The following is a 144,179-nucleotide window of genomic DNA, read 5'->3' as shown; positions in this document are numbered from 1 at the left end:
CTACCCAAAGAGAGATTGATGAGCTTTTGTTTTTCTAAATCTGAGAGTGAAGTTCTACACTAGTGCACTCCCTCAGCTGGGTAGCCCCACAGTCTTGGCAAGAGAGAATCCTAGCATTTTTGAGCTGGGAATGCTAGTAAGCTTAGAAAATGGTACTTGAATTTTTGAACAATGAGCATTGGAGTTGGAGTTGAAAGATCCATATTTATGTTTACTTCTGCCTCTTAATAGTCAAGTGGTTTGAGCCAGCCATTGAAAAATAAAATGTAGGAGTTGGGAGATTTCTCAAAGACCAACCAGTCTAACAACTCCCATTTTAGAGATGGGAAACTTGGGACCCACGGGGGAAAGTGGGCACACACTTTGTAACTCCTTCCCCACTGGGCCTCATACAGAGTGGATGCTCTTAAATATTCTTGTTAATTTTGAGAGTACACTCCGAGCAGAGGATGCCTACACTCTCCCCTTGCATTATTTGATAGAAATTCACCAAACATCTTCTCTGAATCAGGCCCTTGCTTAGAATTTCTGAGAGGGGGCCTATCATAGATGCCCTCTAATTGTTCAGTTTTGCAGGGGAGAGTGTCCAGAAAACAGACAACTGCAGTATTAATGAAAAGTAGAATAAGGAAGAAAGGCTCAGGTTTCAACAGGAGCACCGAGAATAGGGGCCTAACCCAAAGCGCAACCATCCTGGGCGCATTGGAGGAGTTCGTATCTGACTTGCACGTCAGAGAACTAGGTGGCACTTCATCAGGGAAAGAGGAAAGGAGGGGAGGAAAGCAGAGCAGGGACAAAGGAGCAGATCTGAGCAACATGGTGGGGTGAGAATCCAGGAAGGGAGGAGCTAGAATCGAATCCCCAGAAGTAGATAGGGACCAGAAAGCCCCTGAATGCAGATGTACTTCATCCTGGAGGCCAAGGGAGCCACTGAGGGACTGCACCTCCCCAATGGGACTAAACATCCCCTGCAGTCTTCTCTTGCTCTGATGTCCTGGGACTGCAGGACTTTCTCAAGGTCTTATGTGGCTTAGGTTTGACAGCGCTTAGTCTAGAACCTGGGTTCTACATGCCTGTGAGACCACTTAGCAAGCCCTCAAGAACAATTTCAGGGTTTTTTCCTGAATACTCTGATTTAAAAAAAAAATTATTGAAGTATAGTCGATTTATAACGTTGTGTTAGTTTCTGCTGTACAGCAAAGTGATTCAGTTATACATATATCCACTTTTTTAAAGATTCTTTTCCCATATAGGCCATTACAGAGTATTGAGTAGAGTTCCCTGTGCTATACAGTAGGTCCTTATTAGTTATTTATTTTATATATAGTAGTGTGTGTATGTCAGTCCCAGTCTCCCAATTTATCCCTCCCCATGCCTTATCCCCTGGTAATCATAAGTTTGTTTTCTACATCTATAACTCTATTTCTGTTGTGTAGATAAGTTCATTTGTACCCTTTTTTAAGATTCCACATATAAGCGGTATCATATGATATTTATCTTTCTCTGATCTTTAATAAAGAGGTCATGAGACAGGGTAACATCTGAAAAGGGGGATGGGCCTGCTGAGAAGGATGCAGCCGTAAAAATGGTCTGTTGTTAACGAGCTTGTTCTTGGGAGAGCGGAGTTCACTGGGGATTCAGATCAGATCGTCGGGGTGAGGCTTCTTGGGAGTTCCAAGAGAATATCTGAGAAGGGGACAAGGGAAGATCACCCAATTATTCACGATTCCTAAAGACTGGCCACCTCACCACTGTCTTTGCAGAGAAAATGTGCTGCAGGGGCCTCTTGAACTGTGTTGCTTTGTCCTTGACCGTGAAAGTGCCCTGCACAGCTGCAGGGTGATGTCCGGTCTTAACCAGCAGCTTGCACCCCGGATTTACCCAGTGTTACCTTGACATTGAGTCAAGCTTTCCCTTCCCCAAACTATGCACCTACATTTCTCCACTGGACAGGTGGTTCTAATAGGCTAATCTGTTCATGTCACACCCCTGCTGAATCCCCTTCAGTTGTCCCGTTGCCTGTGCAGGTAGAGCCCAAGCCCCTTCACCTGGCTGACAAGGCCAAGGTGCTCCCACCCCAGCCTCCTGGCCCTGCACCCCTTGTACTCCAGCCTGTTCTACCCCATGCACACTCCTCTCTCCAGAATCCTGGTTGTCATTTCATTAATACTCAGCTCAGGTATCACCTCCCTGAGAAGGCTTCCCTAGCCCCTGGGTCACAATTGGTCTTTCTCCACCTTGCAAGACCCCAGCCCTTTGAACAGCCCCAGGTCTGGACTGTGAGATCCCAGAGGCAGCACAGCCTGGCACTTAAAAACACAGACTCTGGGGCAGCCCAGCTGGTTTCAATTTCTGGCTCCACGATTTACTAGCTGTTCAGCTTTGAGCAAGTTACCTAATCTCTCTGTGCCCAGTTCTCATTTGTAAATGGGATAATATTAGCTACCTCTCAGCAGTCAACTGAGTTTTATATAAAGTGCTTAGGACAGCTCAATGAGCTCAAAGGGCAGGTAATTCTACAAACTAAAATAGCAATACGGTAGAGTAATAATAAATGGACCATTATGGGTTGAACTGTGTCCCCTCCCTGCAAATCCATATGTTGAGGTCTTAACCCCCACTGCCTCAGAAGGTGACCTTGTTTGGAAATAGGGTCTTTACAAAGGTCACGAAGTTAAAGTGAGGTCATTAGGGCAGGTCTAATCCAATATGACTGGTGTCCTCATAAAAAGGAGGGATGTGGACATGGAGATACACACAGAGGGAGGACAACATGAAGATAAAAGGAGAACATCTTGTGAACATGAAGACGGCCATCTACAGGCCAGGGAGAAAGGCCTGGAACAGATCCTTCCCTCATAGCCCTCAGAAGGAACCAACCCTGATGACACCTTGATCTTGGACTCCCAACCTCCAGAACTGTTGTTTGAGTCACACAGTCTGGGGTACCGTTTTTATGGCAGGCCTAGCAAACTCTTACATGGACCTGACCAGGAAATTAAGAGAATTTATGTGAATACCCAATGCAGTGCCCTTCCTCCATCAACCAGGGAAGGATTTTGTACCATGTTGTTGTTTTGACTTCTCAAAAAAAGACAGCTGTGCTTAGCTCTTCAGAGAAGGAATCTGAGAAGTATTTATTAGTACCCCGCTTTGGAAATGGAGTGACATGCTCTCAGGGCCAGTGGTCAGTGTTCCTTTCTGATCACTGACTCTTGGGTTTGGTTTTCCTTGTCTGTGAAACTCTAAAATAGCAAGCTCTTGGGGTGATTTTTAAAAATTAATACTAGGGGCTTCCCTGGTGACGCAGTGGTTGGGAGTCCGCCTGATGGTGCAGGGGACACAGGTTCGTGCCCCGGTCTGGGAAGATCCCACATGCCGCGGAGCGGCTGAGCTGGTGAGCCATGGCTGCTGAGCCTGCACGTCCAGAGCCTGTGCTCCGCAATGGGAGAGGCCACAACAGTGAGAGGCCCCGCGTACCGCAAAAAAAAAAAAAAAAAAAAAATTAATACTAATATTTTGTTAGGACATACTAAATACAGGCAAGTTACAGATAACATGATTCAGCAATAATGAACAGTTTTGAATCATAATACTGGAAAAAGTTAAAGTTTTACTCCTTACTCTTCACTCTATTACTGTTTTCATCTTACCCATTTTACAGATAAGGCAGAATCAGGACTCAAACTCAGACATATTTGACTCAGGGTCCCTATTCTTGATCCCTGGTTTGGTTCCTTTTTAGAACAATCACAGTGAGTGGTTTATTGGACAGAGGTGTTTAGAAATGTTTCAAACAGAACACCTGAATTTGAGTCTAGGTCTGCCATCCCAACCACTTGTTATGTGGCCTTGAACGAACCACTTAACATCTCTGAGACTCAGTGTTCTTATCTCTGTGTGTCTAATGATACCTATTTGATAGTTTGTCCGTGAGGATTACATAGGATAATGTATCTGAAGGTACTGTTGTAAATAATAAAATTCCATACAAATATTCAGAATTGTTGATATCATTACAATCCCCCAACCAAAATTTGAGCAGAGAGGACAGTAGAATTCAAAGCACTTAACGAGCCCTGCACTCTCCACTTTCTGTGAGCCAGCCAAGAGCTCATCTCAGAGATCAGTGTGTGATCTCAGGTAAGAAAAAGGAAATCATAAGAAGGAAATCATACTTGGGAAAGGTGTTTAACCATTTGAAGTTGATATGCAAAAACAAAGCAGCATTGTCATTTAAACGTTTAAAGGATCAGGACAGAAGTGCCATCTTCCACACCCTTAAAAATATCATCCCAAAGTCTCCTGTGTTTTGTTTTTCACCCAGTGCTGTCCCTGAGTACATGCTCTAGAGCTTTTCCCCAAGCTGTGGTACCCAGGAAAGGACACTGAATTGAGAGTCTGGGGACTGCTTTCTGAATTTAGTCTCTGCCACTCCTGCCTGTGTGCGCTGAGACAAATGTTTCACCTCAGGGAGGCCTCAGTTTCCTCACTGACTAACAAGGATTAAAGGACTGAGGTGACATATCGAAAAAAAGCATCTAGCATCAAATATATCCATGCACTCTTAGTCTAACCTGCTAGTCCTTTTAAGCTGGAGGGCAAGACCTTAGGAAGAATTTAAGATGATTCTGCCTCATTCTGATCTACATGTCATGGGCAAGGGACCCTAATGCCTGGCTCTGTGATTCTCAGAAACAAATGAATTAACAGTAGATGTGCTCTAACCAGCTCTGTGCTCTTAATTCCGCCCATGTGCGCCCACCCATGTGCCTTGCTTAGTGACTGTTGTGTTGAACTATATTGCAGGAAGGAAGGAAGACAGTATTGATGGAGGACCCACTCTGTGCCAATCCCTGCACTAAGTGCATTATTTCATTCAAGCTCACAAATCACCTGAGATAACTATTATCCCCATTTTACAGACGAGGAAACAAAAGTTCTTTGGTGTTACATGGTTTTGCTATTGTCATTATTAACAATAGCAGCTAACAGTGAGCACATCTGTACATCAGTCATGAATCTGAGTGATAGATATGTATCAACTCACAGCCACTCTAAGATAGGCACTGTCATTAGGGAGGTAGGCACTCCCTTTGAGAGACCGGGAGAGGTTGAACAGTTTGCCGAAGGTCACACAACCAGTTGGTGGTGGCAATGGGATTCAAACCCAGAAGCTGCAGTTTTAAAAAACATGTTCTGTAAGAGTTCTCTCCCAGAAACTCTAGGATAGTGGTATCAGGCTGTCAGAAGTACAGAGCTAGCTGAAAAGGGGGAGGTATCCCAGCACACCAATGCCATGAAACCCAAGGACACAAATAGCTTCAGTCTCTGCTTGGAAAACCAAAAGCAGTTTTGACCATATACTACCCCCAGGGAAAATGGCATAGTCAAAACATTCTTACCATTCCTCAAGCCTCTCTTTCAGAAGACATCTCTTCATAGCATGCCTTCACAATGAAAAATCTCCCAGCAGAAAAACAGAACCTGGTAAACGCCCTTCATCTGAAAAGTTGTTCCCAAATGTATTTGTAACTGTTTTGAGTGCTTTCCAATTAACTCCTTCAACAGGCAAGGCATTCATCTTTGCCTCACGGGCTATAAATCTCCCATATCTTTACTAGTGCTGAAGAGAGATTTCTATTGACTTTCAGCTTCACAAGACTGATTTAGGAGAGAATATTCAACTTTCAGACTCACTGTTGGGATGCTTCCTGTTTTCTCCTCCAACCCAGGAGTGCAGTGTGGACCTGGGGGTGGTAAGGGATGAGAAGGAATCCCATTATTGCCTGTCCATGCTACCAGCACTGATGGAGAGGGGGCCGCGTCCACCCAGATGAGGCAGCATGGTACAGGTTAGGAGCCTGGGCAGGGTTCCAGAGGCTGAAGGTTAAGCTGTACCCCTTGGGACATTAACTCCATGGACCTCAGTTTTTAAAACCTGAAATGTTGGAATACTATCTGAATCTACCTTATTAAAATGGTACAAAGATTTACATGGAATGTCTTTCTCTGCTTCAATTCTCCCACCCAAAATGTTAAGAAAAGTGTTGTTTTGAGAAACAGTCTTGGCCTTGGCAGGAAATCTATGTGACTTTGGGCAAGTCCTCAGAATCTTCATCTATAAAACAATAGGTTGAATCAGAATCTTCAGTTACCACTTTGAGTGCTGACATTCAAAGATTTTATACCTAACATCAAGGGAAATTTTCTGGTTTGTGGGGAGGTTAGGAGGATTAGTGATGGTTATTTTATTCATTGGTAAACCCATTGTTTTACCAAGTAGAATATGAAACAACAACTCACACATTAATGTCTCCACATTTCTTTTTGCTTCTTTGGCTAATGATCTCCAACTGTAGGATCGTAGTCAATACTGAGCATCTAATAGCTTCAAGTCAAACATTTGGTTCAAATTGTAGCTCCATGACTTTCAAGCCATGTGTTGAGAGGGTGACATCACTAGATGGTAGGTCCCTCAGTGAGGATGAGGAGCAGAGACATTTCCAACTCATAGCAGACATATAATGTGTGTGTCTGTATGTGTGTGTGTCTGTGTGTGTACGTGTCTGTGTGTGTGTAGTGTGTGTGTGTCTCTGTGTGTGTCTGTGTGTGTGGTGTGTGTCTGTGTGTGTAGTGTGTGTGTCTGTGTGTGTCTCTGTGTGCGTCTGTGTGCAGTGTGTGTGTCTGTGTCTGTGTGTGTAGTGTATGTCTGTGTGTGTGTTTCTGTGTGTGTGTGAGAGAGAGAAAGAGAGAGAACGAGAGAGAGCGAGTGAGCCTGACCTTTAGGTTAAGCCACTGAGATTGAGCAGTTGCTCGGTTACAATAAAACCTCTCCTATCCTAACCACTATTTGCCCCAAAGTTTTATTTCAGAGCATGTATACTAGTTTCCTAGTCCTAATATAACAAATTACCATAAACTTGGTGGCTTAAAGTACCGCAAATTCATTCTCTTACCGTTCTGGAGGTCATAGGTTTAAAGTGGGTCTGGGGGGCTGCGTTTCTTCTGGAGGCTCTCGGGAAGAGTCTGTTTCCTTGCCTTTTTCAGCCTAGAAACTACCCACATGCCTTGGTCTATGGGCCCTTCCTCCAGCTTCAAACCGGCAGCAGAGTATCTTCTCTATGACCTCTGCTTCCATCTTCATATCTTCTATGACTTTCCTCCCTTCCTCTTATAAAGGCCCTTATAATTATATTAAGCCCACCTGGATAATCCAGGATAATTTCCCCATCTCAAGATCTTTAACTCAATCACATTTCTAAATCCTCTTTTACCATGTAAGATGACATATTCACAGGTTCTGAGGATTAGGGCATGGATATCTTTGGGAGGGGACATTATTCAGCCTACCACAGTCCTAGCCTATCCTGACCATATTCACCCCAAAGTTGTTGTGATTTCTTTTTCAGAGCATGTGTCACAGCTTTTTTTTTTAAGTGTAAATATCTATTTAATTTCTCCCATTCTAGATTGTAAATTCCATTAGGAAGAGGCAGTGCCTACTTCTTGTTCACTGTTCTCTCTCCTGATGGTTTAAATGATTAAATAACAACAATAATGACAATAGATAACATTTTGGAGTCTAAGCACTGTGTCTAGCTCTTCCTTTGAATAATATAATTTAATCTGCCCAGCGATCTGGCAGGGAGGAGTAACATTACTGTTCCTGTTTTCAGGTGGGGAGACTGAGCCTCAGTGAGTTTAAGCAGCTAGACCCCGAAGCCACACAACTGTTAAGCTGATCCAGGAGTTGAACCCAAATCTGTCCCAGAGATCTTTCATTTAACAGACAAGGTGCTGAGGGACCACAAAATCAAACATAATGTATACCTTCCTCAAATTGCTCAGAGTTTAATAGGGAAGATGTATAAAAATAACAATTATAATACAGTGTGACACTTATAACAATGTGAACAATGACACTGTGTTCAAGTAACTGAGGGAGCAGAGAGAAAGAATCTTTTAACTAGACCTGGGTAAGGTAGAAAAGGCTTTCCCAAGGGAGGTAATTTCTGATTTGGGTTTTAAAAGATGAAAAGCGTTCACCAGGCAATGGGGGATGGGAAAGGGAAAGGCATTCCAGGCCTAGGGAATAGCATATATGCAGGAACTGAGGCAGAAAATGGCATGGCGTGTTTGGGTACAAAGGGACAGTGGCATAAGGAAAACTTGGGGACTTGTGTGCCTCTGCTGAGGACTGCATCCTCTACACAGCAATGGACAAGTACTAGGGTGAAGGGTGTGTGTATGGGCCGACAGCAAGGATAGAACAGATTCTGAATTAACTAAGTCCTTTCCCCCTTCCCTTATGAGCCAGCGGGTATGTGGTTAGGGAACTGCTTAGTTTCAAAGTTTCAGATAGAGCTTCATAGAATCATTATATGGAGTCCTGCTTTAAGCCATTCTCCCTCTTTTTACCCCAGCCCCCTATGAGGTTTATTCATCTATTCATTAATTTAGTATGTATTTTTGAGTATCTACCACGTGGTAGCTGCCTTGTTGAACACTGAAATCCCAAGCTAATTGCCTCTCCCCTTTGGTAAGCCAATTCCAAGGGTTAACTGCTCTTTCTATCTGGAAAATCCTTTTGTGTCAGATCTATGGCATTTATACATGTTTAAAGATAATGTCTTAAATCTGTGTTGCATTCCATTTATTTTTTATTTTATTCAAGGTGTCCTCATAATTCATTGTATTTGATATTTATAAGGACTTTGTGAGGTAGACAGGACAAATACAATTATTTACATTTTAAGTATTACAAAAAAAGAATGAGCTTTTATATCTTCAATTGGTCAATATGTGTTTTAGCTAACTACCTCAAGCCATGGTAAGTGCTGTGAGAAATAATTTCTATATGGTTCAATAAGGGTGTGGTTAATAATGTTCTTATATGCATGTTCCTTTAGTCAACATAAATTCATTAACTGTTTACTGTGTGATCAGCATCAAGTTAGGCTCAGGGATTTCTTTTTTTTTTTTACATCTTTATTGGAGTATAATTACTTTACAATGGTGTGTTAGTTTCTGCTGTATAACAAAGTGAATCAGTTATACATATACATATGTTCCCATATCTCCTCCCTCTTGCATCTCCCTCCCTCCCACCCTCCCTATACCACCCATCCACGTGGTCACAAAGCACCAAGACTCAGGGATTTCTAATCCTTACCACGAACTTTCAAAAGCAAGGTATCCTATTCTATAGATGAACAAACTGAGGCTCTGAGAAACTAAATGACTTCTCAAAGATCACAGAGTGGCATAGATATTCACCCCTGGGCTGATTCCAATATTATTTCTATATTCAATTTGGCCTCAGTGAGTCAAAAGCTTACACATTCTTCACAAGGACCCAAGGAGATACACCTTAAAAATCAGCTAGATCACTTCTCTCCTAGTTCTCATATTTCTCCTCTCGAAGTTAGGCAATTTTCAATGGTTATTTTTTGTTTGCCAGCATCATCTGTTATTAAAGCCTTATTATTTCCTCTGGTCACTTAACACAAAGAAAAATCTCAGTTAATGTACTAAACCATACATTCTCCTCATTTTGCCCTTCAATTACTCTGCCTGTTTACCTCAAGCTAGTATCTCTGAGCTAAGTGACAAAGTCTGACCCAGCACCCATGAGATCAGTACAAGGCCATCTCCATCTAGTTGCCTTGTCATTTTTTTTTCTTGCTTGGGGCCCCTTTGGTATTTCTAGATTTAGCTGCCAATAAACAAGAGAAGCCTTCAGGAGGGAGTGCAAATGTAGATTGAGCCTAAGTAAAGCCAAACTGAATGTTTGAACGGCGGGTCCCATGTTGCCATCCATTATTCTGAACTAGCTTTGTTGGCTGGGTTGGGGCACAGGTGGGGAATGGGGAAGGATACAGAGATTTCACAAAATGAGTAGAACCAAAGGGTAAAATCCATGGATACTTCAGGTCCGTGAATGCAGAAGAAAAGGGGGGTCAAAATGGAAGCATTTCTGTTCTTGGAAACCAAAATGCCATCAATTAGAATGGATACAATTTTTCCATCTGAAATCATCAGGCCAATTAATTCTGTACATAAGCATGTGTTCTTTGACACAGATAATCATTTCATCATTGTCAAAATCACCATGATAATCATGATCATCAACATCATTGTCCTCCTCCTCCTCCTGTTCCTAATCATCATTCTTTCTATCCATATTACAACTCTTCTCATCAAAATGTCATTACTGGAGGCCTCCTTTGTGCCAGGCCCTGGGCCAGTGTTGATGTCCATGGCAGTTCTATGATGTGAATAGTTGAATCTCCAACTTACTAATCTGGAAATAGGGAACAGAGAACAGAGACCGTTTTTTCAAGGTGACAGAGCCAGAATTCATACAGATAGGGTTTTTTTTTTTGTTTTGTTTGTTTGTTTTTTGTGGTACGTGGGCTTCCCACTGTTGTGGCCTTTTCCGTTGCGGAGCACAGGCTCCGGACGTGCAGGCTCAGCGGCCATGGCTCACGGGCCCAGCCGCTCCGCGGCATGTGGGATCTTCCCGGACCGGGGCACGAACCCGCATCCCCTGCATCGGCAGGCGGACTCTCAACCACTGTGCCACCAGGGAAGCCCCCAGATAGGGCTTTAACCTAAGACTTTCAACTCCAAACAAAGTCCACATGCTTAATCCTATTGCTGCACTTACAGTAGCTCTTAGTCTAGGAAGGAAGGAGAAATGTAAAAGACAATAACTGTGTAATCAACACTGCAACTGAGAAAAGCACAGGGTTTCTGGGAGCAGAGAGGAGTCAGTACCTCTCACTGCATACTTGATGGACGGCTTCCTCAGGGAGTTACAACTGAGCCGAGTCAAGCAGTGCACACATTTCAGACAAGAAAAAAGGAGCAGAATATTCTAGGCAGAGGGTGAAGTGTGTGTGTAAGTATGGAGGCATTCATTCCTTCAGTAAATATTTACTGTCTTCACTGCTCCAGGCACTATGTTAGGAAACCCAAGGGTGAGTAAGAAAGAGAGAAATATATCCAGTGCAATGGATGCCCTAGAGAAGATAAGTCTGGAAGCTTCAAGAACAATACGAATTTAGAGGGGGAAATGAGAGGAAAACAAGCTGTTGATAATATCCTGTATTATGATTTAGCGTGCCTTTTCACATGCCTAGAACACAACCTAGTACATAATAGGCATTTGACTAGTTAATGAACGACTGAATGAATTATGTCTCTTGACCTTTAACACAATCCATTTGCTTATAATTAGTCCCACGAGGACAGAGAACATTTGTTCACCACGATCACCACTTGTATCTGCAGGGGAGCCACTGAGTTGCAGGTCTCCAGAGGACACCGTCTACAGGGTAGTCTATGTGAATGGTTTGTGTGATCACAATGTGACAAGTGCCCCTGGGGATGTGCAGCTTGAAAACTTGGGTTGACATCTGCTCCAGGGGATTCATATTTGTTGATTGAATAAGCTAACGAATGAAGAAGGCAGGAAGGAATGCTCAACAGAGATTAGTGTTATTCAGCCTCTTAGTCATGAAAGAGGCATTAGTTAACTCTCATGCTGTAAATCAGCATGTCTGTTTCACAGATGGGGAGGAGATATAAAGGGCCTCCCTCAAAACACACATCTAGGGAGAAGAGCCAAAAGAGGAACCCAGGCCTCCTCTAGTCAATGCTTTTCTGCTATAGTGTGCCATTTCTCTGTAAATCCATCAGTTCATGGTTTCTTCCAAGGGGCCAAGGTTGCCTCTTTCCTAGGAAATGGCTGGGTTGCAGAGTTTGTCCCTGGTCCCACACAGCTGGCACCCTCCCAAGGTGAAGGAAATTGGGAGCTGGTGCCGGGAGCCTGTGTCAGGGATCAGTGTGTAAGCAAAATTGCTGCTGCAAACCTCTCACAAGAGGCTTTGACTTCACTAGTTCTTTGAGTAAAGATCCTGAGGTTCAGTGAGTGGATTAGCAGGGTATGTATTCAGAAAGTACAAAGACTGCTGAGCATCAGTTTTGGATGAAGAAATCTTGTCCCAGATAAAGGGCCTGGCAGACACTCTTCTGTTGCATTTCTTGACTGTTTTCAGACAAAAATTGAGGCTGCAGTAATGTCTTAGAAAGAACTGGGGATGGAGGTCCCAAGGCCTAGGGTCAGCCATTTCTTAGCTCTTTGATTTTAGGCAAGTAACTTGGTCCCTCCAGTTTAGCCTCTTCATCTGTAAAAAGGAAGTTAACCACTTCTCCATGGCAGTGTTGAGTAAACAAAACAGTGTATGAAAAGGGTCTAACCCAATGCAGTAGAATGAAAGAGCTTGAGTTTTGGAATCAGACTTGAGTTTTAAATTCAAATTTACCTCTAAATAACGATGCAAACTTCGACAACACCAGTAATAATAAAAACAATAATAATAATAGCTAGAATTTATAGAAAACATGCTATGCACCAGGCCTCATGCTAAACACTTAACAAGGATTGTCTAAATTAATAGGCAACAGTAGAGTAAACACTATTATTGTTTCCATTTTATTCATGAGAACTGAGGTGATAAAGGTAAAGTGGGACATCACCTTGCTGAGAGTGAAAGGGCAAGATCCAAACACACGAAGTCCACAAGGTGTTTTTTTTTTAATTGAAGTATAGTTGATTTACAATATTATGTTAGTTTCAGGTATACAGCATAGTGATTCTCTTTTTTATGCAAATTATATTCCATGATAGGTTATTATAAGATATTGGGTATAATTCCCTGTGCTATACAGTAAATCCTTGTTGCTTGTATATTTTAAGTACGGTACTTTGTATCTATTAATCCCATACTCCTAACTTATCCCTCACTCCTCTCTCTCCTCTTTGGTAATCATAAGTGTATTTTCTATGTCTGTGAATTTGTTTATGTTTTGAATATGGATTCATTTGTATTATTTTTTAGATTCCACATGTAAGTGATATACTATTTGTTGTTCTCTGTCTGACTTACTTCACTTAGTATGATAATCTCTAGGTCCATCCATGTTGCTGCAAATGGCAATATCTCATTCTTTTTTGTGGCTGAGTAATATTCCATTGTATATACATACCACATCTTAAGCCAATCGTATGTTGATGGACACTTGGGTAGTTTCTATGTCTTGACCATTATAAATAGTGCTGCTATGAACACTGAGGTGCATGTATCTTTTCAAAATAGAGTTTTCATCTATTCCAGATATATTCCCAGGAGTGGGACTGCAGGATCATATGGCAACTCTATTTTTAGTTTCTTAAGGAAACTCCATACTGTTCTCCATAGTGGCTGCACCAATTTACTTTCCCACCACCAGTGTACGAGGGTTCCCTTTTCTTCACACACTCTCCAGCATTTATTTGTAGACTTTCTGGTGATGGCCATTCTGACTGGTGTGAGGTGAGACCTCACTGTGGTTTTGATTTGCATCTCTCTAATAATTAGTGATCACAGCATGGTTTTTAATCTCTAAGCTAAACTGTTCTCTCCAAACCTCAGTTTTCTTATCTTTAAAATGGGGATAATAACACCTGCCCAGCCTGGTTGGTAGGAGGTTATATCTGGAAATCACCTGTTGCAGGGGTCCACACAGCTTAGTGTGTGGTATGGTGGTGGGGCCATGGTGGTAGAGGTGGTGGAGGGGATGGTGAAACCCATGGGGATTATTGGCACTGCAAATCTTCAAGGTGACTTCTATGGCTATTATTGGAGAGAGAAGATACTGAATAGACAGAAAAGGAGATAGGAGCTGCTTTCTCTTCTTTAGAAAACAAAACAAAAACATCAAACACCTGTAAAATCTGTTCCCTGTTGCATTTAGAATGATGTATTTGATTTCTTTTACTGTTTCTTCATGCAGCTGGGACTCTAATATGAAAAGCAAACCTAAGAAATTAAAATGGCCACATTGGCTAAGGAGTTTATATCACACGCTGTAGGGTCAAGGCAATAAAGTGGCTCAAAGGAGTTATTCAGCCCTTCTCTTTTCCGTGTTCAATAAATTGCGCTTTAAATAAAACTGTCACAAACCCAGTGGATGCTGAATGACTGTTCTGTCTGGGGCACGAGAGGGCCGTACAGAGAGCAGTAAGCATTTTCAAATAAGGACACTCTGTGGTCGATTTTTCCAACTTGCTGGCAGCCAGTCTAGGGAAAATTCCCTGTTCTTGCCCCAAGTTTCAGTGCCAAACAAGCACAGAGAATGTAATGAAGAGGCCGGTAATGGGGTAGTTTAAGGACTGGCCTGCCGTCAGAGATCATAAATTCTGACTTCAGGCCCTTATCCCCAGACTATTAACTCAGTCATACTTGAGCCCCTCTGCTGGGAGCTACATTTTGAATTAGGCATCTAAGGATGTATGGCCCAATATTTCCTCTGAGACCTTCACCCCACCACAAAATGCCCGTAAAAAGCAACATTTTGGTATCTTAAAGCAACCTCTAGACCACTGTGGTTTTTCTGTTTTGGTTTAGGTTGTTTTGGGTTTGTTTTTTTTTTCTGATTTCCTAAAAGGCATCATAAACCTCATTTGTTTGAAATGAATAGCTCTCTCCATTTTCTTCATCTTGAGGGTTTCTATATTGCCGTGACTTGAATGAGGGTAAGTTGCAAAATATTGATTTCTAATTTACCATTTCCCTGTATAGCCTGTGAAGGTATTTAGAACCATAAAAATGCAAACATGTAAACATGTGTTGAGAAGTTTGTTTTTAATGGCTTGCAGGGCCTTTCAGGTTGCAGACTTGGCCCAATTTCTTACCATTCCCCATCTCACATTTCAGCCACACTCTCCACTTTGGAAACCCACACATACCAGACTTAGGTCTTATAAATGTCTCAGGTCTTACAAATGTCTCCTCTACCTAGAATGTCTCCCACCCTTCTTATGGTCAAGCTCTGGTTTGTTCTTCACATCTGGTTTTCTCCAGGAAGGACTTTGCACTCCCCAAACCTGGTTAGGTTTTCCCTCTGCTAGCCCTGATGCTGCCTGGTCACAGTGACCATTGGGTGCTGTTATCATCTGTTTACTTGTCTGTCTTTTCCATAAGACTGTGAACACCATGAGGGCAAGGCCTGTGTGTGTTTTAATCATTTATGTTACCCATAGTAGGAATGCAATACACAATTGCTGAATGAATTTGGGGAAAGACAAATGAAAGCCTGTCACAGAGAAAAGGCATGCTATAGCATAGAGTTCATTTTAAAACATCACAGGCTTTAACTGTTTACAATAGCCAAGACATGGATACAACTTAAATGTCTATTGACAGATGAATGGATAAAGAAGATATAGTATATATATACAATGGAATGTTACTCAGCCGTAAAAAAGAATGAAATAATGACATTTGCAGCAACATGGACGGACCCAGAGATTATCATACTTAGTGAAATAGGTCAGACAGAGAAACACAAATATTATATGATATTGCTTATACGTGGAATCTAAAATATGACACAAATGAATGTATCTATGAAACAGAAACAGACTCACAGACATAGAGAGAAGACTTGTGATTGTCAAGGCCAGGACGGGGGGAGGGATGGAGTAGGAGTTTGGGGTTAGCAGATGCAAACTAGTATATATAGGATGGATAAACAAGGTCCTACTGTATAGCACAAGGAACTATATTCAATATCCTATGATAAACCATAACGGAAAAGAATATGAAAAAGAATATGTATATATGTATAACTGAATCACTTTGCTGTACAGCAGAAATTAACACAACATTGTAAATCAACTATACTTCAATAAAATTGAAAATAATAATAATAAAACATCACAGGCTTTAATGTCAGGACTGGATTCCACCCTTGGCTAGGCACTCATTAGCTATGTGACCTGAGCAAGGCACAGAAAACTTTGATCCTTGGTTTGTCCTCACCTTCAGGGGTACAGCTCAGAAGCCCATTATAAGGATTAAAGTAATTGAGAGGAAATACATGTTGTGTGCACAGTGCCTGGAAGCCTAATAACATAATAAGGATTCAATGCACCTTTCTTTTTTTTTTTTTTTTTGCCGTACGCGGGCCTCTTACTGTTGTGGCCTCTCCCATTGCGGAGCACAGGCTCCGGATGCGCAGGCTCAGCGGCCATGGCTCACGGGCCCAGCCGCTCCGCGGCATGTGGGATCTTCCCAGACCGGGGCACAAACCCGTGTTCCCTGCATCGGCAGGTGGACTCTCAACCACTGTGCCACCAGGGAAGCCCTTTCATATTCTTTTATTTGGAATTATTCCTAAATTTCCCTCAGTTTCCTCCATCTATAAATACATCCAAATGCTTTCTAATCAGCTCAGTTCAATTCAAAAGAACATATACTGTCCATCTAAGTTCAGTGTGCCCAGGCATATTGACAGAAGCACAAGTAGAAAAGAATGTAGTCTGGTCCATGACCCTGAGGACCTCACAGTGTGAGTGGGATGTGAGTAAGCAGACATAAATATAGAAGATTTTAATAAAATTAAACAAATGGGAAGGTAGAGGTAAGCCAAAGGTGCTACAAAATATGGATCAGGTACTCCTAGCCCAACCTAAGAGCTGGAAGGTGCTTCTGTGAGAGATTGATAACTCGGCTAAATCTCATAAGATGAATACGTTTAGCCAAGTGAATAGGTATGGGAAAGGCATTCCAGGCAGAGGGAACAGCATGAACAAACGCACTGGGGCAAGTTCAGTTTTGCTGGAGGGGTGAGTTAGAGGCAGGAGTTGGGAAACAAAGCTGGTGATAGAGGCAGGAAAATATCAGAGGTTCTTATATGTATGGCTGAGGAAGGTATGATTTATCATCAGGGTAATGGGGAACCACTGAAGAGTTTTAACAGGGAGTGACATAATCAGAACTGCATTTTAGATGCATCATTGGCATGAACTTGATTTGTAAGTCTCTAAGAAAGTCTTTTTAAAGAGCATCCTGGGACTTCCCTGGTGGTCCACTGGCTAAGGCTCCATGCTCCCGATGCAGGCGGCCCAGGTTCAATCCCTGGTCAAGGAACTAGATCCCACATGCCCCCACTAAAAAGATCCTGCACACCACATGCCACAACTAATACCTGGCGCAGCCAAACAGAAAAAAAAAAAAAAAAAGAGCATCCCCTCTAGGTCATTACCCCAGAAACCCATTTATTTGTTTCATTCAATATTCATTTGGCAAATACTTATTGAGTACTACTAAGAGTAAAGCATCATGCTTGAGCCTGTGGGCTCTACAGAGGTACATATTATTTTTCTACCTGCTGCCAAGGAGTTCACAGACTATTGGGGAAGACGAGGCATGTATTTGAGTAATAGTAGTAGGACATGGAAAGTGATAAGAGTCGTGAGACCAAAAGAGATGCAGATAAAACTCTATAGACATGTTTCTCAATCTATTCCTTGGACCAGATGTAGGCTACATAATAAGGCCTCAAGATGATTCATAATACATGGGCTGTCCAGAAATTCTGTTTTAGTGGGGCAGGTTTAGGATTCCCCAGGACTTTCCAGTGCACAGCCAGATTTGAGAACCATTGCCAGAGAGCTCTGAGGAAGGAGAGGTTATATTTTTAAAGGGGCCGGTGATGAAGGGCTTCATGGAGTAGGAAGCATTTGAGCTGTGTCTAGACAGATGAGTAGAATTTGGACAGCAGATGTCTGGCAAGGCCATTCCAGGTGGCAGGTGCATAGGCTATGGTGGGATGCAGGAAAAGAAACCACACATTGGGAGAACCCCAAGAGTTGTACATGACTGAAACATAAAGAGGTGTAATGGTGGTTTGGGACCAGATCAAGGATGCAAAGGAGTTAATACTTTAATTGCTAGATAATTATTAAACATTACTAATTTTTCAAAAAATGGAATGACATCACCAGAACTGTATTTTAGAGCCATTGGGTCACTGAAGAAATGTCTGAATGAGGCTAGATCACCTGTTAGAAAATGATTGAAAAAATCTTAGTGTAAGATGACCAGCTGAACAAGGGATAATTATAGTAACAGCTACTATTTACTATGCTTGGAGTTAAGATAATTGTTTTGCTTTATTCTCCTTCTTTAAGCCTTGAAAGAACCCTAGGAAATGAATAGGAACAAGTCCATGATTTCTTACCCATAATTCCAAAATCCAATAAGCTCTAAAAACCACAAGTTTTTCATAAAAGGTAGGCTTTTTCAGAAGCCTACCTGAACCAACATGAGCCATGTTATAGTCTTTATTTTTGCTACATTAGATGAACGTTAATATGTCTTACTACAGAAATAGTACCACATTTGATCACAGCATGCCGCCTTAGACTGCATATATAGAATTTGTAATCTGTAACCTTTCAAAAATTGAAAAATTTTTGAATTCCGAAGTACGTCTGGCCCAAGGGTTTTGTAAAGGGATTATAGACCTAAATTAGCATTATTTTGTAAAGGCTGAAACTAAATCTTAGAGAACCCAAGTAATTTTCCAAGGAAAGAGGAAGAAATGGGGCCTGAGCTCCTATGAAGGGGAAGACATGGATGGAAGAGGCTTTACAGAGGTCGCACTAACAGGATTTCATGTTGAATGTAAGGGAGGTGATTATGTATGTTGGTGTCAAAATACGATTGGGATTCTTGAATGACAGTTCTAATGGCTCTGTAGTTAGAGATGTGTGGGCAGAAAGGCCCTCATGAAGAGAAGGGTGTAGGTAGATATAGATAAGAAAGTAGCAAAGTGATAGGATATTAAATCTTCCAAAAGGCTCTCTGCACCAAAACATCTTTTCTCTCTTATTATCCATCAAAGGCAACTAAAATTTCTTATTACTTCTTTTTTTAAAAAATATTTCTTATTACTTTAAAAAAATATCTTATTACTTCTTTTTTAAATACAGTTGTGTAATTCCAGAAAGTTTCTTATATATATATATATATATATATATATATATATATTTAAATTTATTTATTTTGGCTGCGTTGGGTCTTTGCTGCTGCTTACGGGTTTTTCTCTAGTTGTGGTGAGTGGGGGCTACTCTTTGTTGAGGTGCGCAGGCTTCTCATCGCGGTGGCTTCTCTTGTTGTGGAGCACGGGCTCTAGGTGCACAGGCTTCAGTAGTTGCAACACGCAGGCTCAGTAGTTGTGGTGAATGGGCTTAGTTGCACCACAGCCTGTGGGATCTTCCCAGACCAGGGCTCAAACCCATGTCCCCTGCATTGGCCAACGCATTCTTAACCACTGCGCCACCAGGGAAGTCCTCTTATTACTTCTTTGAGTGAAAGCTTTGAAGGCCCTAAGTGAGAAGGGCTTCAGGGAAGAATAATGCCTTTCTCCTTCCACCTCACTCACTTTATCTACTCACCTGAAAATACAGTGGACCCGCATGCCTCCTGCCTTTGCCTATGCTGTTCCTTTAGCCTCGAATTCAGAGCCCCTGCCTCTCTCCAATGAAAACCCACTTATCCTTCAATCTTACCTCCTTTGGGAAAGACTCCTTGAATGCACCAGGCAAACTAATTTTTCACCTCACTGTATTTTCATGGATCCCATGCACAGACTTTGTTAGGTAATTGTTTACATAAGTGCCTTCACTAAACAGGGATCAAAAGTTTTGAATTGGTCTGTTTAGCTAGCCTAGCAGTCAACTGAATTTACAGTGATGGAATGACATCGTCTTTGCCCTGGAGGAAGATCCCACAGGTCAGTAAACCATTATGATAAGCTGGAGTGTGATAAGCACTGAGACAGAAGTCAGCAGAGGGAGGCACTTAGCCTAGAACTGAGAGAGGACAGGAGGCTTGGGAAACAATGCCTTGAATGAGACTTGAGTGTGTAGGGGTTACCTACTGTGTCTCTTTCCTGCTTACAATCTTTAGAGGCCTTCCAGTACCTACAGAATAAAGTCCTAAATCCTTAACGCAGACTCCGAGTTTCTGCATGCTCCTACTCCAATAGATAATTCCAGCTTTTTGTACACTGCAAGGTAGGAGCTACCCTGGGTATACTACAGGTACAGATAAAGAGTAGGAAGAGTGTTTAAACAGGGATAGAATTCTAGGCACATTTTATGCCTTCATCTAGGCACAAGTAATGTGAAGTGGGAGGGAGGCAAGAGAATCGATATACACGAGAGTGGTTATAGTGCCCATCCATGGGATCTAATCTGGGTATATGGGGAAATGAAGACAGCGGGGGAGACTAGACAGGAAAGAAGTATTGGGGCCTGAGGATTCATGTGATGGGGCCAAAAAATTGCTGGAGTTGAGGTACCAGAATAGGCAGGCTGAAATAGGAGGTGGTGATGCAGGAGTAAGATACTTGAAATTGATGTGTTGAAGATGGTCCAGTTATTGGTAAAGACAAAGTCTAAGGTGTATCCATGGAAACCAGTGGCTGAGGTCGGGGTGAAGACAAGGTCATCAGAAATGAAGTCAGGGTGTTGGAAGGATTATCTATATGGATTCTGAATTTACTTGTTGTTATGGGTGTCGTAGGGAAGGGAGAGGAATGAGCCAGGTGCTAAAATCGTCATTAAAGAAGAGGACTGGCCAGGGATGTTGTAGATGACTTCCATAGGAGCAGTGGGTCTAGTTTGGTATCCTGTTAGTAGCAGTTGGTATCTCTAAGGAAGAAGAAGTTATTTGGAAGCAACAGTGAAGAGCTAAGAGAACCCTTTACCCACCTCCTGGCCCAGGAGTAGAGGAATGTGGCCGAAAAAAAGCCACACTTGGGAGAGCATCAGGGGAAGCTGTGTCTTCAGGGGAGACAGCACTTTGAGTTACAGTAAAGAGGCAGAGGGCATGTTCCTAAACGACTGAAGATCTGAGGAATTTTTCTGACCACTGACTGTGATTTCCAGATTGCTCAGTGGAAGGGTTGGGGAGGTGAGGGAAGGGTGAGAAATGGGATTCAACTGCGGATGTTATAAAGGTCTGTGGGAGGTAAAGCCCTGTGTTAATGGGCTAGCTTGGCTTTCCAACAATGACCAAGGTAAACAGGGATATAAGGCATGATGGCCTGTTGTTTTAGGGGATGCTGAGTCATTGGCTAACTATTGCCCACTACAGCTTTCATGGTGATGCAGGGGATATGGTCATGAGGGAGAGACACGGTAGTCTTATTAGGACCATGTGGGACTCTGTGGGCTGGTTTTAAAGGCAGCAGTGGGAAGTGTCATGGCTGGGGCAGGAGGGGTTTTACAAGTAGCATGGGGAGCTCTAGATGCCTCCTATTTAGCATGCAGCATATGTGGTTGCAACCACAGGAGGGGCAGTCTTACCAAGAGCACTGGCCTGGGGCTGGACACTTACCAGGCTTTGTACCCATTTGACTGAAACCTTACAATAACTCCATGTCTCGGGCATTATTAGCCCCATTTTATACATGCAGAGAATTTAGTAGCTTACTCAAGATCACGCATCTGGCAGAGCTGGGCTTCTTGCCCATATCTAGCATGAAGGCTGAAAAGTACTGACTTGACTTGATGGGTGATGGAGAGATGGTATGTGCAGTTATTGGTTCTTGCACGTTGATGATGGAAGCTTTTAACCTTTCTATCCTAGGTCTGTTCAGAGAGCAGGTGGGAGGATTTTACACAGCACTTCTATGCTCTGTTGTTCCTACCCTTTCCTTGGGGGCTTTGGAATCAATCATTGGTACCAAGAACACAGACCACTTTCCCCTTGTTACAGCTCTTGTAGTATTGAGGAATGAATCAAAGCCCTTTTATTCATAAAGGCTGACTCAGATGCTAATATTAATCAACTTTTATTTCTTTACATCTTAGATAGGATTTGACAGCTCTTTTCTTGGGCTTGTAATTTTTTGACTTCTACTGCCTTCCCCAAGCCTTGGATTTTGAGTTTGCATTCTCCTTAAGGGTCTTGCATTTGCTTACCAGAAGAATGTTCAACATTATAAACTGTTGCCATTTGATGCTGGTCATTGTTTCTCCCTGTGGAAGGCACTATTCAGTGATTTGCAGAAATTCAGGAATGAGTTCACTTTTCTTTTTAAATCAGCATCAAAACAGTGTCTTCTCCTTTGGGAACTTATTTTATGTATATTTTGATGGCGACTTTCATTTCCTGAGTCACTGCGAATCCACTGAGCACCCGTAGTCCTCGTTCACTGTGCTGGGATATATGTCATTGTAGATATAAACTCAGGGAGCTGTGACGCAGGAGTGGGTTTCCAAGCAGCCTGCCACAGCAGGGCAAACTCCAGAGAAGGTGGAGCAGTCCAGGCAAACTCCAGAGAAGGTGGAGCAGCTCCCTGTACAATATTTTATAAACCAGAAGTCAGGACATGTGATTTGACACAGAATTTATTCTCATTTGCAGGTCTATTTTGAAAGGGTATAACAACACTAACTTGTATTTTGTTATCTGGTTCTGCATTTTTTTTAATCACCTTTTAAATTACGTTAAACCACTGCCTTGAAAATACAAGATACATGGTCATGGTGTAATATAGTTGTGTTTTTTAAAAATTTTATTGAAATATAGTTGATGTTTTTTTAATTTTATTGAAATATAGTTGAAATATAGTTGATTTACAATGTTGTGTTAATTTCTTCTGTACAGCAAAGTGACTCAGATATATATATATGTATGTGTGTGTATATACATATATATGTATTTTTTCTTTTTCATATTCTTTTCCATTATGGTTGTCACAGGATATTGAATATCCAGTTCCTTGTGCTATATATACAGTAGGACCTTATTGTTTATCCATACTACATATAATAGTTTGCCTCTGCTAATCCCAATTCCCATTCCTTCCCTCCCCTACCCACCCTTCCCCTTGGCAACCACAAGTCTGCTCTCTATATTTTTGAGTCTGTTTTGCTTCTTAGATATGTAGATTTGTATTGTATTTTAGATTCCACATATAAGTGATATCATATGGTATTTGTCTTTCTGACTTACTTCTCTTAGTATGATAATCTCTAAGTCCATCCATGTTGCTGCGAATGGCATTATTTCATTATTTTTTATGGCTAATATTCCATTGTATAAATATACCACATCTTTTTTATCCATTCATCTGTTGATGGACATAGGTTGTTTCCATGTCTTGGCTATTGTGAATAGTGCTGCTATGAAAATAGGGGTGCATGTATCTTTTTGAATTATAGTTTTGTCTTGGTATAGTCCCAGCAGTGGGATTGCTGGATCATATGTCAACTCGATTTTTAGTTTTTTGAGGAACCTCCATATTGTTTTCCATAGTGGCTGCACCAGTTTACATTCCCACCAAAAGTATATGAGGGTTCCCTTTTCTTCACACCCTCTCCAGTATTTGTTACTTGTAGACTTTTTTTTTTTTTTTTTTTTTTTTTTTTGCTGTACGCGGGCCTCTCACTGCTGTGGCCTCTCCCATTGCGGAGCACAGGCTCCGGACACACAGGCTCCGCGGCCATGGCTCGCGGGCCCAGCCACTCCGCGGCACGTGGGAACCTCCGGGATCGGGGCACGAACCCGCGTCCCCTGCATCGGCAGGCGGACTCTCAACCACTGCGCCACCAGGGAGGCCCTTACTTGTAGACTTTTTAATGATGGCCACTGTGACTGGTGTGAGGTAATACCTCATTGTAGTTTTTTTTTTCTCATTGTAGTTTTGATTTGAATTTTTCTGATAATTAGTGATGTTGAGCATCTTTTCATGTGCCTATTGGCCATTTGTATGTCTTCTCTGGAGAAATGTCTATTTAAGTGTTCTGCCTATTTGTTGATTAGGTTGCTTTTTTGTTGTTTAGTTAAGTGTTTAAACAGTGCCCACAGTGATGTCATGTAAGGCATGTGTATGTCAAATAGGCATGTAATGCCTGTCTTGGTTATTATTATTATCATCATCATTATCATTCCTTAGTTTCCTGAAAAAGAAATACTGAATGAGAGATGTCTGTTTGATAGAGTCTTTTCCCCCTAGTTTGACTATACTTATTCATGTAGATATAATAATACCACATTTAGAGAATGGGAGTTCAGACTTGTAACCTTCTCACACTGGACTCCCTATTCTTCTAGAATAGCAGTGTCTTTGTTTTTCTTGGCTGATTGCTACCTCTTTGGTTAATTTCCATATCAAAGAGATAAATCCCTTCTGTTAAGAGGACACCACTGTCTTTTATCTTAGGTTGTTCCTGCAGTATCTGGAATTGTTTTGGTCTTTGCTTCCCTGATGAGGTATTTGAGTCTTGTTCCATCCAGATCAGAAGCATGTAGATAACTTGTTTCTATGTGCATCCTAAGGTGTCCGTGGGGAAAAAAAAAGTTTTAAATTCTGTACAGTTACAGTGCATGCCTTATATGAACCAGCTAATTTTTCTAAATGTTCATTCACTGATTCATTCATTCAACAAACATTTGGTGCTCCCCAGGGCTCTAGTACTGGGGGTACCAAAATAAATGAGACACTATCCTTGCCTTGAAAGGATGTTGAAAGACTTGTAAATCAAGGATTCATTCATTCACCTCATTTTTATTGAGCACCTGCTATGGGCCAAATATGCTTTTGGGCACTGGTGCTATAGTGGTGAACACATACTGACAAAGTACCTGTCCTCAAGGAGTTTACATTCTGACGGAGGGATATAGATGGTATATTGGGCATTGATAGATGCTACAAAGAAGTGTAAACTAAGATGTACTGGTCAATGGGTTTTGTTGTAGACAACCAAATCTGTAGTTGCCAGCTTGAGCAGAAAGGATTTTTAATAGATTATGTTAGGGACCTCCAGAAAGGCTGGGGATGAGCTTGTATGCTACAACTAAGGGAAACCTCCAATGTGGGACCATTCCAGTGGGAACTCATCGATGCTACTGCCCAGTGCACAGCATGGGAACATCTGTCACAGCTGCTCCACAGGGGATCCCCTCTCCCCCTGAGTGGCTACAGCCTCATGTGCTCATTTCCCACACCCGACAGACACCTGTGCTTGGCAGGATTCTAGCTGAAAGACTGCCTGGGAAATATAGTTCTGAGCTTTCCAGGATCTGTGTTAGGGGAAGGCTCACTGGGAAGAAAAACTAATTAAAAACCTTTGGTGGATGTTGAATCCCCTTCTAATTACTCCCCTCTCCTTCCTTTGCCATGCCAGCTTCCTAAAAGAAAAGTTACAGTCAATTTTTTACTCCCTCACCTCCCATTCACTCTGGAAGCCACTGCAGCTTTGCTTCTGCCATGACATTCTTTTGCAGTGTCCATGAAATGGTTTCCATCCTGACAGATTCCACCAGACGCTTTTCCATCTTTATTTTACAAAACTTCTTTGCTGCACTTGCCACTGTGGGCACTCGTTCCTCATGAATACTGCACACTCCTTCTCTTTCTCTCCTAACTTCATACCTCTCTGCTTCTTCTTAGACTTTCTTCTTGGCCTCTGCTATTGTCCTATGACTCTGATCTTACCGCACATTCCCTTCCATGATCCCATCCAGTCTCATGGCCTCAACAACCATTTCTAATAATAACAGCAAGCATTAAAATTTAATAAGCACTTATCATGCCTTCTAAATGCTTTATGTGTACTTATTAATTTAATCCTCATAACAGCTGTGTTAGTTTTCTAGTGAGGCCTTAACAAATTACCACTAGTTTAGTAGTTTACAATAGCATTAAAAAATTATTATCTTACAGTTCTGGAGATCAGATGCCTAAAATCAAGGTGTTTGCCAATGTCATTCCTTCTGGAGCATCTAGAGAAGAATCCCTCTCCTTACCTTTTCTAGCTTCTGGAGGCTACCTGCCTTCCCTGGCTCGTGGACCCTTCCTCCATTTTTAAGGCCAGCACGTAGCATCTTCATCCCCTACCTCCCTCATGTCTACTTGCATTGACACATCTCCTTTTCTGACTCTCCTGCTTCCGTCTTATAAGGACCCTTGTGATTACATTAGGCCCCTCCGGATAATAGAGGATAAGCTTCCCATCTGAAGATCTTACCTTAATCACATCTGCAAAGTCCTTTCTCCCATGCAAGGTAACATAGTCACAGGTTTCAGGGACTAGGATGTGGACATCTTTGAGGCGCCATTATCTTACTTATGACATCCACCCTTTGAGGAATGCAATTATTATCTCAGATAAGGCAACAAATACAGAAGAGTTCAGTAATTTGCTCTGAGTCATAAAGCTAATAAATAGCAGAGCTGGCATTTAAACTTAGTTGGACTTCAGAGTCCATGCTCTTAAGCTCCATGCTAACCAATAAACTAATACTGTAATGCCAAATCTAAATTTATAACCCTTATAGGATTCACATGTATAACTACTTGTTAGATGGCTTCCCTAAAATTGCAACCCATCACCTTCCAAACTGGGCTCATCATCTTTCTCCAATATCTATATCTCCAGTCCTTAGTGTTAGTTTCAGGTACTAACATTCATCTCTCACCCAATTTAGAAACCTGGGCATTGTCCTGGAGTCCTTCCTCCCCTTTCCTTCAGACCCAGCAAATCTCCAGGTCCAGTCCATACCACTGTCTGCACATTTCTCTTATCTGTCCCCTTCTTCCATTCCCACCAACATTGCCCAAGTCCAGCCTCTCATCATTTTTAATTGACCATTGTAGTGGCCTCTTAATTAGTTTCTGGTCTCTAATCAGCATGAAATATAAATCGAACCATGTCATATCCCCATGTAAAACTCATCAGTATCTCTCCATCCAACTCTGAAAATTAAGCTCAGCTACTTTAAGGAGACTTGATCTGTACTTCCTTCTCCAGCCTAACACACTGAACACTGGGGCTCCAATAATATGGAATTCCTATTCTTCCCATATATGACCTGTTATTTCACATGCCATGCCTCCTTTGTTGATGCTCTTCTCTCATCTGAACTGCCTTTCCTGCTGTTCTTTGCTTGACTGCCTGTTTTATCAGAGGAGTTATCTCTAGGAAGCCTTCTTTGTACCCTCCCCCGTGTTGACATCATGATCTCTTCTGATCTCTATGTTCTCAGAACAAGCTTTGTGCTGTGTACCTAATAATTTTCTGTTTTATGCTAGAATGATCAATTTGTGTCTGCCTCCCTCATTCCACAAGCTTAGAAAGGTCAGAGACTGTTTTTCCTCTTTTTTTTTAATTGAAGTACAATTGACATAAAACATTATATTAGTTTTAGGTATATAACATAATGATCTGATAATTGTATACATTGAAAAATGATCACTACAGTAAGTCTGCAAACATCCATCACCATATGCGTAGTTACAATTGTTTTCTTGGGATGAGAACTTTTAAGATTTGCTCTCCTATAGCAACTTTCCAACATGCAACACAGTGTTATGAACTACAATCACCATGCTGTAAATTACATCCTCATGACTTACTTATTCTATAACTGGATGTTTCTACCTTTTGACCCTCTTTACCCATTTCTTCTACCTCCCACCCCCCACCTCTGGCAACCACCAGTCTGTTCCCTGTATCTATGAGCTTGATGGGGTTTTTGTTTTGTTTTTTCAGATTCCAAATATAAGTGAAATCATACAGTATTTTTCTTTCTCTGTCTGCCTTATTTCACTTAGCATAATGCCCTTAAGGTCCCTCCATGTTGTCAAAAATGACAAGATTTCCTTCCTTTATGGCTGAATAGTATTCCATCGTGTGTGTGTGTATCATTTTCTTTTATCCGTTCATCTGTCAATGGACATTTAGGTTGTCTCCATATATTGGCTATTGTAAATAATGCTGCTGTGAATATGGGGGTGCTTATGTGTTTTTGAGGTACTGTTTTCCTTTTCTTTAGAAAAATAACCAGAAGTGAAATTGCTGGAGATCATATGGTAGTTCTATTTTTAATTTTTTGAGGAATCTCCATGCTGTTTTCCACCAATTTAAGTGGCTGCACCAATTTACATTCCCACCAACAGTGCACAAGAGTTTCCTTTTCTCTACATCCATGTTACCACTTCTTAGTTATTGTCTTTCTCATAATAGCTGTTCTAACAGCTGTGAGGTAATATATCATTGTGGTTTTGATTTGCATTTCCCTGCTTATTAATATATTATGTTGAGAAACTTTCATGTACCTGTTGGCCATCTGTATGTCTTCTTTAGAAAAAGATCTATTCAGATCTTCTGCCCATTTTAAAATTGGATTCTTTGTTTTATTACTATTGAGTTGTATGAGTTTTTTAGTATACTTTAACCCCTTATCAAATATATGATTTGCAAATATTTTCTCCCATTCAGTACATTGCCTTTTCATGTTGTTGTTGGTTTCCTTTGATGTGCAGAAGCTTTTTAGTTTGATGTAGCCCCACTTGTTTATTTTTACTTTTGTTGCCTTGGCTTTTGGAGTCAGGTCCAAAAATTGACATCACCAAGACTGATGTCAAGGAGCCTACTACCTATGTTTTCTTATAGGAGTTTTATGGTTTCAGGTCTTATGTTCAAGTCTTTAATCCATTTTGAGTTAATTTTTGTGTATGGTGTAAGATAGTGGTCTGATTTCGTTCTTTTGCATGCGGCTGTCCAGTCTTCCGAACACCATTTATTGAAGAGACTGTTACCCCCATTGTATATTCTTGGCTCCTTTGTTGTAAAATAATTGACCATATATGTGTGGATTTATTTCTGGGCTCTCTGTTCTATTCTGTTCATCTATGTGTATGTTCTCATACCAATACCATACTGCTTTGATTAATATAGCTTTGTAATAAAGTCTAAAATCAGGACATATGATACTCCAGCTTTGTTGTTATTTCTCAAGATTGCTTTTGCTATTTGAGATCTTTTGTGGTTCCATAAAATTTTCAGAATTGTTTGATAGAATTTTGGAATTTAGATAGGGATTGCATTGAATTCGTAGATTTCTGTGGGATATCTTTCCATTTATTTGTGTCTTCTTCAATTACTTTCATTAATGTCTTTTTTTCTTACTTGATTATTTAAAAAAATTTTTTTATTGGAGTATAGTTGATTTACAATGTTGTTACTTTCTGCTGTACAGCAAAGTGAATCAGTTATACATATACATATATACTCGCTTCTTAAGATTCCTTTCCCATATAGGTCATTACAGAGTATTCAGTAGAGTTCCGTGTGCTATAGAGTAGGTCCTTATTAGTTATGTGTGTTATATATAGTAGTGTGTATATGTCAATCCCAAACTCCCAATTTATCCCACCCCTCCCCTCCTTTTCCCTGCTGGTAACCATAAGATTTTTTTCTACATCTGTGACTCTTATTTCTGTTTTGTAAATAAGTTCATTTGTACCACTTTTTTAGATTCAACATAGAAGTGTTATCATACGATATTTGTCCTTCTCTGTCTGACTTACTTCACTCAGTATGACAATCTCTAGGTCCATCCATGTTGCTGTAAATGGCATTATTTCATTCTTTTTGATGGCTGAGTAATATTCCATTATATATATGTGCCACATCTTTTTTTTTAACATCTTTATTGGAGCAATTATAATTGCTTTACAGTGGTGTGTTAGTTTCTGCTTTATAACAAAGTGAATCAGTTATACATATACATATGTTCCCATATCTCTTCCCTCTTTCATCTCCCTCCCTCCCACCCTCCCTATCCCACCCCTCTAGGTGGTCACAAAGCACCAAGCTGATCTCCCTGTGCTATGCGGCTGCTTCCCACTAGATATCTATTTTATATTTGGTAATGTATATATGTCCATGCCACTCTCTCACTTTGTCACAGCTTACCCTTCCCCTTCCCCATATCCTCAAGTCCATTCTCTAGTAGGTCTGTGTCTTTACTCCCGTCTTGCCCCTAGGTTCTTCATGACCATTTTTTTTTGAGATTCCATATATATGTGTTAGCATACAGTATTTGTTTTTCTCTTTCTGACTTACTTCACTCTGTATGACAGACTCTAGGTCCATCCACCTCACTACAAATAACTCAATTTCTTTTCTTTTTATGGCTGAGTAATATTCCATTGCATATATGTGCCACATCTTCTTTTTCCATTCCTCTGTCAATGGACATTTATGTTACTTCCATGTCCTGGCTATTGTAAATAGTGCTGCAGTGAATGTTGGGGTGCATGTATCTTTTCAAATTATAGTTTTCTCTAGGTATATGCCCAGGAGTGGGATTGCTGGATCATATGGTAGTTCTATTTTTAGTTTTTTAAAGAAACCTCTTTACTGTTCTTCATAGTGGCTGTACCAATTTACATTTCCACCAACAGGGTGGAAGGGTTCCCTCTTCTCCACAGCCTCTCCAGCATTTATTGTTTGTAGATTTTTTGATGATGGCCATTCTGACCAGTATGAGGTGATACCTCATCATAGTTTTGATTTGCATTTCTCTAAGCATTGGAGAAATGATGTTGAGCATGTTTTCATGTGCTTTTTTGCCATCTGTAGGTCTTCTTTGGAGAAATGTCTATTTAGGTCTTCTGCCCATTTTTTGATTGGTTGTTTGTTTGTTTTTTATTGAGCTGCATGAGCTGTTTGTATATTTTGGAGATTAATCCTTTGTCTGTTGCTTTGTTTGCAAATATTTTCTCCCATTCTGTGGGTTGTCTTTTTATTTTGTTTATGCTTTCCTTTGTTGTGCAAAAGTTTTTAAGTTTAATTAGGTTCCATTTGTTTATATTTTTTTAATTTTCATTACTTTAGGAGGTGGATCAGAAAAGATCTGTCTTTGATTTATGTCAGAGAGAGTTCTGCCTATGTTTTCCTCTAGGAGTTTTATAGTATATGGCCTTACATTTAGGTCTTTAATCCATTTTGAGTTTATTTTTGTGTATGGTGTTAGGAAGTGTACTAATTTCATTAGTTTACATGTAGCTGTCCAGTTTTCCCAGCACCACTTATTGAACAGGATGTCTTTTCTCCATTGTATATTCTTGCTTCCTCTATCATAGATTGGTTGACCGTAGGTGCGTGGGTTTATCTCTGGACTTTCTGTTCCATTGATCTATATTTCTGTTTCTGTGCCAGTACCATACTGTTTTGATTACTGTAGCTTTGTAGTATAGTCTGAAGTCAGGGAGCCTGATTCTTCCAGTTCCATTTTTCTTTCTCGAGATTGCTTTGGCTATTTGGGGTCTTTTGTGTTTCCATACAAATTGTGAACATTTTTGTTCTAATTCTGTAAAAACTGCTGTGGTAATTTGATAGGGATTGCATTGAATCTGTAGATTGCTTTGGGTAGTATAGTCATTTTGAAAGTATTGATTCTTCCAATTCAAAACCATGGTATATCTCTCCAACTGTTTGTGTTATCTTTGATTTCTTTCATCAGTGTCTTATAGTTTTCTGAGTACAGTTCTTTTGTCTCCTTAGGTAGGTTTATTCCTAGGTATTTTATTCTTTTAATGTGATGGTAAATGGGATTGTTTCCTTAATTTCTCTTTCTGATCATTTGTTGTTAGTGCATATGAATGCAAGAGATTTCTGTGTATTAATTTTGTATCCTGCAACTTTACCAGATTAATTGATGAGCTCTAGTTTTCTGGTAGCATTTCTAGGATTTTCTATGTATAGTGTCATGTCATCTGCAAACAGCGACAGTTTTACTTCTTCTCCAATTTAGATTCCTTTTATTTCTTTTTCTTCTCTGATTGTCATGGCTAGGACTTCCAAAACTATGTTGAATAAAAGTGGCAAGAGTGGATATCCTGTTCTTGTTCCTGATCTTAGAGGAAATGCTTTCAGTTTTCACCATTGAGAATGATGTTTGCTGGGGGCTTCTCGTATATGGCCTTTATTATGTTGAGATAGGTTCCCTCTATGCCCACTTTCATAAATGGGTGTTGAATTTTTTCGAAAGCTTTTTCTGCATCTATTGAGATGATCATATGGTTTTTATTCTTCAATTTGTTAATGTGGTGTATCACATTGATTTGTCTATATTGAAGAATCCTTGCATCCCTGGGATAAATCCCACTTGATCATGGTGTATGATCCTTTTAATGTGTTGTTGGATTCAGTTTTCTAGAAATTTGTTGAGGACTTCTGCATTTATGTTCATCAGTGATATTGACCTGTAATTGTCTTTCTTTTTATTTTTTTGTGGTATCTTTGTCTGGTTTTGGTATCAGGGTGATGGTGGCCTCGTAAAATGAGCTTGGGAGTGGTCTTTCCTCTGAAATTTTTTGGAAGAGTTTGAGAAGGATGGGTGTTAGCTCTTCTCTAAATTTTTGATAGAATTTACCTGTGAAGCCATCTGCTCCTAGAATTTTGTTTGTTGGAAGTTTTTTAATCACAGTTTCAATTTCATTACTTGTGATTTGTTTGTTCATAGTTTCTATTTCTTCCTGGTTCAGTCTGGGAAAGTTGTGCCTTTCTAAGAATTTGTCCATTTCTTCTAGGTTGTCCATTTTATTGGCATATAGTTGCTTGTAATAGGCTCTTTTGATCCTTTGTATTTCTGTGGTGTCATTTGTAACTTCTCTTTTTTCATTTCTAATTTTATTGATTTGAGCCCTCTCCCTTTTTTCTTGATGAGTCCGGCTAATGGTTTATCAATTTTGTTTATCTTGTCAAGGAACCAGCTTTTTGTTTTATTGATCTTTTCTATTGTTTTCTTCATCTCTATTTCATTTATTTCTGCTCTGATTTTTATAGTTTCTTTCCTTCTACTGACTTTGGATTTTGTTTGTTCTTCTTTCTCTAGTTACTTTAGTTGTAAGTTTAGGTTGTTTGTTTGAGATTTTTCTTATTTGCTGAGGTAAGATTGTATTGCTCTAAACTTTCCTCTTAGAACTGCTTTTGCTGCATCCCATAGGGATGGGATGCATCCCTATGCATCGCGTCTTCATTGTCATTTGTCTCTAGGTGTTTTTTAATTTCCTCTTTGATTTCCTTGGTGATTTGTTGGTTGTTTAGTAATATATTGTTTGGTCTCCACATGTTTGTGTTTTTTACATGTTTTTTTTTCTTTTAGTTGATTTCTAATCTCACAGTGTTCTGGTTGGAAAAGATGCTTGATATGATTTCAATTTTCTTAAATTTACCAAGGCTTGATTTGTGGCCCAGTATGTGATCTATCCTGGAGAATGTTCCATGTGCACTTGAGAAGAAAATGTATTCTTCTGCTTTTGGATGGAATGTTCTACAAATATCAGTTAAGTCCATCTGTTTCTAATGTGCCATTTAAGGCCTGTGTTTCCTAATTGGCTTTCAGTTTGGATGATCTGTCCATTGGTGTTAAGTGGGGTGTTAAAGTCCCCCACTGTTGTTGTGCTACTGTTGATTTCCCCATTTATGGCTATTAGCATTTGGCTCATATATTGAGGTGCTCCCATGTTGGGTGCATATATGTTTACAATTGTTTTATCTTCTCTTTGGATTGATCCCTTATCATTATGTAGTGTCCTTCCTTGTCTCTTGTAACAGTCTTTGTTTTAAAGTCTATTTTGTCTGATATGAGTATTGCTACTCCAGGTTTCTTTTGGTTTCCATTTGCATGGAATATCTTTTTTTTCAATCCCCTCGCTTTCAGTCTGTATGTGTTCCTAGATCTGAAGTGGGTCTCTTGTAGACAGCATATATATGGGTTTTGTTTTTGTATCCATTCAGCCAGTCTGTGTCTTTTAATTGGAGCATTTAAACCGTTTATATTTAACGTAATTATATTGTCATTTTCTTAACTGTTCTGGATTTGTTTTCGTAGGTCCTTTTTCTTCCCTTCCTCTTTCATTCTCTTCTTTCGTGATTTGATGACTGTCTTTGGTATTGTGTTTGAGTTGCTTTTTCTTTTTTGTGTTTGTATCTATTGTAGTTTTTTGGTTTGCTGTTCCCATGAAGTTTTGATATAGCAGTCTGTGTATGTAAAAGGTTGTTTTAAGTTGCTGCTCTCTTTCCCACCTAAAGAAGTTTCTTTAGCATTTCTTGTAAGGCTGGTTTGGTGGTGCTGAATTCTCTTAGCTTTTGCTTGTCTGTAAAGCTTTTGATTTCTCTGTCGAATCTGAATGAAAGCCTTGCTGGGTAGACTATTCTTGGTTGTAGGTTTTTCCCTTTCATCACTTTAAATATATTGTGCCATTCCACTCTGGCCTGCAGAGTTTCTGATGAAAAAGCAGCTGATAAACTTATGGGGATTCCTTTGTGTGTTATTAGTTGCTCTTCCCTTGTTGCTTTTAATATTTTTTCTTTGTCTTTAATTTTCGTCAATTTGATTATGTGTCTTGCCGAGTTCCTCCTTGGGTTCATCCTATATGGGACTCTGCACTTCCTGGACTTGAGTGTGTGTTTCCTTTCTCATATTAGGGAAGTTATCAGCTATAATACCTTCATATATTTTCTCAGGCCCTTTCTCTTTCTCTTCTCCTTCTGGGACCCCTATAATGTAAATGTTGGTGCATTTAATGTTGTCCCAGATGTCTCTGAGACTGTCCTCATTTCTTTTCTTTCTTTTTTCTTTATTCTGTTCTGTGGCAGTGATTTCCACCACTCTGTCTTCCAGCTCACTTATTTGTTCTTCTGCCTCAGTTATTCTCCTGTTGATTCCTTCTAGTATATTTTTCATTTCAGTTATTTTATTATTCATCTCTGTTTGTTTGTTCTTTAAATCTTCTAGCTCCTTGTTAAACATTTCTTGTATCTTCTCGATCTGTGCCTCCATTCTCTTCCTGAGTTTTTGGATCATGTTTACTATCACTACTCTGAATTCTTTTTTAGGTAGATTGCCTATCTCCTCTTCATTTAGTAGTTCTGGTCAGTTTTTATCATGTTCCTTTGTTTGCAGCATATTTCTTTTTCATCTCATTTTGTCTAACTTTCTGTGTTTGTGGTCTCAGTTCCACAGGCTACAGGATCGTAATTCCCCTTTCTTCTGGTGCCTGCCCCATCATGGATGAGGTTGGTCTAGGAGCTTGTGCAGGCTTCCTGGTGGGAGGGACTGGTGCCTGCCATCTGATGGGTAGAGCTGGGTCTTGTCCCTCTGATGGGCAAGGCTGTGTCAAGGAGCATGTTTTGAGGTAACTGTGAGCTCATTATGACTTAGGCAGCCTGTCTACTGATGGGTGGGGCTGTGTTCCTACCTTTCTGGTTGTTTGGCCCGAGGAGTTCCAGCTTTGGAGACCGTAGGCTCTTGGGTGGGGCCAGGTCTTGGTGCCCAATTGGGGACCTCTGGGAGAGCTTACACTGAACAATATTCTCTGGGGCCTCTGCCACCAGTATCCTTGCCCACACAGTGAACTACAGCCAACCCCTGCCTCCCCAGGAGACCCTCCCAGACCCCTAGTTAGATCTAACCCCAGTTCCTATGTAAGTATGTGCTGGATCCCAGCACATGTGAGGTCTTGTGTGCACCCTCCAAGAGTGGAGTCTCTGTTTCTTCCAGCCCTCTGGAGCTCTTGCATTCAGGTCCCACTGACCTTCAAAGCCAAATGCACTAGGGGTTCTTCCTCCTGATGCCTGACCCTCAGACTGTCTTGGAGGGCTATTTTTATGAGAACGTCCCTGTGTAGTCTGTGTGTGTTTAATATTTTTTGGTACAAGGGCTGTTTTTAGTATGGATGACTGCCCCCTCTTTCCTCAGTGTATGCTGGCCATTATCCCCTTGATAGGCGGTGTGACTGATGTTGTGGTGAACTGAGCCTGCACTGGATATTCAGCAGGGCCTCCTCTCTGCTCTGTGGTTGTTACTGCCCTGTCAGAGGCAGGGTCTGCTCCCTGGTTGCTGGAGTAGAGACCCCCAGATCTGTTTCTGGGCTGTGTTTCTGATCTGCAGTGGAGGTAGGTGGGATTGGAGCACTCCCACTGGGAGAGAAGCCACTGATTTTTCCTTCTCTGGAGCTGTTCATCTGTGAGTGTTCTCTTTTGGTCGCTTTTCACCCGTTGTTCTGGCTCACAAATTACACTATTGTTTGGAGACCATAGGCTCTTGGGTGGGGTCAGGTCTTGGTGCCCAATTGGAACTGCTCTCAGCCCCACCTTAATTGTGGGTATGCCAGCAATTGGCCCTAGTGTCTTTCAGGAGTTGTTTTCACCAGGCCACAAACACAGATCCACCAAAGTCAGGTCCCAAGACTGTAGTAATCATGTACCTGGATCCCCTGTGGGAGCTATGCAGACAGCTCAGATTCTGGCCTGGTCCAATCCCTGCATGTACATGCCTACTAAAGTTAGACCAATCTCAGCTGCAGGATCACTCATCCATTCAGATGTTCCACAGGTGCTGGGTTTACAAAGCCAGCAGCGGGAGTGTAAACCCATGGTTTCTGCAGCCGTGAGGAGAGAATTCAGCTCTTCTTTCTTAGCTGCATGACCCCTGGGGCTCAGCTGTGGTTTCAGCCCCACCTCTGCATGTGTTCCTCCCACTGGTGTCTGCTCCCCAGGCTGCCCCAGAGCACATGCACCTGCCCAGGCAGGCAGGGGTAGAGACAGAGACAGGCGGGACATGAGAGCCCACTGGGGGCCGGCAGAGTTGGAGGAGGCATTGGTGGGAGGATGAGCAAGACTGCTCAGGCGGGCACCCCTCCTAGTGCCCATGGAGGCAGGGGCTGGCACAAGGGAAAGGGGACTGCAATGGCAGCCCAACTCCTTGTGCGCCACTCAACAATGGCACCCAGCTACTATGGTGGCCCAGGCTTCTTCCACAAACATTCCCGGTTGTGGAGCTCCTTACACCTGGCCCTTAGGCTGTCTCTTCGCAGCTAACAGCTGTCCTCTCCCTGGGTCTGCTCTCCAAACCCCATGTTGCAGCACCCAGCCCCACTCCATGCCAGCAGACATGACTCAGGCTGGACCATGCAGGGCTGCAGCATGGACCATCCATGTAGGTCTTATTCGGTCCTACCTGCCACAGACTGGTTACTGTGCTCTCCTCCAAGCTTCTGAAGCTCCCTCTCTGTCCCAGCTGATCTCCCCACCTGTTAGGGGGCTTCTCTGAGTGCAGAAACCTCTCCTCTCCTTCAGCTGCCCCTGCAGGGGTGCAGGTTCCATCCCGTTTCCTCTTTTCTCTTTTTTTCTTTCTTTTGTCTTACCTGGTTTAGCAAGGATTTTTCTTGTCCTTTTAGCGTCCAAGGTCCTCTGCTAGTGTTCAGCAGGTGCTCTATGAGAATTGTTCCATATTTAAATGTATTCTTGATGTACTTGTAGGGAGAGGCAAACTGCATGTATTCCTATTCCTCCATCTTGACTCCTCATCTCATTAAGGTCTTATAGTTTCAGTCTTTCACCTCCTTGGTTAAATTTATTTCTAGGTATTTTATTCTTTTTGATGCAATTGGAAATGGGGATGGTTTCTTAATTTCCCTTTCTGATAGTTCCTTATTAGTGCATAGAAATGTGACAGAATTTTATATATTGATTTTGTATCCTGCAACTTTACTGAATTTGTTTATTAGTTCTGTTGACAAAATTTTAATTACTATCAAATTAAGAAGAAAGAAGGAAATTTTATTTGAGCCAAACTGCAGATTATAACCCAGAAAGCAGATTCTCAGAAAGCTCTGGAAACTGTTCCACCTTTTAGAAGTCAAAGCCTTAGTCATATACATTTTTGAGATAAAAGATCATACATCAAAATGACATACTGATATTTTACAGAAAGGTCACCAAGGATACATAGTCCAGGTAAGCATGTACAAAGTAAGCAGCAAGTCACCGTGACCCCCTAAAAGCTGGCTAAGAACACTGTTCTTTTAAGAAGTTACACTGTTTGCATCAGAAGAAACAAAAAATGATCTTTATGGTTGAGCAGACACTCCCATCTTTGAGGAGCTTTGATTAATGTGTAATGCAGATGCACACTGAATATTAGGGAGGGAGAAGGCCCAAACAAACACACAGAGAGAATTTTATGTTTGATTTTTTTTCTTGTCCTGCCTTAAAATATAAATTTTATTTCATCAGTTTTTGGTGAAGTCTTTAGGGTTTTGTATATATAGTATCATGTCATCTGTAAATAGTGATAGTTTTACTTCTTCCTTGCCAATTTAGATCCCTTTTATTTCTTTTTCTTGCCTAATTGCTCTGGCTAGGACTTCTAGTTCTATGTTGTGTAAAAGTGGTGAGAGTGAGCATCCTTATCTTATTCCTGATCTCAGAGGAAAAGCTTTTAGTTTTTCGTCATTCAGCTTGATGTTAACTGTGGGCTTATCATATATGGCCTTTATTATGTTGAGGCATGTAACCTCTATACCCACTTTGTTGAGAGTTTTTTTTTAATCATAAATAGATGATGAATTTTGTCAAATGCTTTTCCTGCATCTATTGAGAGAATATGTTTTGTTGTCTTCCTTTTGTTAATGTGGTGTATCACATTGATGGATTTGCCGATGTTTGACCATCCTTGCACCTCTGGAATAAATCCCACTTTGATCACGGTGTATGATAGTTTTAATGGACTGTTAAAATTGGTTTGCTAATATTTTGTTGAGTATTTTTGCATCTATGTTCATCAGTATTGACCTGCCATTTTCTTTTCTTGTGTCATCCTTGTCTGGCTTTGATATCAGGGTTCAGGAAATGTCTTATTCATCTTTGTAACCCTATTTTCTAGCACATAATAGGAAACCAATGAATATTTTGAGGTGTCACAAGTTGAATTTTGAACAAGTAGGAATTTGCTAATTCAAGAAATTGGGTGAAATGTGGGCATTCCAGGCAGAGAAAATGACATATTCAAAGGTATAGAGACATGAAACAGCAAAATAAGTTTGGGAAAATGCAAGTAATTCAGTGAAGTCAGAAGGAAGAAAGCATGTCAGGGAGGGGGCCAATATGATGTCAGAAAATTAAGAGAGTTGGGACTTGGGGGGCCTTAGGTACTAAGCAAGAGTTTAAGCTATATTGGAAAGCTTTGAAGAAGCCAAATTGAAGGATTTTAAACTGGGATGTACATGATCAGATTCATGTTTTCAGTCAGATTTGTCTAACAGCTGAGTAAATGGTAGATTAGAGGGGCCTAGAGTGGAGGCAGGGAGGCCAGAAAGAAGTCATTTTAAGCAAAAAGTAAGGAAGACTCAAAGGCAGTGACAATGGCATTAAGAAGGGGCAGGCTCATGGGCTTTTAAGAATTGAGATAAGCAGGATGTGATGACTGACTAGTTGTAGGCCCAGAAAAGTGGGGCATGCTTTTGACCAGAATGTCCCCTTGGCCACCTCTCAACCCATCCTCATTCAACTTGCTTCATACCCTCAACCCTGACCTCCCACCAATGGATGATGTATGATAAATGACAGTATGTGTAACTTTTATTTCCCATAGCAAGAAAAATAAAATCCAAATGTTAGTGATAGAAGGGGCCTTGGAGATCACCCAGGCAATTCCTTGAGTATATAAATGATTGAACTCAGAAGAAGGGAATGACTTTGCTACGGTACCTCTGAAAATCAGTGATAGGCACCCAGTCACTCTTTATCGAATCATCTATTTAATTCCCCACATAGAACTTATCTCTAATATTTTCAGGTGTATTTGCTTATTTTTTGTCTCTCTCTGACATTAGAATGTGATATATAAAAGCAGAGCCCTTGACTGTTTAAAACAGTGTTTTGCCCATATAGTAAATACTTAATGAGCATTTGCTAAAAGAGGAATGAACTAGGTATAATCAGGTTTAGTTCCTCCTGAACCAGCGATCTTTACCCAGGACCTTGGTTTGAAGGTTATCAATCCTTAATTCTGTTTCCTGCTGGGGTTTTTCCTAATCATTCCAATGGAGACTAAAATCTATCACAGTAACATTGTAGTTCACGTGGCTTCATACAGTGAAGAGCTAAAAATTATCATTATTGTATTCCTTCAAAAATATTAACCACTGATTACCTTGCACCTATTAGGATGGTTACTATAAAAACAACAACAACAACAAAATAACAAGTATTGCAAAGATGTGGGAAAATTGGAATTCATGTGCCAATTAGGAATGTAAAATGGTGCAGCTAATGTGGAAAACAGTATGGTGATTCCTCAAAAAATTAAAAATAGCTTTACCATATGATCCAGCAATTACATTTCTGGGCATATAATCAAAAGAATTGAAAGCAGGGTTTCAAAGAGATATTTGGACACCTATGTTCATAGCAGCATTATTCACAGTAACTAAAAGGCAGAAGCAACCCAAATGTCCATTGATGAATGAACAGATAAACAAAATGTGTTTTATACATGCAGTATAATATTATTTGACCTTACAAAGGAAGAAAATGTTGCAGTATGCTATAGCATGGGTGAACCTTAAGGACAATATGCTAAGTGAAATAAGTCAGTCGCAACAAGACAAGTACCTATGATTCCATTTATATGAGGTACCTGGAGTAGTCAAGTTCGTAGATACAGAAAGTAGAATGATGGTTGCCAGGGTCTGGAGGGAGGGGAAATGGGGAGCTGTTATTTAATGAATATAGTGCTTCAGTTTTGCAAGATGAAAGAGTCCTGGACATTCACAACAATGTGAGTGTACTTAACACTACTATACTGTACACTTAAAAATGGCTATGGTGGTAAATTTAAAGTTAGGTGTACTTTACCACAATTTAAAAAATATTAACCACTGAGGTATGTACATCTGTCATCTCATGTGACCCTTGCAATAACCCTGAACTGTTAGTAGCATCGTCCCATTTTATAGTGAGGAACATAAGGCTCAGAGAAGCAAAGTGAACTGTCCAAGACATATGACTAGAAAATGGCAAAGCTGAGCCTCATACTTAGATCTCCTAGTTCCATGCCCAGTGCTGATTTCTACCACATCAGGGGAAAGGAAGGTCAATGGAATCAACTTGACTGCTGGTTGAAATGTAAGAAATTAACCCTGGGCAATTTGTGAGGAAAGCTATAAATGTGTGTATGGGGTGTGTGTGTGTGTGTGTGTGTGTGTGTGTGTGAGAGAGAGAGAGAGAGAGAGAGAGAGTGAGAGACAGAGAGAGAGAGAGAGAGAAGGGGAAAGAGGGAAGAGCATGCAAGCAAGCTCCCAGACACCTGCTTCATATTTCCTGTTCAACTTTTCTCCCTTCCTAAATCTTCAGAGGGCAGTGTGAGTCAATTAATCTACAGTGTGAGTCAACTGTAAACACAGTGAGAAAACATCACCCAACAGTCATTCCTTCAGCAAGCAAAATCAGAAGTCACTAGCATGGAGGTTGTCTGTATACATGAAATTAAGACCTTTAAGATGATCAAGAGAAGATGGCAGCTCTTACTTTGGAAATGGCTCTATTAGGTGTCCTCCCACGCTCTATCTGCTCCCCCTGCAACCTCCCCTGAAGACAGAAAATGACAAAACGCACTTACAAAAGTAAATTAAATCTCGTGAGAGAAAGGGGGAAACTGGGAAGAGCACAGAGCAGGAGTCAAGCCTAATCCTACCTATGCAGTAGACCACCGACTCACCGTATCAGCCCAGGCATGTCCCTTCCTCTGCCCAAAGGGTTGCGCTGCTATTACTACCCCCATTTTCATATACTGAATTTGAGCTGAATTTAGAAAGTGGAACACAGTCTCCCAAGGGGAGTCAAAAATACAAGAGCATCATCTCGTCTCTTATGAGTAGCTTTTATTTACTATGTGTCAGGCACTGTGATGGGCACTTTACATATGGCACCCCTCATCCTTCTGCCACTTGCAAGTTATTTCTATGATGAGATTGCACTGATGATACCAACTTTCCCAAAGTATTTTTCTAGATGATCAAAGAGCAGAGTCTGAATTTGAACATAGACCTGTCTAGTTCCAAAGATTGCTCTTTTCTCCACCCTATGGTGTTAAGTTCAACAGCCAAGTTATGAGGAGCTGTGGAAGCAACGTGGAGTCAGGGAGGAGTTAGCTCTACGTGTCAGCCACAGGGGGAATGTTGATGGAGAAGGTGGGCGTTACTATTGGAAGAAAGCAGTTGACAAGTACACGGGGGATGCACTTGGGGGAAGCAAGAACACATGAGCGAAGTCAGGGTGGTGGGGAGTATAAAGTTTCTAGGAAAACTGTAAATTATCCTGTTTGGTTTAAGTGTGGTTATGTTGACCTATGGCTGGAGATCATAATTCTGCCTTCTTTAAGATCATAATTCCACAACTTTTGCCAGTGTTCTTGAATGTCACGCGAAGGGGTTTATTTGCATAGGCAGCAGAGAGCCACCAAAAGTTTATATCAAGGAATTTATCAGTAATTGTTAGTACTGTCTGTTTTACAAGCGTTCTTTATATGTTGTGAAGAAATTAAACATACCCGAAGTGTTTCAAAGAGCACACAATTGTTTTCACTCTGCCTCACGTAGACAATAGCATTATTGGCTGATATTACTCAATAGATAAGTGATGGCACTACATCAGCACCTACAGCCTCTTAGCAGGCACAGTGATGTCAGCTAATCATGCTGCTTTCTTCCTAGAATAACAAGACATTACTGTTTTCTTTTATGCTCTAGGAAGTGTTAAGAAACTTCAAGGAACTTCGAGCCAAATTTCAAAAGCTTGATGCACCATCTCTTCCAGGACCTGTTAAATTCCCAGGAGGTGTTTCTCAAAAGGGTGACACTGGAAGCAGACAGTCCACAAAGACTTTGGCCAGTGGGAAACACCCCTCTTCCAACCACAATGAGCCCCTACCCAGTTGTGCCAGTGGTGACTCCCAGCCTCTTAAACCCCAGAAAGTGAAGTTGGCTCAGAAGAACGAGACTCAGAAATGTTCTAATTCCCTGGAACCTCCTGGGAGTTCTTCTGGTTCTTCAGTAAATTCACAGAAGGCTTCTCTGCTGTTAGATGTGAATCAGTCAAATGCTGAGATAACCAATAAGAAGAAAGTAATGGTGAACAACAGCTTCAGAAACAAGCTCTGGAACTGGGAGGTTTTATCTCAGAAAAGTGAGATGTCATCAGTCTTTATCCCTGCCAGTTGTGGAAGCAGGGCCTTCCATCTGGAAGAGCAGAAAAGCATGGGGCTTACTCCAGAGGAGCCCAGGAAAAAGCTGGAAAGAAAAGGAACCCAGACCCTTCATTTCCAGAGGCGCTTGATGGCCCAAAGAAGATTGTGTGCCACCTCTGAAGATCCCACTGTTCGACTTTCGGAACATAGCAGGAGGAGCCCAGCAAACCCCGGTCCTGAGAAGAGCCCGGCAGGGAGCACCTGCCACCCTGTCTATGATGGTGAGCTCACCAGCCAGGCCCCAGGTGAGAAATCGAATCCCCACAGGCCTGGGGGGAAGGGGCACTGTATTTCTAATTTAGAGCTTGCTGGCTTGGGACGGTCACATATGTGAGCTGGGCAATGTTTGCTTCAAACTCCAGCACAGGTGTTCTAGGCCCATTTGCTAGGTTATAATTTCAGGTTTGGGTAAAGTGATTAATCTCCTGGAATTATACGGAGACACAGTTGGGGCAAACTTGGATTTGAACCTTAGCTCTACTTCTTACAAGATGCATGAAACTGGACAATCTGCTTAACTTCATAAAGCCTGGTCTGCTCTCCTATCAATCGATCCATCACTAATCTTCCTTGTCTTGGTAAATAGCACAACCATGCTCTTGGTTGCTCAGGCCAAAAATCTAGGAGTCATGCTCTATTCCTGTCTCCCCCTCATTCTTTGCAACTAATCCATCAGCAAGCTCTTGGTTCTATCATCAAAATATGTTCCAGGGCTTCCCTGGTGGCACGGTAGTTGAGAGTCTGCCTGCCGATGCAGGGGACACGGGTTCGTGCCCCGGTCCAGGAAGATCCCACGTGACATGGAGTGGCTGGGCCCGTGAGCCATGGCTGCTGAGCCTGCGCGTCCGGAGCCTGTGCTCTGCAACGGGAGAGGCCACAACAGTGAGAGGCCCGTGTACTGCAAAAAAATATATATATATATGTTCTGAATCCCTCTACTTGCTTCCATTTCTGCCTTCTGCCCATGTCTACACCACCATGGACCATCTCTTGCCTGGACCTGCTTTCACACTCTTGCCCTCTTATATTGTACTCTCCTCCTTGCAGGCACAGTGATCCTCTAAAGCATAAATCCAATCATGTCACTCCCCAGCCCATTTCAACCGCAGCCATATTACAGTGGCTCATATGATTTGCTCCTTGACTACCTCTCTTACCCTCTCCTCTCTCACCACATTGGCCCTCTTGCTATTCCTTAGATACACCAAACTATTTCCACCCCAGGACCTTTGCACCTGCAGATCCCTCTTCTGAAACATGTTTCCCCTAGGACTTTGATGTCTCACTCCCTCACTTCATCAATGCCTCAGCTCAATGTCACCTGCTGTGAGTGGACCTTGTAGATCGCTCTATCTAAAATAGCCACCCCACCGCCAGCATTCTTTATCTTCCTACATTGCTTTGGTTTTCTTCATATCACTTATCCCTATCTGGTATATTATTATGTATTTGTTTGTTTATCTGAGTAAAATATAAGTTAAATGAGGATTAAAAACTGTCTTCTTTACCACTGTATCCCCAGAACCTAGAAGAACAAGGCCAGTTTCAGTGGGTCCTCAAGAAAGTATTTTTTGAACGATTGAATGCATGGATGGATGGATGGGTGGATGGATCTCCTGCTTATAATCTTATATGGTTTCTCTTTGCACTCAGAATAGCATTTAAACTACTTACTGACTTCATAGCTCTGCTTCTTTTGGTCCCTGCTTATGTCTCTGACTTACCTCCTGCTCTCTTCCCTGGTTCACTAGCCCATAGATAACACCCTGGATTTCTTGCTGTTCCTTGAACAGACTTTGTTATGACTCAGGACCTTTGCAGTTGCTGTTCCCTCTTCCTAGACAACTCTTTTCTTTGATCTTTGCATAACTGCCTTTAGATCTAAGTTCAAATGACACTTTCCCAGATAAGCCTTCTCAAGCCAGAGATCTCCATCTAAAGACCACTACCTCACCACCAAGAGTTCACATTCTTTCATATCATCATTATTTCCTTTATAGAACTAATAGATTGCTGTGATTTTCTTTTTTGGGCTTTTTTAAATTGAAGTATAGTTGATTTACAATGTTGTGTTAGTTTCAGGTGTATAGCAGAGTGATTCAGTTATATATATATATGTGTTTCTATTCTTTTTAAGATTCTTTTCTCTTATAGGTTATTACAAAATATTGAGTACAGTTCCCTGTGCTATACAGTAGGTCCTTGTTGGTTATCTATTTTATGTATAGTGGTGTGTATATATTAATCCCAAACTCCTAATTTGTCCCCCGCTTCCCACCGCCCGTCTGTGATTTTCTTTTCTGTTTATTTGTTTGCATGTTTATCATCAGCCTCCTCCTATTAGAATGAAAATTCCTGAGGGCAGAACTCTATATGTTCTTGCTCTTAACTCTAGCCCCAGCCCCTAGAACAATGCTTGGAATATAGTAAATAGTTATTGATGAAGGGATGGAAATGAAGAGAGGATGAATGGGAGGAAGGAGAGATGGGAGGAAAGAAAGGACTAGATAACCTACCTGATGGAGCTGTTGGGAGGATTAAGTGAGATAACCTATGTAAACTTCTTAGCACAGTGCCTGGTAAAAATTAGGAGCTCAGTTAGTAAGTGATCATTCACTTTCACTGTCTTCTCCCTAAGTTGATAAGGACTAAAATCTCTGACATTGCGGCTTATAATTCAAGCCTTAGAAGAATGGAACTCTGGCCCTGACTATGTAACCCCTGCTGGTAGGGCTAGAAGGAAGCCCCGCTCCTGCCTGCAAAAGATAGCAGGGCTTTGAGGAGGCTGCACTGAGGTACTTATGAAACACTAGCCAATTTCTCTAGTTTTGCCATGAAGTCAGCCACTGTATTATGTAAACCAAAAAATCAAGGCACTTGAATAATATAAAAATTTGGGCTATTTTCAGTGTAAGAGGCAGATACAATTTTTATATATAATGTTGAAATTTCTGTTGGTTGGCTTATCAGTGCAGAAAGACAAAATACATGAAATTGGGACTGTCCTGGAAAATTCTAGGACACAAAATCCACAGGTACCCAGGTACCACAAAACCAGCCTTGAAGCCTGTTCTAGGCATTGAGCCCCAGAAATCAGAGACAAATTGTTACCTCTTCATGGCTCCCATGTTAGTTGCCCATCATCAGTGCTTGAAGAATCCTTTCAGGGAATAGGCATTATCCATTTCCCCTGATGCAGGCCCTGTGCTTGGTGCTGGGGGGAGGTCACTAGGGCCTAGTCCCTGCCCTCGAGGAGCCTCCATTCAGTGGGAAGATAGACCAGCTCTTTTAATATGCCACAACAGTGATGGAGAAGTGGTAACAATGTGCTAGGGGATACAGAACAAAGAGTGGTTGATTCTGAGCTTGTTTTCTGGTAGAAATCAAGAAAGGCCTCCTAGAGGAGGTGTCATTGGAGCAGGGCCTTAAAGGATGAGTCAAAGTTCACCAAGGGAGAAGTGAAGGAATAGCATTCCAGAACCAGGAGGAATGGCATGAATAAAATCTTAGATATATGAGAGCTATTTAAGGCTTTTAAAGTTAAATCTGGAATGCTGTTCCATATATATATATATATATATATATATATATATATATATATATATATATATATGGCTCATTTTGCTGTACAAACACAACTTTGTAAATCAACTGTACTTCAATTTAAAAAGTAAATTAAAAAAATAGAAACTATAAAAAAAATCAAATCTGGAAAACTGAGAAACCAGTGGTTGTGAGTGAAAAATGTTAGGGCTTAAGGTTGGGGAAGGAGGGTGGTAAAGTGTGGTAAGAAAAGAAATGTAGATTGAGGCTGTGTGGTGTTTAAACGCCAGAGTATGGAGTGAGAGGACAGCAGCTGAGGAAACTGGGCATCCTCTGGGCAGCTGGATGGTGGCAAGATCGGGTTTGAACAGGGAACCCTATCTAAAAAAAAAAAAAAGAGTGACTGTATGTGTATGTATAACTGATTCACTTTGCTATACACTTGAAACTAACACAACATCGATTGTAAATCAACTATACTTCAAGAAAACTTATTTATTTTCTTTATTTTGGGGGCTGTATCAGGTCTTTGTTGCAGCGCGAGGGCTTCTCCCTCGTTGCGGTGGGTGGGCTTCTCTCTAGTCGTGGTGTGCAGGTTTTTTCTCTCTCTAGTTGTGGCGCGTGGGCTCTGTAGTTGGCGGCACGCGGGCTCTCTCATTGGGGCGCGCAAGCTCAGTAGTTGTGACGCATGGGCCTAGCTGCCACGCAGCGTGTGGGATCTTAGTTCCCTGACCAGGGATTGAACCTGTGTCCCCTGCATTGTAAGGCGGACTCTTCACCACTGGACCACCAGGGAAGTCCCTTCAATAAAAATTTAAAAAACAAAACACAAAAACAAAAAAAGATCAGGTTTGCATTTTGATCAGGACACTCTGGCTGCTGGGTGGAGAATAGATGGGAGGGGAGTGAGGCTGAGGCCAGCCGTGAAATGGAAATATTAACCTACATTTTGGACTATTTATGCTCAGAGGACCAGCCAGATGTCAGTCATCCACAACTTCCCAATACCAAGCCACTGCCTTCCGTCAAGTCCCTGGGTCCTCCTCCTGCAAAGCCACCGAGGCCCCCGGTCGTGAACCTCCAGGCCTTCCAGAGGCAGGCAGCTGCTCTTCCCAAGACCCACAGGGAAGGTAAGGAAATGCGCAGGGCCCCGTGCACAGCCAGCCAACAGAAGTCCTGGCTCCCGTGGCCGGATCCCCGTCACCTCCCCCTCTGCATCGACTCCCAGGGGACAGTGCCAGACCGCTTTTCTGTGGGGCTGGACATCCATCACTGCTTATTCTCACGTAGAGGCTGTGGCAGCTCGCCTGTGAAATGACAAGTCTGTGGGAATTGGCCCCTTATCGCTCCTGGGCCAGCCTGCTTCCCCTGAGAGCACTGCATTTGATCACTGGGAATCTGTCCAAGAGGAAGAAAACAAAAAGTAGCTGAGGAGGGAGGCAGGGAGTCTTTGTTTTCCTACAAAGCCCATGTTGTCAACACAACCAAGTGCAGTAGGAGAGGGGGAGGGAGTGAAGAGAGGAAAGTCAGTGTGAACTTGACCTGGCATCATGCTGGGAGTCCCTTGGGCCTCTGTGATCTGCCTTCAGGAATGTATTGAAGGGCCCCTACCCCTGCCCCCATTAGTCCTTTCTGGGACCTGCAGCATCCTTGGCAGCCATCCTTCTGTGCTCTTGTGTGTTTTCCTCTGCTATATAAAGGGAACCACCTTCTCACCCCTCTTTTCCCCCCACTGCAGCCTGATCCTGTTGACACTGTAAACACCTTTGCTTACATTTGCTCTAGTGAAACACAAGGTGAACATACACTTTGGGGTGATGCGTAGTGCTGTGTTAGCATTTGTCTTACTGTGGCCACCAGTGCCTGTGGATGGTACACTAAAAGAGCTAATTCTTCTTTCATTTATTCTTAGTTTGTTGTCTGTTCATTAGACCGCTTTGGGCAAACTTTGGGTGAACTTTCTTTAACTCAGTGATTCTCAAACTTCAGCATGCATCAGAGTTAGCTAGAGGACTTGTTAAAACACAGCTTACAGGGCCCAACCCCAGAGTTCTGATTCAGTTGGTCTTGGTTTGGAGCCTGAGAATTTACCTTTTTAACAAGTTCACGGCGAGATGCTGATGTTGCTGGTGCAGGGACCACACTTTGAGAACCACTGCTATAAGTCATCTGAAGTCTTATCCTAAAAGAAAATCCTATAGCGAGAAATCAAGCTCTTCTGAGTATACTTTGATAATATGGCCACGTCCATATCAAAGAAGGCTCAGTATGACTTTTATAAACATTAAATAATTCAGGCCTCAAACCATCTCTCTGAAAGAGAAGAAGGTTGTCAGAGAACATAGGACTAAGTTTTGGGGAATAAAATGGGCTTTGTAAATCCCAGTTCCCCCCTCGCTAGCTATATAAGTCTGGGCATGGTACTCACTGAGCCTCATTGTCCTTACCTATAAAATGGGGATGATAATAACACTCGACGATTGTGAGGAGAAATGAGATGAGGCCTGGAGAGACTTTGAACAGTGCTCGGCACACCAGTAAATGCTCAATAAGGCACTGTTATCATTAACTCAAGCACATACTGAGCAGCTATACTCTCTTTGCCAGGCTCCATGATAGAAACAAGAGATTAAGAGGTAAACCCCGGGCTCCCCTGGTGGCGCAGTGGTTGAGGGTCTGCCTGCCTATGCAGGAGACACGGGTTCGTGCCCCGGTCCAGGAAGATCCCACATGCCGCGGAGCGGCTGGGCCCGTGAGCCATGGCCGCTGAGCCTGCGCATCCGGAGCCTGTGCTCCACAGCGGGAGAGGCCACAGCAGTGAGAGGCCCACGTACCGCAAAAAAAAAAAAAAAAGAGGTAAACCCCACAGGAGTTCCAGGGCTCAAGGGGGTCAAAGTCTAATATAGGAGATTGCACTCATAAATAAGCGCCATAAAGTGTAGGTGAACACTGCATGCAGGACCGACGGTCCCCGGATGCCAGGGGGAGGGGCGGCTTGGGACGCAGCTAAGCTGCCCTTCTACGTTTTGTCTCGGGGTGGGGGGAGGAGGTGGCGGGGTGTGGTCATTGCACAAACAATTCACTTCAATAGGCTGCCACTGAAACCCCTCTTTTTCACCCTGCCTCTTGCTCTTGCAGCAGCTGGGGAGGAAGGCGACCTGCCTCCAGAGAGGTGAGTACCCGTTTTTCAATTGTGTAAGAGTGTAGCCCATCAAGGAGGCTGCTTAGCCTGCCCAAAAGCAGGCAATAAGCACATGCCAGGTGTCTGTATTTCTCAGAAGAGTTGCAGGAAGAGCAGATTTATAAGCACCAAACTGCAACTTTAGATTAAATGAGAGATTAAATAAACTGCATTTAAAAACCAGGCTGGCGTTAAGTTGCCAAGATGGTCATCTGAGGTCCTTTTACTTATGATACAGTTGGGTTCAGTAAATTGAAACATCAGCCTCTATAGTAATAAATCAGATTAGAGGCCACAGAGTGCTGTGGGCAGCCAGTGTGATGTTAGGAATCGCTAATGGGACAAAGGACCTTCTGGTTTTGGTGCACTCGTAAGACTTTGGCCATGAAGTGTCAGTCCATTAATCACTCAGCCACATACTATCTGTTGAGCCCTCTGATGTGTCATGCATCAAGCTGGCTACTGTATACAGATGTTCTCACTTCCTCTTCTCAAGAACGCTGCAAAGTTGCTGCCCCTGTCCTCATTTTACAGCTAAAAATGGTTGGCCTCAGAAAGTTTGTCACTGGCAGAGGCATGATTCCAACCCAGGTGTGCCCAAACTATTTTTTTAACTGAGATAAAATGGATATATAACGTTGTATAAGTTTGAGGTACACAGTGTATTGGTTCAAGACACTTATATATTACAATATTATTACTATGGTAGTATTAGCTAACACCTTTATCACCTTGTATAATTATTTCTTTTTTTGTGCTTCAAACAGTTAAAAATCTAGGCTCTCAGCAGCTTTGAGTTTATAATATAGCATTTTTTTTTTTTACTGTAATCCCTATGTTGTGCATTGAATCTCCAGAACTTATTTATCTACAGGTTGCAAGTTTGTACTCTTAAACAACATCTCCAATTTCTCCATTCCCCAGCCCTTGGTAACCACCATTCTATTTTCTGCTTTTACAAGTTCTGTTTTTCTTTTTAAGATTCCGCATATAAGTGATATCATGCAGTATTTGTCTTTCTCTGTCTGACTTATCTTACTTAGCATAATGCCTTCAGGGTTCATCCATGTCTGTGCAGATGGCAAGATGGCCTTCTTTTTCAAGGCTGAATAATATTCCATATATAAATGTGTGCATATATATATATCACATTTATAATATTACATTTGTATATCTATAACATTATCTATCGCATTTACACATTTATATATATAATATATGGATTATATATATATATATATATATGTATATATCTCATATCTTCTCTACCCATTCATCTGTGGACACTTAGGTGTCCATCCATATCTTGGCTATTGTGACTAATGCCGCAATGAATATGGGAGCACAGGTATTTCTTTGAGATCCTGTTTTTGTTTCCTTCAGGTGTATACTAAGGTATAGGATTTCTGGATCATATGGCAGTTCAATTTTTAAGTTTTCAAGGAAGCATCATACTGTTTTCCATAGTGGCTGTACTAACAGGTATGCCCAAACTATTTTTACTATACAAACTCCTTCACAAGGATGCTCCTGTTCTCAAGAAGGTCAGTCTTAGAAGGAGAACTAAACATAAAAATAAATAATCATACTACTTATTCATTCATTAAATGTTTATAATAGTAGAATGTGTTACATTTTGTAATAGAGAAAGGTATACATTTCAGAGGTTGCAAAAATGCAGAGGGATCATTTTTCCTTGGAAGGGTCAGGCAAGTCTTTATAGAAAACATATGAGTTGTCTATTGCTACAGTGATACTGCATAATACCAACAGAACATCAACAGTATACAAGGTGACTGTGGGTTTGGCTGATCTGGGCTGGGCTCAGCTGGTGTGGCTCACATGTTGAAGACTATCTAGACAGTTTTGCTGATACTGAGTCAGAGTGGGAGGGCATTGAAGCTTTACATGGCAGTGGGCAGGGATCCATGAAGGGGTAAAGAATAGGGGCATTAATTCAATCAACCTAACAGTGAAGAGGAAACATTTGAAATAAGTATTGAGGATAAACATCTGTTGGAAAACATGGGAAGGTACACTATAGGCAGAGGCAGGAAGTGTGGAGTAACAAGTCTTCTTTTGGAAACTAGAACTACTTGAGTTAGAACGTAGAAAGTATAGTAAGGAACGGAAAGAAATGGGAGGGAGACAGGGACCAAATCATGGAGGATCTTGTACACCAAGGACTTGATACGAGCTCTTGTTCAACAAGGAACAGACTGAATGATGCTAGAAAAGATTCATGTGCTCTAGGAACTCCTGGTTCAGTTGTCTGTTTGAAAGAGTTCAAGGATGGCATGAGGTAGGTCAGTGGAGCCGCCTTCGATGTGCATTTATATGAAAGAGAGAAAAAATTTAGAAGGCTTGGGAGATGATTTGCACTATTTACTCAATGAACATGGGCCTCAGTATCACAGTTTGAGGGGACAATGTAATTCTGCTGTGCTCTGAGTCAGTCTTAATTCCCTCTTGCCTCAAGTACTGTGAGCATCTCAGTATGATTATGAGTGTGATTCAGCACACTCATCATCTAGTGTTCAGCTAGATATGCATTTTCCCTACAGCTTGGCTCTAAACTAAGCTGACTCCTTCTCCGGCACTTTAAACATCCATTTCAACATGGGGGGCAAACTTGCTGTGATAGGCAAGTATTGGGAAACTGTAGTCAGCCTCTAATGTGACACCTTCTTCCTAAGGGATTTACAAGGACAGTTTCACTATTCTGTCCTTTCACAGACCTTAGAACCTAACCTCATCTAAAATGAGACTCACTATACTTCGGTTATGATATGGGCCATACTGCTATAAGACTGAAAGACAAGAGATGAAGAGGCACCAGAATACTTAGGCGTGGCTTCATAGAAGGAAAAAAACCTTGAGATGTATCCTGTATGATAGGTCAGGATTAGGTAGGCTTACTTATTTGTTCCCTTTTGTGTGACTGTAAGATAGGTGAGGGCAGGGTTTTGTCTCCAGAAATAACCACATTCTTGACTGGTAGTTGGTAGATGGATGGATGGATGGATGGACAGATGGATGGACTAAAGGACAGAGCAATGTATGTTCAGTATAGAGCTAGAACATGATTGAAAGCAAGGTGGTAGTAATAAAAAAGAGGATATAAACAGACAAAAGAAGTATGCTGATGTGTAAAAGTAAGAGATGACATTAGATCCTGAAATATATTAAGTACCATGCTAAGGATTTTGAATTTTATCTTGTCAATGATAAGAAATTAGTTTGAACAAGTAAATGCCATGATGCTAAGCAGCCTTAGATACAACTTCTATGGAAACTGGTGCTTGTTTGGGAAGAACATCTTTCATGTTCATGGTATTAATTTTCAATAAAGATATTAGATTAGAAATAGAATATGTCAGATCTTATTACTGGAAGGAGACCTGGCAATTATCTAATGCAGCTAGGCCATTAGAGCATAATGTTAACAAAAATCTGGGCTTTTCATCTAAGCCTTACCATTTAACACCTATGTAGTGCTGGACAAATGCCTTAACCTCTGCAAACCTCAGGTTCTACTTATGTAAAATGGGATATTGATAGTTCCTAACTCATGCAATTGTGGTGTTGGTTAAATGAAGTAATGATTGTAAAGTGTTTAGTGCATTACCTAGCATCTAGAGAGTGCTCAATAACATTTACTTGGCTGTTATACAACCTCCCACCAAAGGCAAGAATTCATGCTCAGAACCTTAGTCTCTTCAAAAATCCTTTGATGGGGAGCTCATTGCCTGGAGAGTCCAGTGTTTTTCTTTGTTGGGCCAGATTTTATCCACTGAACATATATTTACTGAGCATCTACTATATGCTAAGCCCTCTTATATACATTGAGAATACAGCAGTGTATAAAATATCTTACATGTACCTACACACACATTTGTTCGTTTGTTTATTCAAAAGTCTTTCAAGTTGGGCTGGAAAAAGAAATGACTTCCCTACTCTGGATTCCCAACCATCCCTCCAAGATCTATTCATTGGTATAATGGATGTTGTCTTTACTCCTTCTTTACATGACAGTTTTTAAAACATCTAAGGACTATTTTCTTCTCTAATCTCAAACTGTCATTGTTTTCAACCATTATTCATAAAACGGGAGTCTTTGTGTTTTCACTGTATTTCTGTGGATATATTTTGTAATCCTCTTGTTAGGAACTCAGTGCATTTAGAATAGCCATTTTTACTTCTGAGCCTCTCTATATTGTGTATTAAATATAAGCAGCATTGTGTAATGGAGCAAGTACAGGTCTGCAGTCAGATTAGCGTGGGTTCAACCACTCTGTTTTACACAAGTCGTTCAACAGCTCAGAGTTTTGATGTGTGTGTCTGTAAAGTAAACATAGTAAAATTAACTTCATTGATTGTCCCAAAGACTAAATGAAATAAATTATATAAAGCATGGAGTACACAGAAGATGATCAATGCATCTTTGTTTCTTTAACTCTTGGCCTGTCCATTTCTTCTTATCTCTGGAATATTAATATCACATTATCTTTGGAGTTTATCCTTTGTCATCACTCTTTCGTGCAAACCAAGCTGGTTGGCATGCCTCTTGAATAAGCAGCTCCTATTTGTGTTTGTGAGCAAAGCAGGGTAGTCCCAGGGCAGCCATCAGCCCTGGGTCTATGTCAGTACTTAGCAGAGTTGGCTAATATTTTATTCATTAGCTATCAATATGGGTTTTCTCCTATTAAGAAGAGTCAGAGGGTAGTCCTGAGTCAGGGAATCTCTGACTTAGACACTAAGGCAGGGAGAGGCTATTTAGTTCAGGAGTAGAAAAGATTCAGACAGTACACTGTTTCTCGCGTGAGGGTCTGTGCGTGGATCTCAGGATTCCACCATATTCTCTTCCGGACTTTTAATTTTGTATTTTCATTTTGAAGATCATCTTTAAAAGATAATATAAGCCTATTTTCAATCTTCTGGATGGCCTCCTTCAACCTAGTACTTTGGAACATACTTTTGTGTTTGGTTTTTTGATATTTCTTCCCCATGCAGAGTGGGAAACACAAGCATCTTCTAGGGCTGAGCAGATTATGTGACTATGTCTAGGACCTGTATTAGACAACCGGGAAGAATAGAACCTGGGGAATAAATGCCTTTCCTAAAGCATTCAAGTAAAATAATGATGATAACAGAGAAATGACATGGTGGCCAAATAAGATGAAGCTGTAGTCCTTATTTGAATAGTGGTAAGTGTTATAAAGAAAAAAAAATTTTATACAAGTTTTGAAGGTTACACTCCACTTACAGTTATTACAAAATATTGACTATATTCCCTTTTTTGTACAATACATTCTTGTAGCTTATCTTACACCTGATAGTTTGTACCTCCTACTTCCCCACCCATATATTGCCCCTCCCAAATGGTAACCACTAGTTTGTTTTCTATCTCTGTGAGTCTGCTTCTATAAAGAAAAACATTTAAAGCATATTAGGATAATAACAGGGGGTTGGGAGTGAAATATAGGAGGTGTAGGATGATCAAGAAAAGCCTCCCTGAGGTGGTGACATTTGGGCTGAGACCTGAATGATGAGGATCCAGTTATGGAAGGTCTAGAAGATGTTCCAGGAGAGGGAACAGCTGGGGCGAATTCTCAAGAACCGTCCTCTACACATTTCAAGAACCAGAATGGCAGGGAGCACAGCTAAAACACAGTGCTCTAGGGGAATGGTGGTGGTGGTTCTTGGGAGCCATGGAATGAGTTTGGATTTTACTCTAAATGCATTGGGAAGCCAGAGGAGTGTTTTTAAGCCAGGCAGTGACATGAGGTGACATTTATTTTGTAAAGATCAATCTGGATGCTGTATAAATACTAACTTTAGTGGAGAAGCAGGTGGAAATAGGCAGACAGCCTAGGAAGCCATTGTGACAATGAAACAATGACAATAACATTAAAAATAGCAATCAACAGTGATATGGTGTCTGTTCTAAGTATATGCATGATTCCATTTGTGACAATCTTTAAGAAGTAGATGAAGCTATTATATATTTTATAGATGAGAAAACTGAGTCACAGAGAGGTTAAATAACTTGACATGGACAAGGGGGTAGAAATGGAGATAAAGAAATGAATGGATTCAAGTTATGTTTTAAAGGAAAGCCAGCAATTGCTGGATCAGCTGTGGTGAGTGAGATGGGAGGGAAAGAGAGGAATCTAGAACTTGTAGGTGATGTGCTGTTTCCATCACTGTTGGTATTTAACAATGTGCTTGGCACATCATGAGTGCTCAGCACAAGATGGAACTTTCCTAAAAGCTATTGGGAATTGGTTTCTATTTAACAAAAGAAGCGTGTCGTTGTACTGTATGCATGTAACACTAGAACTTCTGAAGGCTAGTTTTTAAATCGTTTGTAACTACAGTGCTGTTTCATGAATGGCTGCATTTTAGGTAGTTAATACTAGTATAGATCTGCTCCAATGACCAACAGCAAAGTAGGCTCCTCATAATGATATCTGGAATGTGAAAGTTGGCCCCAAGGTCCCAGTGTGTTAAACTGAGTCACTTTGGGGCAAAAATAAAGAGAAGGACTTTTTTTTTTTTTTAAGCCTGTGCCTTTATTAATTTTTAGATCCAGAACACTCAGGTGGCTTCAGCTCAAGCCACTTCAATAACTTCTTATTATCCCTTTTTAATTGGACTTTAGGGACATACCAAGGCCACTGTTCGGTCTGCCTTTCACAAGGGCAAGGGTGGTGGGAAGAGTGGATTTATTTAGGCTCTTTCTCTTCTTTCATGTTTTTAGGTTTTCCTCCTTTTAAAAAAAATCACCTAAAGATTCTACTTATTGAGCACTTTTTATAGACAAAACCTTGTGCCCTATGTTTAGGTCCCACTTTCATTTTAAAACTCCCAACCGCAACCACCCCATGAAGTAAGTGGTTAGTGGACTCTCTAACTATAGAGTCAGGTTAAGTAATCCAGGAAGATGCAACTGGATCAGCAGTGCCGGGGTCTGACCTGGTCAGCCCAACTCCAGAACACAGCCTCCCAGGCGCCTTACTGTGGATTCGCATGGGACTCTTACCTGTGACAAAAGAGGGCAAGGTCTAAGAGACTCCTGGCCTCCTCGCTTTTTGTTTGGTAATTGATGAATATTTACAGCATCTCATGTGTGGCATAGCTGTGGATTCACCCCTTACACTGTCCTCATTGCCTATGGTCCAGTTCTTTCTAATTAAAAATGAGTTTGTGAATAAAATGGAAATAATATTATATATAAAAGAAACAGACTTGTGGCCTTAGGATTTCATTTTCTCTTTGCAGAAAGATCTGTGTGAGGGAGGCTGGCTACAGTGGAAAGTGTTTAGAGTCAAGCGGTGTCTTCTCTCTTTGGTAGCATTCAGTTGATAAGGAAAAGGTCATAATTTAGGAAGAAATCAGACAGTCACAAGTTGTAGACTTGGAGCATTTTTGTGTGCATAGGTATATTCAGAAAAGTAGAGTGAAAACTAATCTTTGGTTACTGGGCACATCCTGGGCATTGCTCAGCCCTTTATATCTGTTAGACTCATTTGAACCCCATAACCATTTTAAGAGGGCAAAACTAATATTCCCATTTTGTAGAGGAGAAACCATGGGCTCAGAGACATTTCATGACTTGACCTAAAATATAAGATAATACAGAGCTTATCCAGGTTGTGAACTCAGAACTGTGTGTTTATATTTCCAACCACAGTGTCCTGTGTCAAAATTTTTTCAACATGAGGGATTTTGGGACATTTCTGTTAGACTGTAAACTCAGTGAGGGAATGGATCATGTCTTTTTCACCTTTGTTTCCCCAGGAAGTAGACATGCAAGTAATAATTATGTACTAAGTAGGTGATGGACCAATGGAGTGACAGATAAACAGACTGATGGGGAGAAGGATGGACAGATAGAATGAATTACCCTCTATGGACTTTGATATAACTAAACATTCCTAGACTATATCTGTATATTCTGCATTGATTGTACATGCGATATCATATCTTTCTAATTTAAACAAAGCCGAATAATGAGGATGATCTGACCTCTTCATTTGCCCTTGTGTATCATGTAAGGGTTCCTGCCGTATGAAGATGTGGATTTACATGAAATCCTCTCTTTTCTCCTTTTTAGTCTAGCATCCAGCAAGTGACACTCCGCCAACAAGCTTCTCCTTATTATTTTAGCCCTCTCTCCTCTCTTCCCTCTCTTTGGTGGATCCATTACACTCTGAATTAACTATTGATATTAATTTAATCAAACTAATCATTGAGAACTTCACCTCCATTTTACATTTAGAATAAAATTTAAAAATCCCAAACTCTTTACAAGGGCCAAGAAGGTCCTGTCATTCTGGCTGCTCTTTACTCCTCTCCTAACCTCCCCTTTCCCTTGTTCACTGTCTTCAGCCCACTGGCCTTTTGGCTTCTCTGCAGATACAACAAGTGTGTTCTTACCAGGCAGAAATACTTGCTTTTTCCTTTGTATAGAGTGGTCTTTTCCCAGATCTTCACCTGATGACTCCTCATCATGCAGGATTTGTTCGATTGTTCATTCATTCAATTAATCTTTTTTGCACCCCAAGTATGTGCCAGACATCATTTAAATGCTGGTAATCCAACAGAAAACAAAAAAGTCTCTGCCCTCATGACTCATACATTTTAGCTGGGAAGAAAAATAAATAGTCAAATGATGGTATAATGTAAGGTAATGATAAATGCTGAAATGTCAGCCTCCCTGACATTTTTCTCATGTTTTCTCTCCCAAGATACTATCTATCCCATATATAAGGCTGCTTTATTCTTCTGTTAGTATTTATTAATGCTTCTATGATAATGTTTATTCTAGTTATTTATTTTCTGTGTTATTTGAGACCATGAGAGTCTTGAGTTCAAGGACCTTGTCTCTCATTTGCCTTTATATTCTAGAACAGTGCCTGGCACAGAGGAGCTCAATGAAAAAATTAATGATATGACATCATCTACCTGTCCATCTAGTAGGAGTTTTCAGTATTTCTGTGAGCATCAGAGGAGGACCCAAATCACTGGAGCCTGTAGTGTCAGTCACTGGGGACCCAGCAGTGAGTGATACAGTATAAGACCCCAGAGTAAAAGAGACAGAATTAAACTAATAAAAGTAATGAAATAATTTAAAAATTTATGACAACTATTAAGAATGGTATAAAGCGAAGAATTATGGTAGACAGAAACAGGTGGGGAAGAGGGCTCTCGGGAAAAGGTAGCAGGAGAAGGACTTTCTTGAAGGTGATGTCTGTCGACTGAAAAATAATGCACAACCTAAAAGCTGAGAATTGTGTTTTATTTGGTGGACTTGTTGAGGACTGAAGCCGGGGTGACAGCCTCTCAGATAGCTCTGAAAGACTGTTCCCAAGAGGTAAGGGAAGAGCCAGGGTATAGAGGAGTTTTGCAAACATCAGGTAGTTGAACATCAAAAGATTTCTACTAATTAAAGGAAAAACAAAAATCTCAAGTGAATGAATTTAGCGCTTTTCTGTATGGGAAGTTTCAAGAGCCTGGGTTCATTGAAATCATTCCTGTGATATGCACCTTAACTTACCTAAGGCCAGAATCCTGTTTTCTCCATCTTTAATCCCCTCAGGGTGCACAGTCAGGAAGTGTGTGTGTGTGGGGGGTGCAGTGGCCTGATGGCCGCAACATGCTTTTTTTACTGATACGGCAGGTGACTTTCTTCGTCCATACATCTAAGGTGAGACCTCGTGGTTGAGAGGCAGCTGGCCATACAGGAGAATTCTGGGAAGCAGGAACAGCATTTGCAAAGTCCTTGAGGTAGGAGAGAGGATAGTATCCTTGCAAAACAGAAAGGAGGCCAGTGTGGTTAGAGTGTAATGAGGGAGGGAGAGGGTGGCAGGACAGGGGTTTGGAGAGGTTACTAGGAATGAGATCGTAAAGGTGAAGCGTTTGATGGTTTTGTGGTTGTTTTTAATTAAGAATCGCAAGCAGGATTGTGACAAGGTCTAAGTTATCTTTAAAAAAATTTTTTTTAACATCTTTATTGGAGTATAATTGCTTTACAATGGTGTGTTAGTTTCTGCTTTATAACAAAGTGAATCAGCTATACATATACATATATCCCCATATCCCCTCCCTCTTGCATCTCCCTCCCTCCCATCCTCCCTATCTCACCCCTCTAGGTGGTCACAAAGCACCAAGCTGATCTCCCTGTGCTATGCGGCTGCTTCCCACTAGCTATCTATTTTATATTTGATAGTGTATATATGTCCATGCCACTCTCTCACTTTGTCCCCGCTTACCCTTCCCCCCTCAGTGTCCTCAAGTCCATTCTCGACATCTGCGTCTTTATTCCTGTCCTGCCCCTAGGTTCATCAGAACCATTTATTTTTTTTAGATTCCATATATATGTGTTAGCATACAGTATTTATTTTTCTCTTTATGACTTACTTCACTCTGTATGACAGACTCTAGGTCCATCCACCTCACTACAAGTAACTCAATTTCGTTCCTTTTTATGGCCGTGTAATATTCCATTGTATATATTTGCCACATGTCCTTTATCCATTCATGTGTCGATGTAAGTTATCTTTTTAAAAGATCATCCTGGCTGCTGTGTGGAGAATAGACTGTAGAAGGACCAGAGAAAATAACACTTAGTGCTTTAAAGAACAAGTGGGAGTTTGTGAAAAGGACATTGGAGGTTAGGACATTACAAGCAGGGGAACCACACATACAAAAGCACAGAGGGGCTTCCCTGGTGGCGCAGTGGTTGGGAGTCCGCCTGCCGATGCAGGGGACACGGGTTCGTGCCCCGGTCCAGGAGGATCCCACATGCCGCGGAGCGGCTGGGCCCGTGAGCCATGGCCGCTGAGCCTGCGCATCAGGAGCCTGTGCTCCGCAGCGGGAGAGGCCACAGCAGTGAGAGGCCTGTGTACCGCAAAAAAAAAAAAAAAAAAAAAAGCACAGAGACAGGAAACCTCCTGGTGTGTCCAGGAATCACAGGTAATTTGACATAATTGGAATGTATAGTGGTAGCATGTATACAAGGCAGTGTAGCATGTAATAACAGTTCAACAAATGCTGGCTGAATAACAGAATGGACTTAGATGGTTCTTAACTTGCGACTCTATTATATTCAGTCTGTTTTTTGTTAGTTTCCAGATCCTTGGGTGTAGTTCACCTCCCTGTCTAAATTATAAATTCTTTGAAAGCAGAGGGAGAATCAAATACTTCTTTCTTACCAGATACATAAATGAAATTTGTTTAAATCGAATGACATAGCAATACTTGAAAATGAGAAGATCCAGGGAGTTGTTATAAGGGGTTAAGAGCATAGACTTTGGGGTCAGGTCAGATAGCCTTGGGCTTATATTTTGAGCACCACACTATCTGTGTGATCTTAGAAGAGTTATTTAATATCTCTGGGCCTCCTATTTCTTCACATGGGAAAATGGAGAAATCAATAAATCCTACCTTTTAGGGTTGCTGTGAGGATTGAAATAAATATCTATAATTCTACAAAGTACCCAGCAATGTTGTAAACACTTGATAAATGGTAGCGATTTGTCGTGTGTTTGAAGTAACAGGGTTTGTCTGTAACGAGGTCTAGGGCTACAGGAAGCAGCTGGGAGTCAGGAGGCTGGTCTCCTAGGAAAGTCTGCCAGCAGCTCAGAGGGTGACCTTGCCTTCTACTTCTTAAAACAAATGCTCTCAGATATGATGGCGCACTTCAAAGCAGACACCCTGAAATTTGAAATTCAGATATTTTAAAGCTTGACCTTAATAATGAAAATGAGGGCTTGAGGTCATCTTTTGTTCATGCTGTGGAAGTTGCCGCTGGATTATTGAGAAATTGCTTTCATGGTTGCATTAGTAGAAGTCAGAGTGCTTTAAAAGAGTCACTCCTAAGTTCAGCAGTGATTTCATAGATTCTGCCTTAACCTCAAAATACAGGTTAAGTATTACTGTTCTCTTATAGATGATAATGTCAGGCATAGAGAAGTATAGTAACTTCCCTCTCACATGTTCCCAATATAAGTGACTATTATATAGAGGAATTGATCTGTGAAACCATTGGATCAGCCTAATGATATTTTGAAAAATATCCAAAACTCACTTGTTAGCTCCTTGACTTTCACCATCAACCTGGGCTTCATCATTTTCATTTTAGTTCCTCCTTGGTTCTAGAGTGACTAGTAGTTTAGAGGAAAAGAGCATGGACTAGGAATTAGAAGGCCTGGTTTCTGGACCCACAATAGTGCTATCTTGGGCAAGTACTGAATATCTCTAAGCCTTAGTTTCCACATGTGTAAAATGTCTCATAGTGCTGCTGAGAGGATTCAAGGAGAGAACATACATAACATTAGCATGAATAGAGTTTGGTCAAAGAGGGAATGAGGGCGTGTGAGTTAACAAATGAGAAATCTCAGATCTTTTGTACATTCCCATCTTCAGCACATGTGATTGTTTCTCATCATGGCTTTGCTTCATAGTTTGTTTTGTCATCTGGGGGCCTCTCTGCTGTGTGTGCCAGTGACCTCCTCCTGTGATGACTTCCACTGCAGTGGAGCTGCTCATGCTCTGTTTGACTTCAGCTGGCACTTCCCTTTTTCCGAGACTGTCTCCAGCAGAATGGTTCGGACCCCAGATTCTGGACTCAAATATCTGGCTTCTAATCTCTGCTCTGCTGCTTACTACTCTGTGACCATGCATTGTGCCTCAGTTTTCTCATCTGAACATGGAAAGAATGACAGTATCTTCATAGGTTCAAATGAGAATCAAACAAATTGATACATATACTTGAAACAGTGCCTGGCACTAGTAAGTGTGTAATAATTATTAGCTATCATTATTGTTGACATGCCCTCCTTTTGAATGAGATCAATGGTTTGACAAAGTAGCTTCAGAGTTAGTAATACTCCCGAAACTGGGATCACTTTAATAACATTTACTTGGTCATTGTATTAGTCAGGGTTCTCCAGAGAAACAGAACCAGTAGTAGCACATATATTTTATATACTTATATATTACATATATATATAAGTATATATTACATATATAATATTTATTTAATCATTAAGTATGAGGAATTCGTGACTTCCCTGGTGGTGCAGTGGTTAAGAATCTGCCTGCCAATGCAGGGGACATGGGTTCGAGCCCTGGTCCGGGAAGATCCCACATGCCAGAGAGCAACTAAGCCCGTGCGCCACAACTACTGAACCCACATGCCACAACTACTGAAGCCCGCACACCTAGAGCCTGTGCTCCGCAACAAGAGAAGCCACCACAATGAGAAGCCCGCGCACTGCGGCGAAGAGTAGCCCCTGCTCGCCACAACTAGAGAAAGCCCGTGTGCAGCAATGAAGACCCAACAAAGCCAAGAAATAAGTAAATAAGTTAAAAAAAAAAAGGATGAGGAAATGGCTTACACAATATTGAGGCTAAGAAATCCCATGATCTTCCATCTGTAAACAGGAAAGCCAGTGGTGTAATTCCAAGTCCAACAGCCTGAGAACCAGGGGAGCCAATGGTGTAAATCCTAGTCCAAGGCAAGAGAAGATGAGTTGACATGTCCCAACTCAATAAGTGAGGCAGGAAAAATTGAGTGAATTCTTTGCTTCTGCTTTTGTTCTATTCAGACCCTCAGTGGACGCCTGATGCCTACTCACATTAGAGAGGGCAGTCTGCTCTGCTGAGCCCACTGATGCAAATGCTGACTTCCTCCAGAAACACCCTCCAGACACATCAGAAATAATATTTATCAGGACACACTGTGGCCACATAAAATTAACCATCCCAGTCGTCGTACTTTTATGGCCCTTTATAGAAAGAATTGGGTTATCCATTCATGAATTGGAAACAAAGAAATACCTACTGCCCAGGGCTGAATGACATTGGAGGCCCTGTATATGTTGTTTGTTGTTGCTGTTGGTTGTAGACGTCATAGTAGAATCCGTAAGGTTATGAAACATGCAATAGTAGAATTAGGCCTGCATACAAAAACGTGTATACATGTGTATATGCATAAGCATATATATGATTCATAAAATATAGGCATGATATACAAAGATGTGTATGCAGAGGTGTGTGTGTGTTCTGTAAAAATGGTAGAAGTGGGAGAACTGGTGGTAGAGGTGGTAGAAGTTGAAGTCCAAGTGGTCGATGTGTGTAGAGGTGGAAGTGGTAGTAAACATAGTAGTGCATGTGGAAGTAGTGAGCTCTTTGTGCCAAGCACTGCACTAAGCACAGCATAATATACATCACCTCATCCTCATAAAAAAGAGGATTAAAGGAAGAAGTGACTTGGGTCCAGTTACCAATCCAGGATCACAGCCATGTAAAGCTGAGATTCAACCCCACACCTCTCTTTCCGTAGCCTGTGTCTCCTTATAAGCATTCTACTCAACTGCTTCGTCTTTAACCACTATCTTATATGTAGAAGACAGAGGCTGGAATAGCTTCTGAGAAAAAAAAATCCTTTAAAATTTCTTGTGCATTTTTGTGAACCTGGCATGAATGCATTTTGAGATCGATGTTAGATAGAATGGATGCCATTTTTTAAAGTCTAATTATCAGTTATTTGATTCAAGAGTTAATTCTTTCATTCAAGAATTTCTTAAGTGAAAAGCCTATGGGGAGAGTAGTCTTACAAGAAGTATTTGTTGGAAACAGGAACTTTTCCAGTTTGGGACTTTGAGTAATTGAGAAATCGGATGGTCTCATCCTTCCTTGTCACCAGGAACCTGTGGAATGTCACAGAGAGCAGCTGCTGGCTAAGCTACAAGTGTTCTTCCTATTTCCAGAACATGTGGGCCATTGACATAAGTGGAAGAAGCTGGATTTTTCAACTTAGGTCCACACCTGTAATAAAAAAATGCAAAAGCCTCACTGGTTTTGCTGTTCAAGTCTCAATCGTTCTACTTTAATGCAAGCTCTTTAGATTTTCCAGAACTGTCTCGCAGTGAAACTTTTCGACTCACCCTCACGCAGTGTGGCACAGGAGAAGATGAGAAAGGAAACGTACCCGTCAGGTATTTCCCACATGTTAACTCAGTTATTCCCCCATCAAACCACCAATGACCCTATGAAGAAATGAAGGCTCCGAGGAGCTATTTGAGGCCACACGACCAGTGAGAGGTGGATGGGATGAATCTAGGTACAGTGCCCAACGTGTTGTAAACCCTCAACAAATAGCACCTAATCCTGTCATGAACAATTTCTCTGTTTGACCAAATGAGCAGATGTTTGAATGAGCTGCGTGAGCTGCTTCCCTAGCATGTACAGTCTGATACAGAGGTTGACGAATTATTTTCTCCAAAGGAAGGCGGTAGCCCAGGGGTGGACATGGCAAGTGGAAAAACCACAAGGGGAGGTCACAAGTCTGTGTTTTAGCCAGAGAGGCCCCTAGTTGTTCAAAAATCTATTTTGAAGATAGGTTTCCAAGCGTCCAAACACAATTGGAAAATACCTGCTTTTGTATATCATCTGTAACATTTCCATTGCATTTATGGAGCTCTTGTTTCTCCAGGAACATAGATATTGTTGACGATACCATTAAGAAACATTCGTGTTTTGGGTTTTTTTTTTTTTTTTGCGGTACACGGGCCTCTCACTGTTGTGGCCTCTCCCATTGCGGAGCACAGGCTCCGGACGCGCAGGCTCAGCGGCCATGGCTCACGGGCCCAGCCACTCCGTGGCATGTGGGATCTTCCCGGACCGGGGCACGAACCCTTGTCCCCTGCATCGGCAGGCGGACTCTCAACCACTGTGCCACCAGGGAAGCCCACATTCGTGTTTTATTATGTAATATTTAAATTACTAGAGGTTTTCTATAAGAAAGTCAGAAAAGGTAGAAACTGATGCTATACCAGTAATAAAAGGAACTTTCCAAAATGATAACCTCAACACTTCTTTTTAAAAATACTGTAATTTTTTTTTTGATGCTTAATGAGTTTTTATTGCTTTTTCAAGGTTCTTAAATGATATACAATGTTCTTAGATACAGCAGTCTTTTGAAGTAAGTGAAGCAAATATTCTTCAATCATTATTAAACTCAAACCAAAAATATGTAAAGACTAAATCCATTTCAGGATTTACCTAAAGTATAGGCAAATGCAAACTGATTAAAAATGCAAACATAGAATTTGGAGAAATGCTGGTTTCCTTAATTTTATATTGCCACACTGTCTTTTTAACATTCTCTCTAAAACTTCTACCACAATCTGAAGAATAGAATGGCCAGCATTCCACTACTGACACCAGAAATAATGTTTTTGAAAATATCAGTATTGTTTTATATTGAGGTAATATTTTCCTTGAAGATTTCAACTTAATTATGGAGACTATTATTTGTATTATTTTCCCTCTAGCCAGGTATATCATTTTGAAACTGTCTATGGGGCATATACCAAATGGCTTAATTCTAGGAAAGTCATTGTGTGGAATTCTGCCTCAGTTAAAAAAAATGATTTGAAATTGTTTATTCAGATATATTAATACAATAGGAGTAAAAGTGAAATAAATAAAAAATACTTTTTAATGTTGAAAGGGAAGATGAATTGAGGGTAGAATATATACTTCAAATACATGCTATAGATCTTGTACAATCCTTTGGGTAGGCAAGAAATGAAGGTTTTTGTTGTTATTGTTTGGTTATTTATCAGGGCAAAAAATCTGTAAAGTTTTTCTCCCATGTCATTTTGCTAGAAGTTTTATTATTTCATATTTTACATTTAAGACCATGATCCACCTTAATATGGTTGATTCTATATGAGGTGCCAGATTTAGATCAAGATTTTCCTCCTCCTCCTCTCCTTCCTCCTCCTCCTCTCTCTTTCTTCTTTTTTAACCTACGGATGCCCAATTTCTCCAGCACAGTTTGCTGAAAAGACTGTCTCTACTACATTGAGCTACTTTGTCCCTTTGTCAAAAATTAGTTGATTACTTGGGCATATTTGTGTCGTGGGCATATTTATGTGGGTCTATTTCTCACATTCTGTTCCATTTTTCTATTTGTCTGTCTCTCTGTCAGTACCACATTCTCCTGATTACTGATTACTGCAACTATGTAATCATCTTTATTATCAGGAATCACTATTCCTCTCAATTATTCCTTCTTTTTTCAAAATTGTTCTGTCTCTTCCAGGGCTTTTCCCTTTCCATATAGATTTTAGAACAAGTTTTTATGTTTACAAAGAAGCTTGTTAATATTAGATAATAATTTTGTTAAACCTATAGCTTAATTTAGGAAGAATTAACATTTTAAGTGAGAGTCTTCCGATCCATGGATATGGTATATTTCTACATGTATTTAGCACTTCATTGATTTATTTCATGAGTATTTTACAATTTTTATCATATAAGTCCTGTTCCTGTCTTGTTACACCATAGATTTACACCTAGGCATTTCATTTACAATGGAACAATTGTACTCGATATTGTATTTTTAAATATTGATTTTTATTTGTTTGCTTTTGGTATATAGAAATGCAATTAGATTTTGTGTGTTAACCTTGAATCCTTTGACCTTACTGACCTCACTTTTCTGTTCAAGGAGGGTTTTTTCTTATTGCAGATTTTGTGGGTTTTCTATGTAGACAGTTATGCTGTCTGCAAATAAAAGCAGTTTTATTTGTTTCTTTTCAATCTGTATAGCTTTTATTTCCTTTCCTTGCCTTATTAGAGTGGTCAAAACATTCGGTAATATATCAAATAAGAATGGTAAACATTCTTGCCTTTCATCTGATATTAGAGGGAAAGACTTTCAGCCTTTCACTATTGAATATGATGATAGATGTAGAATTTTGTACATATTCTTTATGAGGTTAAGGAAGTTTCTCACTATTCCTACTCTACTGGGAGTTTTTAATCCTGAGTGAGTGTTGAATTTTGTTGAATGCTTTTTTCTGTGTTCATTGATCATATGATTTTTTTTTTAAGAATTTTAAAATGGTTGATTACCTTGATTGAGCTTTGAATTTTTTTTCTATTTTTTTTATTAGTTTCTGCTTTATAACAAAGTGAATCAGTCATACATATACATCTGTTCCCACATCCCCTCCCTCATGCATCTCCCTCCCTCCCACCCTCCCCATCCCTACCCTCCAGGCAGTCACAAAGCACCGAGCTGATCTCCCTGTGCTCTGCGGCTGCTTCCCACTATCTGTCTACCCTACGTTTGGTAGTGTATATATGTCCATGCCTCTCTTTCGCTTTGTCACAGCTTACCCTTCCCCCTCCCCATATCCTCAAGTCCATTCTCAAGTAGGTCTGTGTCTTTATTCCCGTTTTACCCCTAGGTTCTTCATGACATTTTTTTTTCTTATATTCCATATATATGTGTTAGCATACGGTATTTGTCTTTCTCTTTCTGACTTACTTCACTCTGTATGACAGACTCTAGGTCTATCCACCTCATTACAAATAGCTCAGTTTTGTTTCTTTTTATGGCTGAGTAATATTCCATTGTATATATGTGCCACATCTTCTTTATCCATTCATCCGATGATGGACACTTAGGTTGTTTCCAGCTCCGGGCTATTGTGAATAGAGCTGCAATGAACATTTTGGTACATGTCTCTTTTTGAATTATGGTTTTCTCAGGGTATATGCCTAGTAGTGGGATTGCTGGATCGTATGGTAGTTCTATTTTTAGTTTTTTAAGGAACCTCCATACTGTTCTCCATAGTGGCTGCACCAATTCACTTTCCCACCAGCAGTGCAAGAGTGTTCCCTTTTCTCCACACCCTCTCCAGCATTTATTGTTTCTAGATTTCTTGATGATGGCCATTCTGACTGGTGTGAGATGATATCTCATTGTAGTTTTGATTTGCATTTCTCTAATGATTAATGATGTTGAGCATTCTTTCATGTGTTTGTTGGCAGTCTGTATATCTTCTTTGGAGAAATGCCTATTTAAGTCTTCTGCCCATTTTTGGATTGGGTTGTTTGTTTTTTTGCTATTGAGCTGCATGAGCTGTTTATAAATTTTGGAGATTAATCCTTTGTCAGTTGCTTCATTTGCAAATATTTTCTCCCATTCTGAGGGTTGTCTTTTGGTCTTGTTTATGGTTTCCTTTGCTGTGCAAAAGCTTTGAAGTTTCATTAGGTCCCATGTGTTTATCTTTGTTTTTATTTCCATTTCTCTAGGAGGTGGGTCCAAAAGGATCTTGCTGTGATTTATGTCATAGAGTGTTCTACCTATGTTTTCCTCTAAGAGTTTGATAGTTTCTGGCCTTACATTTAAGTCTTTAATCCATTTTGAGCTTATTTTTGTGTATGGTGTTAGGGAATGATCTAATCTCATACTTTTACATGTCCCTGTCCAGTTTTCCCAGCACCACTTATTGAAGAGGCTGTCCTTTCTCCACTGTACATTCCTGCCTCCTTTATCAAAGATAAGTTGGCCATATGTGCGTGGGTTTATCTCTGGGCTTTCTATCCTGATCCACTGATCTATCTTTCTGTTTTTATGCCAGTACCACACTGTCTTAATTACTGTAGCTTTGTAGTATAGTCTGAAGTCAGGGAGCCTGATTCCTCCAGCTCCTTTTTTCGTTCTCAAGATTGCTTTGGCTATTCGGGGTCTTTTGTTTTTCCAAACAAATTTTGAAATTTTTTGTTCTAGTTCTGTGAAAAATGCCAGTGGTAGTTTGATAGGGATTGCATTGAATCTGTAGATTGCTTTGGGTAGTAGAGTCATTTTCACAATATTGATTCTTCCAATCCAGGAGCATGGTATATCTCTCCATCTGTTTGTATCATCTTTAATTTCTTTCATCAGTGTCTTATAATTTTCTGCATACAGGCCTTTTGTCTCCTTAGGTAGGTTTATTCCTAGATATTTTATTCTTTTTGTTGCAATGGTAAATGGGAGTGTTTCCTTGATTTCACTTTCAGATTTTTCATCATTAGTATATAGGAATGCCAGAGATTTCTGTGCATTAATTTTGTATCCTGCAACTTTACCAAATTCATTGATTAACTCTAGTAGTTTTCTGGTAGCATCTTTAGGATTCTCTATGTATAGTATCATGTCATCTGCAAACAGTGACAGCTTTACTTCTTCTTTTCCCATTTGGATTCCTTTTATTTCCTTTTCTTCTCTGATTGCTGTGGCTAAAACTTCCAAAACTATGTTGAATAAGAGTGGTGAGAGTGGGCAACCTTGTCTTGTTCCTGATCTTAGTGGAAATGGTTTCAATTTTTCACCATTGAGGACGATGCTGGCTGTGGGTTTGTCATATATGGCCTTTATTATGTTGAGGAAAGTTCCCTCTATGCCTACTTTCTGCAGGGTTTTTATCATAAATGGGTGTTGAATTTTGTCAAAAGCTTTCTCTGCATCTATTGAGATGATCATATGGTTTTTCTCCTTCAGTTTGTTAATATGGTGTATGACGTTGATTGATTTGCGTATATTGAAGAATCCTTGCATTCCTGGAATAAACCCCACTTGATCATGGTGTATGATCCTTTTAATGTGCTGTTGGATTCTGTTTGCTAGTATTTTGTTGAGGATTTTTGCATCTATGTTCATCAGTGATATTGGCCTGTAGTTTTCTTTCTTTGTGACATCCTTGTCTGGTTTTGGTATCAAGGTGATGGTGGCCTCGTAGAATGAGTTTGGGAGTGTTCCTTCCTCTGAAATTGTTTGGAAGAGTTTGAGAAGGATGGGTGTTAGCTCTTCTCTAAATGTTTGATAGAATTCGCCTGTGAAGCCATCTGGTCCTAGGCTTTTGTTTGATGGAAGATTTTTAATCACAGTTTCAATTTCAGTGCTTGTGATTGGTCTATTCATATTTTCTATTTCTTCCTGAGTCAGTCTTGGCAGGTTGTGCATTTCTAAGAATTTGTCCATTTCTTCCAGGTTGTCCATTTTATTGGCATAGAGTTGCTTATAGTAATCTCTCATGATCTTTTGTATTTCTGCAGTGTCAGTTGTTACTTCTCCTTTTTCATTTCTAATTCTATTGATTTGAGTCTTCTCCCTTCTTTTCTTGATGAGTCTGGCTAATGGTTTGTCAATTTTGTTTATCTTCTCAAAGAACCAGCTTTTAGTTTGGTTGATCTTTGCTATCGTTTCCTTCATTTCTTTTTCATTTATTTCTGATCTGATCTTTATGATTTCTTTCCTTCTGCTAGCTTTGGGGGTTTTTTGTTCTTCTTTCTCTAATTGCTTTAGGTGCAGGGTCAGGTTGTTTACTCGAAATGTTTCCTGTTTCTTAAGGTGGGATTGTATTGCTATAAACTTCCCCCTTAGAACTGTTTTTGCTGCATCCCATAGGTTTTGGGTTGTCGTGTCTCCATTGTCATTTGTTTCTAGGTATTTTTTAATTTCCTCTTTGATTTCTTCAGTGATCACTTCGTTATTGAGTAGTGTATTGTTTAGCCTCCATGTGTTTGTATTTTTTACAGATCTTTTCCTGTAATTGATGTCTAGTCTCATAGCATTGTGGTCGGAAAAGATACTTGATACAATTTCAATTTTCTTAAATTTACCAAGGCTTGATTTGTGACCCAAGATATGATCTATCCTGGAGAATGTTCCATGAGCACTTGAGAAAAATGTGTATTCTGTTGTTTTTGGATGAAATGTCCTATAAATATCAACTAAGTCCATCTTGTTTAATGTATCATTTAAAGCTTGTGTTTCCTTATTTATTTTCATTTTGGACGATCTGTCCATTGGTGAAAGTGGGGTGTTAAAGTCCCCTACTATGATTGTTTTACTGTCAATTTCCCCTTTTATGGCTGTTAGTATTTGCCTTATGTATTGAGGTGCTCCTATGTTGGGTGCATAAATATTTACAATTGTTATATCTTCTTCTTGGATCGATCCCTTGATCATTATGTAGTGTCCTTCTTTGTCTCTTCTAATAGTCTTTATTTTAAAGTCTATTTTGTCTGATATAAGAATTGCTACTCCAGCTTTCTTTTGATTTCCATTTGCATGGAATATCTTTTTCCATCCCCTTACTTTCAATCTGTATGTGTCTTTAGGTCTGAAGTGGGTCTCTTGTAGACAGCATATATATGGGTCTTGTTTTTGTATCCATTCAGCCACTCTGTGTCTTTTGGTGGGAGCATTTAGTCCATTTACATTTAAGGTAATTATTGATATGTATGTTCCTATTCCCATTTCCTTAATTGCTTTGGGTTCGTTATTGTAGGTATATTCCTTCTGTTGTGTTTCTTGCCTAGAGAAGTTCCTTTAGCATTTGTTGTAAAGCTGGTTTGGTGGTGCTGAACTCTCTCAGCTTTTGCTTGTCTGTAAAGGTTTTAATTTCTCCATCAAATCTGAATGAGATCCTTGCTGGGTAGAGTAATCTTGGCTGCAGGTTTCTCTCCTTCATCACTTTAATTATGTCCTGCCACTCCCTTCTGGCTTGTAGAGTTTCTGCTGAGAGATCAGCTGTTAACCTGATGGGGATTCCCTTGTGTGTTATTTGTTGTTTTTCCCTTGCTGCTTTTAATATGATTTCTTTGTGTTTAATTTTTGACAGTTTGATTAATATGTGTCTTGGTGTATTTCTCCTTGGATTAATTCTGTATGGGACTCTCTGTGCCTCCTGGACTTGATTAACTATTTCCTTTCCCATATTGGGGAAGTTTTCAACTATAATCTCTTCAAATATTTTCTCAGTCCCTTTCTTTTTCTCTTCTTCTTCTGGAACCCCTATAATTCGAATGTTGGTGCGTTTAATGTTGTCCCAGAGGTCTCTGAGACTGTCCTCTGTTCTTTTCATTCTTTTTTCTTTATTTTGCTCTGCATCAGTTATTTCCACTATTTTATCTTCCACCTCACTTATCCGTTCTTCTGCCTCAGTTATTCTGCTATTGATCCCATCTAGAGTATTTTTTATTTCATGTATTGTGTTTTTAATCGATGCTTGATTCATCTTTAGTTCTTCTAGGTCCTTGTTAACTGTTTCTTGCATTTTGTCTATTCTATTTCCAAGATTTTGGATCATCTTTACCATCATTATTCTGAATTCTTTTTCAGGTAGACTGCCTATTACCTCTTCATTTGTTAGGTCTGGTAGGTTTTTATCTTGCTCCTTCACCTGCTGTGTGTTTTTCTGTCTTCTCATTTTGCTTATGTTACTGTGTTTGGGGTCTCCTTTTTGCAGGCTGCAGATTCGTAGTTCCCGTTGTTTTTCGTGTCTGACCCCAGTGGCTAAGGTTGTTTCAGTAGGTTGTGTAGGCTTCCTGGTGGGGGGGACTAATGCCTGTGTTCTGGTGGTTGAGGCTCGATCTTGTCTTTCTGGTGGACAGGTCCACGTCTGGTGGTGTGTTTTGGGGTGCCTATGGCCTTATTATGAAGAAGAAAGAAAGGAGGGAGGGAGTGAGGAAGGATGGAAAGAAAGAAGGAAAGAAAGGAGGGAGGGAGAGAGCAATGAAAGCAAAAGGAAGAGTGAATGGAAGAAGGGAGGGAGGGAGGAAGGAAAGAAAGAAAGAAAGACAGGAGGGAGGGAGGAAGGAAAGAAAAAGAAAGTGGAAAGAAGAAGGGTGGGAGGGAGGGAGGAAAGAAAAAGAAAGATGGAAAGGAAGAGCGGAGGGAGGGAGGGAGGAAGGGAAGGTAGGAAAAAAAGAAAGAGCAGGTAAAGTAAAATAGAATAAAGTATGAAATATAGTAGCGTTATTAAAATTAGAAAGTAATTATTGAAAAAAAACAAAAACAAAAACAAAACAAACAAACAAAAAACGGACCGATAGAACCCTGGGACATGTGGTGGAAGCAAAGCTATACAGAGAGAATCTTACACAGAAGATTACACATACACATTCACAAAAAGAGAGCAGGGGGAAAAATCAAAAATCTTGCTCTCCAAGCCCACCTCCTCAATTTGGGATAATTCGTTGTAAAAAGAGGAAAAGGGCAAGAAGTCTGAAATCTTGCTCTCTAAGTCCACCTCCTTACTTTGGAATAATTCGTTGTAAAAAGAGGAAAAGGGGGGAAAGTCTTAAATCTTGTCCTCAAAGTCCACTTCCTCAATTTGGGATGATTCGCTGTCCATTCATGCACTCCACAGACGCAGGGCACATCAAATGGACCGTGGAGCTTTAATCCGCTGCCTCCGAGGCTGCACAGAGAGATTTCCCTGACTCTGCTCTCACAGCTCCCGGGTCTCAGCCTTGGACCTGGCCCCGTCTCTGTGCGTAGGTCGCCGGAGGGCGTCCGTTCTTCGCTCAGACAGGACGGGTTTAAAGGAGCCACTGATTCGGGGGCTCTGGCTCACTCATGCAGAGGGGAGGGAGGGGCGCGCAGTGTGGGGCGGGCCTGCGGCGGCAGAGGCCGGCGTGACGTTGCAGCAGCCCGTGGCGCTCTTTGCGCTTTCCCGGGAAAGCCGTCCCCGGGTCTCGGGAGCCCGGCAGTGGCGGGGTGCACAGGTCCCCCGGAAGGCGGGGCGGACAGTGACCCGCGCTCGCACACAGGCCTCGCGGCTGCGGCGGCAGCGGGCGGCGGCAGGCGGCGGCGGTGGCGGGCCGCGGGGGCGGCGGTGGCGGCGGCTCACGCCCGTCTCCGAGGTCCACGCCTTACCCGCGGCTCGCGCCTGTCTCCGGCGCTTCCCTAAGCAGCCCTTTTAATGCCCTCTCCTCGCACACCAGGAAACAAAAGTGAAAGTGAAAAAAGACTCTTGCCTCTTCAGCAACTCCAGACCCTTTCCCCGGACTCCCTCCGGGCTAGCCGTGGTGCACTAACCCCTTCAGGCTCTCTTCCTGCCGCCAGCCCCAGTCCTCTCCCTGCGCTCTGACTGAAAGCCGATACCCGAGCCTCAGCTCCCAGCCCCGCCCGCCACGGCGGCCGAGCAGACAAGCCTCTCGGGCTGGTGTGTGCCTGAGGGCACCGATCCTCTGTGCTGGAATCTCTCCGCTTTGCCCTCCACACCCCTGTTGCTGTGCTCTCCTCCGCTACTCCGAAGCTTTCCCCCTCCGCCACCTGCAGTCTCCGCCCGCGAAGGGGCTTGTAGTGTGTAGAAACCTTCCCTCCTTCACGGCTCCCTCCCACTGGTGCAGGTCCCGTCCCTATCCTATTGTCTCTGTTTATTCTTTTTTTCTTTTGCCCTACCCAGGTATGTGGGGAGTTTCTTGCCTTTTAGGGGGTCTGAGGTCTTCTGTCAGCCTTCAGTAGGTGTTCTGTAGGAGTTGTTCCACGTGTAGATGAATTTCTGATGTATCTGTGGGGAGGAAGGTGATCTCCGCGTCTTACTCTTCCGCCATCTTCCTCCGGGGTCCTCCGCCATCTTCCTCCAGGGTCCTGTAATTTTTATAATATAATAAAATTACCAGCCCAGTTTTGGTGGGATGCCTATATGCAGAGGGCAAATATTTCATTCAATATCTATAATATACCTTTAAAGTAGATTTTATTATTACTGTTTTATAGAGTAGGAAACTGGGGATTTAAGGTATTTATTCAATACTTTAAAACTAGAAAATGGAAGAGATAAGACTCAAATTCAAATGTCTGACCCCAAGCTCCGAGTTTGTCTGTAATTCTGTGTTGCCTCCCAATAATGTCTGAAGTCCTGGAGACGTGAATGTTTTAATAAATGTGGAAACAATGAAATTGAAGCATAGATGTATTTAAATTATACAGTTATTTCTTCCCAGCAATCCAAGTTCATTATATTGACCCATGTTGTATTAAATCAAGGTAGATCTCAGATCTGGTTTTAATGGACCAGGAAGAAGATAAAAGACATCCTCAGGTAACAAAAAGGGAAGTTTAAATACATGTACAATATCTTTTTTCCCTTTCAACATTAATCCTGGGGCTGCCTCTCTACAAAGACAATTGATCTGAAAGATGACTTTTTTTTTTTACATTCTCTTGAAATTCTTTCAGATCATCTGAAGTCAGATATTTATTTGTTTCTGACAAAAATAGTCCAAGAAATTGATTACACATCTTCTTTCAATATTTCCACAAATTGTTTCTTATTAATAAAGTTAATTTACCATAGACACATTGAGATTGTTAGGCCATTGGAGCATAAGATGTATGGCATAGTCTATAATTTAAGAACGTTTCTCTGGATTACTTCATGGAGGGGGAGGGGAACAAAATGATGAAGGGAGAAATTACTGTTGCATCAGAGTTCACATTTTTCCTCTTCAGCAAAATGAACTACTCATATACATCTTTTAAAATATTACAGAGATTGTGAAAAAAAATAAACCTGAAATATTCAAAGTAGTCAAACATAGATGGGAAAACAATTGGTGGAATATGCTTATAAAATAAATAGAGGGGAAAAAGTAAAGAGAGAACTCCAACCTTTTCATTTTCTATAGCAACTATAAGAATATGGGGAAAATCAAGAAGAATACCAAAATGCAAAGAGCTCACTAGTGTGAAGGTGGGAGAATTATGGGTGATTTTTTTTCTCTCTCTCTCCTATCCACAGTTGGGGTGAAGAAGTGATTTTTCATTTGCTGTGGATACAGTTGAAGTCTCCTTTGTTTCATTCCCTAGTCCCATTTCTCATTCTTTCTTCCCAGAGGCAACTCCAACTGTGAATGTTGGAGTGAATCCATTTAGGGTATTTCTTATTCTTCAGCTACAAACTCAGATATCTGTTAAAGATACAGTATTTTATAGATTTGTATAAACAGCATTTCATTTTATCCTTCTGAAACTTGAATTTTTTCAAGCTGTTTTCATATTCTATCAATGATGATACATGTACATCTAGTTTATTCATTATAATCGCATATTTTATATGTTTCATCATATAAATGCATCACAATTTGTGTATTTTCTTACTGAGGGACATTTAGATTGTTTTATATTTTCACCTTTTCAAATGATATTGCAATGGTAATCCTCATGTATTTCCAGGTGAATATAAGCAAGTTTCACTAGGTTATTTACTTAAAGTAGAATTGCTAAACAATAGTAAATAAGGAACTTCAGTTTTACTAGATATTGAAAAACTGTCTCCCAAAATGGCTGTGTCAATTCATACTGTCAAACCAGTGTGAAGAGTTTCTGTTTCTCCATGTTCTTGCCAAATGTGATGTTATTTTCCAATTTGGGGATTCTTGCTGAATTGTTGGATAAGAACCAAATTCTCATTGTCTTCACTCCACTTCCCTGCTGACTATAAGGTTGCATATTTACTTCTATAAACTATTCCATTTTTCTCTTCTGTGATGTCTATCATATCCTTTTGTCCAGTTTTCTATGGATTGGGTTTTCTTCCTATTTTAGGAGTTCCCAACAGAGTTTAGGTATCGGCTGAAGTTTATTACACTTTGCCATTAAGTGTGATATTTGTTAGTATTTAATCTAGTTAAGAGAGTTATTTATGTGAAATGCTTTTTTGCATCTATTAAAATAATTTGGGTTTTTTTCCTGTCTTACAGTTTCAGTGTGATTAATTGCAATAATTTGCATCAGATAGATTTTCTGATGTTGAGCCATCATTGAAGTCTTAGAATAAATTTTAGTTATTCTTGAGTTAATTTTAATACTGACTAATTCATTTATTTAGTATTTAGTAAGTTTGGGCTAAAATTTCTTAAGTGAAATTGGACTTTATTTTTATTTTATTGTTTGGTCATTTTGTGGTTTTCATATCAAAATTACACTATCCTCTGAAAATGAGTAGGGTAGCTTTTCTGTTTTTCTATCCCCTGAAACTTTGCTAAAACTTACTCATAAAACTACTTAGCAGGGCTTCCCTGGTGGCGCAGTGGTTGAGAGTCCGCCTGCTGATGCAGGGGACACGGGTTCGTGCTCCGGTCTGGGAAGATCCCACATGCCGCGGAGCGGCTGGGCCCGTGAGCCATGGCCGCTGAGCCTGCGCATCCGGAGCCTGTGCTCCACAACGGGAGAGGCCACAACAGTGAGAGGCCCGCGTACCACAAAAAAAAAAAAAAAAAAAAAAAAAAAAAAAAAAAAAAAAAAAAAAACTACTTAGCAGACTAAAAGGAGAGAGGTGACCTGAGTGTGAAGGCGTGTGTGTGTACTATTTATTCAAGCCCTTTGATGGTTTATTGGCCTATCGATCTTTCTAGTTCTTCTTCAGTCACTGTGGTAATTTTATATTTCCCTATCAATTTGCCAAATTTCCCTAAATTTTCAAATTTATTGGCAGAGAGCTGATCTTAACATTTTCTTAGATTTCCGAAAATCTAAAACTAACTTTAGTTTTGTCCCCTTTTGTATCTGTGATTTACGTATATATGTGTGTATGCATGCACGTGTGTGTAACTTCTCTCATTTTCTTGATCAGTCATGCTAAAGTATGGTCTAGTATTAATATACCTACCTAAGCTTTCTTTTGGATAGTTTGTTTTGCATCTCTTTCTCCATACATTGATATGGGAGCTTTGGTTTGTCTGGTGGTTTTGAGCTGCATTAGTGAGATCTTTACAACGTCCTGTCAGATACTCTCCATTTTTATTGGAGTAGACTAATCTATGTACATTTATTGTTATTCTTGATCGATTTGGAATTTTTCCCATTATATTTTATGTTTTAAATTTACTATGCAATTCCCTTACATGCATTTTTTTCCTTTTCTGCTTTCTTGTTTAATATTTAAGCTTTCTCATTGAATATTTTCCTTCTACCAGTTGAGAAGTTAAATATTCTATTTCTGTTCTTTTCAGTGATTACAATTAAAGGCATCCACAATTAACCAAGTCTAATGATAATCAAAATCTCTATCCTGCTCCTAAATGATACCTGAGAATAACTCCCATAGCCCTCTTTCACAATCTTCCATATTATTATTTAGTATTTTAAGGCTATTTTATTCTTAAACTTCTACAAATTAGTTATTTTTTACAGTCAGTATTTATTTAGATTTACCAATAGCTTTATTAATTTCTATGATCACCATTGTTTCTTATATGATATTTCATTACTAGTTCAGTTTCATTTGATGTTTTCAGTGAGGATATGGGAACAGTAAGACATGTATCTATACTCTAAAAACGTCTTTGTTTCTCTCTTGCCCTTGAATGATAGTATATCTGGAGAGGATTTTACATTGACAGCTATCTTAGCTCATTGCCTTAAGATATCCACAATCCCCAGCATCTGTTGTTGCTAATGAGAAGTCCATTGCCAGTCTGACTGCTATTCCTTTGTAGATAATCTGTCTTTTCTCTCACAGAACTTTTACATTTTTTTCTTTCACTTATTCTGATTTATTAAAAACTGTATACCTGTGGATTTATTATTAAAGCTGCTTCAATAGATAGATTTATTTCCCTTTTCAATATTAATGTCTTAGCTATTATCATTTGAATATTGGCTCCTTTTCATCTTCCTCTTTCTTTTTTGCTCTTAGAATCCCTCGTATATATAGATCGGACTTTCTCATTCTATCCTCCCTACTGTGAGCTCTCTTTTAATACTTTCCATCTCTTAATCTCTCTGTGCTACATGCTAGGTGACTTCCTCAGGTCTAACTAATTCACCAGTTCTCTCTTCTGCTGTGTCTAGTCTACTTTTCAACTTCTACATTTTAATTTCAAAAACTATATTTAATGAAATATTGCCATTTGCAATAACATGGATGGACTTGGAGGGTGTGATGCTAAGTGAAATAAGTCAGACAGAGAAAGACAAATACTGTATGTAATCACTTAAATGTGGAATCTAAAAAATAAAACTAGTGAATATAACAAAAAAGAAGTAAATTCACAGATATAGAGGACAAAATAGTGGTCACCAGTGGAGAGAGAGAAGTGGAAAGGGGCAAGATAGGGGTAGGGGATTAAGAGATACAAACTACTGTGTGTAAAATAAATAAGCTATGAGGATATATAGTACAACACCGGGAATATAGCCAATATTTTATCATAACTATAAATGGAATATAACCTTTAAAAATCGTGAATCACTGTGCTGTACACCTGAAACTTATGTAATATTATACATCAGTTATACCTCAATTTAAAAATTAATTTAAAAAAACTATATTTATGATTTCCATAACTCCTATCCTGTCCTCAAATCTATATTTTTTTCACACTCTATTGTTTTTCCTAATGGCTTTTATTCCTCATGTTATTTCTTTGAACACTTAAAACATACTTATTTTAATATCACTTTCATATAATTCTAATATTTAATTCTCCCATTCGTTACATCTCTGACTACCTATGGTGGTCCATCTCCTTGTGTGATTTGCAGTTTTTCATTATACACTTGTTTTGAGTGGGAATTGTTTCCTTTGGAAACCATAGGTGCCATGGGTGTGGGAGCATGTTTACAGAATGATTTCAGACTTCCTTTACAAGGCAGGTCGGGGGTGGATTTCAAGTAGCAGTTTTGGCTTTGTGTCTCAGAAATACACAGATCGTATGCATCTAGAACCCCTACTCGGTGCTGGGTTGTAGAGCTTCTGCCTTCTCGTGGGTGACTCTTTGAGCTCCAGTGGCCCTGGTCAGATAGCAAACTTCCCTGTTTGCTCCCTGGGAGAGTGCACAGTTATTTTTTAGAATTAGTTTTAGAGATGGGATGGCATTTTGTGACCCTGGACCTTATTCATTTAGCTCAGTTCCAGCTTCCCATTCAGATGAGGCCTGTGGCTCAGACTGAACTTAAATTCCCAGCCATCAAATCCCCAGCCACCCAATCAGTGAGATCTTTCTTTGATCCCAATTTCCCATGAGTACCTTGGCTGCAATTCTCACTGATAGCTTTAATTGTAAGTTTCCTCTTTATGTCTGGCAACTGGGGATTTTTACCTTATTGATTTCTAGGTTAGTTATTGGTTCTTGTTATAATTCTTTGCATCGTTATACTTCATCCAGAATTCCTCTGTATTTAAAGTGGGGGTGGAATGCCTTCCATGTCTGTTTAGGTCACCATATGGACCAGACTTACTTATATTACTTCTCTAATGAGGAAAAAAATACCCAAAGTTTGAAAATATGTTTAAAAAATGTTTTGCTTTAAGTAACTTTTTTCCTCCACACTTCTCAGTGCTGAATTTGAAGAACCACATAATTATGAGGCAACAATTTCCTGTCTGAGACACTCCAGCAATTCCATTAACCTGTGCACCACAAAAGAGATTGCTGATTGTAAGTCTACTAAGCCAATTAATATTGTAACCCTGTATGGAATGAAAATGTGTCCAAATGGTATTTTCCCCCCAGCTAACTCTAAGTTTAAAAATTCACAGCCATGTTGCTTTACTATCACATTTCCTTTTATTTTTTCCTTGTCTAGTCTCTTAAAAATATAAATAAACCCAGTTGGGCATCAGGACTATCTCCCAGCCCTAGTGCTGCCTTCTCTCTACCCTCTTCTATTCTCTCCTTCACCAGTCTGCTTAGATGCTTTGCCTTTTGTAGATACGTGGGAGGGAAAATCAAGATATGGCGGTTCATTTTTCTTCCTTCTCCTCCCATGGAAACGTCATCTCTTTTCTCGTGGTGTCTGTCTTGAAGTCCCCTGGTAACTCAGTGTATGGAGAGGGAGATAAGAGACTGTGGGAATGAGGTCCTTGTGTTTAGCCTGAATAGAAGCAGAGGATTCGTTAAAAGGATCTGACCACTCGTTCATTGTTAAGTCTTCTGACAAAGCTCAGAACTTTCAGTGAAAAAAGAGACCCCCTCAGGCAAGATGATGAAGAAGCAGGGACTCACAGCATTTCTACAGGTTTCTATGTCTTTGTTCTGCCTATAGGGTCAGCCAATTTTCTACAAAAGGCATAAATATTAGTGCTGTAATAAACACTAGTATTTATGGAGCCTGTACTATGGGCCACAGTTCTGTGTTACGACCTCTGTATACATCCCTCTTGATAGAGAGGTTGTATTAACCCACTTTTAGAGACAGAAAACTGAACATCAGAGAGATTGAGTTGCATAAGGTCACACAAGTAATACACGGTAGGGCTGTAATGTGCAACGGTTCAGACTGCTTCTAAGATCCATGCTCTTTCCACAATTATATGCTGCTTCTCAGTCAAGAATGTTGACTTCCCTGAAAGGAGGGTTAGAGAGAGATCCTCTGCTACAACCTCTTTATTGTATAGACAAGAAGCCCAGGGCTCTGGGAGAGGAAGTCATTTGCCTGGGATCACACACTTAGGAAGTTCACGGGTAACAGTTAGAACCCATTGAAATTTCCCTCCCCTCTCCTGGGAAATAAAGGGTTGAAGAACTCCTGGAAAAATTCTCTCCTAGACTGGGCAAACTCTAGATTCTCCCATTTGGCTTCTTACTAGTCATAAGAAGCAGAACTCCTGTCCCCATCAACCCAGAAGGCAGTGCTGCTCCATACTTGGGGTGTCCAGGCCCTTGCCTTAAGGGCACGGCTTCTCAAATTATAATGTTTGCATGAATCACCTGGGGATCTTGTTAAAACATCGATTGTGGTCCAGTAGCTCTGGGTTGGGCCTGAGATTCTGCATTTCTAACAAGTGCCCTAGTGATCCTGATGCTGCTGGTCCACAGACCACACTTTGAATAGAAGGGTTGTGGGCCCCGTTTGGACTACATTCCAACTGCATTTTTCTACAAAGCTAAGAGCTCACAGGGCCAAGGGGATTCTCCAGTCAGAGCCTGCACCTTCTCTCTGGATTACAGGAGACCCCCAGAATGCCCTCCCACAAGTGGCTTTCTAAGATCCTGCTTGGGCCTCTTCCCTAGGTCCTTCCTCCTCAGGACACATTGGGCTGCAGAGAGATCTGTTCATGGGGGACAGGAGAGGATGAGGTTGACATATGCAAGGCCCCTCGTGTGTAGGGTGAAGCTGAGGATTGAAAAGAAGGAAGGAAGGAAGCTGGACCAGAGACCTGCATTTGTTCTCTCCAGGCCACAGATGTCCAAGGTGGGCCTGTGGGGGACATCATTTGTGATACCCAAAGAAGGAACCACTAACCCAGGCCTCTCTTCAGTCTTCAACTGAGGAATTCTTTGTGTCCCTCCGTGCTGCTAAGGAAGCAAGTGTTTATGACTGAAAAGAGAAAGGGCTCAGAAAATAACCCACTGATGCAACTGAGAGGTAACTGAGCAGAGGGCAATAGGAAGGCGGTAGAGTGAGAGAAGGGTGAGGGTGGTGAGAGCTTCCCAGGCCAGAATGGCATTTGTGGGAGTTAGGAAGAGGGCTGCCAGGGCTGAAGAAGCTGGGGAACTGCAGCCTGGGATCAAAAAGATTCTGTTATATCCTCCACTCCTTTCTCTGTCCCTCTCTAAAGAGCCAAGATACAATTACCCTACAGGAAATAAAGGGAAGGAAGTGGACTATTTGACCCCCACTTGTCCCTGTTCGTTTGACTGTTCCCACGTATTTCATCCTCTTTACACTTACTGGTTGAATGATATATGAACCTCAGTTTCTTCATCTACCAAATTGGTATAATGTCTCCTTTGTGTAATTGTTCTGTGTGTTTGAGAAGGTAATACATTTAAAGTCAAGTGAACTCTGCTCTGAGATGATGGAGCAGATGTACTTTTCCCTGGTCCCCCTGCTAAGTACAACTAAAACCCCTGGATATTCTATATAAAAGTAATATATATATATAGTGTATACATATATATACACTATATATATGTGTGTGTATGTGTATATATATATACATATATATATGTGTATATATATATATATATATATATATAGTATTTTTTATATTCAAACATAAGAAAACTAGAACACTCTGAAAAGGTAGAAAGAGAAAGGTAGACCAGCTAGGGACCTCTGGACCCAACAAGGATAAGTGGTGAGTTCCTTGGGTTTTCTTCTTGCTTCATATATCCCAGACTTGGAGCTGAAGTAGCTGCCAACCCAGAAACACCAATGGGCACAGACAAAACAGCTCCAACAGAAGCCTGCTTTTTCTGACCAAAGGACCAGGAAAAGGGGAGCCTAGAAAGACAGAAAGCCTCTAGACAACAACTGTTCTCCCCCAGCTAAATGTAACAGAGAACAAAACAAAACTGGCCCCCCCACCACCAGCCAATGCTGAGTGGGGAGCTTGGACATCCACCCTCATCAAGCTACAATGATGCACCCCAACCCCTCTGCTGAGGTGTTTTCAGAGAAGGCCAAGTAGAGATCTGGGACTTTCATCCCTGCCAGGCTAACAAAACTCCACTTACAGTGACAGCCAGTGAAGACCATACGGGGAGCATGGACTCCAGCCCTCCACCCAGAAATAACAAGGCATCCCTTCCCCTCCCTGTGGGGTTGGTGTCAGAGCAGACCTCGTGGAGAGTCAGGACTTTCACAAACACCCAGTAGTAAAGGCAGCCACCCTCTCCCTGTGGTATCAGCAAAGGCTGTGTTGGGAGCAATAACAAGACTTAGCAATCCTAAATGTATACGAATGAAATTCCAGAGCTGCAAAATATGTGAAGCAAAAACTGAAAAAAGAAATAGACAAATAGACTATTATAGTTTGAGACTTTAATATTCCTCTCTCCACAATTGACGAAACACCTAGACAAAAAATCAATAAGAATACAGTAGAATTCAACAACACTATCAACCAGTAGGATCTAATTGACATCAGTAGAACACACAAGAGCAGAACACACATACTTTTCAAGAGCCCATAAACATATTCCAAGATCATATTCTGGGCCATAAAACAAACCTTAAAAAATTTAAAAGAATTGAAATTATGCAGAGTATGTTTTCAGACCATAATATAATCAAACTAGAAATCAAGAACTGAAAGGTAACAGTAAATTCTCCAAACACTCAGAAACAAAAGAACACTTCTAAATGTGGATCAAAAAGTAAGTCTCAAGAGAAATCAAAACATACATTTGAACTAAATGAAAATGAAAATACAACATACCCAAAATTGTGGAACACAGCTAAAGCAATGCTGAGAGGGAAATTTTAGCCCTAAATTCTTATATGAAAAATAGGAAAAGCCTCAAATCTAAAATCCTACCTCAAGAACATAGTAAAAGAGGAGCAAAATAAATCCAAAGCAAGTATAAAGGAAGAAGCAATAAAGAAACTTAAATAAACTTGAAAACAGAAAACAATAGAGAAAATCAATGAAATCAAAAGTGTGTTCTTTGAAAAGAGCAATACAATTAACAAACCTCTAGTAAGACTGACAAAGAAACAAAGATGACACAAATTAACAATATTAAGAGCAAAACAGAGATATCATTACAAACCCTGCAGATGTCAAAAGAATAAGTGAATATTATTAACAACTGTATACATGTAAATTTTGACAACTTAGATAAATATTGAACAATTCCCCAAAAAACACAACTCACCCAATATAAATCATTTGAATAGCCCTGTAATTATTAAGAAGATCGAATGCATAATTTAAAAACATAAAGAAGTGATCTCTAAGTCTAGGTAATTTCAGTGGAGAATTCTACCAAATGTTTAAAGAAAAATTAATACCAATTCTACACAATCTCTTCTGAAAAATAGAAGTGGAAGCTAGCATTAACCTGATACCAAACTCAGATAACAGTACAAAAGAAGAAAACTGCAGATCAATATCCTTCATGAGTATAGTCATAAAAATCCTTAACAAAATAGCAAATAGATTTCTTCAAGATAGAAAAATAATTATATACCACGACTAAGTGTGGTTTATTCATTGTAAAGTTGGTTCAATACTCAAAAATCAATCAATTAAATCTGCCATATTGACTAGCTAAAGAAGAAAAGAATCACACAACCATATCAATCAATGCAGGAAAAGTGTTTGACAAATTCAACACCAATTCATGATAAAAACTCTCAGAAAAATAAGAATAGAGGGGAACTTCCTAAACTAGATAAGAACATTTACAAAAAGTCTGCATGATACTTAATGATACAACTCTGAATATTTTACCCCTAAGATTGGGAACCAGGCAAGGATGTCCACTTTCACCACTCCTATTCAATGTAGTGCTGGAAGTTCTAGTGAGTGCAATAAGGCAAGTAAAGGAAATAAAGAAATACAGATCAAAAAGAAGGAAACAAAGAGTCATTATTTGCAGATGACATGATTGTCTAAGTAGGGTATCTCAAGGAATTTACAGAGAAAAAAAGAAAACCTTCTAGAACTGATAAATGAGTTCAGCAAGGTCACAGTATACAAAGTAAACATTAAAAAATCAATTGTGTTTCTATATACTACCAATGAACACTAAAAATGAAAAAAATGTAATACCATTTACAATCACTCAAAAAAATGCTTAGACTAAAATCTAACAAAACGTGTATAAGAGTTAAATGTTAAAAACTACAAAATGCTGATGAAATCAAAGAAAATCTAAATAAATGGAGACACATTTTTGCTATATTTATGGATTGGCAGACTGAATATAGTAAAAATATTAATTCTCCCCAAGTTGATATACAGGTCTAATGCAATTTCTAGTAAAATCCCAGCAAGATTCTTTTATAGATATAGACAATATTATCCTAAAATGTGCATGGAAAGGCAAAGAAACTAGAATAGCTTAAAACAGTTTTGGAGAAGAAAAAGTGGGAGGTATCAGACTACCTAATTTTAAGAATTATAGCTTCTGTAACCAAAACTGTGTGGTATTGGCAGAGAGAAACACAAAGAACCATAGAACAAAATTGAGAACCCAAAATTAAGACCTACACAAATATGCCCAACTGATTTTGTTTTTTTACAAAATTGTAAAGCAATTCAATGGAGGAAAGATAGCCTTTTAACAAATGGTGTTGGAGCAATTGGATATCCATAGGTAAAAAAAAAAAATAAACCTCAATGTAAGTCTCACATCTTATAAAAAATATTAGCTCAAAATGGGTTTCTTCCTTCCTCTGCCTGCCAATGGTGAGGAATCTAAATGCTACCTTTCTGGGACAAAGAGAATGAGGGGGAAAGGAAGGGAAGGAGAAAGAGGCTTTGCCATCACTTTTGGGTGAGTCTGTCCCTTAAACAATGCCCAGAAAACAGAAGGCCAGCACCTCAGAGGTGCATAGCTCGGCATAGGTGCCTTTCTGAAGCTTCACCTTTTCGTACAGAACTTGGTGACGTGTAAGCAGGATTTAGGCTTGTCTGGAAGCTCTGCAGAATTGTCCTCAGAGCTCATCTAGACCAATGCCTTTCAGACTGTGCTTCCTAGGACCAAGGGCTGTCCTAAGGGGTCCTGGAGACCCTCGGGGATAACTTCCAGAGGAGTTCTGTTTATGCTCCTGTAATATTGCGTTTAAATGAATGATTCCATGGCTAGCAAAAAGTTTGAAAGCCATTTCCTATTGAGCGAACCTGGGCAAGTTGCTTCATTTCTCCGGTGTCTATTCCTCATCAGTAAATCAGAATCTTAGTAGTGATTTTCATAAAAATAGTTAGCTATTTTTTATTATTGTCTTTATAATATTAGTAATAATTGTCTCACCTCCTGGTATAAAACAGGTGAAGGGACTTTTCCAAAGTCACACAGGGATTTAGTAAATGGAAAAAGAGCTGAGACCTGGAAGACATGACCATGATATGATACTACAGTTGGAGGGTTGCTGAGGACCATCTTCTGATATTTGTCCTTTTTCTCCCAGCTGGGACAAAGCTATTCAGTGGAAAGAGTTATATAACTCCCTGTGGAAATTAAGTGAGGGCTCTAATGCTTTGGGTTACATCCTCCTGTTCAATTATAATTCCTAGTCCTTTCCTGACCCCCTGGGATGTGATATTTGTACTTTATATTCCTACGTTGGGAGCAGGTTTTGATGGCAATACTTACTATTGGGAGAACCTCCACTTTGCTAAAAAAATAGTATCAAATTATGAATGCATTATTAATTGTGTGTGGATTATCTTTGTTTACTAGCCTTAGCAAATATTGAATAAGTCCTCTCTGAGCCTTGGTTTTCCCATTTCTAGGACAGAATAGTATCTCCCTCCCCACCAGGTGGCAGGTAGAAGCAAAGAGATCATGATTTGTTAATTCTTTCAAAAACACAGAACAGTAAATAAGTAGGGGGAGGGAGAGAGAAGGAGATTATCATTTTTAAAACTGGAAAATAAATTTATGCTTGAAAAGGATGAGGCAGACTGCATTATAAACAGGTATTCTTAAATGTTTTTAAAGCACATACTAGTAGAATAAAATGTGTTGATTCAAAAACTGGTGAAAATAAGAGTGTACAGTTACCGAAGCTGAAGTACATGTTATTCATCCTCCACACAGAAGTTTAGGTCCCTGTGTCAACAATCACATGCACATAGTCCCTAAAGAAAAACTGTAATTTCATTTACTTTATTAATGGATTTTATGTGTAGAATAATAATGGCTAAAAATGTATGTTATTGTTTGGTCAGTTCTGTAAACTAAAGCTTTAGGACTCTAGCAGCAAGAAAGAGAAAAGGAACTGGGGAAGTCCTGTTTATTATGCATACATATTCATTAACAGTAGGGGGAAAACTTTTATAGATAACTTATAAGCAAAGAAAAATTAAATTAGCAATTTTATCAAAAAACACGTCACTTTCTATACAACGTCTGGTGTTCTGCTAGGTATATGTGACTTACATCATCTCCTTTAATCTCCCCATGAACTCTGGAAGGCAGGTTCCAGTTGTCCCCATTTCACAGATGAGCAATCTAAGGTTTGAAGTAATTTGTCTGTAGTTCCACAGGTAGGAAGTGGCAGGACTAGGCTGTGAACCCAAATTCTTGCTACTACTTGTATTTGTTAATGGTTAAATTTGGCATCGTCATTAAATAAAATCCACGAAACTTTTGGAAAAAGTCAAAAGGTATTCGAGGCTTAGTTGGTGATCAGTCTCCTCTTTCCAAGCTGTACTAAGGAAACAAAACACTCATGGAACCAAACACTTTTAGGCTTGTTGTGGAGTTTGACTTGTTGAAGTGGGATTTGGACTTTTGTTGGCCTTTTTCCTTTCCCTTTCCTTTCAAATTTGCCTTCTGATTGCTACCACTAAATTGCAGCACTTTCTCTTCATCGTAGCGTATGAACCTACTTAACAAAAAGGAAACTGAAAATTGTTTCAAATGTTTTTTTTTTAATTTTTAAAATTTTTTTTTATTTTTTGCTTTATAACAAATTTAATCAGTTATACATATACATATGTTCCCATATCCCCTCCCTTTTGCGTCTCCCTCCCACCCTCCCTAGTTTCAAATGTTTTTGAAACAAATTGACTGTACATTCCATCCTAGAAATCCTCCCAGAAATGATACCATGATCAATGACCTGAGAATTTCCCAAACCACGTGGACAAGTCTCCCATAGACAGATTGATCTGAAGGTTGAGAAAACTGAAATTTGCCACCTTCTATAATTGCTTTAATCCTGCATACTGTATAAAAAATGGGTACTCTAAGAAACTGCCTTGAAATAATTTTTTCATGTTTATTTTAGCAACTTATGAAGTCAGAATTGAAGAACTCCAAAAGGTATTGTTTCTTCTCTTCTTATCAGCTTCATAACTAAAGCAAGTGTGCAGAGATGATTCTGAAGTAGTTTCTTTCATGAGGGAGGAATGGTCTTTGTTTTGGGTTTTCCCCTGATTTGGGGGGCTTTTCCAGACTCTAGCTGCTAAGATTCTGAAGCCTGAGGCCCTATAAGATCAGAGACAGAAAATGTGTTAGGATGGGAGAAGGTGGTCCTAATCCATTCCTGGCCAGCACCAACTGGCCTTTAATAACTGTCCCTTCAGAGAGAAGAGCTCCTGTGCTTTCACGAGAATGACCAGACTCCTGAAGGCATACTTTCTGGGCTTCTGGTGGACACAGTGCTAGCAACTTGATTTAGGGCCCAAGCAGAACCACAGGCTTTGATCCCGGCTCCTGTCTGCGTGACCTGGAACCTCCCTTTCCTCACGTGTAAAATAGTGGTCATAGAAGCATCCCCATCAGAAGTCATTGTGAGAATGAAAAGAGGTAAATTCAGGTAAACAGTTTAATAGGAAGTGCTGGAATCTATCCCAGGCATTTTACCTCCTGAGCTACAGCTGTCTTCTGTAAAACGGTGCATTCCCCATGAGGGCAGGAAGCATATGCCTTGTGGTTACCTAATCTGCAGTAGTAGAGGCTCAATAAATGAGGGGCCAATACTTGTTTCACTGAATTGCTGAGAGAACTAAGCCAGACAAAGTAGATGAGCACCTAGTACAGCACATGGCACACAGTAGGCACTTACCTAATGTTTTAACATTAGGACAGTTAAGGTACTACTCCTTTATCACTGGGTACATTTAGTTGAGGTCCTTCACCTTTCTGCTTCATGGTTCTAATGCTTACTGGAAAGGATTGTTCATTTGTGATACACTTTATAGATAGAAAACTATAAATGATTATTATTCCTATTAACGAAAGCAGAAACAGTTCATTAAGATGCTTCACTTAGCTGGCAATATCAGCAAATAATAAACTTCTCTGCACAAGGGAACTTTCCAAACGACCAAATTTTATCTCACTCAAAATAAAAAGCATGAAAGTATGTTTTTTTAAATCTTTCAACCTTCAGAAATACATTACGTTCATCTCAGTGTTTTTGAGCTCGGTGGCTGGAATCTGATTTCACCCTTTCTTTATGACTTGGAGTCGCCTGGAACATAAGGGGCTGAGTGGGCACTGTTCATGCTTTTCTTATGAGATGCTCTTGGGCCCTCATAGGTGTCCAGAGCCAGTTGCCCTCACACCAAACCACTACGGTCTGTTTGCTGTAGTTGTTTTCTTATTTATATCAATTATTATTTCCTTCTCCTGTCAGCCTCTTGTGTCCAGCAGTGAGTCTTTCATGTGGTCGAGCACACACCAAGTCCCTGTTTGGGGACAGGCACTTGTGCCTGTGTGTGTGTGTGTGTCCCAGTCACCCTGTGAGCTGGTATCCCTGCTTGCATTTTACAGATGAGAACTCAAGGCTCAGAGAGGTTAAATACCCTATAAATAATATAGCAAAGATACAAAGCAAGGTCTGTCTGACTTGTCTTTCTACCAGTGCTGCTATCCAATCTGCTAGGATTATATGGAAAATGAGAGCCAGTCATCCCTGAATGAAAGCTGTGAGGCTCTCCTCAAAGGAGGGTATATGAGCTCTTGGGCCTGGACTTTGTGGCAGCATTTTGGATGCTTAGATATTTTCTGTTCTCTTCAGGTTCTTGGCTAGAATCCAGATAGGGAATGGCATCAGATATGTGACAACTGACTAAATGAGGAGCTATGTTATGGTCATTGGGACATAAGTTTAATGGCACCAAGTCTAGATTACGTGACAGCTGAATGTTGATCAGGCGGTACGTGATCAGGAGTGGGGAATTCCCAGCATGGCTTGCACACTTGCCTGTACGAATTTTGCCCGCTGGAACATTGCTCAAATATCGCACATTCCTGTTTGCTCATAAGATTTAAAAGTTCTTTATTCTACAGATGCATTCCTGGAAAGGTGTGCAGAGAACAGTTTATTTTTCTAAGTCAAATTACACGTTCCCACTGGCACGCACCGTAACTTCAGAAATGCCTGTTTTCTTTTCGATTGATCTTCAGTTACACTGGCAGCAGTTCATGGAATGTTCTGTTGTCAGCATCTACCTTTGCTCTGTACTGAGACCTCACTGGCCGGTCAGGTCTCTAATGATCTGTAACCAAACAACATTGGCCTGGTTGGGGTTTGACTTGGATAGGTTTCTGAAAATGACCATTTTCCTCTTTACTTTCAGCCTTGGAAGAGTTCTCTCCATCAAGAACTTAGGTGAGTTTTATCGTCAAAAGGAGAAGCGTGAGTCAGCTGCTGACACTCTGCACTGCACTGGTTTTCCTTAATGGGCCAGCTGTTTCCAGTGCCTGACCTGGTTCAACACCCCTAGCACCTTTCAAGGTGCCTGGTGCAGAAAAGGTGCTCAGAGGTCCTGCCTGGCTTTTCAGGTTTATCTCGTTCTATCACACTGCACTCACTCAGCAGAGGCTTGCTGAGTCCCCAACATGCTGGCCATTTGCTAACCACTAGGGCTGGAGCAGTGACAGAGACCTAGCCACTACCCTCAGGAGTTCCCCAGTGGGAGAGACACAGTCAAACAGGCATATAACAATCACATGGATCCCAAAGAATTTATAGTTTCCAAAATGCACCATGCTGTTTCAGGCCTCTTTGCCTTTGCTCATTTAATTCATTCACCTCAACTTAATGATCTGGCAAACTTCTACTAACCATCAAATGTCCCCTCCTGTAAGAAGCCTTCCTAATTCCCCTCCTCAGAGAGAAGTAACCAGTCCCTTCCCTGCAGTACTGCTGTAAGGCACACACACGTTTGCACTAATGTCACGTATATCGTTTGTTTGCTAAGATTCCAGTTCATCTCTCCCCTCCCCTTCTTGTCTGTGTGCTCCTTGTGGGCAGGGCCCATTTTTCTCATTCTTGGTCCAGATCAGGGCCTTGGCACATAACAGTGTTTTTACCTGACTCTTCAGAGTCCGCTCTCTCTCTCTCTCTCTCTCTCTCTCTCTCTCTCTCTCTCTCTCTCTCTCTCTCTTCTCTCTTCTCTCTTCTCTCTTCTCTCTTCTCTCTTCTCTCTCTTTCTCTCTTTATCTCTCTCTCTCTCTCTCTTCCTGGAGGGTTTTTTTTTAAAATTTTGTTTTAGCATCTTTATTGGAGTATAATTACTTTACAATGTTGTGTTAGTTTCTGCTTTATAACAGAGTGAATCAGTTATACGTATACATATATCCCCATATCTCCTCCCTCTTGCGTCTCCCTCCCACCCTCCCTATTCCACCCCTCTAGGTGGTCACAAAGCACTGAGCTGATCTCCCTGTGTGATACAGCTGCTTCCCACTAGCTATCTATTTTACATTTGGTAGTGTATATATGTCCATGCCACTCTCTCACTTCGTCCCAGCCTCCCCTTCCCCCTCTCTATGACCTCAAGTCCATTCTCTATGTCTGCATCTTTTTAATGCATTAAAATAAACATGGTCCATGAGCTCTGGAGGAGCAAGTATCAACATTTCCTGGCTGAGGCTAAAAACACACGAGCTGAATCATGGGGGAAAACCCTGCTTCATCTCTCTCCTTGGGTTCTTGCCTGACCCTAAATTCATGACCCCTGCAATTACCTTGTAGGACCTGGCATGGTGCTGGGCACATAGGAGGCATGTGTCAGATGATTATCTATTTAGTTCAACATTTATTGAGCTTTTTCTCTGTTCAGACACTGCTAGACTCTGAGGTTCGAAAATGAATAGAATATATCTCTAATGCTTAGTGCAAGATGAGAGCGGAGACCAGAGTGGTTGGCATGAGGGGGTCCCTTGGAGGGAATATGACCACGTAAGTAGGAAATTATAATATCATATAATCACTGCTAAGGCAGTGATTCACCTCTGTGAAAACACAGAGGTGAAGCACCAGGCATGCTTCCTTCAAGAGTGACAACTGAGCTGAATCATGAAAACATGTAGGAACTGGCCAGGTAAAAATGGCAGAACGCATGTCCCAGGCAAAGGACAAGTGGGGGAAAAGACGTTGTGTTGAACCGTGAGGCCAGTACAGGGATCCACAAAGAGCTGGATGATGCTTGAGCACAAAGTGCGGTGTGGGAACAGCCGGAACGAGGCCGGGGTCGTACGCAGAGCTAGATGCAGGAGGGCCTGCGCTCCCCAATTAAATTCAGAGCAAACCTGTCCAATAGAAATGTAATGCAAACCACACATGTCACTTAATTTGTTTCTAGTAGCCATCTTTAAAAAGCAAAAAAAAAAAAAGTGAAATGAATTTTAATAATGTATTTTATTTATCCTGATAGATCCCAAACATTATCATTTCAACATGTAATCAACACAAAAGTTACTAATGGAATATTTTAGATCCCTTTTTTCATACCAAGTCTTCAGGATCCAGATATGTTTTATACTTACAGCTCAATTTTTTAAAAAATACATTTATTTATTTATTTTTGGCTGCGTTGGGTCTTCACTGTTGCACACGGGCTTTCTCTAGTTGCGTTCAGCGGGGGCTACTCTTTGTTGCGGTGCGTGAGCTTCTCATTGTGGTGGCTTTTCTTGTTGTGGAGCACGGGCTCTAGGTGTGCAGGCTTCAGTAGTTGTGGCTCATGGGCTCTAGAGCTCAGGCTCAGTAGTTGTGACCCACAGGCTGAGTTGCTCCGCAGCATGTGGGATCTTCCCGGAGCAGGGCTCAAACCCATGTCCCCTGCATTGGCAGGCAGATTCTTAACCACTGTGCTACCAGGGAAGTCCCACTTACAGCTCAATTTGGACCAGACACATTTCAAGTGTTCAATAGCCACATGTGGACAGTGGCCACTGTCTTGATGGCACAGATTTAGACCTTATCCTATAGGTCGGTGGAGACCACCAAAGAGTTTTAAAGCCGAAGTAATGTACTCCTCTCCCCTAGCATTCCTAGGAGTCACAATATTGAATGTAATTTGACAGTTTTATATATATATATATATATATATATATATCTCCATTCTGGAAAAATTTGATTTTTAGAAAAGTTCATCTTAGGCTTTTGGAAAGAGACAGAGTGGGGGCTGGAACCCAGCCCTGTCTACACAGCCCCTGTTCTAATATATGGTCTAGAACTAGTGGCCTTAATGGTGGATAAGAGTCATCAGTCATTGGATGAATGGATGAGTGAAACTCCTTAAAATTCTTCCCGTTGTCTTTTGGAACAGCACTCTCTCCTGGTGTTTCTCCTTCCTTCACGACCACCTCTTCTGGTTTTCTTTTTCTTTTTTTTTCTCTTTTTTTTTTTGTGGTACGCTGGCCTCTCACTGTTGTGGCCTCTCCCGTTGCAGAGCACAGGCTCCGGACGCACAGGCTCAGCGGCCATGGCTCACGGACCCAGCCGCTCCGCGGCATGTGGGATCTTCCTGGACCGGGGCATGATTCCGAGTCTCCTGCATCGGCAGGTGGACCCTCAACCACTGCGCCACCAGGGAAGCCCTCTGGTTTTCTTTGGGGGCTCTTCTGTCTCTGCTTTCCATGTAAATGTGGTTGTAGAACTACCTACTTCACTCTGATGCCACAAACAGAAGTTCTCACATGGATGCTGATGCTCCTCAGTGTTCTGTCCCGGCTTCCAGCTTTTTCACTAAACTCTCCACCTTGACTCCCTCCTCTGCTCTTCCACTGTGGCTGGTGTCCATATTACTGGTGCATGGCAGTCATGCCTCTTATGAAGGAATACTGGCTGGGGATCACTTTGCTACCACAGGTTACACAGCATTAGTGCTGGGGATACAGATAAATAACAGAGCTCTGATTGTTAGTTAATTGACAAGGGAAAGTGGAGGAACTAGAAACAGATCCATAGACACTGCAGTTTAATACAACATAGAGGGATAGAGCGTTAGGGGAACAGATTAAAGAAAGGGTATGGCTGCTTGGGAGAATCAAGCAAAGATTCTCAGAGGTAAGCTGATTCAGACAGATTGGCAAGGGTACTGTGTTTCTCAGCAGTGTAAGATGTGGAAGGCATGACTGACAAGGGAAATAGCAAATATGAAGGGAGGGTTGCTCAAAATGGGATGGAAGGATTGGGGAATTAGGAGAGTGTAGACTAGAATAAACGTGGATAGAAGGTGCAGACGGAGATGGGGTTGGAAAGAAAGGTGGGGGCCAGATCACGGTGGGACTGATATTTTATCCATCAGGCAATGGAAGTTATTAAGAGATTTTAAGCAGGAATTCACTCTGGCATTGATTGGAGTAGGCAGAAACTCAGGGAAATTTTCTATGTTTGACTTGATCCTGGTCCCCTCATCTTTAAAAAAAAAAGGGGGGGTGGTTAGGGGCACGCTATCATCAAAATATTCTCGCCTTCACTTTTTCCCTGGTATCTCTTCACATTTCAGCCTGAAACATGAAGCCGAAGATAAAAAAATGAAGGAAAATGAGCCATGCAAATTGGAACCACGAAAAACAGAAAAGGATCTATATTCAGACTATCTTTCCAAGGTATCTGTGTTCTAGGGTTCCAGACCAAACAGTCCACGTCAGCCATGTAATAGGATCAGTTCATGGGGTGACATTTTAGAGGCTGAGCCATGTAACTCTCCAGAGAGACAGAGAGACAGTCAGAAGATGCAGTGGGTGTTGGGTGTTTTATCAAAGAAATCGACAGGACAATAACCCTGAACTCTAGCCTTGGATTTTCCACTTATTAGCCAAGAAGCAGGCCTCATAAGCAGGGCTGAGATGGGTATGAGTCCAGCAAGGTACCCAGAGGGCAAAATGCAAAGAGACAGTCACTCAGGTGCCCACCCTGCTCTTGCAGAACCTGGAGGGAGGGCTCCTTAAGTTCTGTGCTCTGATGCCCTGATGAGAACAGGGAGTTAGTCTCTGAGCTCAGGCGTCTCATGTGTAAAGTGAGAATAAATAATCCGCACCTGATTATACCATCCCCACTCCCATCCTGATTCTATCTCATTTGTGATGGGAAAATGAAATGAAATAATATAGATGAAGGTGTTTTGTAAGCCACAAGCTACCATTAAAATGAAATGCATTGTTGTTAATTAATTAATGGATTAATTAACATTGTTTGTTAATAGTAAACACTGTATATGTGTGTATCCATATCCAATGGACACTATCCCCTTCAAAACCGTGTGGTCAGAGGCTTAAACAATAAATACCACTGGGGCTCTACCAGGGCTCAAAACATTTGAGATGCCTGTTTGAGATGTGCCTATCTCAACCTATCAAATTGTTCCAGTTCCACCCAGGGCTTGGGTAAATCAAGCACCTTGGTGGTGGTGTGGGCCTGAACTGGGGTGTAGGCCCAGAGGCTGGGCTGGACCAGGTTGGGTGTTTACAGAGGGTCACAAAACGGCATAATTCAAAGAAGTAAGTCACTAATAACAAAAGACAGGGACCAGAGCCAGTGCAGCAGCACGGTGTGTCAAGGACAGAGGGCAGGAGCAAGGCCATAATGGGAGATGAGGCCGGAGATCAGGAAGGGGGTCATCAGGAGCATATGAGAAAGGCAGCAGAGGAACATGATTAAAGATACTGGCCATGAGGGATCTCCCTGGCAGTCTAGTGGTTAAGACTTCACCTTCCAATGCAGGGGGTGCGGGTTCAATCCCTGGTTGGGGAGCTAAGATTCCACATGCCTCGCAGCCATAAAACCAAAACATAAAACATAACAGAAGCAATATTGTAACACATTCAATAAAGACTTTAAAAATGGTCCACATCCAAAAAAGAAAAGAAAGAGAAAGGGATACTGACCATGAAAGGGCAAAAGCAGGGATGTGCCCTTTTTCAGTGCTGACCAAGTGCTGGCCAAGAGCCAGAGATGGGGTCAGGTTACCACCAAAGGGACATAGTCCTACTTTCATGGAGTGGATTTGAGTTTGGGAAATTGTTAAGTTATTTGGAATGTGTTAGGTAAATGTGGTGGGTCATCTAGCTGGGCAGTGCTCTTTGGGATCAAATATAGATGGTACATCAGTAGGAATACAATCCATTGTGATTCAAACTAACTCTATAGGAACCATTCCCCAGGACAGCCCTCAGAGAATCTGTGCACTGCTGCAGTAGGGGCTCTGCTGAAGAACGGTGGTCACTATATTTGCGTGAAACACCATATTTGTGTCATTTGTGGAAGGATATCATTACTTTCCTGTCATTTTTCCCCATTTAAAAATTTCATTCTTGGCTGTGTGACTTAAAAGAATGCCCCTCCTCTTCTTTTCCTCTTCGTTTGCCCAGATCCCACCAAGAACTCAAGAAATTCCATGCCTTGTATCTATTCATTATTTTACCTTTTTGCAAGTACTTTCAGATGATTGTCACAGTGAACCCTGTGTCCACTTGTAGTCGAACGGACAGTAATCTCCTCTCCATTGTCATCTTGTAATTATGAAATACTTGGATGGCCAGAAGTGTCCCAATTCGCCTCTGCCTCCAGCGTCTCTTCCTGCCAATCTATCCAGATCTTTCTGAAATGAGAATCTGATCAGATTTCTCCCCTGCCTAGCTCCCTAAGACTAGGAGATAAAGCCCACACTTTTTGCCTCATGTGCAAGACCCTTCATAACTCAGCTCCATTCTAGCTGATCTTTTCAGCCTCACCTCCAGTCTTTCCTCCTCTGTCCCCTTCACTCTTCCTTCATCAATAGTCTCTGTCCCACCCTTATGAGGACACTAACACTTCTGTCCCTTTGCCTGTGTTGATTTATCTACCAGGTATTCCTTATCCCTTCAACCAATCTCTTACTTAAATTTTAAAATAGTTTCATAAAATCTGCTTCTGAAGTCTTCCCCACCCTGTCTCCTAGCCACAAGAACTGACCTGCCCCTCCTATTTCCACCTCAGTGAGCAATCCTGCTGTAAATGATATTCACCACAATATACCTTAATTGTTTGCATGTATTGCTCCATGACCAGCGTGGAAGCCACTATGCCCGTTGCATCTCTCTCTTTCTCCAGGGCTTAGCATGTTATTTCCTTCAGTAAGTGTGTGACAGATGCTGGAGGGAGGAAGTGTGGAAAGAAGCGGGGGGAAACAGTAGAATGGAGGGTGGGAAGATGAAATGTCAGGCAAAAAGAACACAGCATCCTTTGGTAGGCAAGAGCACAGGGCTCTGGGGTCCAGTCCTGCCTGGGCAGATGACTAGCTATGAGACCAGAAGTCAGTTATTTAACCTTTCTAAATTCTTTATCAAAAGGAATCATGGGGCCTCCCTGGTGGCGCAAGTGGTTGGGAGTCCGCCTGCCGATGCAGGGGATACGGGTTCGTGCCCCGGTCTGGGAGGATCCCATATGCCGCGGAGCGGCTGGGCCCGTGAGCCATGGCCGCTGGGCCTGCGCATCCGGAGCCTGCGCGTCCGGAGCCTGTGCTCCGCAACGGGGGAGGCCACAACAGTGAGAGGCCCGCATACCGCAAAAAAAAAAAAAAAAAAAAAAAAAAAAGGAATCATGATATTTTTTGAATGGGGTGTCATGAAGAGTAAGTAAGATAAAATATATCAAAAGCCTATCCTGTGGTCAGAGCTCCATTATATCCTGACTGTGTCCTATGGGCCTGCCTCTGTGCCAGGCATTCACTGGCTGTTCAGAGGGCAAAAAAAGACATTATATGTGCTCCTGTGAAACTTAGAGAGATAAGACTCTGTTAAATAAAGGAATAAACAGTGGCTACCTGGGAGGAATGAATGAATACAGAACAGCATGGGTAAGCAAAAGACCAACAGATAAGCCAAAGCCCCGCCAGACTGTCCCTGTTGCATGTGTTTAGGTGGGTGTCTATGAAGACACACCTGGAAAAACCCAGATGGTGAAAGTCCACAGGGGTAGGAGGAGCACACTGGCCGGGAAGCGGGACGCTGAGATTGACGTCATCCAGACAGAGGCCTGCCCCGAGGACCCCAAGCTGGCCAGACACTCCGATGGCCACCGTGAGTTGTGTTTCTTCCTGGTTCTCTTCACTATTATCGAATTATTTTAAAGCTGTGTGTGACCAAAATTTTAATTTCTCTTATAAATATTTACTGAGCATCTGTTATATACAAAGTCACTTGCCTGAGCGAGGCAGCTGTGCAAGAGTGAAAAAAGCACTGGATTTAGAAGTAGAAGGCCTGCGTTCAAATCTAGGCGCTCCTACTTATTAGCCATGTAACATAGTAACTCTATATTCCTTCATGTTCCTCAGTTTCCTCATTTATAAAAAGGGATCATAAAAAGGGGGGGGGGATCATAATATAGATCAAACTGGGGTTTGGTGAGGACCAAATCTGACATATGTTACGTAATAGGTACTCAGCAAATGTTGCTGATTTCTTTTTGTATGTACCGGTTCCTATTGTTATTTGTAGACCCAAGACATTGACACACTGATGACATAGTATGATATTATTCTTTGACTTTATTCAAGTCACATTTTACTTTCATGTGAGTCAAGACTCTTGATTGCAAGTAGTCAAATCATAGTGTGTTAAGCAAAAGAGGAAAAGGAGGCTCACCTAGCAGAAGGTTTGGGCATGGCTGGACCCAGGGACACAAACAGTATCACAAGGACTCAGTATTACTTTTTCTATTCCTGGCTTTGCTCCCCTCCCTCTTGTCTCCATTTTCAAGCAGACTCTACCCTTGTGGAGGCAAGATGGCATCTAGCAGTGACAGGCTTACGCACTATCTGTCCTCTTAGGAACCCCAGAAGAAAACTAGAAGTGGTTATCCTCTCAACAGTTTCAAGAAAAGGCCCAGATTTGAGTCTTGTTGGCTTGATTGTGTCACATGCCAACCCCTATCCAGTTATCATGAATGTGGGATAGGATGCTCTGATTGACCCAGCTAGTGTCATAAATTCACATCTGGAGCTGAAGGTAGAATTAGTTCTACCCAAATGGTATCATTTCAGATTGAAGGATTTCCCAAGGAAAATTAAAAAGCTGTTATCATGAAAAAACAGTAGATACTGGGTAGGCAAAACAGATGCCTACTCCAGCCCAATAAGCCATGGCAAACATTTCATAATGTGCTATAATCAGAGTGATGAGAATACATTGCAATCATAAGATGGACTCAGGCCCTATAAAGTCTGCCTCCAGGCTAGATGGCTGCATCCCTGCCACCCACCTCCTTCCCAATATACTCTTAATTCTAAGTTAACTGACTATGTCATGTGCTTTAGTGCCCCTATAACTTTGCTTGACCTCTTTCCTCTGTCTGAGATGGCTTTATGTCCATTCTTTACCTGCTGATGTCCTAGTGATCCTCCAAGATCTATCTCAGAAGCCACTTCTTCTGAGGCCTTCCTTACCTCCATCCTCCTCTTTCCCACTCTCCAGAGACCATAATCACTCACTCTTCTCTGCTTCCAGGACACTTAAACAGCAACCAAATGACCACTTTTCCATATTAGGTTTTAGAGTCAAGCATTTCTGGGACCCAGGATTACTATGCATTAATCCTACAACCTTGGGAAATTTACTTACTTTTATGTACACATGGGGGTAGTACTATTTATTTCCCAGGGCTCTTTGTCAATGCACATAAAGTATGTGGTTCATTGCTACATAACTGTCAGTTCTCTTTATTTCCTTTTTTTAAAAAAAAATTACAGTATGCCTTAAATTATAATTCACGGTATACATGTTTGTTTCCCACGGTACACAGTGAGCACCATGGGATCAGAGACCATTTGATATTTTTCTCTGTATCTCCGCAACCTGGCACAGTGGATATACCCAACAAAACTTTGTTAAAGGGAGGAATGAAAGAATAAATCAAACTTCAGTGAGAGAGTATGGTAGATTTGACAATCTGAATGATTCTCCTGCCTAAAACAAGTAAAGAATAATTTTTTTTTTGGAAAATTCATAGAAGTATAACAGAACTGATTTTTTTTTTTTTTTTTTTTGCGGTATGTGGGCCTCTCACTGTTGTGGCCTCCCCCGTCGCGGAGCACAGGCTCCGGACGCGCAGGCTCTGGACGCGCAGGCTCAGCGGCCATGGCTCACGGGCCCAGCCGCTCCGCGGCATATGGGATCCTCCCAGACCGGGGCACGAACCCGTATCCCCTGCATCGGTAGGCGGACTCTCAACCACTTGCGCCACCAGGGAGGCCCTAACAGAACTGATTTAAAAGGAAGCCTCCACATACCTGCAGTAACTAGGAACCCTGGGCAATGAGTGAGTGCCAAAGTTACTCTGGCCCTGAGGGTTTTCACTGAGCTCTGAATCCCTTGAGCTCTGGTTTTGACTGCATGGTGTACAGAGGACAGGAGCTATAACCCAGGGCTTGCCCAAAGTGAGTTTATAACAGGTACCTCAAAGAATTATGTCCACAGAGAATGAATAGGACTGTGCCTATTCTTAACAGTACTATAAGGTGTACTTATAAATTTATTATAAAAGTAGACCTCAAGGGCTTCCCTGGTGGTGCAGTGGTTGAGAGTCCGCCTGCCGATGCAGGGGACACGGGTTCGTGCCCCGGTCCGGGAAGATCCCACATGCTGCAGAGAGGCTGGGCCCGTGAGCCATGGCCGCTGAGCCTGCGCATCTGGAGCCTGTGCTCTGCAACGGTAGAGGCCACAACGGTGAGAGGCCCGCGTACCACAAAAAAAAGAAAAAAAAAAAAAAGTAGACCTCAAGTGTTCTTAACACAATAAAATTTAGAAAAAATAAAGAAATGGGACAAATAAAAAAAGACATTTCTAATGAGATAAATGACACATGAAAAGCACAGAGGTAGTGTTGAATCTAAAACCACGCCTTAAGATGAGAAGTGAATAGACTAATTTGGAGTATAGAAAAAAATGGAAGGGAGGAAAACAAGCTGAAGTGAATAAAAGAGTTAAAGGAGAGGCCTAAATATGGGACTGAAAACCATTTTCAAGCAATTAAGTACTGTCCATGAAGAGTCACTATAGATTTGGGAATTACACTATGTTGAAAACAGTCTGAGGAAGATTCTTCTAAGTAATCTGTACATACTGCTAAAGTACAAAGGGAGTTTGTGCTAAACCCATTTAATAGTTCTCTGCAATAGTTCCCTACTCTCTTGTGATGAGAAGCACAAAATGTTTAGTCAAGGAAAGTGGGCGTGAAAACAGAGAGGAAAGTTTTGAGGAAAAAAAATAGAATTGAGTGTCTTTCTACACTCCTTCTATACAAATGGGCTTCTTTTGAAAAAAAAAAAGAACAAAATAAAAAGAACTACTTCCTTCCATTAAAAAAAAAGAAGAATTAATAAGACAAACCCCAGGGAGCAGAAGGAAATTTGCCCATTTTGCCCCTGGTGCTGAGTAAAGGAAAAAAAAATCTGTTACCATAGCTGATCCTCATGCACACATTGGGAAAATTCATTGATCTATACTCTTATGATTTGTGCCCTTTCCTGTATGTTATACTGTAATTAAAATTTTAATTTTAATTTTACTAAGGTAACTGTCAAAAGATAGACACAGCATGTATACTTTCCAAATAAATAAAAAAGAAAAGCAGAATGAAGAAAAGAGAAGAAAACTCAGTCAATCAAGCACAAGGAAAATGAGGGAAAAATAGAACAAATAAAAAGTATGTAATAAAATACTACATATAAATTTCAAAATATCAGTAAACCCTATAAACATGAAACTCTCTAATTAGAGGACATATGCATTCAAATCATTCAATATTAAACAATATTTGAGTAGCTTTTATGTCCCCAGCATTGTTCTAGGTGCTGGGGATATAGCAGTAAATAAACCAGACAAAAATTCCTGTCCTCATGGAGATTACATTCCGATCTGAGGAGACAGATGATAAATATATACAGAATAAAATATTCACTATGTGGAATGGTAGTAAATATTATAGAAAAAAATAATAAAGCAAAGAAAGAGAATTAGGGGCGGGCTTCCCTGGTGGTGCAGTGGTTAAGAATCCATCTGCCAATGCAGGGGACACAGGTTCGAGCCCTGGTCCTGGAAGATCCCACATGCAGCAGAGAAACCAAGCCCATGTGCCACAACTACTGAGCCTGCACTCTAGAACCTGTGAGCCACAACTACTGAGTCTGAGTGCCACAACTACTGAAGCCTAGAGCCCGTGCTCTGCAACAAGAGAAGCCACCCCAATGAGAAGCCCACGCACCACAGCGAAGAGTAGCCCCCACTCGCCACAACTAGAGAAAGCCTGCACGCAGCAACAAAGACCCAATGCAGCCAAAAACAAAATAAATACATTTAAAAAAAAAAAGAAAAAGAGAATTAGGGAGGCAGGTGGAGGGAGTGGAAGTTGCAATTTTAAAGTGCACATAGATGACCTCAAAGATGTAAAGTAGGTGAGGAATAGAGCCATGGCTATCCAGAATGTTCTAGGGAGAGAGGGGAAGGAGTGCAAATATCCCAGGGCAGGAGTCTACTAGGTGTGTTGGTAGAAGAGCAAGGAGGCCAGTGTGGCTGGAGCAGTGACTGAAGGAGACTGTAGGAGGAGATAAGGTCAGAGAGATAACAATGGGCCAGATAATATAGGGACTTCTGTAGACCATTGTAAGAACTTTGGCATTTATTCTAAGAGATATATTTTTTTTTAAATAACATTGAAAGGTTTTGAGCACAAGAACAGAATGATCTGACTTGTATTTTAAAGAATCATATCTCGGCTGCTGTCTTGAAAGAAGAATGTAGAAGAACCTGGGACCTGTTAGGAGTTTGTTGCAAGAATTTAACTGAGAGACGATGGTAGCTTGGAGGAGGGTACCGCAGTCAAGTTGTTGAGATATGCTTGGATTTAGGATATAGATTGTAAGTCAAGCTGACAGATGGCTGTGGATTGGAGGTGGGACATGAGAGAGAAAGGAGTCAAGGATGTCTTCAAGGTTTTGGACCTGAGCAACTGAAAGGTTGGGGTTGCTACCCTTTGTTGAGATGGGGCAGACTTCAGGAAGAGCACATTCACAGAGAGAAAGCAAGAGTTTGGTTTGGAATGTAATGTGTTGCGACAATCAAATGAAAATGGTGTGAAGGTTGAACTCATGAGGGATGTCTAAGTTAGGGATGTAACTTGGGAGTTGTCTCTGTTTTTAAAATGAAGCCATAAACATTTTTCAATACATCTGCCTCAAAAAGGAAGGAGTAAGAAAGAAAAAAAAGTGTCCTGAAGTAAGAATTAAGCAACTGAGTGTTCAGCATCTTTGCTTTGTGCTAGAGAAACATACCGATAACTCTGTAAGAAAAAGTAGGGCCTTTATGCCTCTGGGAGCTGACATTCACTGAGATGGTTTGGGGCCTATATGCTAACTGACTTCTTGTCAGAGGATAAAATCTTGTTGTTTGGTGCCTTTAATTAATAGACAAAAGTCAGAGAGTCCCATACAGGATAAATCCAAGGAGAAACACGCCAAGACACATATTAATCAAACTATCAAAAATTAAATACAAAGAAAAAATATTAAAAGCAACGAGGGAAAAACAACAAATAACATAACCTTATGTTAACATAACATAAGATTAACAACTGATCTTTCAGCAGAAACTCTGCAAGCCAGAAGGGAGTGACAGGACATATTTAAGGTGATGAAAGGGAAAAACCTACAACCAAGATTACTCTACCCAGCAAGGATCTCTTTCAGATTCAACGGAGAAATTAAAATCTTTACAGACAGGCAAAAGCTAAGAGAATTCAGCACTACCAAAACAGCTTTAAAACAAATGCTAAAGGAACTTCTCTAGGCAGAAAACACAAGAGAAGGAAAAGACCTAAAATAACAAACAGAAAACAATTAAGAAAATGGTCATAGGAACATACATGTTGATAATTACCTTAAATGTAAATGGATTAAATGCTCCAACCAAAAGACATAGACTGGCTGAATGGATATAAAAACAAGACCCGTTTATATGCTGTCTACAAGAGACCCATTTCAGGCCTAGGGACACATACAGACTGAAAGTGAGGGGATGGAAAAAGATATTCCATGCAAATGGAAATCAAAAGAAAGCTGGAGTAGCAATTCTCATATCAGACAAAATAAACTTTAAAATAAAGACAATTACAAGAGACAAAGAAGGACATTACATAATGATCAAGGGATCAATCCAAGAAGAAGATATAACAACTGTAAATACTTATGCACCCAACATAGGAGCACCTCAATACATCATGCAAATGCTAGCAGCCATAAAAGGAGAAATAGACAGAAACAGAGTCATAGTAGGGGACTTGAACACCCCACTTTCACCAATGGACAGATCATCCAAAGTGAAAACAAATAAGGAAATACAGGCTTTAAATGATACATTAAACAACATGGACCTAATTGATATTTATAGGACATTCCATCCAAAAACAGCAGATGACACTTTCTTCTCAAGTGCTTCTGGAACATTCTCCAGGATAGATCATATTTTGGGTCACAAATCAAGCCCTGGTAAATTTAAGAAAATTGAAATCATATCAAATATCTTTTCTGACCACAACACTATGAGACTAGAAATCAATTACAGGGAAAAAATCTGCAAAAATTATAAACACATGGAGGCTGAACAATACACTACTAGATAACCAAGAGATCACTGAAAAAATCAAAGAGGAAATCAAAAAATACCTAGAGACAAATGACAATGAAAACACGACAACCCAAAACCTATGGGATGCAGCAAAAGCAGTTTAAGAGGAAAGTTTCTAGCAATACAATCCTACCTCAAGAAACAAGAAACATCTCAAATAAACAACCTAACCTTACACCTAAAGCAATTAGAGAAAGAAGAACAAAAAACCCCCAAAGTTAGTAGAAGGAAAGAAAGCATAAAGATCAGATCAGAAATAAATGAAAAAGAAATGAAGGAAAGAATAGCAAAGATCAATAAAACTAAAAGCTGGTTCTTTGAGAAAATAAACAAAATTGATAAACCATTAGCCAGACTCATCAAGAAACAAAGGGAGAAGACACAAATCAATAGAATTAGAAATGAAAAAGGAGAAGTAACAACTGACACTGCAGAAATACAAAGGATCACGAGAGATTACTACAGGAAACTCTATGCCAATAAAATGGACAACCTGGAAGAAATGGACAAATTCTTAGAAAAGTACAACCTTCCGAGACTGAACCAGGAAGAAATAGAAAATATAAACAGACCAATCACAAGCACTGAAATGGAAACTGTGATCAAGATAGTATGGTACTGGCACAAAAACAGAAATATAGATCAATGGAACAGGATAGAAAGCCCAGAGATAAACCCACACACCTATGGTCAACTAATCTATGACAAAGGAGGCAAGGATATACAATGGAGAGAAAACAATCTCTTCAATAAGTGGTGCTGGGAAAACTGGACAGCTACATGTAAAAGAATGAAATTAGAACACTCCCTAACACCATACACAAAAGTAAACTCAAAATGGATTAAAGACCTAACTGTAAGGCCAGACACTATCAAACTCTTAGAGGAAAACATAGGAAGAACACTCTATGACATAAATCACATCGAGATCCTTTTTGATCCACCTCCTAGGGAAATGAAAATAAAAACAAAAATAAACAAATGGGACCTAATGAAACTTCAAAGCTTTTGCACAGCAAAGGAAACCATAAACAAGACAAAAAGACAACCCTCAGAATGGGAGAAAATATTTGCAAATGAAGCAACTGACAAAGGATTAAATCTCCAAAATTTACAAGCAGCTCATGCAGCTCAATATCAAAAAAAACAACCCCATACAAAAATGGGCAGAAGACCTAAATAGACATTTCTCCAAAGAAGATATACAGATTGCTAACAAACACGTGAAAGGATGCTCAACATTACTAGTCATTAGAGAAATGCAAATCAAAAGTACAATGAGGTATCACCTCACACCAGTCAGAATGGCCATCATAAAAAAATCTACAAACAATAAATGCTGGAGAGGGTGTGGAGAAAAGGGAGCCCTCTTGCACTGTTGGTGGGAATGTAAATTGATACAACCACTATGGAGAAGAGTATGGAGGTTCCTCAGAAGTCTAAAATTAGAACTACCATATGACCCAGCAATCCCACTACTGGGCATATACCCTGAGAAAACCATAATTCAAAAAGAGTCATGTATCACAATGTTCATAGCAGCCCTATTTACAATAGCCCAGAGATGGAAACAACCTAAGTGTCCATCATTGGATGAATGGGTAAAGAAGATGTGGCACATATATACAATGGAATATTACTCAGCTATAAAAAGAAACAAAATTGAGTTATTTGTAGTGAGGTGGATGGACCTAGAGACTGTCATACAGAGTGAAGTAAGTCAGAAAGATAAAAACAAATACCGTATGCTAACACATATATATGGAATCTAAAAAAAAAAAATCATTCTGAAGAACCTAGGGGCAGGACAGGAATAAAGACACAGACGTAGAGAATGGACTTGAGGATATGGGGAGGGGGAAGGGTAAGCTAGGACGGAGTGAGAGAGTGGCATGGACATATATACACTACCAAATGTAAAATAGATAGTGGGAAGCAGCCACATAGCACAGGGAGATCAGCTTGGTGCTTTGTTACCACCTAGAGGGGTGGGATAGGGAGGGTGGGAGGGAGACGACGCAAGAGGGAGGAGATATTGGGATATATTTATATATGTATAGCTGATTCACTTTGTTATAAAGCAGAAACCAACACACCATTGCAAAGCGATTATACTCCAATAAGTATGTAAAAAAATAGATAAAAGTCAATGTGCTTATTGTTATTTCTCAGATATATTTCTTATTTCTGATTATTAGTTCATGTCTGCAAATGGTTCTGAATCACCCATACTGTAAATATTAACCTATGCCAACTGATAAAAAGGTGACAGTTTTAAGGTTATGACAAGTTTACAGCTCTGTGAAATAAACCAGCTCCTGCATGTAACAGGCTAGCTACTTGTGCAAACAATCCCTAGGCATTTTTAAACCTGGCAGACTATCTGGCTGAATCCATCACTAATGCATAATAAATGTTGGCATGTGCTCAATCAACGTGTCTAAGAAATTTTACTTTAAGAAAAAATGCCACAAAGTGGATAAAGTCATCTAAATGTAGGGATTGAAGCCCCAGGGCTGCACCTTGGTAGACTTCAACATTTGAGTTCAGGGATTAGAGGAAGAAACATCCAAGAAGATGGAGGAATCACTGGTTTACTGGGTAATTAGCACCCTTCATAAATATGTATTAATCATTGCCACAATCATCCAAGAGGGGTTACTATCATTATCCTAACTTGAGAGAATCATAACTGAGACTCAGCAAGGTGAAGTGGTTTGCCAAAAGATCATACATATCAAGGTTATAATCCAGTGTTACCATATTTAATCTGCCTTTTCCTATTATTGTCTCCATTGCCAATGACCTGTTTGAATGCATTTATGAGAGCAGTTGATGAGATGTTCTCAGGGTGTTCTCTGTTTTCCTTACAGGCGGGTATGTGAAGGCCTTGGAGATGACTAAAGAAACCCCAGGCCAAGGAGCCTTTAAGCCAAATTCCATTTCCAAGACGTATGATGATGTTGAGTACCCTGGGAGAGACGGGTATGTACGTGCCAGCCCTTCAATGAGATGAATGTGATGAGACTTTTAAAGTACAATACAACAGTTCAGTGGTCTTTGTATCTTTTCTCCCCACAGAGCAAAGTCAGATTTCTCCAACTCATTTGTCTCAGGTAATGGTAAGTTTAAGAAAACATTTGAAACTGTCACTAGGAATTGCTAAGAGTTTCTGTGGCAGATTAGTAGTAAGGTATCTTTTATTTACATATTTTTATTAATGCCATTTGGGTGGGGTGATGATAAGCTAATAGAAGTGGTTCAAGGTATGTGTGAATAAATGCATTTAGAATCATGAAGGTGAAGATACTGGTAATAGGTCTTTTGTGGCAAGAAAGCAACTTTGATGTGAAATTGCTTTCTTCCTGATCTCTTCACAATCCAAGTCTGAAGATAGGAATGTGTTTTACTTAAAACACTTGTATGGATTCTCAATACTTTTTAAAAATATTGAAGTATAGTTTATTTACAACATTAGTTTCAGATGTACAACATAGTGATTTTATATTTTTATAGATTATAGTCCACTTAAAGTTATTATAAAATATTGGTCATAGTCCCTGTGCTGTACATCATATCATTGTATCTTATTTATTTTATAGCTAGTAGTCTGTATCTCTTAATCCCCTTCCACATCTTGCCCATACCCCACCTTGCCCCTTCCTCCACCCTTCTTCCCACTGGTAACAATTGGTTCTCTATATCTGTGAGTCTGTTTTGTTATATTTATTTATTTTTCTTTTAATTTTCTTTTTTAGATTCCACATGTAAGTGAAAACATACAGTTTTTGTCTTTCTATGTCTGGCTTATTTACTAAGCATAACACTCTCCAAGTCCATTGATGTTGTTGCAGGTGGCAAAATTTCATTCTTTTTTATGGCTGAGTAGTATTCCTGTGTGTGTATGTGTGTATACACTACATCTTCTTTATCCATTCATCTGTTAATGGAGACTGAGGTTGCTACTGTATCTTGGTCATTGTAAATAATGCTAATATGAACATTAGGGTGCATCTTTTTTGAATTAGTGTTTTCGTTTTCTTCAGATAGACACCCAGGAGTGGAATTGCTGGATCATATGGCAGTTCTATTTTTAATTATTTGAGGAACCTTCATACTGTTTCCCATAGTGGTTGCACCAATTTACATTCCCACCAACAGTGTAGGAGGCTTCCCTTTCCTCCACATCCTAACCAACATCTTTTGTTATCATTTTTTTTTACCATCTTTATTGGAGTATAATTGCTTTAAAATGGTGTGTTAGTTTCTGCTTTATAACAAAGTGAATCAGCTATATATATACATATATCCCCATATCTCCTCCCTCTTGCATCTCCCTCCCACCCTCCCTATCCCACCCCTCTAGTTGGACACAAAGCACTGAGCTGATCTCCCTGTGCTATGCAGCTGCTTCCCACTAGCTAGCTACTTTACATTTGATAGTGTATATACATCCATGCCACTCTCTCACTTCGTCCCAGCTTACCCTTCCAACTCCCTGTGTCCTCAAGTCCATCCTCTATGTCTGTGTCTTTATTCCTATCCTGCCCCGAGGTTCTTCAGAACCTTTTTGTTTTTTTTTAGATTCCATATATATGTGTTAGCATACGGTATTTGTTTTTCTCTCACTTACTTCACTCTGTATAATAGTCTCTAGGTCCATCCATTTCACTACAAATAACTCAATTTCATTTCTTTTTATGGCTGAGTAATATTCCATTGTATATATGTGCCACATCTTCCTTATCCATTCATCTGTTGATGGACACTTAGGTTGCTTCCATATTCTGGCTATTGTAAATAGAGCTTCAATGAACATTGTGGTACATGACTCTTTTTGAATTATGGTTTTCTCAGGGTATATGCCCAGTAGTGGGATTGCTGGGTCGTATGGTAGTTCTAATTTTAGACTTCTGAGGAACCTCCATACTGTTCTCCATAGTCTTTGTATCAATTTACATTCCCACCAACAGTGCAGGAAGGTTCCCTTTTCTCCACACCCTCTCCAGCATTTATTGTTTGTAGATTTTTTGATGATGCCTATTCTGACCAGTGTGAGGTGGTACCACACTGTAGTTTTGATTTGCATTTCTCTAATGATTAGTAATGTTGAGCATTTTTTCATGTTTTTGTTGGCAATCTGTATATCTTCTTTGGAGAAATGTCTGTTTAGGTCTTCTACCCATTTTTGGATTGGGTTGTTTGTTTTTTTGATATTGAGCTGCATGAGCTGCTTGTAAATTTTGGAGATTAATCCTTTGTCAGTTGCTTCATTTGCAAATATTTTCTCCCATTCTGAGGGTTGTCTTTTTGTCTTGTTTATGGTTTCCTTTGCTGTGCAAAAGCTTTTAAGTTTCAATAGGTCCCATTTGTTTATTTTTATTTTTATTTCCATTTCTCTAGGAGGGGTGTCAAAAAGGATCTCGATGTGATTTATGTCATAGAGTGTTCTGCCTATGTTTTCCTCTAAGAGTTTGATAGTGTTTGGCCTTACATTTAGTTCTTTAATCCATTTTGAGTTTATTTTTGTGTATGGTGTTATCGAGTATTCTAATTTCATTTTTTTTATATGTAGCTGTCCAGTTTTCCCAGCACCACTTATTGAAGAGGCTGTCTTTTCTCCATTGTATATTCTTGCCTCCTTTATCGAAAGTAAGGTCACCATATGTGCATGAGTTTATCTCTGGGCTTTCTATCCTGTTCCATTGATCTATATTTCTGTTTTTGTGCCATTACCATACTGTCTTGATTACTATAGCGTGTAGTATAGTCTGAAGTCAGGGAGCCTGATTCCTCCAGCTCCGTTTTTCTCTCTCAAGATTGCTTTGGCTATTTGGGGTCTTTTGTGTTTCCATACAAATTGTGAAATTTTTTGTTCTAGTTCTGTGGAAAATGCCATTGGTAGTTTGATAGGGATTGCATTGAATCTGTAGTTTGCTTTGGGTAGTATAGTCATATTCACAATGTTGTTTCTTCCAGTCCAAGAACATGGTATATCCGTCTGTCTGTTCATATCATCTTTAATTTCTTTCATTAGTGTCTTATAGTTTTCTGCATAGAGGTCTTTTGTCTATTCAGGTAGGTTTATTCCTAGGTATTTTGTTCTTTTTGTTGCAGTGGTTAATGGGAGTGTTTCCTTAATTTCTCTTTCAGATTTTTCATCATTAGTGTGTAGGAATAAAAGAGATTTCTGTGCATTAATTTTGTATCCTGCTACTTTAACAAATTCATTGATTGGCTCTAGTAGTTTTCTGGTAGCATCTTTAGGATTCTCTATGTATAGTATCATGTCATCTGCAAACAGTGACAGTTTTACTTCTTTTCCAATTTGGATTCATTTTATTTCTTTTTCTTCTCTGATTGCTGTGGCTAAAATTCTAAAACTATGTTGAATAATAGTGTTGAGAGTGGGCAACCTTGTCTTGTTCCTGATCTTAGAGGAAATGGTTTCAGGTATTCACCACTGAGAATGATGTTTGCTGTGGTTTTGTCATATATGGCCTTTATTATGTTGAGGTAAGTTCCCTCTATGCCTACTTTCTGGAGAGTTGTTATCATAAATGGGTGTTGAATTTTGTCAAAAGCTTTTTCTGCATCTATTGAGATGATCATATGGTTTTTCTCCTTCAATTTGTTAATATGGTTTATCACATTTATTTATTTGTGTATTTGAAAATTCCTTTCATTCCTGGAATAAACCCCACTTGATCATGGTCTATGATCCTTTTAATGTGCTGTTGGATTCTGTTTGCTAGTATTTTGTTGAGGATTTTTGCACCTGTATTCATCAGTGATATTGGCCTGTAGTTTTCTTGTTTTGTGGCATCTTTGTCTGATTTTGGTATCAGGCTGATGGTGGCCTCATAGAATGAGTTTGGGAGTGTTCTTCCCTCTGCTATATTTTGGAAGAGTTTGAGAAAGGTAGGTGTTAGCTGTTCTCTCAGTGGTTGTTAGAATTCGCCTGTGAAGCCATCTGGTCCTGGGCTTTTGTTTGTTGGAAGATTTTTAATCACAGTTTCAATTTCAGTGCTTGTGAGTTGTCTGTTTATATTTTCTATTTCTTCCTGGTTCAGTCTCGGAAGGTTGTACTTTTCTAAGAATTTGTCCATTTCTTCCAGGTTATTCATTTTATTGGCATACAGTTTCCTGTAGTAATCTCTCATGATCCTTTGTATTTCTGCAGTGTCAGTTTAACAACTGACAGTTTAACAGGTTCTTTTTCATTTCTAATTCTATTGATTTGAGTCTTCTCCCTTTTTTTCTTGATGAGTCTGGCTAATGGTTTATCAATTTTGTTTATTTTCTCAAAGAACCTGCTTTTAGTTTTATTGATCTTTGCTCTCATTTCCTTCATTTCTTTTTCATTTATTTCTGATCTGATCATTATGATTTCTTTACTTCTTCTAACTTGGGTTTATTTATTTTTCTTCTTTCTCTAATTGCTTTAGGTGTAAAGTTAGGTTCTTTATTTGAGATGTTTCTTGTTTCTTGAGGTAGGCTTTTATTGCTATAAACTTCCCTCTTAGAACTGCTTTTGCTGCATTCCATAGGTTTTGGGTCATCCTGTTTTCATTGTCATTTGTCTCTAGGTATTTTTTGATTTTCTCTTTGATTTCTTCAGTGATCTCTTGGTTGTTTAGTACCGTATTGTTTAGCCTCTAAGTGTTTGTATTTTTTACAGATTTTTTCCTGTAATTGATATCTAGTCTAATAGCATTGTGGTCGGAAAAGATACTTGATACAATTTCAATTTTCTTAAATTTACCAAAGCTTGATTTGTGTCCCACGATATGTTCTATCCTGGAGAATGATCCATGAGCACTTGCGAAGAAAGTGTCATCTGCTGTTTTTGGATGGAATGTCCTATAAATATCAGTTAAGTTTGTCTTGTTCAGTGTATCATTTAAAGCTTGTGTTTCCTTATTTATTTTCATTTTGGATGATCTGTCCATTGGTGAAAGTGGGGTGTTAAAGTCCCCTACTATGATTGTGTTACTGTCGATTTCCCCTTTTATGGCTGTTAGCATTTGCCTTATGTATTGAGGTGCTCCTATGTTGGGTGCATAAATATTTATAGTTGTTGTATCCTCTTATTGGATTGATCCCTTGATCATTATGTAGTGTCCTTCTTTGTCTCTTGTAGTAGTCTTTATTTTAAAGTCTATTTTGTCTGATGAGAATTGCTACTGCAGCTTTCTTTTGATTTCCATTTGCATGGAATATCTTTTTCCATCCCCTCACTTTCAGTCTGTATGTGTCCCTAGGCCTGAAGTGGGTCTCTTGTAGACAGCATATATACGGGTCTTGTTTTTTATCCATTCAGCCAGTCTATGTCTTTTGGTGGAAACATTTAATCCATTTACATTTAAGGTAGTTATCAATATGTATGTTCCTATTCCAATTTTCTTAATTGTTTTGGGTTTGTTATTGTAAGTCTTTTCCTTGTCTTGTGTTTCCTGCCTAGAGAAGTTTCTTTAGCATTTGTTGTAGAGCTGGTTTGATGGTGCTGAATTCTCTTAGCTTTTGCCTGTCTGTAAAGGTTTTAATTTTTCCATCAAATCTGAATGAGATCCTTGCTGGGTAGAGTAATCTTGGTTGTAGGTTTTTCCCTTTCATCACGTTGAATATGTCCTGCCACTCCCTTCTGGCTTGCAGTTTCTGCTGAAAGTTCAGCTGTTAACCTTATGGGGATTCCCTTGTATGTTAATTCTTGCTTCCCTTGCTGCTTTTAATATTTTTTCTTTGTATTTAATTTTTGATAGTTTGATTAATATGTGTCTTGGTGTGTTTCTCCTTGGATTTATCCTGTGTAGGACTCTCTGTGCTTCCCTGGCTTGACTGACTATTTCCATTCTCATGTTAGGGAAATTTTCAACTAAAATCTCTTTAAATATTTTCTCAGCCCCCTTTTTTGCCTCTTCTTCTTCTGAGACCCCTATAATTTGAATGTTGGTGTGTTTAATGTTGTCCCAGAGGTCTCTGAGATTGTCGTCAATTCTTTTCTTTTTTCTTTATTCTGCTCTGTGGTAGTTATTTCCACTATTTTATCTTCTATGTCATTTATCCATTCTTCTGCCTCAGTTATTCTGCTATTGATTCCTTCTAGAGAATTTTTATTTCATTTATTGTGTTGTTCATTATTGTTTGTTTGCTCTTTAGTTCTTCTAGGTCCTTGTTAAACATTTCTTGTATTTTCTCCATTCTATTTCCAATATTTTGGATCCTCTTTACTATCATTACTCTGGATTCTTTTTCTGGTAGACTGCCTATTTCCTCTTCATTTGTTTGGTCTAGTGGGTTTTTACCTTGTGCCTTCATCTGCTGTGTGTTTCTCTGTCTTCTCATTTTGCTTAACTTACTGTGTTTGGTGTCTCCTTTTCACAGGCTGCAGGTTCATTTTTTGTGTCTATTCCTAGCGGGTAAGGTTGGTTCAGTGGGTTGTGTAAGCTTCCTGGTGGAGGGGAATGGTGCCTGTTTTCTGCTGGATGAGGCTGGATCTTGTCTTTCTGGTGGGCAGGACCACGTCCAGTGGTGTGTTTTGGGGTGTCTGTGAACTTATTATGATTTTAGGCAACCTCTGTGCTAATGGGTCAAGTTGTATTCCTATCTTGCTAGTTGTTTGGCATAGGGCATCCAGCACTGTAGATTGCTGGTCATTGAGTGGAGCTGGGTCTTAGCATTGAGATGGAGATCTCTGGGAGAGCTTTCACTGTTTGATATTACGTGGGGCTGGGAGGTCTCTGGTTGACCAATGTCCTGAACTTGGCTCTCCCACCTCAGAGGCTCAGACTTGACACCTGGCTAGAGCACCAAGACCCTGTCAGCCACACGGCCCAGTACGTGGGAAGTTTCTTGCCTTTTGGGAAGTCTGAGGTCTTCTGCCAACATTCAGTAGGTGTTCTGTAGGAGTTGTTCTACATGTAGATGTAGTTTTGATGTATTTGTGAGGAGGAACGTGATCTACACATCTTACTCCTCCACCAACTTGATGGTGCCCCTTTTGTCATCTTTTTGATGATAGCCATTCTGACAGATGTGAGGTGATATCTCATTGTGCTTTTGATTTGGATTTCCCTGATGATTAGTGTTGCTGAGCATATTTTCTTGTGCCTGTTTGCCATCTGCAGGTCTTTTTTGAAAAGATGTCTATTCAGGCCTTTGCCCATTTTTTAAATCAGGTTGCTTGTTTTTTTGATATTGAGTTGTATGAGCTTGTTATATATTTTGGATATTCACCCCTTTTCAGACATATCATTTGCAAATATCTTCTCCCATTCAGTAGGTTGTCTTTTTGTTTTGTCAATGTTTTCCTTTGCTGTGCAAGAGTTTCTAAGTTCGATTAGGTCCCATTTGTTTATTTTTGCTTTTGTTTCCTTGCCTGAGGAGACAGATCCAAAAAAAAAATATTGCTAAGACTTATGTCAAAGTGTGTTCTGCCTATATTTTCTTCTAGGAGTTTTCCCAACACGACTTATTGAAGAGACTGTATTTTCTCCATGTATATTCTTGCCTCTTTTGTCATAGGTTAATTAACCATAAGTGTGTGTGTTTGTTTCTGGGCTTTTTATTCTGTTCCATTGATCTATATATGTTTTTGTTCCAGTACCATACTGTTTTGACTACTATAACTTTGTAGTATATTCCTAATACTTTTAATATTGACATTAACATGCTATAGAGGACTTGAATGCCCCTACCTACCCCTCCATCCTCTTTTCATACATACTCAGTCTTCACCTTTGAGATCCAGTCATGCTGACCTGTTAGCTTCACTGACTTGCTAAGCTCCCACTGCAGGGTGTTTGCGTATTCTACTCCCTCTTCCTGGAATGTTCTTTCCTTCCCTGTGCCCCTTTGTCTAAGTGACTCTTAATCTTTCTTCTGATCTCAGGTCAATCATTATTCCCCAGGGAATATTCTCTTAGGTATACAGTCTCATAGTACCATGACCCTCTTTTTCATAGCACTTATCACAGTTGTAATTCTATATTTACGTGATTGTTTGATTAATAATTCTCTTCCCTCCTAGATGATTTCCTTCTCTATGCTCACCATTTTCCCTAGCCCCTATCATAATGCCAGGCACATGTTACATATTCAAAAAATATTTGTTGAATGAATGAAAAGTTAATGGAGGAGGGATAATCAAATGCTACTCTGGTTGTTTTTGTCCTTCTTAGAATATTAGAATTTTAGGTGGAGAAACAATCTTAGAGATCATTAAACACGGTACCCTCATTTTAAAAAAAGGAAACTGAGGCACAGAGAAGTTAAGTGACTGTCCTAAACTCATTGTGAATCAAGTTCTGAACTTGAAAATCCTCCATTGCCAGGGTAGATTCAAAGTATATCTGTGTATTTTAAACTTATCTGTTGGACTAGGTGAAAGTCATGCTATGATGGGGGAAGATTTTTCAAGATGTGTCTGGTTGTCTCCATTATTTCCCCAGCATTCAGCACAATGTCTTCTGTTTAGTAGACTGATTGTTATATGTAAAATATGCAAAGGGGGAGGGTTGAAGGTGGGAATCTGTTAATAAATTAACTTTCTTTGACTAAATCAGACAGACTTGAAAACAGGATAGAAGCAAATATTAATTTTTGTTTGTACATACTTTTATAGAGGTTACTTATTTTTACCACATGCTTGTAAAAACGTGCATATGTTTCAATAAAAACTACTTCACAAACAAAAGATTAGAGTACCTAACACCTGGTATGTATCCAATAATTTTGTGTCAAATATGAATCTGAATTAGTGCCATTATAATGAATAATTTTTTTTAATTTCAAAAGAAAATAGTGAAGAAATGTATGAAGATGTCTACAAAACAAAGAGCAACTACCCAAAGAGAGAGTGAGTTTCTCTTTTTCTTGGCTTCATAGCTAAGGGTATTTCCTGTTAGTCTAGGAAAACCAAAGTTTAATAAATGACTTCCATCCCTACCCACCCCATCTTCAGTGAAGATATGCAGAGAGAATGGAGATAAGCTATTGTAATACAACATTGTGATCAACGGGGCACTTGTAATTGTGTACAATCATATCTAATAATTTTGATCACATTGCTTTCTCTTTTGAGAAAATGTACATCTCCTGGAGTAGAGGACTTTGATACTGTGCTAGGGAATAAGTGAGAAAAGAGAAGTAAATATCAATAAAATGCTTCAATTCTGTAGTTGCTTTTCCAGGAAGAAATCAATGGTTATGATTTACCTGTATCTTTGAAAGTTAATGAGGCTATCTCTGGGATTGGGGCTTAATTTATTATCTAATAATTCAGTGTTATCAAGGACAGTATTTGTTCAAATGGGCATTATTAATCAAATTCACTTATTAGGCACACAGTGTGAAAAGGAAAACAGCAGTAGTCAAAAGCAAGAAGCTTGAGGGTTGAAGGGAAAAGAGGCCATTCGTGCTGGGTGGGATGATGTGAGTGTATCATTCCCTCTCCTTACGCTCCCCCCCCCAATCAAGAGCATATATGGAAAAATTTTAATCATCAACCAGGCAGTCAGTATACCATCATCGTTATATTATCATTCCATAAACTAAAGATCAGTGACATGAATTTCAGAAGCTAGAAATTTCTATAATGTATTTCTAGTATAGTTTGTAAACTATGGGTCCCTGAGTCATCATCTCTAAAAGGAAGACTTTGCTCCATAAACTCTTTAAAATAGAAACCATTTGGAGTAGATGAAAGTTTGTATTGAAATATAGTAATTCCTTCCATAGCTGATGTGTGCTACTTCCTATCAGCATCTAAACAAAGAAGAAGAGCATAGAAGCTGACAAGGCTTTTTCCTGCTCTTCCTTGAGTGGGGTGTGTTGAAGAAATGAGACTGAAGTCTCTGATCCTTTTTACTACATCAGGCTTCCATCCCCAGTACTCTCTCAAACACCATGTTATTTATATCCTCTGATTCCTCTTAGTTTAGATGGAAAAGAAGCACTTAAAAGACTGCGGAGGTTCTTCAAGAAAGAAAAGGATAGATTTAAAATGAAGAAAATCAAGTCAAAAGAAAATATAAGGTAAGAGGTCCCTTTTTATTTCTCTTTCCAGGAGAGGATTAGCAGTGCTGGCCTGGTTAGTTACACAGCTGATGTTCTCTATCCTGTTCTTCTAGTGAAGCGGTACCAGAAACTAAAACCAAAGGCCCTGGTTATCACCTACCACCTCCTTGCCAATATTTGAGTGAACTACACCCACAGATGCTTATGAGAAAGTGACAATGTCCCTTTTGAAAACGTTGATAAGAAAAGGTTGTGAACAAGGGTAGAGGGAAAGTCTTAATCAAACAAAGTCCAGGAAAGAAACTTTCCTCATCATCCTTGGCATAGATTCCTGTTGTTGTTACTGAGCATTATGTTATTAATTACATCCTTTTATGCTCTCTCAGCCCTACAAGTTCCAGTGGTTTTATTTGTCTACACTTCCATATTCTAATTTGCCTCTCTTGAGAGAGGCAGTGTGTGGAAAGGGAAGATGAATTTTTCAGCTGAATGGCCCATGTACCTCAAAGTCTTAGACCTGGAAGGGAACCTCCAAGATCACCCTAGCTAATTACCAGTGGGAATTGGGAAGGTTAGAAATTCATGAGTAGGAGAAAGAAACAAGAGGCCTAGGTTCTGGATTCTAGTTTCAGCTTTTCTGTTTATTCAGTGTGCAACCATGGGCAAATCACTTCCATTTTGCACTCATAGGGATCAAGTTTCTTCTTGCATATAATAGGAGGGAGGAAGGAGACTGGGTGGTCTCTGGAGGCACTTCTCTCATATATATGTGTGTGTGTGTGTGTATATATATATGAGAGAGACACACACAAACAAAAACATAGACATAGATCTGTATTTTATGAGGGCAGAGGATGGTAAAATAATTTGATCCAGGTTATTACATATATTGACATGGAATTATATTATTCTACCTTGAAGTTCTTTTCAATTATAAAACCTCAGAGTAACATGACTTTAAGTCTAATTGTCTGTTGGATGTAGATCTACCAAGAGATTTATATAGAATATGGGGTTTACAAATTGTAGTCCTGACCATGGAAGAAGAGGGAGTCTAGCTCCAGTAGCCAATGAGATCTAAAGGCAGACCCCGACCTTAGCAGGTTAGATGTTTCTGACAAAAATTATTAGTGCGATACCTACAGTCCCTTAAAAATTTGATCCAGGTGAGAATGCTGATGCGTGTTTTGTTTTGTTTTGGTTTTGTTTTAAATAATATTTATTTATTTATTTTGGCTGCACAGGGTTTTAGTTGCAGCACGCAGGATCTTAGTTGCGGTAGGCATGTGGGATCTAGTTCCCCTGACCAAGGATTGAACCTGGGCCCACTGCATTAGGAGCATGGAGTCTTACCTACTGGACCACCAGGGAAGTCCCAATGCTGATGTTTTTAAAATGCAAATGTTATTTCCTTTTTCTTAGAGCTATTCTTAGAACTGTAAGTGACTGCTTATGACTTTTAGAATATCCAATCTCTTTTCATTGCAAGTCAATACTTTTATGGCAGCCGCTTCCTACTTGTCCAGCTCCCTCTCTCGCTCAGATTTACTCTCATCACCAGCCCATTAACACATTCCCTCTTTGTATATGAGTGCCCTGGCGTTTCATGCCTCCTTGCTTTTGACCACGACATTCCGTTGGTCTGGAATGTACCTGTCCTTCTCCAACTTCCTTTGATTATCAAAGTTCTAGCCTTCCCTTAAAGTTTGGTCAAATATTATCCTTTCTGGGACGCATTCCATGAACCTTTCTACCCAAACCTGTCTTACCGGTTTCTCTTCTATGTTTCTGTAACATCGCGTGCACATCTTGTAATGTCTCTTAATACTACTGAGAAACCCTTTTTCTTAGAGTCAGAGAATCTCAGGGTAAGAAGAGAAATCCATATACCTAGTCCAACCCACTACACAAGCTTCTCTGCAGATTTCCTAAGAAGCCACATCTCTATGCCTGCACACCTCTATAAAGAGAAATTCACTATGTGCAGGGGGAAATCTGCCATTTGTAGGAAGGTCTAAAAAGCCTTTTTTCCCCTTAACTTTTGCCAAAATCTGCCTCTCTACCTTAATTTTTCAATTAATAGCATGGAGGTAACAACAGAACTTGTTTATTTATTTGTTTCTTTGTTTACCTTTTGTTGAGCCTTTTGATTGAGGGCTCCTCTCTGGAACATCAACTCCTATTTTGTTGCGTTATCTTCAGAAGGAGGTTGCAACCATGAAAATGTGACCTTTAAAAAGAGTTGGGGCTCTCAATCTTCTCTCTCTCTCTCTCACACACACATATACATACACGCACACACACACACACACACACACACTGTCTGTTAGGATAGTCATTATTAAATGGCTTGATTTAGGCATAAATAAACCAAGAATTAAATGCCACGGGTCTTAGCTATGCTACGAGTTTTACATGGGAATTAAATGTTAAGCCTCTTCTCACTCCCTCTGTTCCAAATGTTCTGACTTCTTCTTTCAACAGGCCAGGCACTCCTCAGCTTGAGGGTCTCTGTGTCTGCTGTTTCCTCCCCTAGGAATGCTCTTACCCCAGATATCTAGTTGGCCTATTCTCTCACTATCTTCAGGCCTCTGCTTCAAAGTCACCTTATCAGTGAAGCCTTCCCTGAACGTCCTCTGAAAAATGGCAAACCAGCCCTCACCTCCAGTCCCCCTCCCCCCTTACCCTGCTCTATTTTTCTTAGTTGCACTTATCTCCATAAATTTCCTTACATGACAGATCATAAATTTCCTTGTTTGTTTTCTGTCTCATTCTACTGGACTCCATGAGGGCAGGGATTTTGACTGTTTTGTCCACTGCAGTATCTCCAACATAAAGTACAATGCCTGGAAGAAAAAAAAAAAAGAACAGTGCCTGGGATATAATAGGCACTCAATAAATATCTGTTGAATGAATAGATGACCTAAAGGAAGGAAATATCATTATAGATTTTTTTTTTTTGTGGCCTTGGTGTCTATGTTTAAATAGGAGCTACCAGCACCCTGACCTAATTAAAATGGAGGAAGGGAATGGGTGTTAAGAAAGGCTCCCTTAAGCAAGGGACCGCTTGCTTAAGCCAAGGCCCCAAGGATATGTGCTCACCAGATGTTGAGGGCAGGAAGTGCATGAAGGCTTCACATGTGTTCTAATCCTCACAATAACCCATGAGTTAGAAACTTGTTCCTCCATTTTACAGATGAAAAACTAAGGCTTTGAAAAGTTATGTGACTTGCCCAGGGTAAGTGGCTAAGTGGCAGAACTGAAAGTCATATCAGCTCTGGCTCTAGTGACCATGTATTTCTCCTACTGCGCCCTGCACATCACAGTTCTGGTCTCATAGACACCGACGGAAGGGATCACTGAGTATCAGCCCTGTCCCAGGCACATTCACTTAGGAAAGCTCATCCCATACAAAGGGAACTCTACAAGATAGGTGCTGGTATTCATTTTGGAAATGGAGAACTAAAGCTTCCACAAAGGTTAGTGCTGTTCCTTTGGTCAGCCCTTTATTATGTTCTTACCACAGAGTGTTATATTAACTTACTTTTGGTGCCCCTCACTAAACCGTGAGCTACCTCAGGACAGAAACTGTGTCTGTTCATTTTGTATACCCAGCACATGGGCCTGGCCCATGATGAGTGTCCCCAGAATACCTGTAGGACTGAACTTAAGTTAATTGCTTAAAATACGTGGATTTTTTCCTACCACATCATGTTTTCTTTCATGTAATCTTAACTGTGAGATTTGAGGAAAAACAGATGATCTACCTAGCCAATGTCCTCTCCTACTTAGCACATTTACCATCTTCCATTTCCACCTGGCCTGGAATTCTCCCCTCAAGTCACCTCTTTGGTTAAACATATACATAGTCAGGGTCCAGCATCTCCAGATGTTTCTCTCTTACCATACCTACCCCACATTGAACTGGCATCGTGGAAGGTAGAAGGCAGAAACAGAATCCTGTGGACAAAGAAGGGCAGGGCTAAGGGACAGCCTGAGATTGTCTCGTTAGGAAAGGGGGTGTGGGTGGTCACTGGGAATAAATAAGCTCATTTACAAGAGAGGGGAGGTGATCAGAGCAAAGCTGCAGGAAAGGTTTGCTTCGTATCTTTCCCCCAAAGCATCTGTATCAAGAAACCTAGTCATCAATATGTTATTTGAGATGTATCAGCTAATATTTCTGAACATGGCTTTTTCCCTTAACCCTTTGTGTCTTTTGTCAATTAACAGTGCATTTTCCATTTCGCTGCCTGATTTAGGTAAGTGACATTCGCTTATTTGCTGGAACAAAATTATTCAGCACTGACATATTCACATTCTGAGAAAGAGAAGTAGTAATCCTTCCTGCATTCCACGTTTAATGAAAAATTGATACATCAAAATCAAAGACATTTTACACAATAGTAGTACTTACATTGGGGAAGATGAGTAACATTTCTCAAGTGCCTCCTATATGCCAGGCCTCTTAAAATCCGAGAAATAGATGCATTATCCCTTTTTAGGAAGGCTGTAGGACTCACATCCATATTTTAGTGACCTAGGATTTGTACTCAAGTCTCTGAATACGAAGCTCGTGCATTTTACATTATACCACATAACCTTCTGAAGGATTTAACAGCCAGCTCACCGGAATTAAGACATAGTAATTTGAACATGACCACTTTGCAGTACACGTACTAACTGAATCAAGGATGGGTCATTGGAATACTTTTTGCTTTGCTATATAAACAACAGTGCACAAATTAGTACAGTGCCTGACATCTAGTGTGCTTGCTCTCCATCACGTTCAGTAAGTTGAATCTATCGATGAGAGAGGGCCATGTGTTTTGTTGTTTGTCAGGTTTAGTTTATGGGCTCTAGCGATGGTGGCTACTTTGATTTTACTCTGACTTGACAATTCAAATGTATATTATATTCCACAAATATAAGTTTGCTGCACTAAATAACAAATAATTACATAAACCTGGTATAATAACAGCTCTCCCAGGCTTCCCTGGTGGCACAGTGCTTAAGAATCTGCCTGCCAATGCAGGGGACATGGGTTCGAGCCCTGGTCTGGGAAGATCCCACATGCCGTGGAGCACCTAAGCCCGTGAGCCACAACTACTGAGCTTGCATGCCACAACTACTGAAGCCCGTGCACCTAGAGCCCGTGCTCTGTAACAAGAGAAGGCACCGCAATGAGAAACCTGCAAACCGCAATGAAGAGTAGCCCCCCTCACCGCAACTAGAGAAAGCCTGTGCACAGCAACGATGTCCCAACGCAGCCAAAAATAAAAATAAAATAATAAAATAAAAAAATAACAGCTTTCCCAAAATATCCTCAGTCTAGGTAAAAAAAAAAAAAAAAAAGTCAGAATAGGCCCGCATTGTACCCCCATCCAAATATATGAATAACTGAATTATGAATTGTGAATAATTATGCCAAAAGGTTTCTAACTAGTTCAAGTGGTGAGTCATTTGAATATTATGGAATTCTATGTAGACCACCAAGGAATGTGAATATCCTAAACTGAAAGTGTCTAATTATGATTAAGTACTAAGTCAGATTCAATTTTATGCAAGATTATTATAAAGAAGCAGTTGTGTTTTGAAATAAAAATCAGGGAAGAAAAATCAACATTAATGTTCTATTAAATTGTTTTTTTTCCCCTAGGAATTAAGTCCTCTCACTGCTCTAGCATTATAACATCTTTGTCCAGTTCCAGAATGATGGGAATCTAGTCTAAACATGATCCTTTCGGCAACTCATATTTTCTGGAAATCCACATGAAATCAAATTGATATAAATATTTATGCATGTTTGAGATACTAGGACATCTCACTATTTTTTATTCCTCAGTTGAACTTCTTCCCAAATGGATACTTGTTTTGTTCTTTGATCCTTTCTATATCCTATGATCAGATTTTGATAAAACAGGCATGGGGATGCACCTAGATAATTAAGTAATTGTGTATAATTTGGAAAGCTGGGGATTGTATAAACCATACCTAATAATAGACTATTTTGATCCTATCTTGACCCCAGAACTTAGGTCTCAGGAAGTTATTATCTATGATGATGTGGACATAAATGAAAAAAAGTCAAAGTAAGTCAATTTACCGCATTGGTCATCCCTACTGATATTTAACCCATTTCCTGATGCTTTGTTAAATACGGTCAGAGGGCCATCCCTTCAGATCCTTGGTTACTGGGTGAAAAGTCAAGTTGTGATATATTGCCCCCACTAGGAAAGGAAAATAATGAGTAATGTAGATGACCTAACAGTGGTAGGTGATTCAAAACTCACTGGAGCTTTGTTTCTTACCTTTGAATCTATAGACTTGAAACTCATTGCAACATAACAAATACTTATTTAAATGCCTCCTGTGGAGGATGGCAAGCACTACCTCACAGAACCTCTGTTCTCAAGGTCTAAATAACTAAAATCTATCAAAAAAGAGAAACCATCCTGAAACTCAATACCCTTTCTCTAGCTACTTATTATCTGTCCTTTCCCTCTCAACTAAATGGTTGAAAACAAAGGCCTCCTCTGCTCATCTTGGATACATCTTTCCAAGCTCACTGCAACTGGGGTTCTGTTCCACCACGACAGAGGACTTGTTTTTGGTAAGGTCACTAATTTCTTTGTTAAATCCAGTGGATACATGTAAGTCCTTATTGTACTTGGCTTCTCTATAATATCTTAAATTGTTGATCATGACATCCTTTGAAGGAAAAAAATATTAACTTTTCCCCAGGTTTCTATGTTATCATTATTTCTTATTCCTCACCTTTGGCTGTTGCTCCTCCTGTTTGATTGGTTAGTTTTGGTTTTGTGTGCATGCATGTGTTCTAATTCTGCCATTCATTTCTTTAAAAATTATGTGTTTCTCAGATTTCCTGTATCAGTTCTCTTCCCTTCTTCCTTTATATGTTCTTGAATGGTCTCATCTACATCTAGGGCTTTAATTACAATCACTATAGTAAAGATATCAAAATTTACAATTTTGAGGTCAGATTTCTCTCTTCCACTTTAATAAGCTTGCTAGATAACTCTGTTTGAAACTCAGAATTCCATATTAACTCATAATCTCAACTGTTCCCATCCAAATATGATCCCTTTCTTCTAAAATCTATGTGGGTGATTGTTTCAATAAACACACAGCTGCTCAAACCAAAACCCTAGGCATTCACTGTCCTTGACTCCTCCTCCTCTCGTGCCCTGCACCCTCTTCTGTTTAAATAACTCTCAAAATGTTCCTGCTTCCCCATCCCCACTGCACAGCCACATGAAGGCACTCATTGCTTCTCAGCTGGATTATTGCAATGACTTCCTGAATGGCCACCTCACCTCCACTTCACTTTATTTTCCAAACTTTCTAAAGTACAAATAGGATCATGTCACAAAACCCACCATTCACCAGCTTAAAAATGGTTAGTCGTTGTCCATTGCTCTCAAAATGAAATCCAAACTGCTTAAGAAGGCATAAAATTCATTATTGATCCAGCTCCTGGCAAACTCTCAGCCTCAGCTGTACTTCCCACGTACTCACCATTCCTATGTTCCATCCATACTGTACATTTGGGTGTTCCTTGAACTCTTCAAGATTTCCAGCATTTCTAAACCTTCACATTTGTTCCGGCTTCTTCAATTCATTCAACAAATATTTACTGAGCATGTACTATATGCCAGACACTATGCTAAGTGTTGGTATAAAGCAGTGAATGAAACAGATATAATTCCTATTCCTATCTGATTGGAGAGGCAGATAAATAAATTAATTTTAAAAATCTATGCGGCTTCCCTGGTGGTGCAGTGGTTGAGAGTCCACCTGCCGATGCAGGGGACATGGGTTCGTGTCCCGGTCCGGGAAGATCCCACATGCCGTGGAGCGGCTGGGCCCGTGAGCCATGGTCGCTGAGCCTGCTCATCCGGAGCCTGTGCTCCGCAACGGGAGAAGCCACAACAGTAAGAAGCCTGCGTACCGCAAAAAAAAAAAAAAAAAACAAACAAACAAAAAAACACACAACTATAATTAAACATAGAAATTTGATTGCTTTGGATATTTTGAAAGAGAGTGGACATATGGTCTGTGTGTTGGAAGGAGATTGATAGTCATTTTAAAGTAGATTATCTGGGGAAGGCCTTTCCAAGGAGGTGAGAATTTAAGAACAAAAGAATTGTTCTGTCTGTAACACACTTTGCCATGCTTTTTGCTTGGTTGACTATTTTATCCTTCATTATTTAAAACTGAATTCAGATTTTGTTTTCCCCAGGAAGTCCTCTCTGAGCTTATCTATTTGGGTTAGGTCCCCCTTTTTATCAGAACATTCTTTTCATAGTTGTATTTGTCTTATTTCTTGCCTGTCTCCTCTAGATGGGAACTCCCTGAAGTAGGGGCTATGGCTTTCTGGTCTCTATCATGTGGCCTCATACCAAAGCATAGTTTGTTAAATCAGATAACAAAGAAGGACCTGCCTCCAAAAAATGTGCAAAATAATTTGGAAGCTCAGAATAGGTAGACATTTCCATTATTTAGGGGATCAGAAAAGTCTCTGTGCCAAGTTAAAGAAGCAAGGATAGGAAACATTTTGACACAGTTGGAGATTGGGGTTGAGAGAGAGAGAGAGAGAGAGAGAAGCGGGGAAGGTTTGCTGGGGGTGAGGGCTGGACAGCTGTGTAAATGGAAAACAAGTGTGTTTGGGAAGTTTCATTGGACCATAAGGCATGTGATCAAGAAAGTGGGTGTTACGAGCAGGAAATGCAATTTGGCAGGAGATGGAGAGGAGAGCCCTGGAATATAGAATTAGAGTTAAGAATGAATTCTTTCTTAAAAATAAATGATATGATATTTGTAAAAATGAAAATAAGAAACATGTAAGTTTAAAGCAAGATAAAATAAATTTCCCTCAACCTGTAACTCAACTTCAGAACTAGAACATATCCAGTGCCTTGGTTTCTCTACCTTGTGCACACCCCTTGGTCTATCTCATTGCCTTCCCCCAAGGTAAACACTCTCCTACATTTCATGTCTTTCACCTCCTGTTCAAAACCAAAATACTGTTATCAAGCACAGGTGATAAAAATATAGTTTCATTAGGGATTTTAACATTGTAAAAACGGTTATGTTGTATATAGAATTCTGCAACTTCTTTTTTACTCAAAATCCATCATTTTTTAAGCCACTATTTATTCATTTTCACTGTTCTATAATATTCTATTTTATGTACATACCACAATTTATTTATCCATTTTCTTGTGAGTATTGGGGTAGTTCCATATTTTTTGCACTTTTGAACAATACTGCTACAAATGTTCTTATTTATATGTATACTTAGAAGGGAAAATAATGCAAATTTTATAGGGAATGAAAATTCATAAGAAAATGCCAACTTGTTTTCCAAAGGAAAATAGGCAGAAGATATGAACAGGTCTTCTATAGAAAGACATGAGGGGTGAATAAACATATTAAAAGAGGTTCAACATTGTTAGTAATGAAGGTAATGCAAATTAATACCACAATGAGATAGTATCTTATACCCAATAAATTGGCAAAAATTAAGAATTCTTTCTGTGTTGGTGAGAATGTGGATCAGTATTCCCTTTAAATACTGCTGGGAAGAGTGTAAATTGGTACAACCACTTTGGAAAATAAACTGGCATTTTCTTATGAATTTGCATTCCCTGTAAAATTTGCATTTATTGTATTTTCCCTTCTAAGTATACATGTGACTTATGATTGTTACTTTCTATTTCTTTAAAGAAATCTTTATCCCAAGACCATAATATATTCTCCCATATTTTCTCCTAAAACTGTTAATTTTTTGGCTTTTACACATAAGCCTTAGATCTACCTGGAACTGATTTTGGCATTTTTAGTGAAGTAGAGAGCCAATTAAATTTTCTTCCATGTGGGTAAATGTTCTAGCATGATTAATTGCATAGCCCCTATTTTCCCCATTTCTACAATGCCATCTTTGTCATACTAAGTTTCCAAAAATCTGAATATCTGTTCCCATGCTCTGTATTCTATTTGTCATTTTTTTAACATCTTTATTGGAGTATAATTGCTTTACAATGTTGTGTTAGTTTCTGCTGTAGAACAAAGTGAATCAGCTATACATATACATATATCCCCATATCTCCTCCCTCTTGAGTCTCCCTCCCACCCTCCCTATCCCACCCCTCTAGGTGGTCACAAAGCACTGAGCTGATCTCCCTGTGCTATGCAGCTGCTTCCCACTAGCTATCTATTTTACATCTGGTAGTGTATATATGTCCATGCCACTCTCTCACTTCATCCCAGCTTACCCTTCCCCCTCCCCGTGTGTCATTTCTATCTTAATTGAATTGTGATCTGGAAAAGTAGTTGATATGGTATTAGTACACTGAGGAAGTAGCTGATATCAGTACTTTGACATATTCTGTGACATGATTCATGACTAATATATGGTCGATTTTTATATGTCCCATGTGTACTTTAGAAAAATATGACTTCTCTAATTGTTTGATACAAGGATCAACTTATGTCCTCTAAATCAAATATTTGGATTGGCCAAAAAGTTCGTTCAGGTTTTTCTACTGTTATGGAAAAACCCAAACGAATTTTTTGGCCAACACAATATGTGTTAATTCTCTCAATAAAATCATTTATAGATTTATGGATTTTTAGATGCTTGATCCATTAATATATGAAAGAAGTGAGTTGAAATCTCACAGAAAGATGGTAGATTTGTCAGTTTTTTCCAAAAGTTCTTTCATCTTGTTCTTTATATATTCTAAGGCTCTTTTGTTAGTTGTATACAAAATTTTAAATATCTTCTGGTGAATTAAATGTTTCTTTTTAGGTTGTAGCCATCTCCATCCCCCCTAATATCAATACTATTAATAACAAAAATAATACTTATGTAGGTCTTACTGTCACTGTTTTTAGATTTAACATGTATTAACTCATTCAATCTTCCCAATTGTGAAGTAGATACTATTATTATACAAATTTTGTAGAAGAGAGGTTGAGACACACAGGTGAAGTTATTTGACCAAGCTCATAGTGCCACTAAGTGGTAGAACCAGGATTCAAACCCCAGCAACTAGACTCCCAATCCATTCTCTTTACTACAACACTAAGCTAATTTCCTAGTGATGCTTTGTCTTAAAGTCTAATTTGCCCAGTCTTATACCTACCTGACCTTTCTTTTAGTTAGTATTTCCCTAGTATACATTTTTCATCCTTTTTCTGATTTCCATATTCTTGTTCAATGTGTCTTATATAAAGAGCATAGAGCTGAACTGGCTTTAAAAAATATCTAACATGACGATACGTCTTAACTCCTACCTCGCCCTAATGTAAAGTTTAATCTTCTGAAATATTGTGGTGCTGATAGCATTTTCCTCAGGACAGACTTGTCTTCTGTGCTTGCAAAGTGCTTACTGCTCTCTCTGGTTTCAGTTTATTTGCTGGGGGCTATTAAGGTACAATGCACAGGACTTAATCTAAGTGTAAAGTGTGGCAATTTGTTAAAACAAGACAAAAAAACCTTTATCCAGGATCTAGCAGTTTTGTACTGGGAGGGCCCTATCAGAAAATTCTTTTGCCCTGCTGCCAAATAAGGAAGTCCAGAACTGTGGGCAAGAGGACAATATAATTAGAGCCACACTTCAGGAAGAGTAACTAGACCTAGAACCTTCTGCAGAATGCTTTTGAGGGAAGGTCGGAAGTAGAACATTTGTTAGAATATTGTTAAAGGTGCTCAGGTGAAAGATGATCAAAATGTGTTTTGGGGTGGTGAAAAAATGGAGAAGATATTTTAAGATTAAATGATATTTACCAAGGCACTTAACCATATCAAAATCTGACCAATTTCTTTTTCATGTGATAGAATAAATCTTCTGTAGTTTGGCCTCAGAGAAATCAATTATTAAAGACATTTGTAGCAGATGGAACACTGATGGAAAATAGCAGAATTTGGAATAGGAAGGGAGACGGAAGATGGTATCTGAGTTCTTGTCAGCTTGGTTAGTTTGCATTGTCATGTCCTGGCACGTATTCGGTTGAAGAGATGCCTACACAACTCTGGATTAAATTGTCGCTAGACAATCCGGACCTCTGATCTTCATTTCCTTTTGTTCATTAGAATTTCCCCTAGAGAGTCAGCAAGGGAAGGAAGAAGAGGGGAAATCTTGAAAAAGACACTGGAACAGCTTCTTCAACCTGGTCCCAGTGGGCCCTATGGCATGCCATGTTACTTCTCTGAATCTTAGTTTCTTAACCTATGATATGGCAAAAAAACAATCCTCATCCTGCCAAATTAATTAAGCTCTCTACCTAGATCCCTATAAAAGCTAAAATAAGTTGACAAACAGTTGACCATAATGGTCACATGGCTAGCATGGGTAAAAATTGGTATGACTTATCTGAAGATATATTGTTTTATAATAATCATTAAAGAAAATAAACTGTTAAGCAGGCATTTGCTTTGCCTATTCCCTGCCCTCACAGCTATAGCTCCTGCCTAACAAGTCCATGCACAAGTTCTCATTAAACACTTGCTCTGTGCCTAGCACTGTGCTGAGCTTGTGGTAGGTATATCTGGAATGTGTGTCTGGATCCCATCTTTTGGGAACCTAAAATGAAGAGATAAAATGAGTGAACATCAGACAATTAGAAAAGGAGTAACCGCTGAGCTCCTTGTTATAGACTCCAAAGGCAACAGACATTGAGAAAAGAGGGTGATCGGAGATCCCTAGACGAGTCCTAGAAGTCTTCTTAAAATTTGCTTTCCCTAAGCTGCCTCTTTCTTTTTTATTGAAGTACAGTTGATTTACAATATTGTGTTAGTTTCAGGTGTACAGCACACTGATCCAGTTATTTTTTCTGATTATATTCCATTATAGGTTATTATAATATTGAATATAATTTCTTGTGCTATACAGTAAATCCTTGCTGCTTATCTATTTTATGTACAGTAGTTTGTATCTGTTAAACCCATATTCCTAGCCCTCATCTTTTTTTTTTTTTTTTTTTTGCGGTATGCGGGCCTCTCACTGTTGTGGCCTCCCCCGTTGCGGAGCACAGGCCTAGCCCTCATCTTTAATGCTGGTCAGATGCCGAGTCCCTGATATTCTGTTGGACCTTGTGACCATAATCTGAAGGGAATTGTGACACAATGTCACTGAAAAAATTTTAAATTCCTCTGATGTAATATTCTTGTGGTTATAACTTACCCAGTGAAAAGTTGTGTTCTGATGTGCAGACACCATAGACATACAGATGGTTGATAGAGGAGGGGCCAGTTTTGTTCACATCAGTGATGAACATATTGGTTGCTTTGTCATACCAGCAAAGTAAAGTTTTAAAGCAGCAGGCATGGTGAAAGACCATAGACTTTGGAGTCAAACACACTTGGATTCAAAGCCACTGGGTTCAAAGCCACTATCTCTGTGACCATAGTAAGTTACCTAGATCATCTCTTTCCCCCTTTGTAAAACTTTATGAAAGACTACTTTAAAGGACTGTTGTAATGCTTCCTGTAAAAACCACATTAGTTGACATATGTAAAATGCCTAGCCTAAGACTTGACACATAGGGGCTCAAAAAATATGAGTTCCTTCTATAATACCCTCTCTCCTCTCTGCATCCTTTTCTGCTAATGCTAAATACTAGTTGGATTAGTCTTGTCCCACAGTGAAGGTCCATTTTATCATTTGCGTTTTAGAGGTGAAGAAACTGAGGCTCAGAAAGGAGAGGAAGTGTGATTATTAGCAGGTTGATTTCTTGCTTCTGGCTTCAAATTTTTTTTAATTTAATTTTTATTTTATATTGGAGTATAGTTGATTTACAATGTTGTATCAGTTTCAGGTGTACAGCAAAGTGATTCAGTTATACATATATCCACTCTTTTTCAGATTCTGGCTTCAAATTTGGATTGCCACAGATCAGGTGTTGGCAAGCTATGGCCTGGGGGCCAAATATGGCCGGCCACTTGTTATTGTAAATACAGTCGCAATAGCAGAGTTGAGTAGTTACCATAGAGATGGCATGGCTTGCAAAACCTAAAATATTTACGTTCTGGCCTTGCCATAGATTATCAAAATATACTTCTAGATGACTTTTTAATTTTTTGGTAAAACACAGTTGCCCAGAAAGTACTGATTGTTCCGTAAGGGTTTTAGTTCAATCTTAATTTACTTGCTCAGAATATTTTTCTTCTCAGGGATGAAGATAAACTAAAGACTTGGAAGCCCAAGTTTTTGATATCAAAGGAAAAAAAAGAGAAACATGGTGCTAAAGAATCAGAAAGGTAAGCACAAAAGTACACTTAAATTACAGCTCATCTGTTGCGATTTATACCTCTTACTAGCTGTGTGACCTTGGGCAGGTCATTAAATTTGATTTTCAGGTTCCTCATCTACAGAATGAGAATATTAACACCTACATTATAGTACAACTGAGAGGATTAAAAGAGAAAAAGAATATGAAAATGTAAAGCGTCACACACATTTATCTTTATCATTCCTGCTTTTGGTGGATAGGGAGCAAGAGAAGAATGCTAGCCAGTCCTTATCAAATGATGAAAAATTTCTAGTATTCCTTTGGGCTGTAGGAACTTTTCCCCAGTAAGATAGAACTTAAATAATACACCAGTTAGAACTTAAATGATGCTTTGAGAAGAGAAACTAGGTATCACATAGTAAGACTGATTTCCCTAAAATACAATATAATTCTAGTTATCACTACATTAGTGTTAGAAATAAAAAAGCATGTTTTATTGATTCAAGATCTCACCTTTATTCATGTGATTCAAATTCCCAGTTGGCTTGGTGGGGTGGTGATGTTTTTTACTATCTCTGATGGTCACTTAGTGCTCTGTGCTTCAGTCTTCTCAGTTGCTGGGATATGGGGCAGGAGCTGAGGCACTTGGTTTAACAAGTGTCTTGGGGAAATCCTTGTCTAAACGGTCATTGAGCTGGGAACACTGCATGGTCTGTCTGCTCTGGGAAATCTGTCTAGAAAAGTCCTACACGGGCACCCCAAGAGAAATCAGACATCAGTCTATACCAAATTTAAACTCAGAGGATGGCATAGGATGGCCCTTCCCTTAAGTTTGTTTTCTTTAAGTTTAGACTTGATGTAATTTATTTTTCCCAAGCTGGAAAGATGTATTCATTAGACGAGAAGAGCATCTTTCTACCTTAAACTTCACACTTTTACTTCTGCGTAGCATAACAAAACAGCATTCCAAGAGATGAAATAACAGTGAAATTGTTTACCTTCCCCACCCCAAAAAAAGCTCTCTAGTATTTTAATGTCTATACCTAAGTCTTTTTAGGAAACAATCTTCTCGTGCTTTTTTATTTCTTACAACAAACTGATATAATGGTTTACTTTTTTTCTCAACTGAGTAAATTTGAAAATGCAGTATCGAGTCTATTATTATTCCTGTAAATTGATGTATCAATTTTCTATGTGTTCTTTGTTCCTTTTTAAATGGTTTCTACCATAACTTACTCTACCAATAAGAATTACTTTCTATATTAGTGAAACCCTTTTATTATCCCTTTATTAATCAAAGATGATGACCAGTTTTCAGAGGAGTCTGGGGAAGGGTATCCCTGGTATAAAGGCATAGAAATGACAGCCCACCGTCTAAGATGTTCCATGTAGACTTTGAATGTATATGGAAAAGGGCAGCTGGAAAGGTAGGTTGGGGCCAGATTATAAAATGCCCTGTGTACCACACTAAGGAATTTGACTTTATCTTATAGGCAGTAGAGGCAGATTGAAAGGTTTTAAGCAAGAGAGTGACATGATCAATTAAATTTTAGAAAGATGACTCTGGAGGAAGGTATGCAGATAGATTTGAGGAAGGAGAGGTAACAGGAAGATGGTATAAAATTAAACACATAAAATTATATCTGAATTTATCCTGAAATAGAATGAGTTTATGGCTTTGGAAGCTTAGAGTTTTATTATAATACACTTCACTCTACCTGCATATTTCTGCCCGCTTATCTCCCAGGAATTTCTTCAAAACCAAGAAGCAAAACTTAGAAAAGAACAGAATGGAAAGAGAAGAAAAACTTTTTAGAGAAAGATTCAAGGTACGTTCTCCTCTGAAAGTAAAAATTAACAATAAGAGGAATTTCTTTTTTTCAAGATTCGATAAGTGTGTTGCACGTCTGCCTCACTGGGATTGACATTATCTTTGATTAAACATCTGATATGTTAATTTTTTCCTGATACATTTCTGTATTATCATGCCTTCGTACATACTATTTCCTCTGCCTGGAAAAACTGCTAAGTCATTCTTTAAGGCTCTGTTCAAATGTCACCCACACTTCCCTAACTCAACCAGGCAAAGTTACTCCCTCAGCACATTTCATACATCTATATTACACAGTATCCGTTATAACACTGATCAGGGATATTACTCTGTGTGTGTGTGTGTGTGTGTATTCTGAACTAAAGTCTTGAGTTCCTTCTGAAGAGATTTTTGTCTTGTTCAAGTTTTCCCTCCAGCTCCCAAAATAAAAATGGTCACACTAAATGATTAAAAACTTCTTTCATTTAGAGTCCATAGAGCATTTTTCTATAATTGCAAAGTTCAAACACTCCTCCCTTTTGATTTCATGTACTGTCACAGTGAGAATTTATTAATTTTAAGAAACATATATTGAACACCTTCCATGTACCAGACATTGGATTGAGAGAAAGTATGCATCCTGCTCATGGAATCTGTCCAAATTACTACTTTGCCTAAAATCTTTCAAAAGTTCCTCATTGCCAAACAGATAAAGATTAGGTTTCTTAACATGAGATATAAAGCTCTTCATGTCATGACCTTTGCTTGTCTTTCTGGTTTTATTTCCTGCCATTCTTCACCTTGCACTTTGTGCCTTGGCCACAAATTGTTCATAGATCTGTTTCTTGAATGAAAGTCCACCTTTATCCTTGTCCTGCTATTTCCTTCCTCTAGGCATTTATCTGGTCTGTTCCAACTGTCTGGTGTACCCTTGCTACTTTTCTCCATCTGACTAGCTCCTGTTCATTTATGATGACCTAATCGAGGCATCTCCTCTAGGAACCCACACTTCCTGATTAAAGAAACTACATACCTATATACCTGAGCAAACCTCTAGCTTATCACAAAACATTAGCATTATTGCAATTACATGTTCATCAATTAAACTATGAGCTCCTGGAGGACAAGGGTATATTATCTATCCTTATATCCATACACAGAGCAGAATAGGAGTACCTAACACTGTGTAAATATCCAAAAACGTTTTTGGACTGAACTAACATAGGACATACACAAATCCCTCATAATCATTAATAAATTCTGCTTGGACCAAAGCTGATTAGGGTTACTATATCTAGGAATTGTGATATGAAATTATTTACTGCAAACTGTGACGTTATTTGATTAGCTGAAAAACAAGTGTGTAACTATTATTACTTGTTGAAAGGACCCTACGTTCCATCTAGTGCCCCCCATTGTAGCTGTGACACTCTGTGACACTCTCATATGGGACAGAAATCCCCATTCTCATATGTACGTGAGTCTCTTCTTCCTAATCACCTATGGTGAGTTTCCTTGATATATCTTTAGAAAAACTATACACTTTCAATAATTTTTATTCAGCTCAAATCACAAAACATTGGGTGCCCCATTTGTACCAGGCACTGAGGGTACAAGGATGGATAAAACTGTTTTCCATTTTCATTTTATGAGACAGTATGTTAATCAGAATCCATAATAAGGGTATATACAAAGTGCAGTTAAAACAGTAAATTATACATGGCAGTCATGAAAAGGTACTTAAGAAAGAAGAGTATTTCAGGCAGAGAAAACAGTAGGAGCAATGGCATGGAAGTATGTAAGGTACACAGCACATTCAGGGTTATCACACAGCTTGATGTGGCTTCAATAAAGGGGACAGAAATGGGGGGCCGGGGAATGATGGTAGGCAAAGGACTCTGAATGTCAAACTAAGAAATGTGGATCTTACCCTGAATGAAGAGTTTCTAGGACTTTATAGAAAAAGGTGACCACCTAATCAGATTTACATTTGAAGAAATCACTGTGCATTCACAGTGAACAATGGCCTGGAAAGGGTAAGATCACTCTGGTAGGCAAAAGAAAAATCTTGTGGATTAGATCCCATTTGGTATAGATTAATCATCATTTATCATCCAAATTCAGGACATTTCTGAGAGTGGAAGGAGGCACACTTAATCACAGTAAGTATTTATAAATGGAGGCATTAACTGTAAGTAGAGACTATCCCAAGCAAAGGAAGATGTTTGGCCACCCTAATTTGGTGAAGCGGACATCTGTAAATATAAGCTACATATTCTGGAACTATTATTTTCCAGTCAATGGATTTCAGTACATTAGAAGGTTGTGTACCTGTTGATGTATGGGTTGGCTAGTTTACCACACAGAAAAAAACTCCCCTGAGGTCAGAAATCAAATTCCTTAGTTTTTTCCACAAATGCTTGTCTTTAACCACCAAGGGAGAGTGGGAAATTGCCCCACACATCATTCCTACCTCTTTAAAATGTGTGTGCTACAGCTGTATGTATATAAGAATAGATGAGCCCGCCAGAGAGGAAGGGTAGAAAGAACAGCTAGAAATGCTGTGTGTAAGAAAGAATTATAAGCTCTAAAGCACTACACAAAGAAAGAGGTTTTTCTCTTTCCCTCTTTTTCTTTTTTAACTTGTCCTTTCCCAGGTTTGATGGTGACTTTATTACTGCAACAGTTAACATACCATTCATGGTACTTAATTCATACCAATGTTAACGCCTTCTCACCCACCAGAATTCATTCTAGTACAATTAGATAATGGGTGTGAAAACACTTTGAAAATATGATCGTACCAAACAAATGTAGGAAAGATTGTGATAATAATAAATGTACTATTATGTCCTTAAATAACTTTTCTTTCCCTGAATATCTTGCTATTATTTTCTTTTCCCTTAGTCATTAGTTAACTAATTAATATCTAGCATCTTGAGTTTATTTTGAGGTTAGTATAGTATGTCCTCCATTCATTTTGTTACAATGAAAAAGAATGAAAACTATGCAAGCACAGTCCGATTAGGAATTTCTCCTTTCAGTATGACAAAGAAATTACTGTCATGAACACAGCAGTGGCATGTTCCAATAATTCAAGAAATGGAATATTCGACTTGCCAATAACCCCTGGAGAAGAACTGGAAGTCATTGATATCACTGAAGACAATCTAGTGATATGTCGCAATTCTAAAGGCAAATGTAAGTTACTGGCTTATTGCCCATAAAAGATTTCAATCACTGTTTTTTAAAAAAAATCTCAAAGCATTATAACTTTCAGATTAGTAATAGTGATTTTTATTTCTATAGATGGATATGTGCTAATTGAACATCTAGATTTCAAGTGAGTGGTTTGATTTTATACTTTAAATAATAAATTCTAAATACATAATACATTATTATGTCTATAAGTCTCAAGGAAAGACTATTTCATATATTTAAATTCAGGAAAAGTTTTTCAATATGCAATGCCCTATTCTATAAGGATTACTTGGAAGAGACTATTTTTGTGTCTGCCGCTCCTGAGGTTATCAAACTTCTCTACAGAGCATATTTATAAACATTTTAAAGGAGCATAAAAATATTAAACTGGGGGCTTCCCTGGTGGCGCAGTGGTTGAGAGTCCGCCTGCCGATGCAGGGGGTGCGGGATCGTGCCCCGGTCTGGGAGGATCCCACATGCCACGGAGCAGCTGGGCCCGTAAGCCATGGCCACTGAGCCTGCGCGTCGGGAGCCTGTGCTTCGCGGCGGGAGAGGCCACAACAGTGAGAGGCCCGCGTACCACAAACAAACAAACAAAAAATTAAACTGGATAAAAAGTTCCCCTGAAATCTCCTACTCACTATTCTATGGGCCTGTATTTCAAAATGTTTGTCTATTTTTCTTTTTTCTCAGGCATGAAGTTTAGTCACCTTAGGAAGATCAAGATCAAATGGTACAGTCTGCACAAGTGAGAACTAGTTCTAAGGTCTCAGTCCTGCCTCACATCAGTTTACGTGTCAGCATGAGATGGTGGAATCTGTGGAAACTTTCATCAGGAATTTAGAGGAGAAAAACAAATCCTCCACATTTAGATGTTGATTTTGCTCCTAAGCAGTTATCTTTCAATGTCTATTTCAGTATCTATTTCACTGCTGGCTCAAGAAACTGTGAAACAGTGTGTGTTGGCATTCCAGCACTTGTTTAATGAGCCATGTCCAAAGTTAGAAATCACGGCTTATGGCACCTAGTCAGTTGTGCAGATGGTTAGTTTGCTTCTAATGTTTCTAATGTTAGTACACGAGTGTTTATCATTTCTAGAAGATGTTGTGTATTTAAATTGGGTGTAATTTAACGCTGAAAAGTAAATAGTATAACCAACATCTTTTAAATACTCCAATTTAAGGTATAATCTCAAAGCAGGACATTTATATACCAATTTTATCACAAAACTAAAATCAGACAAATGCTGCCCAAAATTGGTTTCTTTGGGAATAGTATGCTGAAAAGTAGTTTTTTCCTAAATTCACCCAACATTTTGAGAATTGCCTAAATATATTTAATAAAATTTAAATAATATATATGCTGTATCAGTTTAAAATAACCGTTTTACTTATTTTAAACAACAGAATATTATTTTGTTTATTAAATATCTATTAAATATCTACTAAAATAATTCATAGGTATTTTTACTTACAGAAAGTAAAGGAACATAAATAAGCTGAGCTGTAAATAACATTCTATTTTTCAGATGATGTACACTGCCTGCTAGGGTGATTCTGCCCTTCAAGGGTATGATCCATGGCCTCATCCTTTCTACTGTGAGACTATTTTTTAAGCTTCTATGTTCTTTTATCTTCTTTTTCTTGTTCCAAATGGCATGTGCCAATAAAGGCCAAGCTCATTCTAGAAGACAAGGATCAAAAGTATTCATAAAGTTTAGAGAGGAAGATAGGTACACAGATTAGTACAAATAACAATTATAACACACAACATACAGGTGACACTGAAGCTTCATCTTTAAACACATATATTTGCTAGACAAGACACAGAGATGGAAAACTCCATGCTCTGCCTGGTGACCAGGAAGAAATTCAAGGAAAAGGAGTATAGTGTATCTGATAGGAAATGGCAAGTGCTGGAATGGGGTAAGTCAGGGCTAGAATGTGTCAAGAGTTCACATGGACTTTTTTTCCTTTAGAGAGTAGGAACCATTCAAAGGTCCTAAGCAGGAAGACAATGCCAGGTGTCCGGAGAAAAAAGGAAAAAAAATCATGGCAATATGGGTGAAAGATTATGGATGACAGATTAGAACTAAGAGAGACTAGTTATTTTTGCAATATTCGAGGCGTTAAGACCACTAGACCCTAAGACAGCAGCAATAGAAATATATAGTTTCAGGAGCCCCATTAGAGGTAGAAGTGAGAGAGAAAAGGAATTAGGAAGTGACACTGAGATTTCTTTTCTGGGAGATGAGATTAAGGCTGGCACCAAAGAAAGACTGGGGATATATTTCTGCTTGGACCCCCACCCCCACCCCCGATTGAATTTACTTCTCAGTGAGAGGCAGGGAAACCAGGCAACAGCAGCCCTCTCCCACACTGTGGGCACGGTAGAAGAGGAGGACACGGGACAGGTATGGCCCATGGGCAAGGTGGTAAGCCAGAGGGAGTACCGGGCTATGTTGCGCAGACACCATTCCTGCAACAATTCTGTACAAAAGAGGATCAGAACCCACATATCACACTTGCCACCGCACCAAAACATGAAGTATCTTAAATCCTGAGGTGGCAGTGGGACTACATTTTTACCTGACATAGGTTTGTCCCATGCACATTCCATCTCATCACATGGCCTCTTATTCTAATTCCATGACTCAGCTCTGAGTCTCCATTTCCTCATCAGTAAAGCAGGGCTAATAACACTCACCTTGTCTACTTCTCAGGGTTGTTGTCAGGCTGTAATGTAATAATATAAATAAAAGTGTCCTAAAATCCTTAATACAAAATACTGTCTAAGTGTTGTTATTTTTAGTACCTGGCCTTTTCTGAAGTTGGAAGATGCTGAACACAAAAACAGGTTTTTGAAATTCGAAGGTTAAGACTTGAAAGAATGGCTAGGATGTAACAATTTTACATAGATATACTTAACAGGCTTTGGAAACTGAACACTTTTCTATGTTTTTTGAAGTATAAACCATTTGGTCTAATATAAACTAGTACCTAATTACTATTTATTGATATGGAATACATTTTTAGGAAGAACATTCCATCCATGTCGAAGTAGTTGTTTCTATTTCGCTATCAGCCACATTTCTTCCATTCTTTAAATCACAGCACTGAAACTAAACTTCATACACTATTAATCTACAAGGTTCTTTAATGTAAACATTATAACTAAAGTTTCAGTAATGTCTCAAGCAAATGTCATCTGTCTCCTAGAAACCCTCATCTAGCAGAACATTTCAATGGAAAAACTGAGTTTCTATTTTACTGTTTAATTTTGCATAAAAAGAAATCATTAAAGATGACAACACTCCGTTGGGTAAAAGACAGCTTACAAAGGGACTTGACCCTAACAGAGGCTTCCACTGGGCCTCTCATTCATTTATAGGCCGGGCCACCAGCAACCTGTTAACATGCACCACTAAAGCTGTCCCTTCCTCCTTTTGAGTACCTCTGACACACTTGGTCTTCCAAGTCGACATAGCATTCTCTTGAGCAGGGCCTCTCCCGCACATGTTCAGAACTTTTAAAACATAGATTCTGAGGGGAAGAAGAGGAAGAGCAAAAAGTCAATATATAATGACAGATTCCTAAGAAGTGGTTGTTTCAGGGTAACAGGGTTCGGATGATTTTCTTCAGCTTCTTCAAACTTCCTGTACTCAGATTTCCTACGATAAGCATCTATGACCCATACAACTTAGGAAATAATAAAGGAAAAAAAGTATTCGCTAATAACAAATCTGTTCTTCTAAGTTTGGGTAAAGTAAATTGAAATCTTATATAGCTTGACTTTGATGTATTTTTAATGAGAGCTAGCATACATTTTTCCAAAAGTTGCTTTTAGATATATAAATATGGGAGGTGACCATCATAAGCACATAGGACCACATCTACATTGCTTGTTCTCTATTCTCAGCAGCCTTCAGTGTAAAATTTTGTTGTAAACCTGAGGTCTTCTATGGTAAGCAGAAGTTTGGCCTCCGTGATCTTCGTGTCCTGGTTTTAATAACTGTAACTATGTTATGTGACTTGGAAAAAAGGGACTTTATAGATTAAGTTTGCTAAGCAACTGGCCTTAAATAGGGAGGTTATCGAAGTGAGCCCTATTTAATAGCATGGGCCCTTACGATCAGAAGAGGAAGGCAGAAGAGTCAGCCAGTCAGAGATGTAGTGAAGAAGAGGCAGGCGACATTTGAAGCATAAGCCCCCTGTCACTGGCTTTGAAGGTGAAGGGAGCCATGGACCAGAGAATGATGCTGGTCTCTAGAAGCTGCAAGTGACCCCTAGCCAAGAGCCAGAAAGGAAATGGGACTGCAATCCCACAGCAGCATAGAACTAAATTCACCACCAACTTGAATGAGCTTTGAAACAGACTCTGCCCCAGAACCCTGCCCTACCAATGCTTTGGTTTTCAGCCTGTGTGACTTAACGCAGAAACACCAGCTAAGCCCATCGAACTTGTGACTTACAGAACCGTAAGACAATAAATTTGTGTTGTTTAAGTCACTAAGTTTGTAGTAACTTCTTACGGCAGCAATAGGAAACTAATACAATGGCTAAAGTTAGAAACTACAGTGTACAACAAGGAAGACAAAAGTGGACAAAGATGGTATGGAATCTCCAAGGAATCACAGGCAGCCAAGCTCTACAATGGCTTTGTCTGTAGCTATTAATTGAGTTGCAGAACATTAGCTTAATGACTGAACAGAACAAAACAGCTTTCAAATTAACCAGAGACTTTAATTTGATTTTGTGAAAAAAGCTTATAAGTAATCAGATAGATATAGGCTGCTTTTCTCTTCTGTGTTTGTTACCTATGAGTTTGTACAGTGCAAGTATTAACTAGGGAGAACCTATAACTATGAAATGCTGTGTAATTCAGGAAGACATCTTTACCACACAGTTGCTGGAAGACATTCTTCCCACTGATCATTTAACACTCACAAAAAATACATAACAAACAAAACTGAACTTTGAATCTATGGTTATTAAAACACAAAAGCACTAAGAGTCTGGTCTTTTTTCTCCCCTTCCTGAAATGAATTAGAGAAAATGATCCCAATTTCAACAGTTAAAAAAATTATTTTAATAGATATGTAATCAAGTGCTTCAGTGAGTAAATGCATCAGCCTATGGGATTTTTTTTTCCAAAGATGGGCTAAGAAAGAATGAATGCAAAGTGTTCTTGAAAATTTTTTGAACAATTAATATCCAATCTTACATTTTCTTATGATTGTCATGGACACAACCTAATGGCTTTCAACTTTCAGTTTTGTTTGTTGCACTCAAAAGTCACTGTATGATATTTAAGCATACATGATACAGAACACATTCTTCCTAAAACAACATTAAGATTACTATGCTTAGAGTTCACAGTTCTCTAACAATTTTACATTAAACACTCAAAACATCATACAACCATAGACATTTGTGAATAGTCTGGAGAGAAAGCTGTATTTTGGTACATTAAGGCATCTCTTCAGCCAACAGTTTAAGAAGTTCTGAATATCTGCTGCAACAAAAGACAAATTTGATATTTGGATGTTCGATACTTTCAAGAAAATTTAAAAGTCCCTTAAAATAAGAATACCATAATTTGTGAAACTGTGGTCTTAAACATTTTTACCACGATATTCTTACCACATAAGACTTACCTAAAATCAAGATACTCATCCTATCAGTATCAAAGATATCTATTTAAAAAAAAGGAAGGAATTTACATTAAATATGATGATAAGTCCTGTATTTTAAACAAGGGCTTTCAGTTTCTCACAACATCTGTGAGGTAGGTTATTATCCACATTTTGTAGATTAAAAAAACTAAATGAGGTTAAATGACTTGCTGCTGTCAAGCAGCCAAACTGAGAATCAGATTCAAAATTAGATTTTGTTCTTTGCTCTGCATTATTTCTTTCATTTACAAACTTTTTAAAGGGTTGAAATATAAAGACTGCTATTCACTGCATTCATTTTAAAAACATGAAAAGGCGGCCAAACTTTTACCAAGGTGACTTAAAAAGTGAAGCAACATAAAACAAACAGAAAAACACATTTAGTGACAATTTCTGACAATGATAGTGAGGTCTGGCCAAAGGAACCTGAAAACAAACAGGCAAAAGCAAACAATGTGACTGTTTGTGGAGGAGAGATTTAAGGGAAAATGAGAGGCATTAGGGAAAAAACACAGTTTAAACAAGTTTTTGACTAATTAATAGTCCTACAATTCAAGAGAAAAGGCACAATTAATTAAGGTGTTTTTTTTTAGTGGATCTGTTTTTTCCATCTTAGGAAAATGTTATCTGTCTAGAAAAATGGACTTTCTTTGTAACAAAACTTAAAAAGGACTTTTAGCTGTGAAAAATGCATGCTTAAATTAGCAGCAAAAATTAAATGTGCAGTTCTCCTTGGCTAGAATGTTCCTATTCCTCCCTTGAAATTTTTTTTTCTTCAGTCTTTTTTTTAATACATCTTTATTGGAGTATAATTGTTTCACAATACTGTTAGTTTCTGTTGCCCAACAAAGCAAATCAGCCATATGC

The 144,179-nt window shown here is 39.8% G+C and overlaps 1 protein-coding gene across 1 annotated transcript; it reads left to right on the top strand.

Moving 5' to 3' along the window:
• The first annotated feature begins 42,231 nt into the window (after positions 1 to 42,231).
• Positions 42,232 to 137,784, top strand: FYB2 (FYN binding protein 2). Its single transcript, XM_060119321.1, is given in 18 exon segments — positions 42,232 to 42,982; positions 47,249 to 47,410; positions 49,419 to 49,452; positions 80,393 to 80,493; positions 88,748 to 88,782; positions 91,047 to 91,078; positions 95,205 to 95,307; positions 98,598 to 98,757; positions 108,228 to 108,339; positions 108,436 to 108,476; positions 117,151 to 117,211; positions 118,291 to 118,389; positions 122,602 to 122,630; positions 124,400 to 124,460; positions 132,569 to 132,655; positions 134,375 to 134,456; positions 137,482 to 137,638; positions 137,747 to 137,784. Coding segments are annotated over 18 exon segments (2,145 nt in total).
• The last annotated feature ends 6,395 nt before the right edge of the window (positions 137,785 to 144,179 follow it).

This window comes from Mesoplodon densirostris, chromosome 2 (assembly GCF_025265405.1).
Source record: "Mesoplodon densirostris isolate mMesDen1 chromosome 2, mMesDen1 primary haplotype, whole genome shotgun sequence".
NCBI classification, from domain to species: domain Eukaryota; kingdom Metazoa; phylum Chordata; class Mammalia; order Artiodactyla; family Ziphiidae; genus Mesoplodon; species Mesoplodon densirostris.
This window is presented reverse-complemented; position numbering and strand designations above follow the sequence as displayed.